The following is a 125,000-nucleotide window of genomic DNA, read 5'->3' as shown; positions in this document are numbered from 1 at the left end:
AAGCTATTCTTTTTCGAATCTCTTCTATAGTTGTCCTTTTTGAGTTTCTTTTCATGACCTCTTGTTTTTCCATTGTTTTGGTCTAATCAATGTGACTATTCTTCTTTTTTTCTTAATAATTTCTTCATCCAAGTAGTCAAATGTCATTGACCTTAGTAGGTTGTAGGTTTCACCAACTATTTTGTTTATATGGCTATCCGATGTCATGTCTTTGCTGATTATCACTCCAAGATCCCTTTCCGAGTGCACTTTTTTATTTATTTTTTATCAGTTTTGTAATTTTTTGAAATTCTTTTTTTTTTTTTTTTCCAAACTCCATTATGCTACACTTCTTGATATTGAAGTTCACTTCCCACTTTTGAGTCCATTTCCAGATTTTGTCCAGGTCTGATTGTAATGAATCACATTCCTCTCCCGTTGATACTTTCTTTAATGTTTTTGAGTCATCTGCGAAGAAATTCATATAACATTCAACTCCTTTGTCCATGTCGTTTATGAATATGGCAAACATGATTGGAACCAGTACTGACCCTTGTGGAACACCACTTATCATTTCTTCCCATTTCAAGTATCTGTCTCTAATTACTACCTTCATTTTTCTCCCAGTCAGGAAATCTTCCATTCATTCTAATAAATTATCTGCACACACCTGTGTTTGTGTGTGTGTGTGTGTGTGTGTGTGTGTGTGTGTGTGTGTGTGTGTGTGTGTGTGTGTATTTACCTAGTTGTATTTACCGTGTGTGTGTGTGTGTGTGTGTGTGTGTGTGTGTGTGTGTGTGTGTGTGTGTGTGTGTGTGTGTGTGTGTGTGTGTGTGTGTGTGTGTAAGTGTAGGTGCTGTGATCTCTCCATGTTGTCCTTATGGATGAAATTTGCCGCATCAGTCAACGAAGTGGACAGAGAGGTTTCTCGGACACACGCTCCTCGTATCCTACAAGGTTCCCTAACATACCTTACACTTACAGCAAAAGATCGATATATCACCTGATCATTGTTTAAACAGCAGTATTCATAGGACACAGCTGGCTACTGTAAGTTTCGGTCATGTAAGTGGGCATTTTCACTCTTTGATGAAACACAATGCACAAGCAGAGCCAAGATGGAATTTTTTTTAAACAAACTTATAACATCAATCACTGAGAATATTGACACCCAGAAAGAATCGCGGTCATTCCCACAGCAATTAAAGGAATGGACATAATCATTGCTCTCGTGGGAATAGCAGCAGCCAGCTACAAGGGGCAGAGCCAGGCTGCTGCGAAAGGATGGGAGGGAGGAAGGAGGTGAGAGAGGGTGTGAGACTGAGTAATTTGCCGAAAGAACCATTACGTTTGTCTGGAACATATTCGAGGCTGCTTCGTTTTCTTTGTCACTCATTCGTGCAACTTTTCTCCTCTCAAGAGATGGCACGTTTCCTCGTCGTTGCGCTGGCTACGGCCCTCGTGGGACTCCTGAGTAGTGCTGGGCAAATACCGCTAATCTCAGTACCGGAATTACCGGTAAACCACAATGCCGTTACCGGAATTACCGGTATTTTACCGGTAAAAGACTCGTGAGGTAGTAGTCGCCTTTATGACTTAAATCTTTAAACAAATTTCATCCTACTATGGTGTGTAGTCACAACCCCATTGCACATTATGTATATTGAAATAAAGTAAAAATTTCGATTGCCAGTTCTATTTTGTTTACGATATTGTGTTTATGGAGATATCTGGCAACTCTTCCCACCAATCGGAAGCAAGCTATGATTCTAAACAGTAAACACATGATATTGAATTTTATAAATATCAGTGCGTTATCAAAGGTGGGTGTGGTGTATAAACTTGTCCGCCTCTGCGTGCATGGGTTCATGTTTGGAGGGTGCATGTGGGAGTGGGAGTTTTGTTAATACACACACATACACATATAATGAGCTTTGACTAATTTGTAATAAATGTTTTCTTAAAGACTAACCTAAACTGACTAATTTGTAATAGATGTTTTCCTAAAAACAGTTTTTAATGCTCCCTTGTTTTAATACTTATTTCATACAAATTAGCCCAGCACGTGATCCAAAGACCAAGGTGAATACTCAAGGATATATTAGATTTCATTGTCAGCATGTTTTTTATTTATTTCCTCAATTATCTTCTCATACAAATTAGTTCATATTCTTATTTAGAAACAGAAGCATATTGACATTTTCATCACTTAAACATATACAGTATTGTATTCCTTGATAATGTCTTAAATAGACGAAAACGTTCGGACTAAGCTTCTTATTTCCCAGTGGTTTTTTCTGCATATTATTTTCACGTGTGCCTTGTGAATTACTGCAAAATACTGTATATATATATATATATATATATATATATATATATATAAAATGTATATATATATAATATACATATATATATACATTATACATACATATACATATATATATATATATATATATATATATATATATATATATATATATATATGCAAAGTAGACCACTTGGAAAAAGAAACTAACGAAGCAGAGCGCTTTCGTATATTACATCTTCAGTGCAACAAGTACATAGTGATAGGAATACATAGACATTATATACATGATACAAATGTATAATGTCTATGTATAATGTATATATTGTCTATGTATTCCTATCACTATGTACTTGTTGCACTGAAGATGTAATATACGTAAGCGCTCTGCTTCGTTAGTTTCTTTTTCCAAGTGGTCTACTTTGCATAAGTGAACACACGTACCCGTGTTCTTATTAGCATATATATATATATATATATATATATATATATATATATATATATATATATATATACATATATGAGTCCTCGTTTGGCGACACGCGGAATTTTTCGATGAAACTTTCACAATTAATATAATTTCGTATGCTGATCACAGAAATAACATTAATTCTATTGAGAAATTAACAAAAATGCAGGAAAAAACAGTTTTAATGGTAAAAAAAATTACCGGGACCTTAGCGGTACATACTTGCTTAATGGTAAAAGTTTAACCGGTAAAATTAGCGGTACAGTCAGTACCGTCACTCAGTACCACCAAGCCGAGACGTGCTTACCGCTCTCTGAATGTTATGGTATAGCTTATCGGTTGACGGAGCCTTAACGGTAGCAGAATTTTTGCCGGTAAGCTACCGTCAAGGTTGTTACCGATAAAACCCGTAACTACCGGTAGCTGCCCACCACTACCGTCAGTACCGTCACTCTGTACCACCAAGCCGAGACGTGCTTACCGCTCTCCGAGTGTTATGGTATAGCTTATCGGTTAACGGAGCCTTAACGGTAGCAGAATTTTTGCCGGTAAGCTACCGTTAAGGTTGTTACCGATAAAACCAGTAACTTTACCGGTAGCTGCCCACCACTACTCCTGAGCATTCTGTCCCCCGGATCCGTGCAGGCAAGTTCAGTCCCGTTGTTTCCGAGTGCCAGAACCCATGATATCCTGCCAACGGCATTGTTTATGAATATGAGATCTTGCATCACGTGTTGAACTCGGAATCGAGGGTAATTTCCCTCGTGGATGTATATTTGTGTAGTTGACGTTAATATCACAGATCATGGGACTAATGGCGGATACTTGCATGTGGTCCTGCAAGATGGATATCAAAGCTGCCCATTCTCAAAACCCGTCAACCAGTTTAACCTGAGGGTCTGAGACTCAGTCTCCGGACTATGCTCAAAATCTGTGGGAAGTTCTGCGAACCACTGCCACCCACCACAACATTTTCCACCTAGTAAAAATCAAGGAGCATGTCATTGCTATTTCTATCGTTGTTATTATTTTTTCCTTACAATTACTATTATAAGTATCATTACTATTATTATGTTCATTATCATCATTATCAATAGTAATGCCATTATTACTAATATTATCATTACTATAACCAAAAATTATGCTTAATTTTTTGCATCTTTATATTTCAAATCTAACCGAAAATTCTTTTGGTTGTCACGCAGGGTAAAGTCATCGCCAACGTAAGTAAGTATAAGTACATATAAAAGTTATCATCATTATCAACATCATATAGGATACTTAATTATCATTACTACTACTACTACCACTACTATTATCATTGTCATTATTATTACCACTATTATTATCATCATTATTATTATCATTATCATTATTACTAGTATCTACTTCATAGCATTACTGAATTTTATTGTTATTTATTTCATTTCTGCTGCTATCATAGAAATGATTTCTATCACTAATTCGTATGCGACAATAATTTTTGTCGTCTAATTTTCTCTTCACGCCCACGAAGCTCTGGACGAAAACTGCGTGAGCCCTTCCAATTACATCTTGAATCCCGGCGAGTCATTGAAATTTAGGACAAATGGTTCTAAGTTGGTCAACTGTACCATGAAATTTAACGTAATTGTACGCATATTACTTGCTCTGGCCACTCTGCTAAGATATCATCTAAAACAGAAGAATTCTGTCCTTATCATGTTATTATCATTCCCACAGGCCAAAAATTGTACGGGTATCACTTTGAAGTGCAACAAGTTTCAACCTGAGAGTAAAGAGTTCTTGACCGTTTTCCATGCAGATGGCAAGTAAGTCTAGTCCTACGTGTGTTGCATAACAGATTTGAAATTACATAAATTTCAAGTACTGATTTCTTCCCATCGATGTCAAACTACGATACTTATGTCGTCTGTCCATTTCTTCTTCCCCAAGAACTAGGTTCGATAGGAATGACAGGATCGAGGAAGGCGTACTATATCCATTCAACGTGTCGAACCCGTACAGAATCAGGTATGTCAACAACGTGAATGAAACTCGATATAACATCACCATGAAGTACATCGTCAAGTGCGTTGCGGATGATTCTGATTAACCAAGAACCAAATGGAGAACGAAGAAAGCCTGAGACATCAGCAGCCCACACAGTATATGCTACATGAAAAAAGAAAAAAGAAAAGGGACTGAGTAGAAAACTTTGGTAAACAACAACAATCACAACGTCATGTTAGTTATATAAGTCAATGTGGTTGTGGTATATGTAGTTACAATTGTTGTTGTGACAGCTGTAGTTACAATTGCAGTTGTGGTAGTTGTAGTTATAACTGTAATTCTGGTAGCTGTAGTTACGATTGATTATAAATGCTAAATGGCAACGAGAAAGGCTAATCAAGAATAGGCAGAAATGACTGGTACATGTGCTTATCTCTCAGTCTAATTTAATGTTTGGATAATTCATGTTGAAAAATGTAATTTCACTGAAAATATATTTGGTTTTGCTTGCATATCCTGTGCATCCTTACATACCCGCACGTACTGTACTACCACGCGCCATGGCCGCATGGGTAATGTTGGAAACACGTAAAGGAAATTCTTTACAAAATTCTAAAGCCATGTTTTCCCAAAAGAAACTATCAGTGTAATATATTCTTTTTTTAATTCTTATTTGAAATTGAAATCTTAATTTGAATTTCTAAGTTATGCTCTCATATGTACTTTAACCTACTGCGGTCGAATACACCTACAGTGGACATAGGAGTCTCGGACTAAGGTTCGATGGATTTAATACAATTTGAATCTATGGTAGCGTGAACACATAATTTAGGCACATGGATTGAGTTAATCTTCGATAAGGCGAGTGGGTTTCCTACGCCGGTATCCGCCGGCCGCAACACAAAGAAAACGAAATGACATAACCCGAGTAGGGATTGGCGACCCTAGGCCTCAATCTCCTTCCCTATTCCTAAGTTTTGACCTATCTTGCAGGGATCAACTTTGGCTACATTGCGCTAGTTCCTATTAATCAGTGTGTGTGTGTCTGTTTATCGGACGCCCCAGTGGGCTAATCCCTTGGATGACAGGTTGATAATTCCTGTTGGTCCCGATAGCCCAAGTTTAATAACGGCTCTACCTCTCCAAATATATCCATACACACACAAAAACACACACACACGCACAAACATAAGCATACATACATACATACATACATACATACATACATACACACACACACGATATTGTGGTCACCCAGTACCAAAAAGAATATAAGAAAAAATCGAAAGAATCCAGAGAGCAGCCACAAAAATGGCTCCTGCACTTTCAAACTTGTCATATGAGGAGAGACTGGCTAAATTGGAGTTACCGACTCTGGAGCAAAGAAGAGAGAGAGGCGACCTACTGACCATCTATACCTCTCAGTGATAACTCGGTTCAAAGAATAGATGAAATGGCTGAAAACATTGAAGAAGCATTGTGCAACATTCTTGCCACAACAGAATTTAGCTTGCAGTTAGATGAGTCCACTCTACCAGGAAATGAATCTTTGCTTCTCGTTTATGTTCGTTTTATCAAAGATGAAAAGTTGGTTCAAGAACTGTTATTTGCAAGACAACTCAAAACAGACACTAAAGGAGAGTCGGTATTTAATGTTGTTGAGAATTTTTTCAAAGAGAAAAACATCCCACTTTCCAAAAAATTTGCGTGTGCAACAGATAGAGCACCATCCATGATAGGTCGTCATCGTGACTACATCAGTTTCTTGAAAAATGCCGTACCTGGTGTTCTTACGGTGCATTGTGTAATCCACAGGCAGCATCTGGTAGCAAAAAGCCTAAGTGGTCGACTTCACAAATCAATGAATGTTGTTATCACAGCAGTAAATATGATCAAGGCACATTCTCTCAATTCCAGACTGTTTCGACAGCTTTGCATTGATAATGATGAAGAGTTTGAACGTTTATTGCTACACACAGAAGTTAGATGGCTGTCAAAGGGAAACTGCCTGAAACGTTTCTATTCTTTGTTTGATACAGTTGTAGAATTTTTCCAAGAGTCTAATAGTGGGCTCTGTGATGATCTAAAAAACATCAAGAATGACATTGCTTATTTGTCAGATATATTCACAAAATTCAATGAAGTTAATTTGCAGTTGCAAGGAAATGATGTCAACCTTATCAAAGTCAAATCTGCTATCTCCACCTTCCTGTCTAAGTGTAAGTTATTCAAACGAAACTTAAGCCGTCATGAACTCTACCAGTTTCCAAGCCTCTGTGAATTGGATAAAGAAAAGAGTATATCAGATGATGACCTTCAAGTGTATTGCTCTCACCTAGAAGAGTTGCAAAGAGACATGTCTGAAAGATTTCAGGATCTTTTATTGGTAAAAATACCAGACTGGGTAATCAATCCATTCTTAGATGTCAGCAGTGAAGAAACAAGAGAGGCAGAGGAAGAATTAATTGCAATCCAAAACGACATTGAGCTAAGTCCGAAGTTCAAGAAATCGTATCAAGACTTTTGGCTACAAAAAAAGATCTCTGACTTCTAACCAGTATTATGGAACAAGGTGAAGATATATTTTATTGCTTTTCCAACGTCATATTTGGTAGAACGGGGCTTCAGTGCAGTTGCCTTTCTTCTTTCCAAGCAAAGGAACAGACTTAGAATTACCGAACGTGGGGATCTACGTATTCTTCTTAGTGAGTTCCAACCAGATGTGGAGAAACTAATATACCTACACCAAGTACACCCATCCCATTAGCAGTAATTGTGAAATTGTGTATTTGGGTAATTAAATAAAGTTGTTCATTAAATTAAATATTATTTTTGAAAAACATATTTTGTGTTTAATGCTGTTGTTTTCAATAAAAAAAAATGCTCGCATGATTGTATTGGGGGTAATTGTGAAGACCAAATAAAATGGTTTATTTGTTTCTGAAAAATATATTTTGTGTTTAATATTGTTGCTTTCAATTTGAAAAAAAAATGCTCATTTGTGTTTATTGAAAGTAACTGTGAAGACCAAATAAAATGGTTTATTGAATTTTTTTTTATCATTTTTGAAAAACAAATTTTGTGTTAATATTGTTGTTTTCAAATTTAAAAAAAGTAGTATGTGTTAATTAAGGGTAATTGTGAAGACAAAAAAAAATTGTTAATTAGATTAATTTATTTTTGAAAAGCAAATTTTGTGTTTAATATTGTTTTCAATTAAAAAAAAAAAGATGTTTGCATGTGATTATTAAGGGTAATTGTGAAGATCAAATAAAATGTTTACAAGCCGACAAAGTCGAGCTTGTGTACTATATCATTGTTTTTTAAATACATATTTTGTTTATAATATTGTTGTTTTCACTTCAAAAAGAAAGCTCACATGTGTTTATGGGGTAGGGGGCGCTAGGAGTCTATTCTAGAAGCCAAGGGGGCGCCAGCCTGAAAAAGTTTGGGAAACCCTGATCTATAGAATCATGAAGGGCACAGAAATACTCGATAGAGAGGACTTGTTAAATTGGGACAAGAGAAACACAAGAGGACATGAAAAGAAACTAAAAAAAACATAGTTATAGAAGAGATCTGAAGAACAGTTTTCCATTTAAAGTGGTGAACACTTAAAACAAACTGGATAAAAAAAAAAATAGTGTGTGCAAAAACCATTCATGAGTTTAAGAGCAAACTAGACACTACGAGATACAAAGGCGGGACATCACGAGAGTAGCCCCCCTTCCCGTAAATTACAACTAGGTAAATGCAACTAGGTAAATACACACACACACACACACACACACACACACACACACACACACACACACACACACACACACACACACACACACACACACTCACACGATTACGAATCCAGCACGTGATCCAAAGACCAAGGAGAATACACACACACACACACACACACACACACACACACACACACACACACACACACACACACACACACACACACACACACACACACATACACACACACACACACACACACACATATATATATATATATATATATATATATATTATGGGAAAGGTGGAGGGGGAAACACGGGTCTTTATCTGATTATCGAGTTTATTCCTGACCGGTTTCGCTTACAATAGCTTCTTCAGAGGAGTGCCAACACTCCTCTGAAGAAGCTATTGTAAGCGAAACCGGTCAGGAATAAACTCGATAATCAGATAAAGACCCGTGTTTCCCCCTCCACCTTTCCCATAATTTGTCCCAATGTCTCTACATATATATATATGTATATATATATACATATATATATATATATATATATATATATATATACACATATATGCACTGATTCAAACTAGTCTTATTTGATTATTTCCAATATATCCATAGAGGTGGGAGGGGGATTAAAATACCGACCTGTTGGTCCCGATGGCCAAGTTTAACGACGCCTCATTGGGTGGCGATACCTCCTCCGCGTCCTCGGCCGATTCCAATTACTCTGTATTCTCTCTTAGTATTCCTAACCCTTCATTTCCGTATCTGAATGGATTTAATTTAGTCGGGATGTTTGTAAGGATATATACATATATATATATATGTATATATATATATTGTCAGTGTATTTGGGCAGGAGTTTTTCTCTAATGCATGTTTCATTAAAAGTGATGGCTAGTTGTGCATTAATAATTTTCTTGAAGGTATTTTCCATATACCTTATTATGGATTTGTGCTCCTTAGGAAGGAAATTTATGACTTGGCTGTATGTAGTCATATTAGCTAGATCGCGATTTCGGGTTCAAGACCCTTCTTCAGTAGCTATAGGGATAAGAATTAATCCGAAGATTCTAGTAAAGATCTAAGTTTTATACTAGAGTTCCAATACTTGCTAATCACTGGGGGAGGTCACCTGGTATTGCGGGCAGGGACGAAATGTCACGTCACATGTCATCTATAGGTTCACATGTACACGAGGGAACTGTGAAGCCCTCCCATCCACCTATATTGGCATGACGACAATGAGGTTATCCCGTCGCCTCTCATACCACCTGACATCAGGAGCCCCTAAAAATCACTTAAGAGAAGCCCATGGCATAACACTAGCAAGAAAGACACTAGAGAAAAACACCGAGATTTTGGATTTATGTACTGACGATAGACGCCTCCTAATTTTAGAAGCGTTGTATATTAAAGAGTTGAGCCCAAACCTAAATGTACAAGCAGAAGATCTTAGAGCCCTTCCAAGCATGAGACAAACCGTTACAAATACAAACATGAGACATAATACCACAAACGCCAATACGAGACAAAACGCCACTCGTCCAACTACGAGACAAAACGCCACTCGTCCAACTACGAGACAAAACGCCACAAACATAAGCATGCCACATTCCGCCACCACACAAACCCGGAGGCTCCCTAGCGCACGTGGCATTTCGTCCCTGCCCGCAATACCAAGTGACCTCCCCCAGTGATTAGCAAGTATTGGAACTCTAGTATAAAACTTAGATCTTTACTAGAATCTTCGGATTAATTCTTATCCCTATAGCTACTGAAGAAGGGTCTTGAACCCGAAATCGCGATCTAGCTAATATGACTACATACAGCCAAGTCATAAATTTCCTTCCTAAGGAACACAAATCCATAATAAGGTATATGGAAAATACCTTCAAGAAAATTATTAATGCACAACTAGCCATCACTTTTAATGAAACATATATATATATATATATATATATATATATATATATATATATATATATATATATATATATATATATATATATATATATATATAATTCCGGCGTTACGGAAAGTATTCAGTTTTCTATCTCATGAATGCGGATTTTTTGTAAATAACTTGAGATGTGGGCCCGTCCTCTCGAGTTCGGACGAGTGTCTTACCCACGCTGGGCACGGTTTTCATACCAAAACACGAAAGATGCAGTAGGGGTGGAGAGGAGGGTCTGATTCTTGTTGCTAAACGCGTAAGTTACATAGACAGCCAGGAAGAAGAGGAGAGGGGGTACACTTTACGATTTACGTCTAGTTGGAACTATGATCGAATTGATTTCCGGATATCCTATATGAACATATGAGAGTGGCCAAAATTCGGCATTACATCAGTTGATAAAAGTACTGATATTGCTACTTTTACTTGTATTTTGTACATTCAAATCTCTCCGTGAAATGTGACGGAACTAAGTATGAGTCACACAAGAGTCGAACCATTGTGGCCGAAAGAGGGTGCAAGGTTTTCCTTACTAGCTGTTGGCCCCGTTTCCAAGCCTTGCAGCCCTCCCTCTCCATCATCCCATCTGAGGTTGAGGTTTTCCCTCCGTGATATGAATCCCATTTCAGGGTCTTGCAGCACTCTCGTGGTTCAACGAGGGCGAGGCAAGATCTCGAAACCAGACCCCAAAAAACAGATTGAAGGAAAACCATCTTCTCCCTCACCACCTCCAAGTGCTGCACCTGGGTAGCGTCGAGAATGAGGAAGGGACTGAGGCTGACAGTACAGTATATTCAGTCGCCGTCTCTCGCACTACCTAACAACTTCACTCTTCCTACTGACAACAATAAATCCTCCCACAATGGCGTGTGGTGGTGGTGGTGGTGGTGGTGGTGGTGGGGGAGATAATCATCTTTGGAAGCCCTGTGAGTTTATATGACGAATTTGAAGACCAGTGCGGAACTCCTCGCCATATGTGACTCCAAGGAGACATCCTAACAATAAAAGTAGAACCAATAACTCAGTATGACAAAGCCTAAGCCCCAACGACGCTGACATGCATCCCAATCCAGAAAACACCACACAGAACATTGAAGACCCGTGGAGGAGTAATCCGCATCCCACCTCTACGACACTACCCACGAAAAGAAATAATAGAAAGAATATTGAGACGAATAGAAGTGATACTACTGTAGTACACAGAGTTAAGAAGTTCATGAATGGTACAAACAACTACACCAAGAACCATCCACACAGTGTAAGAACCTCGTGTACGACCCGCTACATCCCTTTTACAAGTATCACTTTAGCGCGTGATCTACATGCCACATGTGGTCTATAAAAACACAGATCTACTACAGGGTGCGATCTAGGTGCGCAATATGATCTAGAACAACACAGATCTATCTATTGAAGCGTGTGATGTACATGAGAATGTGATCTAAGAAAATGCACTACATTAATCTTTATATAAGAAAATGAATCAATAGAAATAAATTAGTTAATATTTATCATATAATCATTTGAACATCTGTGAGAAATGCAGAAAATGAATTTTGGGTATTAGATCTCACAATTTTCCAACAAATGTGATCGAAATGTTTGGATTGGTGAACCTCTCATTTTTACTTTTCATTTATTTATCATCATCATTATTATTATTATTATTATTATTATTATTATTATTATTATTATTATTATTATTATTATTATTATTATTATTATTATTATTATTATTATCATTATTATTATTATTATTATTATTATTATTACTTTTTAAGAGGACAAGTTTTAGCGTTGAGCCACTGTCGTTTGATGCTGAATATTAGTTCCGTCTTCAGAAATGAGATGGCTTTCTTGGTGGTTGACCATACTGTGGATGTAATACTAATTCAGATTTGATGAGAGAACCAGCTTACACTTCTGTAAAAGACTGGTAGAAAGAGAGGTAGAAGACGAGGAAGGTCGTTTGTAAATAACAGCCCAAGCGAGCTGCCTGAGTCCGCTTTAGCGCTTTGTATAGGTAATAAGATATTGTTTGTAAATAACAGCCCGGGAGCTCGAGTGTGTATTTGAATGTTGCTGAGATGACATTCCTTTGTAACCTAAGTGAGAATTATTCAGAGAATTGAGGTTATTCTAAGTAATATTGTCGTAAAGATTTGAAAGTTTGATTGGTGAAAGGGTGGAGAAAATTCAATTGGTCCACGAATGTATGACCACGCACTTTGGGGAAGATCTTAAATATAAAATTAAAGATCATTGAACTAAGGAAATCACTACGTCATTACAAAGCTCACATAGGATCATGTACACGTGCTCTAGGGGGATTCCTTGGAAGAACTTCGGGTAGTGCGTTGTATATAAGAATTTACAGAAGAAAGATATAGAAGAAAAGAGAGATGTGATTCACCTAGACAGAAGATTATAACTGGAGGAAGTGAGTCGCAATATCGATGAGTAAGGGCTACAGTGGCGACGACAGTGGCGGCAACGAGAGAAAGAATGCACGCAGATAAAACGTTTCCGAAGAGAAGCACTCAACGTGCTCAACTAAAGAAGAATACACCTAAAGAATTTAGTGCAACGATACGTGCTTTCACGTGTGAAGAGAATTGGTGCAGCCTAGAATTCATCGCACGCATTAACACAATTGGTACACTAATAGTGACAAAAAAACATACTAAATGAGAGAAACAAGATAGAAAATTTGAAACAAAATGGAGATCCCGAGAAGGGTAGGGCTAGGCTTACAATAACTTTCCAGGAAATGGAAAATATCAACACATAAAAAAAAAAAAAAAAAAAAAAAAATCATAGAGCACTTTAAATTTAAGTGTAATCAGCACCCTATCAGGTCTTTGATTAGAATGGTAAAAAAAAAAATGATATTCAACAAAAATAGACAGATGGTCTAATGATATGATTTCTATGTTGAAAGATTCATATTGGATAGAAAGTAGATCTAGTGACAAGTTAAAACATTCTCATGTTACTCCATTTTCAGTATTGGTATGCAGCAGTGACGAGATGACTGCAGAAAAGCTATACAGGGACCTTAAAGAAACAGTGGACTTAGGGGAGACGGATTATCTTCTCCAAAGTTATCAAGAAAGTAAAGCAATTAGTACATATGCCATGACAGTAGGAATGTAACAACAGAAAGAAACTAGGAACTCTAGGAGTGATTACAGAAACAGAGGCTCCGAAGATGGAGCTAGAAGCACTTCAATGAATGCTAGAGTTGAGCGCTACAATTGTAGGAAATTGGGACATACAGCACGAGTGTTATTATGGGATTATTTTTAGGAACTACATATATGAAGGAAAACTCGAGAGGTAAATGCAAGGGTGGTGGGTCAGGGATTAGAGATGGTTAAAGAAAATGAAGAAAAGTGGGAGGTGAGCCAGCTGTTGTTTGCGGACGACACTGCGCTTGTAGCAGGATCGGAAGAGGGATTGAGGAAGTTTGTGACAGAGTTTGGGAGAGTATGTGATAGAAGAAAGCTAAAGATAAATGTGGGTAAAAGTAAGGTGATGAGAAGTTCAAGGGGTGAAAGTGGCAGCAGACTGGAGGTGAGCATTAAGAGAGAGCGACTGGAGGAAGTGGATAGTTTTAGATACTTGGGTGCAAATGTGGCAGGAAAAGGTGGAGTGAAGGTGGAGGTAGAATGTAGATTGAGAGAAGCGAGTAAATGCCTTGGTGGATTAAAAAGTGTAATGAGGAATAGACATTTGGGAGTGGATGCTAAGAGGAGACTGTATGAAGGAGTGATTGTACCAACAGAACTGTATGGGGCAGAAACATGGAACATAAGAGAGGAAGAGAGAAGGAGCTTGAATGTGTTTGAGATGAAATGTCTGAGAAGTATGATGGGGGTTACTAGCCTAGATAGAGTGAGAAATGAGGAGGTGAGGAGAAGAGGGGTGGAAAAAGAGTTGGGAGATAGGTTTGATGAAAGAGTTTTTGGATGGTTTGGACACATGGAAAGAATGAGTGAAGAAATACTAATAAAAGAGATATGGAAGGCAGATGTGGAGGGGTGAACATGAGGGGACGTCCTAGGATGAGATGGATGGGTGGGGTGAAGGGGGCTTTGGGAAAGAGGGGAATGTCTGTTGAGGAAGGACGGGAGAGGACAGAAGACAGGGGTGAAACGAGAATGGTTGGATATGGATGAGGTTGTGATGCATGAGGTTGAATGGGTGGTGGGATGGGGGATGAGGTAGTATGTGTGAGCAAAATTTGACGCAGCCCGAAGGGATTTCTCCCCGTCTTCTCCTTTTATGCATGGGGGGACGGAGAGAGGGGGTGTCGCCGATTTAATAAAGCGGCCTTGCTGTGGATGTGCTGTGTCTTGCGACACTGCCTCTGACGCTTGGCAGTGGACAAGGTGCAAGGATGACCCGTCATCCAAGAGGTGCTAAGATAAGAGGGAAGGTGGAGGGAGTGGAGTGTATTTAGGGATGGAATGGGTGGGAATGATTTTATGCCTTTTCCTTTTTGGCTACCTCCCTAGCAAGGGGGAAAAAGCCTTGGTATATGGTGTATATACAAATATGAAGGTCATGATGAGTATCATTGTAGAAACCCACCTTTCTGTTTGTATGACAGTAGAGTAGGGCATAAACCACAAGGTTGTTGTTGAATACCAATTTTTCGTGTTCACCCAGAAACAAGAGGAAAAACCCTCAGACATAAAATAAAACAACATTACAGATCTAATCCTAGAGCGACAAACATATATCATAGTGATATCAGTAGGACAGTGATGAAAAAGAAAACAACAACACAAGAGATTTTTTTTTTTTAATTTACTATAGCAATTGGAAGGACTTCTGTCGGACCCATTACTGCGGGTAAAGTATAAAAAAAAAAAAATAAAAACTATAAAGATATTTATTGATACAGGATCTGTAGTAAACGTTATAACCAGCAAAGTGTTTGACAAACTAAAACCGGGGGTGAAACTCTTTGAACCAATCCATTACTCATTGCAAGGAGTAACAGGAAATCAGTTAAAGATATTAGATGAGACCGAGCTAGATGTTATTTTGTATGAAAATAAGCACTTGCACACTCCAGTGAAAGCTGTAGAAGAATCTGTTTTCCCAGGATATTTATTGATAGGATTTGCAACAATGAGAAAAGAGCGTATGATCATATATCCGGCTGAGTTAGGGATCTTACTGAAATCACAGTTAATCTCATTTTTAAATCAACCAGATTTAGAAAACTTGTTGAGGTAGATGGGAAAGACAATAATGATAGACTGGATAGTATTGGGGCACAGCGACCTATTCAAGAACAGATAACACAAGGGGAAGAAAAAGACACATAGTGAACACAACTTAGGTGTTCAAGAAATTCCAGAAATTAATCAGAATTCATCAACTCCAAATTAAGTTTTACTAACTGTGGAAGGTGGCATAATTAAGTCAATATTATTGCACTCCAGAACAATTAACAGAGTAGAAGTGGAGTTGAATGGAGTCACCGTAGACTCCGAAATTTCTATCATCCCAGAATCAATTAGGACAAAAGGTTTGAAATTGGACTTGGAGATTTATCAAACACACAAGAACAAGGTAGAAATATTAGTGATTAGTACTTTAAATAAAGACATTGTCCTAAGAAAAGTTATATAGATAGGATGTTTTCAAGACTGTCAAAGACACAGTAGATTTTAAACGTGTCCTGAATAGATGGTATCATCGGCTTCATCAATCTGCTTCAGGAAGAAACAGATTTTGGGAGAAATATAAGTCAGCTATAGGGCCTACTTGTTGTCCTGAGTTAGAATCAAATTTAATTGCACTGCTAGCAAAGCACAATAAAGTAATTGCTTTGCCGGAGGATGCTTTGGGCAAAACAACTGTTTTAAATAATCAGATCAAATTAAAACCAGACTCGCCCTATCTATATAACTGTCTACAGACTACCACATCGCCTGCTAGCCATTGTAGATAAATTGATCACTGAAATGTTATCGCATTATGTCAAAGAACCAAGTCAAAGTAAATGGAACTTCCCTTTGATGTGCCAAAATCAGCTGGTACCACGTGTCCAGTTATTGACTATAAGGAATTGAGTAAACAGACAATACCTGATCGACTACCGTTACCGTAGTTTGGGAACCGAGAATCGGTATTTTATCACTACAGATTTCAAATCAACTTTCTGGCAGATAGAGATGCACGAAGATTCTCGCGATTATACAGAAATTTCTACAAAAATGGGGCACTTTGCATTCAAGTGAATGCCAATTGGGTTATGTAACAGTCAATTAACTTATATGGGATTTATGAATGAAGTACCAGATGGGTTGTTAGGAAACACAGGCAGTGTGTTTCTAGATGATACTTTACTAGTTTCCCAAACAGCAACTGAGCACTTTAAGAAATTAGATTTGGTATTCTCAAGACTAGTTGAAGCAGGGTTGAAAGTGAAACTTGAAAAATATAATTTTTTGCAAGACATTGTCATTTATTTGGGACATAAGATAGACATGGACTTAGTACAGTGAACTCAAAGATAGAAGCAGTAATGACTACCCAGTACCGAACAATGGAAAGAAAGTTAGACATTTCTTGGGATTGACAGGATATTATAGGAAGTTTATTAAGGGATAAGCAGACATAGCTAATTCAACAAGTTCTTTGTTAAGAAAATATTCAAAGTTCATTTGGGGACCTGTTCAACAGGAAGCTTTTAACAAGTTGCAAAATAAACTTACTAGTTATCCAGTTCTCATTTTTTCCTTAAGATAGAATTCATTCTTTGTACTGATGCCAGAAAGAGATGGAAAATTGCAACCGATAGCAACCGATTGCAACATCGAGACTTTGTAATAGAGCAGAGAGAAACCATTTTATTACAGAAAGAGAAACATTAGCAGTGATATATTCACTGGGGAGTTTTAGAGGTATGATACTGGGACATCCAATCAGAGTGTGGACTGATCATACAGCCATTCAGAACTTATTCAAACATAAGAATCTTCAATGTTATGAGGTTAAGTTTGAATACATTCCAGGTAGGAAGAATGTTGCAGCAGATGCACTATCTAGGAATATTAGCCAACCAACAACAGGGTTGATACATTTATATATATATATATATATATATATATATATATATATATAAATAAATATATATTATATATTACACACACACACACACACACACACACACACACACACACACACACACACATATATATATATATATATATATATATATATATATATATATTCCGTCTGGATTATTGGCTGCATGTTATTGTGTGGTATAATTTGCATAGTATTATGTAGCTGATACTTTAGGGATATGGGGTACCCCTACGAACCAGAACCACACATAATTTTGCCTATGTCAGAGGAAATTTCTTCTCATATAGAAATAATGCTACTTCATTGTACTGCAACTGTCCCTCTGTTATGCTGTCCCACCCTCTTCCTAATACTGTCCTGTACCACTTCTTTTTTCATATATTTCCACTTTCGCATCTGTCACATGTGGTAGAGATAAAAAAAAATACTGCCACTGAGTCTTCCCACTCGGGACATAAAGGCGGCTAAAACCGGGCTGAGTGATGGGACTAGGCATTGTGCACTCTGTAACCCTAAGGGGTACATTCCTATGAGAAGTCAAGGTATATGAGTATTTGGGAGTTTTCCAAACATAAACATAAGGTTTGAGCCTTTTAATGTGCGTGGGTGTGGTACAGATAATAACAAAGGGCAGTATGTTTGTAAGAAGGAAGATGGATGTGTTGGTATTAAGTGAAACTAATATGAATGGGAGATGTGATTTTGAGTTTGGGAGGGTAGTGAGGAGGGTGTTGGGAGTAAGTAGAGGATGAGGGAGGGAAAATGTGGTTCTACTAGTATGTGAAGAGATAGGTGTGCGTATGTAGGAGTGGCAGGAGATTTCTTGAAGGTTAATGTGGATGAAGATGAAAAGACTTAGAGAGTCTTGGGAGGAATGTCACTGTAGTCGTATTGGGATATCTCATTGCTAGACTATATAGTGGTATCAAGGAGAGGGGTATGAAGAGCTCTGGAAGGTAAGTTGAGAGTAGAGGATAGTTGGAGAGAGAGGAAAAAGGTGGACGATAAAGAGGTGCTTGGAGCAAACTGTTTAACCCTGAACAGGGAACGTCCAAATTTATGATTTTGCATGAAAGTTGTACCACTTCTGGCACGCCCACTTTTAGAAACAATAAAAACCAAAGGTTTATGGGAAGAAGTGCGCCAAGTTATAAAGTAAAGTGGGCGTGCCAGAAGTGGTACAACTTCCATGCAAAATCATAAATTTGGACGTTCCCTGTTCAGGGTTAAATGAGAGGGGAAAAAAGCAGAAGTACAAGATGTTGGGAGAGGTGTGGGATATGGTGAAGGATAGAGTAGAGGTGGGAGAGGAAGAGGAATGGTGGTGTTTCAAGGAGGAAGTGACAAGGTGTGCAAAGATGGTATGTGGAACAAGGAGGATGGGAAGGAATAGAAGGAACGATGAAATGAAGAAAGTAGCAGAAGAGAAGAAATGAGCATTCAGGGACTGGTTGCAAAGTAGGAAGAGAAAAACCTATGAGAGGTATAAGGAAAAAGAGGAGAAGCAAAACATATGATTAAAAAGACAAAAAGGAGCGCAGAAATAAAATGGGGGAGGATTATGGAAGAAAAAATTGAAAGGAATAAAAAGATGTTTTGTAGGGAAATTAAAAGAGGAAGGGGAAATGAGTCAAATGCAGAAGAAATCATAAAAGGCCCAGACAAATGGCTCTTAATGGAAGAGTATTTTTGAGATATCTTGAATGTGGAGGAGGATAGGGAGGATTGAAGGTAGCAGTGAGACATTAAGAAAATGATGGTGATGGGAGGGGGTAAGTTGAGGAGAAATAAGAAAAGATGAGAGCAGGTAAGGCACCTTGATTAGTTGGGTGTCATGCAAATTGTCTTAAAAAGGAAGGTACAACAATAGTGGACTAGGTAGTGAGATTGTTTAGTGTATGTCTAAGGGAGGGGAGAATGCCACAGGACTTGAAGAGTGTCTGTATAGTCGCTTTACAAGGGAAAAAGAGGTAAATGTGACCAGTTTGTTGACTGTAATTGGGAAGACTTATGGAAAGGTTTTAATCAATAGGATTAGAAGAAGAAAAGAGGGAGTAATTGGTGAGGGACAGTGTGGGTTTAGGAAAGGAAAGGATTTTTACTTGGGGGGGGGGCTCAATGGATTTGGAAAAAGCTTATGGCAGGGTAGAAAGTTACTGCTGAATGTTTTGCAGATGTATGGGAGGTGCCAAGATAGGAGGGAGGGAGGAGGGTGGAGGGGAGTGGAATATATGGGAAATGAAATGGGTGGGAGTGATTTCTATACCTTTTTCTTTTTGGCTACCCCCCGTGTAAGGGGGAAAAAGCCTTTGGTATATGTATGTATGTATGTATGTTAAGAGGAGTTCAGAGTTTTTACGAGAGTTGTATAACCTATGTTAGAATGGGGAATGGAGGAAGTGAGTGGTTTGAGGTAACAGTGGGACTGCGCAAGGGATGTGTTATGTCGCCATGGCCTTTTAATTTATACATGGATGAGGCATTGCGGGAGGTAAAGGCAAGAGTGATGGGCAGGAGACTGGAGATGGTTAAAGAAAATAGAGAAAAGTGGAAAGTAAGCCAGTTGTTGTTTTGCTGACGAGACTGCACCTGTGGCAGTGTCACAGGGGAGATTAGGGTAGTTAGTGACATTGTTTGAGAAGGTATCTGATAGGAGAAAGTTGAAGATAAATATGGGTAAAAGTAAGGTGATAAGATGTACAAAGGAAGAGGGTGGCAGTAGGTAATTCTTTAAGGAGAGAGGCAGGCTGGAAAAAGTGGATAGCTTTAGGTATTTGGGGTCACATGCAGCATGAAAGAGAGGAGTAGAGGCAAACTATAGATTGAGAGTAGGAAGTAAATCCCTTGGGGATTAAAAATTGTCATGAAATATAGGAATCTGGGAATGGATGCAATAAGGTTATTGTATGAAGGAATGATTTTGCCGATGGCATTGTATGGGGCAGAGATTATGCAAATAAAACTAAAGTAATGATGGTGGCGAGAGAGAGAGATGATATTGAGATAGAAATAGATGGAATACAATTGAAACAAGTGGAAGACTTTCAGTACTTGGGAGTTCAAATACACGAGAGGTGTTATATGGAGAAAAAAATAACAAGCAGAATCGAAAAATATACAAATAATCTAAGATTAATGTATCCACTACTAAAAGACAGACTCATACCATCAAAAGTTAAAGTCATCATATATAAAACGATACTAAGACCAGTATTAACATATGGCTCAGAGACCTGGACACTAACAATGAGATTAAAGAGCAAGATACAGGCAGCAGAGACGAGAATGTTGCGATTAATAAAGGGAGTAACAAGAAGAGGTCGCTTAAGAAATGAGGATATCAGAGATGAACTGGACATCGAATCAATATTAGAATTTGTAGAAAGAAGTAAACTGAGATGGTATGGACACATCTTGAGGATGAGTCAAGAAAGGTACCCTGCTAAATATTATCGATGGAATCCAAGAGGGAAGAGGCCGGTAGGAAGACCCAGAAAGAGATGGAGTGAGGGAAGCAATTGAAGCAAGAGGATCAACAATAGAGTGTGGAAGAAGAGGAACTTTACGAGGATCGTACCTGGTGGAGAAGTTTCGTCAACTGACAGGGCACTGGCCCTACCTGGTGTATGGTAAAGGTAAAGGTAAAGAGATTTGGAATTTAAGGTAGGGAGAGAGGAAAATTGTAAATGTGACTGAGATGAAATGTCTGAGAAGTAAGGTAGAGATTACTAGCTTAGATGGAGTGAGAAATGAGGAGGTTAGGAGGAGAGCGGTAGCGAAAAAGAAGATGGCAGGGCTGATGAAAGATTATTAGGGAGGTTTGGATACATTGAATGAATGAGTGAAGAAAGATTAGTAAAAAATATGTGAAACGCAGAGGTGGATGGAGTGAACTTGAGGGGACGACCGAGGATGAGATGGAAGGATGGGGTGAAAGGGAGCATTGAGCAATAAGGGAATGCCTGTTGAGGAAGGAAGGGAGAAGCCAGGAAATAGGGATGAATGGAGAGTGGCTGGGTATAGATGATACTGTGATGCAAGGAATCGATGGGTGGTGATGAGGGGTTTAGGGGTGCTTATATGTGAATGGTATTTTGATGCAGCCAGAAGTGATTTCTCCCCGTATTCTCTTTCTCTGCATGAGGAGATGGGGGGGGGGGGCTACTAAGTGAAGCGGCATTACTGTGGACATACAGTGTTTTGCTACATTGCTTCTGACCCAGGGCAATGGGCAGGATACAGGGATGACCTGTTATCCATGAGGAGCCAAGAAGAGAGAAGGGAAAGGGTGGTTGATGGGAGTGGAATGGCTGGGAGTAGGTACATGCCTTTTGACTTAGCTACCTCCCTTATAAGGGGGAAAAAGTTCTTGGTATACACACACACACTTATGTATGTATATATATATATATATATATATATATATATATATATATATATATATATACATTATATATACAGACACACCAAGGGCTTTTTCCCCTTTACAAGGAAGGTGGCCAAGTCAAAAGGCAAGTACCCACTCCCACCTATTTCACTTCCATCCACCACCCTTTCCTCCCTCTCATCATAGCTCCTCATGGATGACGGGTTATCCCTGTATCTATGCCTACTTCCCAGGGTCTGAAGCAATGCAGCAAGACACAGCACTCCTCCATTTACTGCTACATTCGATCCCAAATGCTTAAAAATATCCACTTTCTCCAGGCTCTCTCCTCTAAAACCTACTTCCAGCTTGATGCCACCCTCTACTCTCATAATTGTGCATCTCATCACCTTACTTTTACCCACATTTACTTTCAACCTTCTCCTATTGAGTACCTTCAGAAATTCATCCACTAACTGGCTTAGACCTTATTTTGACCCCGTTACAAGCACCTTGTCATTCACAAGTAACAACTAGCTCACCTCCCACTTTCCTCCAATATTTCAAACCATCTCCAACTCCCTGCCCATTACTTTCACATTTGCCTCCTGTGCCATTGCATTCACGTACACATTCAACTGCCATGGCGACATGACACAACCCAAATGCAGTCCCACCTTCACTTTAGACCACTCACTCTCTCCATTTGCAATCCTAAAACAAGCTCTACTACTCTTGTAAAAACTCTTGATTTCCCTTAACAGCTTTCCTCTTCCGGCTGCATCAATTTATTTCTCACACACACACCCTCATCCCCCACCCACTCTTCCTCATGTATCACAGTATCATCCATACACAACCATTCTCCATTCACCTCTGTCTTCTGTCCTCTCCTGTCCTTCTTCAACAGACATTCCCCTCTTTCCCAATGCCCCCTTTACCACATCCATCCGTCTCATCCTAGGTCATCCCCACATGTTTACTCCTTTCACCTCTGCCTTCCACACATCTTTTACTAGTTTTTCTTCACTCATTCTTTCCATGTGTCCAAACCATCCCAATACTCATTCATCAAGCCTATTTCCCAACTCCCTTTCCACCCCTGTTCTCCTCATTTCTCACTCTATCCAGCCTAGTATCCCCTATCATACTTCTATGGCACCTCATCTAAAACACATTCAAACTCCTCCTCTCTTATGTTCCATGTTTCTGCCCCATACAGTGCTGTCGGCACAATCACTGCTTCATACGATCTCCTTTTACCATTCATTCCCAAATGTCTATTTCTCATTACACTTTTTGATCCACCAAGGCATTTACTCACTCCTTTCAATCTACATTCTACTTCCACTCCTTCCTCTCCCGCCACATTCGCACCCCAGTATCTAAAACTATCCACTTTCTACAGTTTTCTCCCTTAACACTCACTTCCAGTCTGCTGCCACTTTCTCCCTTGTACATTTCATCACCTTAATTTTGCCCACATTTATCTTCAACTTCCTTCTTTTGCACACCTTCCCAAACTCTGTCACTAACTTCCTCAATCCCTCCTCTGATCCTGCTACAAATGTAGTGTTGTCAGGAAACAACAACTGGCTCATCTCCCACTTTTCTCCATTTTCTTTAACCATCTCCAATCCCTTATATTTACCTCTTGCACCACCTCATCCATGTATATATTGAACAGCCAGAGCGACATAACACATCCCTGACAAAGTCCCACCTTTACCTTAAACCACTCTCTCCATTTCTACTCCTAACACAAATTCTACTACTCTTGTAAAAACTCTTGACTGCTCTTAAAAGCTTTCCTCCTATCCCATATATCTTCAATACCTCCCACTGTGCCTCCCTGTCTACCTGTCATAAGCCTTTTCCAAATCCATAAAAGCCCAAAAAACATCTTTACCTTTTCCTATAGCTTTCTCACATATCTTACCACAAAAATCTAATCTACACACCCCACACCTGCCCTAAACCACACTGTTCCTCACCAATTATTCCCTCTCTTCCTCTCCTAATCTTCTCAATCAAGATCCTCCTATAAGCCTTCCCAACTACACTTTACAAGCTAATCCCTCTAAAAGTACTACACTCACACTTATCCCATTTTCCCTTGTAAAGTGGAACTATACAGGCACTCCTCCAGTCCTCTGGCACTCTACCGTCTCTTAAACAAACATTAAATAGCTAAACCACCATCACTGTACCTCCTTTTTCAGATATTCTGTATGACATCCATCCAGACCAGATGCCTTACCTGCTCTCATCATCTTAACAACTGCCTTCACTTCATCCTTATTTCTCCTCCATTTTCCTCACTTATCACAGTCGTTTTCTTAGCACTTCCCACTGCAACTACCTTCCCCTCCCTATCCTCCTTCACATTTAGCATCACCCTAAAATACTCTGCCCATCTTCCTCTTACTGCCTTCTCTTCCATTACCATCTCTCCATCTGCACCTTTTACCTTTTCTTCTCTGTTTGATTCGCCTCCTCTTCCTCTCTTAATTTCTTTCCAAAACATCTTTTTATTACTTTCATAATTATCTGTCATACTCTTACCCCATTTCACATCTGCTCTCCTTCTTGCCTCCTTTGTTTTATGCTTTACTTCTCTTTTCTTTGTACCTCTCATATGATTCCCTTTTCCTATTTTGTAATCAATCTGTGGAAGCTTGCTTCTTCTCTTCTACAACCTTCTTTGCTTCCTCATTCCACCACTCACTACCCTTCCTTCTATTTCCTCCCGCCCTCCTTGTTCCACACCCCATCTTTGCACACCTTATGACTCCCTCCTTGAACCATCCCCATTCCTCCTCCATTCCTAGTTCTTCTCTACCCTTTACTCCCTCCCACTCCTCTCTCAGCTTCTTCTTGTACTCCTTCTCCTTTTCTTTCTTGTTTAAGGAGTTCACTTTAAGCATCTCCCTACCTTCTGTAGTTCTTTTTTCTCCATCTATCCTCCACTCTCAACTTACCTTCCACCAAAAAAATGATCTGATATTTCCCCACTCTCTCCCTTTAGAACATGTACATCCTTAATTCTTCCTACTTTACTCCTGGTTACCACTATATAGTTCATTAACTCTACCACCCTTCCATCCACCACCCTCTCCCATGTGTACTTATGTTTTCCTTTCTTCCTAAACACTGTATTTGCTATCATCAATTCTCTAGACACATCTCCACCATCAACTCTTTACTACGATTCTTTCCTGGAACTCCACACTTCCCAACCACTCCAGCTATTGGTTCATTTCTTGCCCTAGTATTAAGGTATCCCAATACCACTACATTGACATGTCTCCCTAATCCCTCTATATATTCATTTAAATCCATCCAAAAAGCCTCCCTTTTCTCTACAATCCTCTCACTACCAGGCCTATATGCACTTACAAAAAACCAGATCTTCCCAGTTTCACTTTCATCCACATTAACCTTGAAGAAACCTCCTTCCACTCCACTACACGCTTACCTATTTCTTATACCAGTATAGCCACTCCTCTTCCTTGTTCTCTCTTCACTCCTGGGAATCTCCTAACTACACTCCCAAATTCACACTCGCCCCTCTCTCTTAACTTAGTTTCACTCAATGCCAACACATCCATCTTTCTTCTCACAAACGTACTGCCTATCTCTTCCCTTTTATTCTCATCTGTATGACATCTACGCACATTAAAAGACCCGAACCTTAGGGTACATACATACATACATATACCAAAGGCTTTTTCCCCCTACACGGGAGGTAGACAAAAAGAAAAAGGCATAGAAACCACTCCCACCCATTCTATTTCCTATATATTCCACTCCCCTCCACCCTCCTCCCTCCCTTTTATCTTAGCATCTCCTGGATGACGGGTCATCCCTACATCCTGGCCACTGCCCTGGGTCAGAAGCAGTGTCGCAAGACACAGCACATCCACAGCAAGGCCGCTTCATAAATTCGGCGATACCCCCTCTCCGTCCCCTCGTGCAGAATTGAAGAAGACGGGGAGAAATCCCTTCGGGCTGCGTCAATTTGTTCTTATACATACTTCCTCACCCCCCATCCCCCACCCACTCCCCTCATGCATCACAACATCATCTATACACAACCCTTCTCCATTCACCCCTATCTTCTGTCCTCTCCTGTCCTTCCTCCACAGACATTCCTCTCTTTTGTAATGGCTTTTTCTCCCCATCCATCCACCTCATACTAGGGCGCCCCCTCATGTTCACTCCTTCCACCTCTGCCTTCCACACTTCTTTTACTAATCTTTCTTCATTCATTCTTTCCATGTGTCCAAACCGTCCTAATACTCTTTCATCAACCCTATCTCCCAGTTTCCTTTCCACCCCTGTTTTCCTCCTCACCTCCTCATTTCTCACTCTATCTAGCCTAGTAACCCCTATCATACTTCTCAGACATTTCATCTCAAACGCATTCAAACTCCTTCTCTCTTCCTCTCTCATGTTCCAAGTTTCTGCCCTATACAATGCTGTTGGCACAATCACTCCTTCATACAACCTCCTCTTAGCATCCATTCCCAGATGTCTATTTCTCATTACACTTTTCAATCCACCAAGGCATTTACTAGCTTCTCTTAATCTATATTCTACCTCCACCCCCACTCCTCCCTTTCCTGCCACATTCACACCCAAATATCTAAAACTATCCACTTCCTCCAGTCTTTCACCCATAATGCTCACTTCCAGCCTGCTGTCACTCTCTCCCCTTGTACATCTCATCACCTTACTTTTACCCACATTTATCTTCAGCTTCCTTCTTTCACACACCTTCTCAAACTCTGTCACTAACTTCCCCAATCCTTCTTATGATCCTGCTACAAGCGCAGTGTCGTCAGCAAACAACAACTGGCTCATCTCACACTTTTCTCCATTTTGTTTAATCATCTCCAACCCCTGACCCACTACCCTTGCATTCACCTCTCGCACCACCCCATCCATGTAAAGATTGAACAGCCAGGGCGACATAACATATCCCTGACGAAGTCCCACCTTTACCTCAAACCATTCACTCTTTCCATTTCTAATCCTAACACAAGCTCTACTACCCTTGTAAAAACTTTTTATTGCTCTTAACAGCTTTCCTCCTATCCTATATATCTGCAGTACCTCCCACAGTGCCTTCCTGTCTACCCTGTCGTAAGCCTTTTCCAGATCCATAAAAGCCCAAAAAGCATCCTTACTTTTTCCTATAGTTTTCTCACATATCTTTCTTACCACAAAAATCTGATCTACACAACCCCTACCTGTCCTAAACCCACACTGTTCCTCACCAATTACTCCCTCTCTTCCTCTCCTAATCCTCTCAATCAAGACCCTCCCATAAGCCTTCCCAACTACACTCAACAAGCTAATCCCTCTGAAACTACTACATTCACACTTTCCCCCCTTTCCCTTGTAAAGCGGAACTATACAGGCACTCCTCCAGTCCTCCGGCACTCTACCGTCTCTTAAACAAACATTAAATAACCTCACCAGCCAGTCCACCATAACTGTACCTCCTTTCTTCAGACATTCTGCAAGGCATCCATCCAGACCAGGTGCCTTATCTGCTCTCATCATCTTAACAGCTTCGTTCACTTCATCCTTCCCTATTTCTAAGGGTACTGGTTGGAAAACTCCTAGACCCACTGGGGCTACAGTGAGAATGATGTTTAGTCCTATCCCTGTCCTGTTTTTGTAGCATTGTATGACTCAAGTGGAAAGACTTGGAGGTAGTATCCTTTTCACCCCACCACAGGGTTAGGTAAAAAAAAGGAAATAGATGTTCAGAGAAATGATGCTGGACAGTAACACATACATATATAAATTACATGGATGAAGGAGTAGAATGTTTACATGACCTTCTTTGCAGATGACACAAAACTACTAAAGAAAGTAAGTACAGAAAAAGACTGTGAATCACTATAGAGAGACCTGGACAAAGTCTGGGAATGGAGCCAAAAGTGGGCAGTAAAATTCAACATCAAGAAATGTAGTATAATGGAGTTTGGAAAAAGTAAAAATAGAATATAAGGGCAATAATATTGGTAAAAAGGAAGTAAAAAAAGTTAGCTTGGAAAAGGACCTGGGAGTAATTATTAACAAAAACATGACACCAGACAAACATATTAACAAAATAGTTGGAGAAACCTACAATTTACTAAAGTCAATAAAGGTGGCCTTTAATTACTTGGATGAGGTAATGGTAAAGAAAATATTAGACACACTAATAAGACCAAGATTGGAATATACTGCGACACTATGAACACCCAGCACAAAAAAGAATATATAGAAATTAGAAAGAATCCAAAGAGCAATGGCAAAGATGGCGCCAAGATTTTCAAAATTGAAATATGAAAAAAGATTGCCCAAACTGGAACTACCAACCCTGGAACGAAGAAGGGATAGAGGGGATCTAAGGCCATTTACAGAATCATGAAAAGCATGGAAGTCCTTGACAGAGAAGATTTATTAAAGTGGGGCAAAAGAAAAACAAGAGGACATGAAAAGAAACTCAAAAAGGGATAGTTATAGAAGAGATCTGGAAAAAAAGTATCCCACACAGTGGTGGACGTCTGGAACGAATTGGAAAAAAACAATAGTATGTGCAAAAACCATACAAGAATTTAAGAACAAACTAAATGCTGAAAGATATAATGACAGATCACTACAAGCATAGCTCCTTTCCTGTAAAATACAACTAGGTAGATAAATACACACACACACACACATAAACACACACACACACACACACACACACACACACACACACACACACACACACACACACACACACACACACACACACACACACACACACTTTCGTCGAATGGACGGCGAGAATTGGTGTACCGAAGAAAAAGGAAAATCTACGTGAATCTTAACGTCCAGGAAGTGCCTTATTGTATTTTTAGGGAAGGGGAGGTTTCGTGGTGTAGTGGGGGAGTGATAGGGAAGAAGGGAAGGGATTATTGAGGAAAATGGAAGGAAACGAGGAAGAGAGGGACATGGTCCAGGAGGCAAGGCGTCTTGTAAACAAGAGGCAGACCGACAATAATGATTTTGGTGACGACGGGATCAACAAAAATGTAAAGATTAGAAGTATAGATAAGAGCAGCACAGTGGAAGGTGATGATAGTAGTTTTCAGGGATTTAAAGAGGGTGGGAGGGATACCAACCTCCCCCGATTGGCAAGACTAGAGGAGAAACTTGATAAGATGACCGAACATTGGGAAAACAGGTTCGGTTACGTAGCCAAAATTGCGCAGAGAGTTGAAAAAATGGAAGAACTAAAGAAGCCAAACAAAAATTTAACTAATGAAATAGAAGAATTAAAAAGACAGTTAAAAGAAGTAAAAGAGGAAATAATGAAACACTTGAGTAATCTTGATGTCAGAAAATCGCATGGACCAGATGAAATAGCAAACTGGATTTTGAAAGAATGCAGGAATGAACTGGCAGACAAAATACATAGCATAATGAACAGTTCCTTGAAAGAAGGAAAAGTTCCAGAAGATTGGAAAAAAAGCAAATATAGTACCCATATATAAAGGGGGAAATAAAGAAGACCCTAATAACTATAGACCAGTCTCTCTAACTAGTACAATAGCAAAAATTTGTGAAAGAATTATCAAAAGTAGATGGGTAAAATATTTAGAAAAAAAAAAAACGTGCTAAATCCAAGGCAATTTGGATTCAGACAAGGACGATCATGCGTCACCAATTTAATATGTTTCTATTCAAGGCTAATAGATATAATACAAGAAAGAGATGGATGGGCTGATTGTGCATTTCTAGACCTAAAAATAAACTTTTGACAAAGTACCACATAAGAAGTTGCTTAAGAAATTAGAAACTGAAGGAGGAATACAGGGCAAACTGCTTAAATGGATGGAAGACTTTTTGCAAGGAAGAAAAATGAGAGTAGTGATAAGAGACAAACACTCAAAATGGGATGAAGTAATAAGCGGTGTTTGCTATATATATTAATGATATGGATGAAGAAATTAAAAGTTATATGAGCTTCTTTGCAGATGATGCACAACTATTAAAAAAGTGAACAAGGAAAAAGATGTGAGGCACTACAGAGTGATCTAAATAAAGTATGGGAATGGAGTAGGAATTGGGAGATGGAGTTCAACACTAAAAAGTGTAGTATAATGGAATTTGGAAAAAGCAAAAACAGAATAACAGGATCATATAGATTGGGAGAAGGAATAAAAAAGTAGAAAATGAGAAGGACCTGGGAGTCATTGTTATAAATATTATGTCACCTGAGAAACATATAAATAAGATTTTTGGAGAAACTTTAATTTGATAAGAACAATCAAAGTGGCATTTACATACCTGGATGAAGAAATGGTGAAGAAAATTCTAATCACTCTGATGAGACCAAGATTGGAATATGCAGCAACGATGTGGTCACCAAGTACAAAAACATGTATAAAAAAAATTGAAAGAATACAAAGAGCAATTACAAAATTGGCACCAACACTCTCAAAACTATCATATGAAGAGAGACTAGCAAAACTTGAACTACAGACACTAGAGCAAAGAAGAGAGAGAGGAGATTTGATGGCTATTTACAGAATCATGAAAAGCATAGGAATTATTGATAGAGAGAATCTGATAAAATGGGATAATAGGAATACAAGAGGACACGGAAAGAAAATCAAGAAAGACAGCTATAGAAGAGATCTGAAAAAGAACAGCTTTCCTCACAGAGTAATAGAAAGTTGGAACAAGTTAGATGAGAAAGTGGTGTGTGCAAAAACAATACATGAATTTAAAAATAGTTTAGATAAAATGAGATATGAAGACGGGACACCACGAGCATAGCTCCCCTTCCCGTAAAATACAACTAGGTAAATACTAGGTAAATACATACAACTAGGTAAATACACACACACACACACACAATAGTTTAGATAAAATGAGATATGAAGACGGGACACCACGAGCATAGCTCCCCTTCCCGTAAAATACAACTAGGTAAATACTAGGTAAATACATACAACTAGGTAAATACACACACACACACACACAATAGTTTAGATAAAATGAGATATGAAGACGGGACACCACGAGCATAGCTCCCCTTCCCGTAAAATACAACTAGGTAAATACAACTAGGTAAACACACACACACACACACACACACACACACACACACACACACACACACACACACACACACACACACACACACACACACACACACACACACACACGAGCATAGCTCCCCTTCCCGTAAAATACAACTAGGTAAATACATACTGTATATATATATATATATATATACATATATATATATATATATATATATATATATATATATATATATATATGTGTGTGTGTGTGTGTGTGTGTGTGTGTGTGTGTGTGTGTGTGTGTGTGTGTGTGTGTGTGTGTGTGTGTGTGTGTGTGTGTGTGTGTGTGTGTGTGTGTGTGTGTGTGTGTGTGTGTGTTGTGGAAGGACAGGAGAGGACAGAAGATAAGGGTGAATGGAGAATGGTTGTGTATGGATGATGCTGTGATGCATGAGGGGGAGTGGGTGGGGGATGGGGGGGTGAGGGAGTATGTGTGAGAAATAAATTGACGCAGCCCGAAGGAATTTCTCCCCGTCTTCTCCTTTTCTACATGAGGGAATGGGGGAGAATGAAATGGCCTTGCTGTGGATGTGCTGTGTCTTGCAACACTGCTTCTGACCCAGGACAATGGACAAGATGCAGGGATGACCCGTCATCCAAGAGGTGCCAACATAAGAGGGATGGTAGAGGGTGGAGGGGAGTGGAGTGCATTAGGGATGGAATGGGTGGGAATGGTTTTTATGCCTTTTTTTTGGGGGGGGGGCTACCTCCTTTATAAGGGGGAAAAAGCCTTTGGCATATGTATGTATCAGGAACATTATTTTGTAAGCATGAAATATGTGCATATTTTGGATATTGTGCTTATTTTCTCAATCTGAATTTTAGACTGAATTGTTTATTATACAACATTTATGAGACTATTTAATCCATTTTATTGGTTTTAATATTTCTTTGTCGCGGCTCGTGCCGCTTAAATTCTTCTTATTGGCTTAAGAAACCTGCACAGCGAAGCTATAGCGATAATCCCATACCACACTCCTGGTCATATGGCCATTTCCCGAAGGTTGAGTGTGGTTTGAATTTTCCGCCAAAATCATCGGAAATTTAAAATTCCCGGCTCTGTGCAGGCATGCGCATTGTCGACCCCACCTTCCCCTCCCTATCCCCTCCCTTCTTACCCGGCTAGCTCGAGCCGGGCGTCGCGTCACTTCAATGAGAAATGAAGGCCTCGCCTGTGGGAGGAGGGAGGGACCCTAAATCTGTGCAGGTTTCTTAAGCCGATAAGAACAATTTAAGCGGCACGAGCCGCGACAAAGAAATATTATCGGCTGAAAGAAACCTGCACAGCGAAGCTATGCATGAGACGAGGACAGGTGGGAGGAGAGGTGAAGCCTGAATCAAACCGTTACTACGTGTGTCTTTCCTATGGGAGACTTATTCATTTTATCACTCAGTAGAGGGGAGAAAGAAACGTCAAGTACCCACGCCGAAGAATGTGACATGCACAACATTGCACTGTTCACACAATGCGTAAATTATACGAAATTTGTATCCTGTTCAACGATTCCTGGCCCCTCCCCACTCCTCGGTCGCCCTTTGCCCCCTCCACTTTTTTGAGATGAGAGGGGTGGAGCCGTTTCCATGGCGACACATGGGACAGGGGCGACCGAGTGGTAGAGACACCGTGTCCCCAAGGGAGTCGTCGATGTCCAGTCCCTAGGTCCCGCACCCGCTCCACAGAGTGGGTGCGGAGAAACTCCAGCGATGTCACAAAGTCCCTGATGCTGTGGGCGTGCGGGGCATGGCCCGGGTCGGCTCTCCCAAAAAGCGGAAGGGCAGGTGCGCCCGGGACCTCGGGGTTAGGGGAATCCTAAATTTCAAGTTGTAGAAGAGATGATCCTCAGAAATCTCTTCCGTGTGGTCCACGTAGTCTTCGAACGCACGGACCGGGCGCAGTGGATGTGGGCGTCCTCCCTCCCGGAAGGATTGTATTCTGAGAGGGCCGATCATGTCGTCCGCTCGGCCGTTCCTGGCCAGGAATGTTGGTGATGGAGAGAGGGTTAGGGCCGAGCTGTCCTCCTCCAGTTTGGAGACGGACGGGTGGCGGGTGATTGCCGCCAGCTGTGAAGCCCTGTAGTCCGTAGTCAAGGCGAGCAGAAAGGCGACGCGTCGAGGGAAGTGTTCTTCCTCCATAATGACCCTTTCGAACGCCAGGTACTGCAGAACACGATGCAAGGACCAGGCCAGGACCGGTTGATGTCTCGGCTCTCTCGAGGCGCTGATCCCCTTCATTAGGAGGGTTCACGCCCTCTGTGGCACTCGGATGTTCATGCCAAAGCGTAGCGGATCAGTGAGGGCTGTATAGTGAGGCAAGATAGTCGCCGGTGCCCTGTTGGTGGAGGTAGCCAGCCAAGTCAGAAAGTCCGGGACCATGCTGGCGGAGATGGTCACCATCGCGCGTCTCCGAAGGCAGTTCCGGAATCTCCGTCAGCAGGACCCACACTGCCGCATTGAGGACGGAAGGTGAGCTCTGAGCATCTTGTCTGCTGCCTCTGTAGAGAAGAGTTGGCTGAGAGCTCCCCGTAGAAACTCCAATTATCAAGTTGGAGTGACGCTTGGAGAGGCGCGGTAAGGCTGTTGGCTAGGCAGGCTGACCCCAGTAGAAGGGGAGAAGGGCCCCATCTCATTAGCTCCCCGAACCACGGCTGGGTTGGCCAGTAGGGAGCTATCAGGAGGACCTGACCCTTGAAGGATCTGAGGGTCTGCATCACCTTCAGGAGGACTAGTGTCGCTGGAGGAGGAAAATGAATACGTACCTCCAGCTGTTCCAGTCCTCCGTGAAGGCGTCTGGGCCTCCTGTGCGTGTCCTTTGGATACAGGTGAGGTAAAGGGGGAGCTGGGTCGTGTTTGGGGAGGCAAACAGGTCCACCTCTGGGGTGCCGTAGCGGAGGGAGAACGACTCGAACACTTGTGGGCGTAGTTGCTACACTACGTAGATCTCTTGAAACCTGGATAGAGCGACCGGCGTAGGGCCCCCGACCGAAGCCAGGGACGCAACAACCTGTGGAGTGCTGAGGGTATCGGCCCGGGCAGGTCACGCGGGAGAAGCAGTATGCTCCTGTCGACCTCCCGTACCAGCCGTCGGCGCCCCAAGCGGCTCAGTGGAAGGGCCGGGGTCGCGAAGTTGAGGCAACCCCCCCCCCACCCCCGCCACCGAAGGAGGGAGGACGTGTGAGAGAAGCACGCTCTTTTGGCGCAGGGGAGCACCCGAAGGACGCTGACTGTGTCCCACTCAATCCCGAGCCAATAAAGTCTCTGTGTGGGAGCAAGGGCAGACCCGTCCCAGTCCACCCCGAACTCCACGTCCGCCAACACACTCAGAGCCACTGAGATGTCGGCCGATGCACCCTCCCCGGTGGGCAAATGCATCAACTAGCCGTCTAGGAACATGAGTGTGGAGACGCTTGCTTCCGTCCAACGTACGCCTACCACTCTCACTAGTTTCGTGAAGATCCTCGGGGTAAGCGAGAAACCGAAAGGGAGTATGCGAGGCCAAGTTCGTTTCCGAGCGACCTCATCCGTGGGCGTTAGTCAAGAGGCTGCGTCCTGGGTGAAGACGTTCCCTGAGCGTCTCCCACGAAGACGGGCCTGGACCCTCGGTATGTATCCAACTCACCCCAAGTCTTCCCGCGGGAAGTCCTCGAAGCCCGTGGCGAGCGTCTTCATCCAATAGTGTGCTATGGCAATTTGTGACGTCTCATCGCCCACAAGCGGACTTCTATTTGTTTAATACCTAGTGACATCATGTGATTATACTGTGACGTGACCGGATTGATCATGGCGCCATAGGATCGTCTCGTGACGTCACAGGGACACAAATTGACGTCATAGGACTACATGGTGACGTCAATTTATCACATAATGACGTCATCTTATCATACCGTGACATCACTGAGTCACAGTGAGTGTTGAAATAAATTTTGACATGGTAAAATTCTGGACCATCATGACTGTAGAGTAAATTAAGTTGAATAGGAAAAGTCATGTTCATTTCGACCTAAGTCACAGTGAGCGTCGAAATTAATTTTAACATGGTAAAATTCTCGACCATCATGACTGTAGATTAAATTAAGTTGAATAGGAAAAGTCATGTTCATGTTGACCTGAGTCACAGTGGGCGTTGAATTAGTTTAACATGGTAAAATTCTTGACCATCATGACTACAGATTGCTTAAGTTGAATAGGAAAAGTCATGTTCATTTCGACCTAAGTCACAGTGAGCGTCGAAATTAATTTTAACATGGTAAAATTCTCGACCATCATGACTGTAGATTAAATTAAGTTGAATAGGAAAAGTCATGTTCATGTTGACCTGAGTCACAGTGGGCGTTGAATTAGTTTAACATGGTAAAATTCTTGACCATCATGACTACAGATTAGCTTAAGTTGAATAGGAAAAGTCATGTTCATTTCGACCTAAGTCACAGTGAGCGTCGAAATTAATTTTAACATGGTAAAATTCTCGACCATCATGACTGTAGATTAAATTAAGTTGAATAGGAAAAGTCATGTTCATGTCGACCTGAGTCACAGTGGGCGTTGAATTAATTTAACATGGTAAAATTCTTGACCATCATGACTACAGATTAGCTTAAGTTGAATAGGAAAAGTCATGGTCATTTCGACCTAAGTCACAGTGAGCGTCGAAATCAATTTTAACATGGTAAAATTCTCGACCATCATGACTGTAGATTAGCTCAAATTGAATAGGAAAAGTCATGTCCATTTCGACCTGAGTCACGGTGAGCGTCGAAATTAATTTTAACATGGTAAAATTCTCGACCATCATGACTGTAGATTAGCTCAAGTTGAATAGGAAAAGTCATGGTCATTTCGACCTGAGTCACAGTGAGCGTTGAAATTAATTTTAACATGGTAAAGTTCTTGACCATCATGACTATAGATTAGCTAAGTTGAATAGGAAAAGTCATGTCCATTTCGACCTGAGTCACAGTGCGCGTCGAAATTAATTTTAACATGGTAAAATTCTCGACCATCATGACTGTAGATTAGCTTAAGTTGAATAGGAAAAGTCATGGTCATTTCGATCTGAGTTACAGTGAGCGTTGAAATTAATTTCAACATGGTAAAATTCTTGACCATCATGACTATATATTAGCTTAAGTTGAATAGGAGAAGTCATGTCCATTTCGACCTGTTTTTTTTTTTTTTCAAGGTCAAGGCATTTTATTTATGTAATACCTAGCACTTTGCGCCAACTTAAACTACTATTTAAAACTGATTTTCCTCTTCTCATTACACTAAATGATTGTAGTTTCTTTGAACTAATTTATACTCATTTTAACTAACACTAGACTCCCTAAGTCTAAAGTTCTTTTGTGTTTTACTTGGGGGTGGAACATCAGGTAAGTCATCTTTAAACTCAAGCCAAGTGAAGTTGATAAGAGGTTGGCTGTGGCTCATGAGAAGGGCTTAAGAAACCTGGAAGGAGGGTGGTGCCGTGAGGCGTTAGAAGACCATTGAAGCTCGGAGGTATGGGGCTGCCGAGGCCTATGATCCTCGGGGAGCCACCCTCCGTATCATAAGACACGTCCCCTTGTCCTCCAAGAGGCCCGGGTTCTTACCACGGACGACTTGAGGACGTATGGGGAACGGAGTACGAGTGGAAAAGGTCAAAGTCTACGCCTAGGGCCTGACAAAGCAAGTTATAAGGCGTTAAAGGACCATTATTGGTCGAAGGTATGGGGCTGCCGAGGCCTGATGACCCTCGGGGCGTCACCCTCCGTATCATAGGACACGTCCCCTTGTCCTCCAAGAGGCCCGGGTTCTTACCACGGACGACTTGAGGACGTATGGGGAACGGATTACGAGTGGAAAAGGTCAAAGTCTACGCCTAGGGCCTGACAAAGCAAGTTATAAGGCGTTAAAGGACCATTATTGGTCGAAGGTATGGGGCTGCCGAGGCCTGATGACCCTCGGGGCGTCACCCTCCGTATCATAGGACACGTCCCCTTGTCCTCCGAGAGGCCCGGATTCTTACCACGGACGACTCGAAGACGTATGGGGAACGGATTACGAGTGGAAAAGGTCAAAGTCTACGCCTAGGGACTCACAAAGAGAGCCATTAAGGCGTTAGAGGACCATTATTGGTCGGATGTATGGGGCTGCCGAGAGGCCTGATGACCCTCGGGGGCACCCCCTCCGTACCATAGGACACGTCCCCCTGTCTTCCGAGAGGCCCGGGTTCTTACCGCGGACGACCCGAAGACGTATGGGGAACGGATTACGATCGTATAAGGTCAAAGTCTACGCCTAGGGCCTGACGAAGCAAGCTATGAGGCTGTTAGAGGACCATTGATGACCGGAGGTATGGGGCTGCCGAGAGGCCTGATGACCCTGGGGGGCGCCACACTCCGTACCATAAGACACGTCCCCCTGTCTTCAAAGAGGCCCGGGTTCTTACCACGGACGGCCTGGAGACGGGGACGTATTGCGATCGTATATGGTCAAAGTCTACGCCTAGGGCCTGATACAAACCGTGAGGCAATAGAGGACCGATGATGGTCGGAGGTATGGCGCTGCCGAGAGGCCTGATGACCCTGGGGGGCGCCACACCCCGTACCATAAGACACGTCCCCCTGTCTTCAAAGAGGCCCGGGTTCTTACCACGGACGGCCTGGAGACGGGGACGTATTGCGATCGTATATGGTCAAAGTCTACGCCTAGGGCCTGATACAACCCGTGAGGCAATAGAGGACCGATGATGGTCGGAGGTATGGCGCTGCCGAGAGGCCCGATGACCCTGGGGGGCGCCACACTCCGTACCATAAGACACGTCCCCCTGTCTTCAAAGAGGCCCGGGTTCTTACCACGGACGGCCTGGAGACGGACGTATTGCGATCGTATATGGTCAAAGTCTACGCCTAGGGCCTGATACAAACCGTGAGGCAATAGAGGACCGATGATGGTCGGAGGTATGGCGCTGCCGAGAGGCCTGATGACCCTGGGGGGCGCCACACTCCGTACCATAAGACACGTCCCCTGTCCTCCGAGAGGACCCGGGTTGTTTACCAGGGACGGCTCGAAGACGGGGACGGATTGTGCTCGTATAAAATCAAAGTCGAAGAATGGGACAAACCAGCAGCCAAGCGGAAAGCGATAAAACTAACAGACGATTAACCAGCAGGAAACGGGACCGCCTGCTCCCATGTGGGCAGCGAGTTAACCACTTCGCCCCGTTTCCGCGATCTAAGTGACGCGACGCCCGGCTCGAGCTAGCCTAGCCGGGTAAGAAGGGAGGGGATAGGGAGGGGGAGGTGGGGTCGACAATGGGCATGCCTGCACAGAGCCGGGAATTGTAAATTTCCGATGATTTTGGCGGAAAATTCAAACCACACTCAACCTTCGGGAAATGGCCATATGACCAGGAGTGTGGTATGGGATTATCGCTATAGCTTCGCTGTGCAGGTTTCTTTCAGCCGATAATATGAGGCTTGAATTTTCAAATTTATGTTTGTTTCTTATTATACATGAGACTGGGGATAGACTAAGAGCACTGAGCCTGCCAACTCTGAAAGATCGAAGAGAAAAAGGTGATATGGTTATAGTACTCAGGTCACTAAAGGGGATAGATTGCATTGGCTGAAGAGATCCGATTAAAAATAGGGGAGGGGGGAGCAAATAAAGATAGACCACATATCTAAAGGATGTAATAGTTTTCCATACAGATGCATAAATGCATGGACTAGCTTAGGAAATGATATAGCACAAGCTCAAACAATGCATGAATCTAAATCTAAATAGAATTGGAAATCAAAGATAGATTAAATTGGAACTGTACAATAAGGTAATCACAAACGCATACACACGTTGTAATCCTCTTTCTCAAATTATGTATTATTAGTCATATTATAAGTAGGACAGAATCATTTGTCGTTAGGCTTAGCTATTTTCTTCTTGGATGAAGTGACCTAGTTGCCACCACCGAATTATGTGACCAAGTGTCTCGACCTGTTGTCAACCTGGATCAGGCGCCCCCCAACATGCATTTTGATGCTTTGGTAGGACAGAACTAGCATCAACACCACTGACGGCAGATCTTAAACATCCAGCACCAAAGGCAGAACTTTCACATCGAAGACGCTATGACCGACTCTGACAAGCTCCAAAGGTTCCAACACACCGCAAAGTGACCCCCCCGCAAAAAAAAAAAAAAAAAAATCCAGTAACTCATGGATCCAATTTAACATCTTCGATCTACTTCCTTTCTTTTCTCATGTTGGGGGATTTTGTTCACATTAGATGACAATCCGTCAACGGCTCCCCTCCTTTCCTTGTAAGCTAATGCCATGGGAATAATTTATACGTTCACACATAACAGACAATTCCAATGTTTCTTACTAAAGGAAGTTGTGGAAGGATGCCTCAGGCCATGTGCTTCCATCCAGCAAAATTCGAGGCAACAATTGATTGATTGATTGACTCTCACACCTCCCAACTATTCATTGAGCTGTTGTTTGCAAGGTACAAGAAGACGGAGTGTCAAGGCTTTCTCTGTTGGAGTGTTTAAAAGGACATGTGTCACAGTTTTTCTATTTTGACAAATCATTGCAAATAAAACACCTGTAGGGTCATAAGAACACCCTGTATATGAAGGTTATTTCCCTCAGTACATTAGTTGTTGGAAAGAATGAGTGAAGAAAGATTAGTAAAAGAGGTGTGGAAGGCAAAGGTGGAAGGAGTGAATATGAGGGGGCGTCCTAGGATGAGATGGATGGATGGGGTAGAAGGGGCATTGTGAAAGAGAGGAATGTTTGTTGAGGAAGGATGGGACAGAAGATAGGGGTGAATGGAGAAGGGTTGTGTATGGATGATGCTGTGATGCATGAGGGGGAGTGGGTGGGGGATGGGGGGTGAGGGAATATGTATGAGAAATAAATTGATGCAGCCTGAAGGGATTTCTCCCCGTCTTCTCCTTTTCTGCATGAGGGGATAGAGAGGGGGGCTCGCTAAATTAATGAAGCGGCCTTGCTGTGGATGTGCTGTGTCTTGCGACACTGCTTCTGACCCAGGACAGTGGACAGGATGCAGGGATGACCCGTCATCCAGGAGGTGTCAAGATGTGAGGGAGGGAAGAGGGTGGAGGGGAGTGGAGTATGTAGGGGATGGAATGGGTGGGAGTGGTTTCTATGCCTTTTTCTTTTTGGCTAACCCCCCGTGTAAGGGAGAAAAAAGACTTTGGTATATGTATATGTATGTACATTAGTTTACAAATACATATCAGATAATTTTTTGGTGGAAGGTAAGTTGAGAGTGGTGGATAGGTGGAGAAAGAGGAAAAGTTTGGAAGGTTGAGAGGTGCTTAGAGCAAACTGTTTAAACGAGATGGACAAGGAGCTGGAGTACAAGAAGTTGGGAGAAGTGTGAAAGGTGGTGCAGGATAGAGTAGAAGTAAGTGTGGAAGAGGAATGGTCATGTTTCAAGGAGGAAGTGACAAGGTGTGCATAGATTGTGGTACACGGAGGAATAGAAGGAAAGGTAGTAAGTGGTAGGATGATGAAGTGAAGAGGATAGTAGAAGAGAAGTAGGATGAGAGAAACATATGAAAAGTAGAGAAAAAAAGAGGGATGCAAAAAAAAAAAAAAAAAAAAGATAATGGAGGCAAAAAGGAGAGGAAATGTAAAATGGAGGGGCATGACAGAAAAAATTGAGAGCAATAAAGAGATGTTTTGAAAGGATATCAAGAGAGGAAGGGGAGGTGATTAAAGTAAAGGTAAAAGGCACAGACAAACAGATCTTAATGGAAGAGGAGGCAGTAAGTGGAAGATGGGAAAAGTATTTAAGAGAGCTGTTGAATGTGGAGGATAGGGAGGGATTGGTGTTAGTAATGGAAGGCACCAAAAAAATGACTGTGATGGAAGAGGAAAATGGAGAAATCAGAAAAGATGAGGTGCAAGAAGCTCGAGAACGGGTAAGGCACCTGGGTTAGATGGGTGTCATGCAGTGTTTAAAGGGAGGTACAGTAATAGTGAACTGGCTAGTGAGGTTGTTTTATGTGTGTCTAAGTGGGGGTAGAATGCTGGAAGACTGGAGGAGTGCCTGTGCAGTTCCGCTTTACAAGGAAAAGGGGGACAAATGTGAGTGTAGTAGTTTCAGAGGGATAATTTTGTTGAGTGTAGTTAGGGAAGTTTATGGGAGGGTTTTGATTGAGAGGATTGGGGAAGGAACAGGAGTAATTGGTGACAGAGTGGGTTTAGGAAAGGTAGGGGTTGCATGGATCAGATTTTTGTGGTAAAGCAGATATGTGAGAAAGCTTTATGGAAAGGTAAGGATGTTTTTTGGGGCCTTTATGGATTTGGAGAAAGCTTACAACAGGGCAGACAAGAAAGCACTGTGGGAGGTATTGCAGATATATGGGATTGGGGGAAATTTGTTAAGGGCAGTCAAGAGTTTTTACGAGAGTAATAGAGCTTGTGTTAAAATGGGAAATGGAAAGAGCGAGTGGTTTGAGGTAAAGGTGGGACTGCATTAGGGATGTCATATCACTACGGCTGTTCATTGTGTACATTGATGGGGTGGTGCAGGAGGTAATTTGAGGCTATTGGGCAGGGGGATGAAGATAGTCTAAGAAAATGGAGAAAAGTGGGAGGTGAGCCAGTTGTTGTTTACTGATGACACTATACTTGTGGCAAGGTAAGAGGAGGGATTAAGGGACTTAGTGATGGAGTTTGTGAAGGTATATGAGACAAAAATGTTAAAGGTAAATTTGGGTAAAAGCAAGGTGATGAGATGTACAAAAGGAGAGAACAGTAGTGAATTGAAAGTCTAAAAGGAGAAAGGCTGGGGAAAGTGGATAGCTTTAGGTATTTGGGGTTGCATGTGGCAGGAAAGGGAGGAGTGGAGGTTAAGTGTAGATTGAGAGAAGTAAATGCATTGGGGGATTGAAAAGTGTTATGAGAAATAGGCATTTGAGAATGGATGCAAAGAGGAGATTGTACAAAGGGGTGAGTTTGTTGACGGCATTATATGGGACAGAGGCAAAGAGGAAGTTTAAATGTTCAAGATGAAATGTCTGAGAAGTATGGTAAGAGTTACTAGGTTGATAAGAGTGAGAAATGAGGAGGTGAGGAGGAGAGCAGGACTGGAGAGGGTGTTAGGGGACAGGGCTGATGAAGGAGTATTGGGATAGTTTGGACACATGGAAAGAACAAGTGAAGAAAGATTACTAAGAGGTGTGGAAGGCAGATGTGGAGGTAGTGAACTTGAGGGGACAACCAAGGATGAGATGGATGGGGTGAAGGGGGGATTGAGAAAGAGGGGAATGTCTGTTGAGGAAGGAAATGAGAAGGTAGGAGATAGGGATGAATGGAGAGTGACTGTGTAGAGATGATACTGTTGTCCAAGGGAGGGGCGGGGGATGGGGTGTTTACACGTGAATGATATTTTGAAGCAGCCTAAAGGGATCTCCCCTCCATCTTCTCTTTTTCTGCACGAGGAGACGGAGAGGGGGTGGGTCACTGATTAAGTGAAGTGGCCTTGTTGTGGATCTATTGTGTCTTGCTGTATTACAGTACTTCTGACCCAGGGCAGTGGGCAGGATACAGGGATGACCTATCATCTATGAGGAGCTATGATGAGAAGGAGGAAAGGATTGTGGATGGGAGTGGAATGGGTGGGAGTAAGTATGTGCCTTTGACTTGGCTACCTCTCTTATAAGGGGAAAAAGCTCTTGGTATACATATATTTCCTATCACACATTGAAATTTCTCTCCCAATATATTGTTGTTGTACATTTGTTTGCTTGTGTGTACACATGTCTGAACAAGCTCTCATGTAGCCACCATTCCCATTCCAAACAACTTGAGATGTTTGATCACTTTGCCCCCAGCTATGACTTCTGTGAGCCCTTCATCCCTAAGTCAATGAAATTCTTGGTACTATCTACACTATCATAATCTTACAAGTTTCAAAACTCATTTATCATATCTATTTACAAACTTTATTCATTTGTTCACTTTGTTTCTACTTCAAGGAACACATTTTAAAATATATTCATATAAACTTTGCGAAAAAAATCAGTCTTGGTCTGTGATCTCGTGCGGTTTGTTCAAAGGCTCTGGAAACAACCCTGTGAGGGGGATCAACGCCAGGGAAACGTGCCACATGCACATGTAGTCAAATTTGACATTCACAAAATAAGCTGGTAAACAGGCCTTCACCGAGTCTCACTGAATAATCTGAGGTTTCATACATAGGCATTTCAGCAATTCCTCAGGAGGTAGCCAAGTCAAGGCATACACCCATTCCACTCCCATCCACCACCCTCTATTTCTTAGTTCCTTTGCTTGGAGGAAGAAAGGAGAGGAGTGCCTGTATAGTTCCACTTTACTTGGGAAAAGGGGACAAGTGTGAGTATAGTAGTTTCAGAGGAATCAATTTCTTGAGTGTAGTTGGGACGGCTTATGGGAGGGTTTTGATTGAGAGGATTAGGAGAGGAAAAGAGGCAGTAAATGGTGAGGAACAGTGTGGGTTTTGGACAGGTAGGGGTTGTGTGGATTAGATTTTTGTGGTAAGACATTATGTGAGAAAGCTTTACAAAAAGGTAACAATGTTTTTTTGTCTTTTATGGATCTGGAAAAGGTGTATGACAGGGTAGACAGGAATGCACCGTGGGAATTGTGTGGATCAGATTTTGTGGTAAGAAATTATGTGAGAAAGCTTTACAAAAAGGTAACAATGTTTTTTTGGCTTTTATGGATCTGGAAAAGGTGTATAACAGGGTAGACAGGAAGGCACTGTGGGAAGTATTGCAGATATATGGGATAGGAGGAAAGTTTTTAAGAGCAGTCAAAAGTTTTTACGAGAGTAGTAGAGCCTATGTCAGAATTAAAAATTGAGATTGACTGGTTTGAGATAAAGGTGCGACTGCCAGGGATATGTCATGCTGCCATGGCTGTTCAATTTATACATAGATAGGGTGGAGCAAGAGGTAAATGTAAGGTAATGCACATAGGTAAAAATAACAGTAAGTACGATTACAAGTTATTTGGAAATTTGTTAACAAAAGTGGATAGTGAAAAAGATCTTGGCGTAATTATCAGCAATGACCTCAAATCATCCAAGCAGTGTATTTCAGCCTCTGAGAAAGCAAATAAGATTCTAGAACTGATTGTGCGATCTTTTGATTTCAAAAGTCCATCACTCATTAACAAGCTATATAAATCGTTAGTTCGTCCACATTTGGAATATGCTGTTTCCGTATGGTCACTGAATCTCATTAAAGACATTGACAGACTGGAAAAAGTACAATGGCGAGCCACAAAACTGATTCCAAATATAAAAAATAAATCATACAAAAATCGACTAAAACATATGAATCTGTTTTCCCTAAAAAAGCGTAGACTCAGAGGTGACTTGATACAGGTCTTTAAAATTCTAAAGGAAATTGACATCAAAAGTGACAAAATTTTCACATTGAATGAGAATCAGACAAGAAACAATGGTCTCAAACTGTCCGGTAATAGATTCAATTTGGAAGTAGGTAGAAACAACTTTGCCAACCGTGTAGTTAATGAATGGAATAAACTTCCTGCACAGGTAGTGCAATGTAGTTCAGTTCAAAGCTTTAGGAATTATTTAGATAAACACCTAAGCAAGATGCTGTAATGATTATTTAATATTATTTTTTGTTTTGTTATTCGTCTGTCTGTTTGATTTTCATTTGTTAGATATATGTCAATTTATTATTTACTATTTACCTGTTTCTTTATTACTTAACTATACCTATGCATTTATTTATGTATTTTATTTGTTATCTACATTATTACTGTATGAAGGAGTGATTGTGCCAACAGCACTGTATGGGGCAGAAACGTGGAACATAAGAGAAGAAGAGAGAAGGAGTTTGAATGTGTTTGAGATGAGGTGTCTGAGAAGTATGGTGGGGGTTACTAGGCTAGATAGAGTGAGAAATGAGGAGGTGAGGAGGAGAACAGGGGTGAAAAAGGATTTGGGAGATAGGGTTGATGAAAGAATATTAGGATGGTTTGGACACATGGAAAGAATGAGTGAAGAAAGACTAGTAAAGGAGGTATGGAAGGCAGATGTGGAGGGAGTGAACATGAGGGGACGTCCTAGGATGAGGTGGATGGATGGCGTGAAGGGGGCTTTGGGGAAGAGGGGAATGTCTGTTGAGGAAGGAAGGGAGAGGACGGAAGACAGAGGTGAGTGGAGAATGGTTGTATATGGATGATGTTGTGACTGCATGAGGAGAAATGGGCGGGGGGGTGGGGGGTGGGGTAGTATGTGTGAGTAAATTTTGACGCAGCCCGAAGGGATTTCTCCCCGTCCTCTCCTTATATGCAAAGGGGGACGGAGAGGGGGGGTCGCCGATTAAATGAAGCGGCCTTGCTGTGGATGTACTGTGTCTTGCGACACTGCTTCTGACCCAGGGCGGTGGGCAGGGTTCAGGGATGACCCGTCATCCAGGAGGTGCTCAGATGAGAGGAAGGGTGGGAGGGGTGTGGAGTGTATTTAGGGATGAAATGGGTGGGAGTGTTTTTATGCCTTTCCCTTTGTGGCTACCTCCCTTGGAAGGGGGAAAAAGCCTTGGTATATGTATGTATGTATGTACATTATTAGTTTTTATATATTATTCTATCATTATTTTTTTTTTTCGCATCCGACCTAGATATGGACCAAAGGGTCTCCAGTCGGCGTGCACAGCCTTTGTAATCCTTTGTAATGGGCCAGGGACTTGAGAGGGTTAAAGAAAATAGTGAAAAATGGAAGATATGCCAGCATCAGAGGAGGGATTAAGGAAGTTAATGATGAGGTTTGGGAAGGTGTGCAAAAGAAGGAAGTTGAAGATGAATGTGGGTAAAGTGAGGCAAAGTGTAAAAGGGGAGAGGATGGGGAGGAAATTGGGAGTATTAAGGGAGAGAGACTGGATGAAGAGGATAGCTTTAGATGCTTGGGTATGAATGTGGCGGGAAAGGAAGGAGTGGAGGTAGAATGTAAGTTGAGAGAAGCAAGTAAATACCTTGGGGGGTTAAAAAGTGTAATGACAAAAAGACATTTGGGAATGGATGAAAAGAGGAGTTTGTATGAAGGGGTGATTGTGCTGACAGCACTGTATAGGGCAGAAATATGGAACATAAGAGAGGAAGAGTTAAAATGGTTGAGATGAAATGCCCGAGAAGTATGGTAGGGGTTACTAGGCTGGATACAATGAGAAACGAAGAAGTGAGGAGAGCAGGGGTGGAAAGGGAGTTGGGAGATAGGGTTGATGAGTTCTGGAATGCCTTGGATGCATGGAAAGAACGAATGAAGATTAGTAAAAGAAATGTGGAAGACAGATGGAGGGAGTGAACATGAGGGGGCGACCAAGGATGAGATGGATGGATGGGGTAAATGGGGCATTGGGAAAAGAGTGGAATGTTGAGGAAGAAAGGTATATGACCAATGTTAGTGATGAGTGGAGAATGGTTGTGTATGAATGATGCTGTGATGCATGGGAGGGAGTTGGGTGGGAGATGGGGGAGTGAGGGAGTATGTATGAATATTTTGATGCAGCCTGAGGGTATTTCTCCATGTCTTCTCTTTTTCTGCATGAGGGGATGGAGATGATAGGGTCACCAATTAAGTGAAGCAGCCTTGCTGTGAATGTGCTGTCTTGCTGCATTGCTTCTGACTCAGGGCAGTGGGCGAGATGCAGGGATGACCCATCATCCAGGAGGAGCCAAGAAAAGAGATGGTGAATGGGAGTGGAGTATGTGGGGATGAAATGGGTGGGAGTGGGTTTATGGCTTTTGACTTTGTCTACCGCTCTTGTAAAGGTGAAAAAGCCCTTGGTATAGATATCTTAGTTCCTCTGACTGGGTCAGAAGCAATGCAGTAAGACACAGCACATCCACAGCAGGGCAGCTTCATTAACTGCAATCCTCCCTCCTCATCCCCAGATGTGTAAAGCAGCGAACATGAAGAGAAATCCCTTTGGGCTGTGGTCAACTAAATCTAAACAGAATAACACATCAAATCTCATTCTCTACAAGGATAAATCAATCTATAAACTCTGAAGCAGTATATATATTTCTTAAACAACAGAGACAAATAGGCATCACAAAGTTTACATAATAAAGATGTGGCCTCCAAAAGCCTGTAGGACTTTTATTTACATTTCAAAACATACATCACTCCTGGTCCATTGCTTCTTTCCTTAACCCATACAGCCTAATGTTTGTGTGGTGCCTACATAGACTGGGGAATCATTTCTTTAATAGTATATACAGTGCAGAAAACAATACAATTATCAACAAATGTGCAAACAGAATTGGGTCCCTAAAATTGTTCCTACAGACTTTAGAGACTGCCTTTTTTCAACTGCGAGAAAAAACAATTTGAAACAACAATAAAAACAAATCTAAAGAAATACCTCAAGATCCCAGAATAAATGATCTTATAGATGCTAACAAATTATCTGAATTCTCTACAAGCCACTTTCTCAGCTTAGCAATCAATAATTGTTTTCCCAGCCTTGGAGAGGGTGGCAGGTATACTGCATGAACTAACCTAATTCACTTTCAAAAGGAGACCCAACAATAGTGAATAACTTGACAATAAAGCAAATCCACTGACAAAAGAATAATGGACAGGTGAGCAGAGATGGCATCTGCTTTCCTTGCTGACATGGCACCTTGGAAAAAGGTTCAACTGTCTCCATTTGAGACTCCCAGTATTCATACATATTACAAGAAAACTGCAGCATTTTTAGATGGCCTTAATCAATTTCATATAGATTTGTTTTTAAACAGGTTTCAGAAGAGTAGATTACAGGTGCACTGTCCTTAATGCTCAACACTCCAGATACCTGGAAAAAGTGAAAAAATTATCATAAAAAGACACAAGAAATATATTCATTGTATGAGCTTCCTGCATACACAAATCCATAATACACTTTGTGGAAATAAAACTAAAACCTAGAAATACCTGCAAGTTTCAAATAATGTTACAACAGTGTTAAGTACACATCAGTAACAGGATGTTCGGGATAAATTTGATAATTATCTTATCTTCTGTCATTTCATAACCATTTGAAGGATTTAATAGAGGTAAAGTGCAATGGATAGCTGATTCTGTGTACTTTTGGTAGGTATGAGAGCTAGAGAGCATGGATGACAGGAAAGCACTGGAATATTGGAAGAGTGACCTGTATCATGATGATTCATGCCAGATTAAAATTTTTTGAAATCTTAGCTGCAGCTCAATACTCCTTGAATATCAAGAAGGCCATGAGATGTGAGCTGGAGAATTGCAACAGAGATGTGGAAGCAATGGCTAGCAGGAAGGATTACAGCAGGCGTTCCGACTCTGTCCACACAATGAGATTCATCAAGAAGCTGCAAAAAAAGGTGTGGTAAGATCCAGGGAAGGCAATGGGGACCTTGGTGAGAGAGATAGGCATCTCAGTGGCAACTATGAAGAAAGTGCTGAATGAGGATTTTCGCTAATCCTCATACAAGAGGTGCAAGGGCCAACTACTCACTGCCAAGCCCCAAGAGAACTGCCTTATGAAAGCCAAGAAATTCCTCAACAATATCAAACACCCAGTGAAGCTGGGGATGCCCTGGTTCTTCTCAGACAAGAAGAACTTCTGCCAGGACCAGTTGCACAATGTACAGAACAACAGGTGGCTTGCCTACAGTCCACACAAAGTCCCGCACTTCATGAAGACCAATTTCCCTCAAACTGTAATGGGCTTTGGGTGTGTTTCCAGTGAAGGCCATGTTATGCTGCCCCACATTTTTGAAGTAGGACTCAGACTCACTTCAGATGGCTATATTGAGTTGCTGTCCACTGTTGTCATGCAGTGGGTGGAGAGGGTGGCTGCAGGAAGACCATACATGTGGCAACAGGACTCAGCTCCATGTTACACCTCTGGGAAAATCCAGAACTGGCTGTCTGAGAACTACGACTTTACCAGTCCCAACAGCTGGCGCCCCCAACTCGCCTGATTGCAACCCCATGGACTATTATGTGTGGGGTGCAGTTGAAAAAAACACCAATCATACCAATTGTAACACCAAGGATGAGCTGACTGCCAGGATCAAACTTGTGTTCAGGTGTCTCTCAAAGGACACTGTGAAGGCTGCATGGTGCAGGTTCAGGTCCCGCCTGGAGGCTGTGGTGAGGCTCAGAGTGGCTTCTTTGAGTGAGCTGTATTTGGCAAAAGATCCTCTGAGAGATGCACTTTGAATTTTGGAAATATACATAAATTTTTTGGCCAAGATACGTTTTTCTTTCTTTCCGAAAAAGTGTCAAATTTATCCTGAACATCCTGTATGAGCTAAAAGTGTGCTATGCATATACTTGTATACATATACAAGTAAAGAGAAGATGCCCAAAAGTCAGATAAAAACCAATACCTGGAGGTGACAATAAGCAAGAAGAGAGAATGCGAGTGGAGAGAGAAAAGAAATAAAGAAGAGAAAGCGAGAGAAACAAAGCAAGAGAGAGAGAAGGAGGAGACAGAATGAAAGAAGAAAGGAGAGCAAGAAAGAGAAAAAAGACTATAGCTTCCTAAATTATTGCCATGGCTACAAATGCTAGTGTCTCCCACGAGATACCATTATAATAATCAAAACTGCTGAAGCAAATTGTAATACATTTCTTTTTGGATGACCTCTTAATTGCTTTCCAGGTTGAGCCAAGGAAATCTATCCTTACCTTCAGGTTGCAATATGATTTGGTGGAAGAAAAATTCACTCTGACTGGGAAGAAATTATCTGGATTCCCTCGAGCAGTGAAGTCCATGGCTGCACTGGATGCATTTTGATCAATTACTGGGATACGCCAGATAAGTGCACAATGGACACGGTCATACTCATGTTCCCCCTCGCAATCATTAATGATGGGTGGAGGTGCTCCTGAGGCTAAGGGGATGGTGATAGTTACATCTGTTAACTCCATGTCAGTATTCTCCAGTGTGTACTCAATGTTGACATCACAGCCACCAGCACCATTTTCTTGGGGCCAGCAATTGACTGTAATAAAAATTAATAGTCAATCAGCATGGTAATACAGGGCTGCAGTTCAATAACAGTAAAGTGAGTAGTAAATACCAAAGTAAAATGTCTACATATTTACTCTGACAATGAAAAGAATAAAAATTTAGTTATCTAGCTTTAACCAGAGTGAAGAAAGACTAGTAAAAGAGGTGTGGAAGGCAGAGGTGAAAGGAGTGAACATGGTGGGGTTGACCTAGGATAAGATGGATGGATGAGGGTAAAAGGGGTTTTGGGAAAGAGGGGAATGTCTGTTGAGGAAGGACAGGAGAGGACAGAAGATAGGGGTGAATGGAGAATGGTTGTATATGGATGATGCTGTGATGCATGAGGTGGAATGGGTAGGCGGTAGGGGGTGAGGGAGTATGTGTGAGAAATAATTTGACGCATTCCAAAGGGATTTCTCCCCGTCTTCTCCTTTTCTGCATGAGGGGACAGAGAGGGGGGGTCACCAAATAAATGAAGCGGCCTTGCTGTGGATGTGCTGTGTCTTGCAACACTGCTTCTGACCCAGGGCAGTGGACGAGCTGCAGGGATGACATCATCCAGGTATTGCCAAGATAAGGAGGGAAGAGGGTAGAGGGGAGTGGAGTATGTAGGGGATGGAATGGGTAGTAGTTCCTATGCCTTTTTCTTAATACATACATACATATACCAAGGCTTTTTCCACCTTACTAGGGAGGAAGCCAAAAAGGAAAAGGCATAAAATCATTCCCACCCATTCCATCCCTGAAAACACTCCACACCTCTCCACCCTCCCTCCCATCTTAGCACCTCCTAGATGACAGGTCATCCCTGCACCCTGTCCACTGCCCTGGGTCAGAAGCAGTGTCGCAAGACACAGCACATCCACAGCAAGGCCGCTTCATTAAATCGGCGACACCCCCTCTCCGTCCCCCCATATAAAGGAGAGGACGGGGAGAAATCCCTTCGGGCTGCGTCAAAATTTTGCTCACACATACTACCTCACCCCTCATCCCCCGACCATTCCACCTCATGCATCACAACATCTTCCATATACAACCATTCTCCATTCATCCCTGTCTTCTGTCCTCTCCCGTCCTTCCTCAACAGACATTCCCCTCTTCCCCAAAGCCCCCTTCACCCCATCCATCCATCTCATCCTAGGACGTCCCCTCATGTTCACTCCCTCCACATCTGCCTTCCATACCTCCTTTACTAGTCTTTCTTCACTCATTCTTTCCATTTGTCCAAACCATCCTAATACTCTTTCATCAACCCTATCTCCCAACTCCCTTTCCACCCCTGTTCTCCTCCTCACCTCCTCATTTCTCACTCTATCTAACCTAGTAACCCCCATCATAATTCTCAGACACTTCATCTCAAACACATTCAAGCTCCTCTCTTCCTCTCTTATGTTCCATGTTTCTGCTCCATACAGTGCTGTTGGCACAATCACTCCTTCATACAGTCTCCTCTTAGCATCCATTCCCAAATTTCTATTCCTCATTACAATTTTTAATCCACCAAGGCATTTACTCGCTTCTCTCAATCTACATTCTACCTCCACCTTTTCCTACCACATTTGCACCCAAGTATCTAAAACTATCCACTTCCTCCAGTTGCTCTCCCTTAATGCTCACTTCCAGATTACTGCCACTTTCACCCCTTGTACATCTCATCACCTTACTTTTACCCACATTTATCTTCAGCTTTCTTCTATCACACACTCTCCCAAACTCTGTCACCAACTTCCTCAATCCCTCCTCCGATCCTGCCACAAGCGCAGTGTCGTCTGCAAACAACAGCTGGCTCACCTCCCACTTTTCTCCATTTTCTTTAACCATCTCCAATCCCTGACCCACTACCCTTGCATTTATCTCTCGCACTACCCCATCCATGTACAAGTTGAACAGCCAGGGTGACATAACGCATCCTTGATGAAGTCCCACCTTTACCTCGAACCACTCACTCTCTCCATTTCTAATCCTGACACAAGCTCTACTACTCTCATAAAAACTCTTGACAGCTCCCAGAAGCTTTCCTCCTATCCTGTATATCCGCATAACATCCCACAATGCCTTTCTGTCTACCCTGTCGTAAGCCTTTTCCAGATCCATAAAGGCCCAAAAAACATCCTTCCCCTTTCCTATAGCTTTCTCACATATCTGTCTTACCACAAAAATCTGATCTACACAACCTCTACCTGTCCTACATCCACACTGTTCCTCACCAATTACTCCCTCTGTTCCTCTCAATCAAGATCCTCCCATAAGCCTTCCCAACTACACTTAACAAGCTAATCCCTCTGAAACTACTACATTCACACTTGTCCCCCTTTCCCTTGTAAAGTGGAACTATACAAGCACTCCTCCAGTCCTCCGGCACTCTACCTTCTCTCCAGCAAACATTAAATAACCTCACCAACCAGTCCACCATCACTGTACCTCCTTTTTTAAGACATTCTGCATGGCATCCATCCAGACCAGGTGCCTTACCTGCTTTCATCATCTTAACTGCTGCCTTCACTTCATCCTTCCTTATTTCTCCTCACTCATCACTCTCATTTTCTTAGCATTTCCCACTGCAGCTATCTTTCCCTCCCTATCCTCCTTCACATTTAGCAACTCCCTAAAATATTCTGCCCATCTTCCCCTTACTGCCTTCTCCTCCATTATCATCTCTCCATCTGCACCTTTTACCTTTTCTTCTCTACTTGATTCGCCTCCTCTTTCTCTCTTAATTTCTTTCCAAAACATCTTTTTATTACTTTCAAAATTTTCTGTCATACTCTTACCCCATTTTACATCTGCTCTCCTCTTTGCCTCCTTTACCTTTTTCTTTACTTCTCTTTTCTTTTCTTTGTACGTCTCATATGACTCCCTCGTCCTATTTTGTAACCAATCTGTGTAAGCTCGCTTCTTCTCTTCTACAACCTTCATTTCCTCATTCCACCATTCACTACCCTTCCTTCTATTTCCTCCTGTCCTTCTTGTTCCACACACCATCTTAACAACAATAATAATAAAAAAAATTTAAAAAAAACTTCATCAATTGGCTCATCCCCTACTCTGGCATTGAGATTCCTCAACAGTACTACACTGACATTCTTCCCAGAACTCTCTATGCACTCATTTAAATCTATCCAAAGAGCCTTCCTTTCCTCTTCATTCTTTTCACTACCTGGTCCATTTGTGCTAACAAAAACTACTACTTCCATCCCAGTTTCACCTTCACCCACATAACCTTGAGGACACTTCCCTCAACTCAACTGGCCTTCTCATAACTTACCAGCAAAGCTACTCCTTACCTCCCTCACCTCCTCATCACTCCTAACACTCTCCACCACACTCCAAAACTCAAAATTGCCCATTCCTTTTAATTAGTTTCAAATAATGCTAACACATTCATCTTCTCACAAACATACTACCTATCTCTTCCCTTTTACTCTCATATGTGACACAACCATGCACATTTATGACTCAAATTTTAGATTGAAATTCTTCTAGACCCTCTTATGCCTTGACTTCTCATAGGATGAACATACAGAAAGTGGGATCCCTAGTCCTATCCCTCCTTCAAACTTGTAGCCTTTTACGACTTGCATGGGAATTATGGTGTCAGATTTCTATTTCCCCCTACCACAGGAGGTACAAAGATGTACAGTCTAGAACAGTTAACAGTTGTAAGGGAGCACATTTAAGGTGGGACAGTTGTAGTACAAAATTAGCATCATTCCTTTATGAGTAAATATTTTACTCCAACACAGACAAATGCTGTGCAACTTCAGTCTGTAGGGTCACCTCAAAATGGTCCTTAAAGTATTGGCATGCTGCATGTAATCACTACTATATGACATGGAGTCAGTAACCCAAAAGAGTCTAGGATCACAAAAAAAAATCTGTTGTAGTATGTATGACAACATTACAGGCACATAGTTTTAAATCCCTAAGCTCTGACAACGGCTACCATTGCCTTGTCACCTCAGTCATTCAATCTGTTGTCCCAGGTTCCTTGGTAATCGGCAATGGCCACTGGGCGGGCCCACAGGTCACCCACCCTGGGAAGAAATATTGTATTGTTGTCTTGGGATTGTTAGTGTGGAGTATTGTGGTATTGTATCTATGTCTTCTGTGTGGTGGTTGCAACTAGAGTAGTTTGAATTTGTGGCCAGGCCTATTCTGTGTTGGTATCATTTATTGGATCTTGAATGCAAGTGACCCAATGTGGTTTTTACCTTTCAAGAGGGATTTTTCTGTGGGGCTGATGTCTGGGGGGTTGCTGGTGGAGTGCTGACTTTGGTGGTCTGTCTTGAAGACCTTGTTTCGTGATCCGAGTGTTAATATGTTCTTGTGTGGATGTGTTGTAAGGTATAAATGGAAGGTTGTTGTATGTGCTTCAGTAGTAAGCTACTGGTATTTTTTTATGTCTGGCTGGTGGTGCCTGTGGAATGTAATGATGTTGGGTGGGCTGTTTAGGATTCTAACATAGAACTATGTATCAATCATTTTCATGTGATGTTCATTGGGGAGGATCTTAGTTTGTGTGATTCTAGTGAGTTCATTTTTGTGCTGGTGTCCAACTGACACCTCACTGTGTAGGCTATTGTTAATATGTTGTGGGGTGGACTTTTTTATATCACAGTTCCAAAAGTATAGTCATTTAAGTGTCCAGTAAAAGTAATTGTAATACTCGAGATAAGGGTGAGTGGAGAATGGCTGTGTACAGATGACACTGTGATGCAATGAAGAGAGTGGGTGGGGGATGGGAGGATTAGGGAATGGTTATGTGCGATTGATATTTTGATGCAACCCAAAGGGATTTCTCCCCACCTGCTATTTTTCTGCATGAGGGGGCATGTAGGGGGGTTGCTGTTTAAGTAAAATGACTGCTGTAGATGTGCTGTGTCTTGCTGCATTGTTTCTGACCAAGGTCAGTGAACAGGATACAAGGATGACTCACCATCTGTGAGGAGCTAAGACAAGAGGAAGGAAAGGGTGGGGGATGGGAGTGGAAAAAGGTGAGGATGAAACTGGTGGGGGTCTATGCCTTTAGACTTTGGCTACTTCCCTGATAAGGGGGGAAAAAGCCCTTGGTATACAGATAGATAGACTTACTAGATATTGGGATAAATGTATCATCAGATGTCTGGAACCTCCATTTGAGAACCCCAACATCAGTGTTTGGGGGGAATGGTTTATTGGCCATTTTCATACCAATCTGAGAGCACGAACGCCACAACTCTCGGTCAACGTTGGGATGAGTCTGCAGCTGAATAGGTCTTGTATCCTGGTTCTCCACCTGCAATGTAATGCTTAGACTTAATGATGATATGTCTTAACATCACACACTCCCCCCCCCCCTATCGGGAGATTAGGACAGTGCCCTCACAGAGGGCTTTGTAGCGTGGAATTTAATGAACCATGCCCTTGGTTCAACTTTGCTGGTGGCAGGATTCGAACTGCCCTCACCTTGACCTTTGCCGCAAGTAACGACGCCCTAACCCACTCCGCCAGCGGGTCTTCACCTTGAATTAAAACCAAAATTACGAAATCAGGAAGACTGTGGTTCCATCTTGTGTCGCACTTCTTTCTTGAGTATATAGTATCACTTAGAATAGAAAATTAAAAGTTCAGTGTAATATGAAGATTCCTATGTAAACAGATAAAACTAATCAATCAATCCAGCCACTGGTCTTCTTTCAGAAGTCCTGCAGCCTCCAGGAAACCAGCAACAGCCTCTAGTTGGGACCATATATAACTTAGAGATATATTGTGTTGTTGTCTGGGTATTGTTAGTGTGGGGCATAGTAGTACGAGATGTTTTGTGTCTTCTGTGTTAGTTTGAATCTGTGGCCAGGCTTATTCTGTATTGATATTGTATTGTGCTCAGATGAGAGGAAGGGTGGGAGGGGTGTGGAGTGTATTTAGGGATGAAATGGGTGCGAGTGTTTTTATGCCTTTCCCTTTGTGGCTACCTCCCTTGGAAGGGGGAAAAAGCCTTGGTATATGTATGTATGTATGATATTGTCTTAACCTCTTAAATAGAAGTTGAATGTTTACCCACAAGTGTTAAAGTGCCAGATGTACGATGATGCATAACAATACATGTTATAAAATATAAAGTTACAGCTGTACCCATTCTCTTTCACCCTGGATGTGGATAACCATAGAAAATGGGATCGAGCCTGTTCACGGAATATAGGGGTAACTTAGCTACATCTACAAAATAAACAATCAGGAAGTATGAAGTGCCAAGATAAGAGGGAGGGAAGTGGGTAGAGGGGAGTGGAGTATGTTGGGTGGGAGTAGAAATAGATCCATACTAATACAAAAGACATTTCAGTGCCTTCACCTTGAGTAATCTATGGGACTTCCCAAGGATCACTGCTACTCTGGCCACCTACCCTCTTTTATACAAACATTAAACAACTTCACCAGCCAGTGCACCATCACTGTACCTCCCTTTTTTAGACACTCCACATGACACCCACCCAACCCAGGTCCCATACCTGCTCTCCTAATTTTAATAACTGCTTTCACCTCATCTTTCCAACACAGACATTTCAGTGCCTTCACCTTGAGAAATCTATGGGACTTCCCAAGGATCACTGCTACTCTGGCACCCTACCCTCTTTTATACAAACATAAACAACTTTACCAGCCAGTGCACCATCACTGTACCTCCCTTTTTTAGATACTCCACATGAAATCCACCTAACCTGGGTGGCTTACCTGTTCTCATCATTTTAACCACTTCCATACGGTGACGCCTACGTAGGTGTCATGAGGAGCAAGGGTACGCGATGATGCCAACGTCGGCGTCTTGATTATATTTACTGTAGTCATACCTACGTAACCTCCATTCTCTCTAAACTGGCTTCATCATATTTTCTATGGTTATCAAAATTCATGGGTGAAAGAGAACGAATGATTGAGCACTGACTTTATTTTTCATAATGCGATTATTATGACGCAACATCGCACGTCAGGCAGTTAATGCTGCCAGATGCGCGATGTGCCCCGGAGTGAAGAAGTTAATAAGTGCTTTCACCTTGTCTTTTTTTAAGTCTTCTTCATTTTCCTTATCATCACTATCGTTTTCTTAGTGCCTTCCACTGCAACTACCTTTCCCTCATTCACATTTAACAATTCTTTAACCACTTCAGTAAAATGACACCTATGTAGGTGTCACACAGAGCAAGTGGGTACATGAGGATTCTGGCATCGGTGTCTTGATTATATTTTTTGTAGTTGTACATGGGTTACCCCTGGATTCTGTGAACTGGTTTGATCATGTTTTCAGTGTTTATTATTATTCACAGTAAAAGAGAATAAGTAATACAGCAGTGACTTTATATTCTATAATGCGAGTGGTGTGTTGCATCATTTACATGGCAGCTGATGCTGCATGCAAGAATCTGATTTATACATATTTGGATGAAGAAATAATTTAAAAAAAATATTGGTCACACTGATTAGGCCTAGACTAGAATATGCGGTGACATTGTGGTCACCCAGTACCAAAAAGAATATAAAGAAAATAGAAAGAATCCAGAGAGCAGCAACAAAAATGGCACCTGCACTTGTAAACTTGTCATATGAGGAAAGATTGGCTAAACTAGATTTACCAACTCTGGAGCAGAGAAGAGAGAGAGGTGACCTACTGACCATATACAGAATCATGAAAGGCACAGAATTACTTGATGGAGAGGACTTGTTATACTGGGACAGGAGAAGCACAAGAGGACATGGAAAGAAAATAAAAAAACGTAGCTACAGAAGAGATCTGGAGAAAAACGGTTTTCCACATAGAGTGGTAGATGCTTGGAACTGAACAAGGAAATAGTGTGCACAAAAACCATGAGTTTAAAAGCAAACTAGACACTGAGATACAAAGGCAGGACACCATGAGTGTAGCTCCCCTTCCTGCAAAATACAACTAGGTAAATACTGAAGTGGTTAATATACTCTACCCATCTTCCTCTTACTGCTGTCTCTTCCATTATCATCTCTCCATCTCCACCTTTTACCTTTTCTTCTCTATTTGATTCACCTCCCCTTCCTTTCTTAATTCCCTTTCAAGACATCTTTTTATTACTTTAATTTTTTTTTGCCATGCTCTTCCCCCATTTCACATCTGCTCTCCTTTTTGTCTCCTATCTTATGCTTTACTTCTCTTTTCTTTGTACCTCTCATATGATTCTCTCATCCTATTTTGCAACCAATCTGTGAATACTTGTTTCTTCTCTTCTACAACCTTCTTTGCTTCATTATCCCACCACTCACTACCCTTCCTTCTATTTCCTCATCCTCCTTGTTCCACACACCATCTTTCTACACCTTGAGACTCCCTCCTTGTAATATACCCATTCCTCCTCCACTCCTAGCTCTACTCTATCCTTCACTCCCTCCCACTCTTCTCTCAGTTTCTTCTTGTACTCCTTCTTTTCTTTCTCATTTAAGCAGTTTATTCTAAGCACCTCCCTACCTTCTGTCCTTTTCCTCTTCCTCCATCTATCCTCCACTCTCAGCTTACCTTCCATCAAAAAATGATCTGATATTTCACCACTCTCTGCCCTAAGAACATGTACACCTACTCTTCTCCTGGTTACCACTATATAATCCATTAAAGCCCTATCTACCACCCTTCCATCCGCTACACTCTCCCATATGTGCTTATGCTGGATTTTCTTCCTAAACACCGTGTTAGCTATCATCAATTCTCTAGACACACCAATTCCCACTACAATTTTTTCCTGACACTCCACACTTCCTAACCACTGTTTATTGGTTCATCTCCGACCTTAGAATTGAGATCTCCCAATACCACTACATTGACATTTCTCCCTAAACCCTGTATGCTCTCATTTAAATCTAGCCAAAAAGCCTCCCTTTTCTCTACACTCTTCTCACTACCAGGCCCATATGCACTTACAAAGACCCACATCTCCCTTTCCAGTTTCACCTTCATCCATATTAAATTTGATGAAACCTCCTTCCACTCCACCATACACTTACATATATCTTCAGTTACTAATATAGTAACTCTTTCTCTCTTCACTCCTGACAATCTCCTAATTACACTCCCAAACTCAAACTTACCCCTCCCTTTCAACTTAGTTTCACTCAATGCCAACACATTCATCTTTCTTCTCACAAACATACTGCCTATCTCTTCCCTTTTACTGTTATCTGCACCACACCCATGCACATTAAAAGACTCACACCTTAGGGTTCTGGTTGGAAAACTCCTCCCAGACCTTCTTTAGGAATGTCCCCTTTGAGCCTACAGAGAGGGGGATGCATAATCCTATCCCATCCCCTTTTACGACTTAAATGGGAACACTCGGTGGAAATATTTTCCCATACAACAGGGTTCAGTGAAAAAGGAAATGTATATTCAGAGAAGTGGTAGAGGACAGTATTAAAAGTGGGGGACAGCATAATAAAGGGACAGTTGCAGTACAATAAACTAACATAATTTCACTATGAACAGATTTCCTCTATCACAGACAAAATGATGTGTGGCTCTGGTCTGAAGGGGCACCCCATATTGTGCGTAAAGTATCAGCTGCATGTTACTGAGCAGATTTTAACCTCACAATAACATGCAACCAATTCCCTAGATGGGGCAACATTTTGCTTAACAATGCCTCCAAATGAAATGGAAATTTTAATATTATTCTTTCCATCAAATTCCAAGCCATTTCTAATACCACAGAGTCATGTTATGAATATGTATATATTCCATAAATAGATAACGTACAGAATAAGAGTGAGACATCGCCACGCGCAGGTCATCGCTAAATGTGTCAATGATGGGGGTTCCCCTGGCCATGACAAAGGGTTCATATTAGATAACATTTATTATAGTGGCAAGAATGCAAACTAGGCAAGCTCAGGTGCACACAGTACATGTATGCAGTATGGTAGAGTAAATTGGATTTTGCCTACCTTGGAAATACTAAATAGCTAATCCATGGAAAATTTCTGTCTTTTGAAACTGTCAATAACAAGGGAGTAATGTATACAGCAGCGGTTCCCAACCGGTGTGCCATGGCACCGAAGGGTGCTGCCCAAATTCAGGGCAAAAATAATTTTCGTATTACCGACTCTGTCATCCATTTTTGTTCATTAAAGCAGCATCAGTGTAAAGATGAGTATTTTCATATTATCCAGGGACACAATTTTGTTACATTGATGTTGAATCAACAAAATACTGACAAACTAGAATCTTGATTTTCTAATAAGGGTGTCGAGGACTTCTGTAAGGCTTGGCAAGGGTGCCTCAAGCCAGAAAAGGTTGGGAACCACTGGTATAAAGGTTGAGTGTGTACTTAGGAAGGGGTTCATGCTCATTATGTATTTAACAAATGGCTTCTCCCTTAAATGGAAGGTAACCGCATCCACCCAACACTCATTTGTTTCCATATTATTTTAACTCGTTATACTGACCTGAATCCTAATCATTCCATGTTCTGGATCAGATATGCGTAACTTCAAGATTCCCTGGACCTCCATATTGTGTAGACCACCATCTCGACCTGCTCGCACCACTATATCCTCTGACAAAACAACATGCACCCTGCCAAAAAATAAAACTTGCAAGATGGGTTGCAAAAGAACAGGATTTATAAATTCTTAAAATAAACTACAATATATTTTTATGAAAAAAAAAAGAAAAAAAATTATACACAAACACACACATGAACAATATGGTAGCTAAATTGTGTGAAAGAATTGTGTTAGATGGTTAAAGTATTTGAAAAAAAAAAATTCAGATGGAACACCAATTTGAATTTTTATTCAAGATAATGTGTTCCAAGAATGGGATGGTTGGGTGGACTGTGTTTACTTGGGTCTAGAGAAAGCTTTTGATAAGGCACCTCACAAAAAATTATTATGGAGGCTGGAGCATATAGGTCTGGAAAGAAATAAGCAGGAATGGATGAGATAATTTCTGAAGAACATAGATCAATGAGGTGAGTAGTAAATGACAGGATGTCTGAATGGAAAGAAGTTATTAATGGTCCTGCAAGAGTCAATATAAGCACCAGTATTATTCTTGTCATACATTAATGATTTGATAGACAATTCTGACCATTTATTCTTACTTATTTGTTGGCAATATGTGTGAGCAAAATTTGACGCAGCCCGAAGGGATTTCTCCATGTCTTCTCCTTTTATGCATGGGAGGACGGAGAGGGGGGGTTGCCGATTTAATGAAGCGGCCTTGCTGTGGATGTGCTGTGACTTGCGACACTGCCCCTGACCCAGGGCAGTGTACAAGATGCAGGGATGACCTGTCATCCAGGAGGTGCTAAGATGGGAGGGAAGGTGGAGGGGAGTGGAGTGTATTTAGGGATGGAATGAGTGGGAATAATTTTATGCCTTTTTCTTTTTGGCTACCTCCCTTGAAAGGGGGAAAAAGCCTTGGTATATCTATGTATGTACAAATGTAATGAGGATAGTATGGAATATAGAGAATTGTCGGTTGTTACAAGATCCGGATAAGGTATATAAGTGGAGCCAAAGATGGAAAATGAATTCCAATGTGAAGAATTGTATGATACTGGAAATGTCAGTAAGTAAAAATGAGGCATCACTGCTTTATAGAATGGGTAATGTTTTACAAAAACAAAGGAAGAAACTTTGAAAAAATTATAATGGACAATTTCTTAGAGGAAATGCACATCAAAAAGATCAGTTAAGAAACTTGTCATCTACTGAGAAATATAAGTCACATTCCACCAACTGGACAAAGAATAAACAAAGCCAGATTTGCTCTAGATTGATATAACTAAAATGGTTTTAGATCTTGCTGATAAATCATATGAAGAGATACTTAATATTCTGCAGCTGCCAATGCTAGAGCGAGAGAAGAGATTATTTATTTGCAATGCTTAGAATTTACAAAAATTTCATCCATGAACCTTTACCTTTTCTAAACCCACAATGTTACTTCCCAATTACTCCCTTTGTTCCTTTCCTACTCTTTTCAATAACACCCTCCCATATGACTTTCCAACTACTCAACAAAATAATCCCTTTAAAATATATTCACATTTGTCCCCTTTTCCTTTATTAAGCGAAACAATACAAGCATTCCTCCAGTCCTCCGACATGTTTCTCTCCCATAAATACATATTAAGTGACCTCACTAGCTAATCCAATACAAGTGTTCCTCCTTTTGTCAGACACTCTACATGACACTTTAGCACCTTTCACAATTTTCAATGCTCTTTGTACTTTATATTTTCCTATAGTACTGTCATTTTCCTCTCCCATCACAGTTACCAAGAACCTGTCACTGATACAACCAATACTCTACCCATCTCCCTCTTTTTGCCTTCAGTTCCATTAACACTTGTCCATTTACCCTTTACTTTCCCTTTCTACTGTATTCACCCCTCTCACTTTCTTCACTTCCAAAATATTGTTTCAACCCCTTCGATACGATGACGCCTACGTAGGCGTCATGAGGAGCAAGTGGGTACACGAGGATGCCGATGTCGGCATCTTGATTATATTTATTGTAATTGTAACTGCGTGACCCCCATACTCTGTAAACTGGCTTCATCACATTTTCTATGGTTATCAAAATTCATGGGTGAAAGAGAACGAGCAATATAGCGGTACCTTTATTTTTTATAATGCGAGTATTATGATGCAACATCGCACGTCTGGCAGCTAATGCTGCCCGCGAGATTTTGGCCCAGAGTGAAGGGGTTAAGTTTTGCTTTAAACCATATAAAGGTGCTTCCTCTCCCATTACCATCTATCAGAAGGTGCAGCCCTGAAGGGTTGACACTCAATCTCCACACTAGGCTCAAGATTAGGGGTGTGCTGCTTAATCGACATTGGCAAGAATCAGCACTTTTTTTTTTTTTAGAATGGGATTTAGCATCCCAATATTTTGCCAATGCTAATACTTTTAAAATAATGCATAAGTCAGAGTAAATGTCAGAGCAAATTATATTAATATTTGATTTTACTTTTGTATTTATACAAAATTAAACTAAAAGCAATATACTTTTTGAAACAGCAAAGTTTCTGCAACAGAAATTAAGTGGGAGAAATATGGGAGTAAATCGTCCAGGTGTCTGTGGACTGTCAATTTTGAATTTTGTCAATTTTTGTCAATTTTACCCACTTATAAGTGCAAAAAATGGGCGGACAGATTTACTCCCACTTACTCCGCCAGACAAATTGTTTATAAAGAATTTTTTCTATGTATTTTGACAAGTAAATATATAATGATACATCTTTATGCATTTTGACTTAATAGTTCTCCGTTATTCAAAAAGGCTTAAAAATTGCTAAATTAAAAACATCTGGCACCTTTATAAATAGTATCACATTTATTTTATTGCCATTTTTAAAGTTTACGAAAAAAAAAAAAAATAATGAAATTTTTTTTTATTGCATAAATACATAGAAGAGCGCTTGCTCTACACCATGTTAAAAGATTTTTATCGTAGAGCCATTTTTAAATGGTTTAAAGGGCCTACGTTCCCTACCCCCGGCAGCCACGTGCTCCGCACCACTACTGTTTACATTCGTTTTGACCATGAAAACACCTCTTTTACTTTATTTTTTGTTTGTTTGATGCACTTACAAAGTTTTCTCTTGCGTCTGGCATGCACGTGAGTGTGTGGTATGAGGAAACTCAGCCCGCACGACTACCAGTGACCTGACAGCAGGAAAATTAGCCCACTTGACCGCCAGTGACCTGATAGCCGTAGAAAGGGAAGGAAGTGTACACTAGCTTGCCACGTTCACTAATTTGCCGTGTGTATTTCGCATTTATTTTTCAGTGAAGAGAAGTTTGAAGATATTAGCCATGCCTAAGCTTTCCAAACAAAAATCACACTTACAGAAGACAAGAACGTTGACCTTAGTAACGCAAGGGGAGAAAGAAGGAACCGCATCAACCTTGTTATCACCACCTCCGCCACCACCACCAGTACTCCCTCCAGCACCTCCCTCCCTGCCAAGTACACCCACATCCTCGTCTCTCTCATTGCCATCTACGTCATCGTCTCTCTCATTGCCATCTACATCCACATCCTCCGCTCTCTCCCTGCCATCCACATCCACAGCACCTGATCCTCCGTCCTCTATACCTTTATCAGACACGTTGTCTCTACGCAAACAACTGTTTGCTAACAAGTTCACATGAAGAAAAAAGACCGTTCCTGTCAATGATTCCAAAGGAGAAGCTAAAGCTGATCTGTGACGTCTACGTTGACCTGACGAAGATGGATCTGCTAAGCCGATGCTTGAGAGGACGAACTCAGAACCCAAATGAGAGTCTGCATTCCAAGTTGTGGATCAAGTGCAACAAAAGCAAGTTTGCTGGAATCAGAAGAGTTATATTCCTCTCTCAGGTCACTGTACTTGACCACAACTTTGGCTACAAGAATGCCTCCTTGTTGCAACACCTTGGGTTTAGAGTCTCAAACCTCACAGTGATGTCCCTAATGCAGCAAGAGCCTGTTCCAACACCAGAAAGAAAACCTAGGACAAAAAAGAGAGCTGAATCCCAGCAATCAGACTACCTTGCTGGGTCATTCTAGACCAATGACTCAAACTTTGCCACAATGAGTAAGGTGGCGCCTTATGGGACCCTCACTTTGGGTGAATAATATCCTACACTGTAGGAGGGGACAAAGTGCCTGAGTCACTTGAAAGATGCAAAATCATCATGAAAATACAATGGAACCTGTTTTCAATTATTCTTAGGAGGTTCATGAATGTAAAATTTAGTAAAACTAAGAAAAAAAACTTTAACGCTCGTTTTTGAAAAAATGTAAGTTTTTTAGACACAAAGTCTATCTCCTCCCTCAATTTTCAACCAATCTTTTCATATGAGGTCTCTATTGATAGCTAGATAAATGAAAAAAAAATGAAATAGAGTTTTTTATCATATGTTGAATAATTTTTTTTTAATAACGTGTCAAAGACAAAATTTTGTTTAAAAAAAAAATTATATTTTTTTTCCCTCGGCATTGAACAAAGATATTAAAAAAACTCTCTATTTTGTTTTCTATATATTAGAAGATTCATTTGCTATAAAATGAAAGACATCAAATAAAAATTGTAGGAGGAGATAGAATTTGAAAAGCCCAAAAATAGGGTATTTTTCATGTTTTTTATTTAAAAAAAAAAAAAAAAAACTACTGGTCAGATCTGAATAAAACTCAAGCTGTGACGGTTTTCTCAGACCTAGATATCACACAGAAAAAATCAGCAAGATCCTTCAGAAAAAAAGATTTTGGGCGGGGGGTCCCCTTAAGGTTTGTTTTGTCTAATAAGTTGTTCATCAACAACATAAAAAGTACTACCTAAATTTTTTTGTTATGCATGTATTGTTTTAGTGATTATGCAACTAATTAATTTATATTATTAGTTTATATATAATTAGTTTATATTAAGGTTTGTTTTGTCTAAGTCGTTCATCAACAACATAAAAAGTATTATTTAAATTTTTTGTTTTATGCATGTTTTATGCATGTATTGTTTTTGTGATTATGCACTACTGGCTTATAGAATAAAACCACTAATTAATTATGCTTAGTGATGCTGTTTTAAAAATATATGTAAACATGAATTTTTTATGGAAATAAGTACTTAATAAAAAGTAGATACATAATAAAATAATTAAAAAGTAGCCCAATCTGTCATGTATAAATCTACATAGATGATAAAGCAAGTAAAAATCATAATTCAATTACGTTATATTAAAACTGATATACCGTAATTATATAAAGTGGAATCAGCATTGGCAACTAAGAGCGAATAGGACTCGGCATTGGCATGGGGGGGGGGGGTCGGAACACCCCCACTCACAATTTCTATTATCTTCAATTGTTTTTCTTATACCTTTTCACACAGGGAGAGCTGACAACTGGCAACTGCTCCTCTCCCCCCTACTACTTTCTGCCAGTGACAGAAACAATCCTAGGAGAGCTGTGAAAGGGTTTAGGGACCATTGGCACTGACTATGGGCCTATGCTTAGTGAAACTTGGGGCAACAAATAATAATGCCAAACAATTCATCCACATAAACATACACACACACCAAGAAAACAACAAAAGCTCTTAAAAGAGACCACCAAACTCCTTACTCCATCAAACCCTCCAGACATAATCCCTACATGAAAATCCCTTTTAAGAGAAATAAATACTACAATATCCCATTTGAATTCAGGTCATCACCCAGCTCTATCACTGTCTGAGCATAGAAAAGGCTTGTCCCAGATGCAACCATCACACAAGAGGCCATCAAACACCATCTTAAACTATCCTTCCTAACTATACTTATACAAAACAATATTTCTCTCTTGTGTGATTGTATGATAATTCAGTTATTATTGCCAGTTGGCTGAATGCTGCGATCACCTGCAAGAAAGATCTGGGTCAACAAATTGATTGACTGATGTTACTTCCAGCCAGTGACATACCAACAGTCCCAGACCAATACAACACAGGCAACTATTCAAAGATTCTTCCCAGGGAAATCAGTGGGAAGGCGCATGAACTGCTACCACCCACTGAAAGGCTGCAATTTTTTCACTCAGTGTATACAAGGCAATAACTATTATTATTATTTGCTGCCTAGATAAGGCATCATGTGAGCATATGGTGCATGTTTACACATGAAACCCTACCACCAATACCCATTTTGATGTTTGCCCTGGGGATTTGAACTTGGGTTGCTTGTTCATAAAACAACAGGGATTATTGAGTAATTCAGCGATTCCATTAAACTGAAGGAAATTTCCCACGATAGATTCTAAAACTTTCAAGATATTACTCACGGTTCCATATCCACTTGTGGGGTGCTGACGGGTGCCATCTTAGTGCTGGAATCATTTGCTGAAGTAACTTGCTCACCCTCTGACTTAAGCTGATCTACAAAAGAATCCACATCTTTTGCCTTGCTTCCTAACTTCATTGCACGATTTGGACCAGACGGTCGCACCAATGATGATCTTGTTTCCTGGAAGAAAAAAAAAATATATATATATATATCTTTTTCTATCAACCACAATGCACTTTAATTCTAAGCCATCTAGGCCCATGCAAATATATATATATTAGACTGGGTCATCAGGTCATCCCTGCATCCTGCCCACTGCCCTGGGTCAAAAGCAACATAGCAAAACACAGCACATCCACAACAAAGCCATTTCACTTAATTGGCAACTCCCCCTCTCCATCTCATGCAGCCCTTTGGGCTGTGTCAAAATATTATTCACACATAACCATTCCCTAACCCCCCCATCCCCCATCCACTCCCTTCCTTGCATCACAGTATCATCTATACACTCTCAATGTCCCTTTCACCCCATCCATCCATCTCATCCTTTGTTGCCCCTCACATTCATTCCATCCACCTCTCTTCCACACTTCTGGGGTATTGGCTGCTTGTTATTGTGGCAAAGTAGCATGCAGTCAATACTTTAGGGTCTATATGGGGCGCCCCTACGGACCAGAGCCACACATCATTTTGTCTATGATAAGAGGAAAACTCTGTTCATAGAGAAATGATGACACTTTTATACTACAACTATCCCTCCGTTATGCTGTCCCCCAACCCCTTGTTGCTGTCCTGTACCATTTCTCTGAGTATTCTTTTTCTGTGGTGGGGGAATTCCCTGTGGTGGGGGAAAAGAATACTGCCACCAAGTATTCCCACTTGGATCGTAAGAGGTGAGAAGAAAGGGACGGGGATTGGGACTAGGCATCCTTCTCCTTGTAGCCCCACAGGGCACATTCCTAAAAGTAAAAGCAAAGGCATATGAGGGTCTGGAAGTTCTCGGACCAGCACCCTAAGGTTTGGGTCTTCTAATGTGCGTGGATGTGGTACAGATGAGAATAAAAGGGAAGAGATAGGTAGTATGTTTGTGAGAAGAAAGATGGATGTGTTGGCTTTGAGTGAAACTAAGCTGAAAGGGAAGGGCGATAGTAAGTTTGGGAGTGAAAGTGGGAGGTTATCAGGAGTGAAGAGAGGGCGAGGGAGGGTTGATTGATTTATGAGTTTTTGGCCGACGGCCAGGCATAGGGCGAGGGAGGGAAGGGGTGGCTATACTAGTAAGTGAAGAGATAGGTAAACGTGTAGTGGAGTGGAAGGAGGTTTCCTCAAGGATAATGTGGATGAAGGTGAAACCGGGAAAGGAGATGTGGGTTTTTGTAAGTGCATATGGGCCTGGCAGTGAGAAGAGTGTAGTAGAAAGGGAGGCCTTTTGGATAGATTTAAATGAGTGCATAGAGGGTTTAGGGAGAAGTGTAAATGTAATAGTACTGGGAGACCTTAATGCTAGGGTAGGAAAGGATCCAATTGATGGAGTGGTTGGGAAATGTGGAGTTCCAGGAAAAAATCGTAGTGGAGAGTTGATGGTGGAAATGTGTCTAGAAAGAGAGTTGATGATAGCAAATACAGTGTTTCGGAAGAAAGTCAAGCATAAGTACACATGGGAGAGGGTGGTGGAGGGAAAGGTAGTAGATAGAGCTTTAATGGACTATATAGTGGTAAATAGGATTATGATAGGAAGGGTTAAGGATGTACATGTGCTAAGGGGAGAGGGTGGGGGAATATCAGATCATTTTCTGGTGGAAGGTAAGTTGAGAGTGGTTGACAGATGGAGAAAGAGGAAAGGGACAAAAGTTAGGGAGGTGCTTAGAGTGAACTCTTTAAATGAAGAGGAAAAGGAGAAGTACAAGAAGAAGCTGAAGGAGGAGTGGGAGGAAGTGAAGGATAGAGTGGAGGTAGGTGTGGAGGAGGAATGGGGATGGTTCAAGGAGGGAGTCACAAAGTGTGCAAAGATGGTGTGTGGAACAAGAAGGTCAGGAGGAAATAGAAGGAAGGGTAGTGAATGGTGGGATGAGGAAATGAAGAAGGTTGTAGAGGAGAAGAAGCGAGCTTACACAGATTGGTTACAAAATAGGACGAGGGAGTCATATGAGACGTACAAAGAAAAGAAAAGAGAAGTAAAGAAAAAGGTAAAGGAGGCAAAGAGGAGAGCAGATGTAAAATGGGGTAAGAGTATGACAGAAAATTTTGAAAGTAATAAAAAGATGTTTTGGAAAGAAAGTAAGAGAGGAAGAGGAGGCGAATCAAGTAGAGAAGAAAAGGTAAAAGGTGCAGATGGAGAGATGATAATGGAGGAGAAGGCAGTAAGGGGAAGATGGGCAGAATATTTTAGGGAGTTGCTAAATGTGAAGGAGGATAGGGAGGGAAAGATAGCTGCAGTGGGAAATGCTAAGAAAATGAGAGTGATGAGTGAGGAGAATGGAGGAGAAATAAGGAAGGATGAAGTGAAGGCAGCAGTTAAGATGATGAAAGCAGGTAAGGCACCTGGTCTGGATGGATGCCATGCAGAATGTCTTAAAAAAGGAGGTACAGTGATGGTGGACTGGTTGGTGAGGTTATTTAATGTTTGCTGGAGAAGGTAGAGTGCCGGAGGACTGGAGGAGTGCTTGTATAGTTCCACTTTACAAGGGAAAGGGGGACAAGTGTGAATGTAGTAGCTTCAGAGGGATTAGCTTGTTAAGTGTAGTTGGGAAGGCTTATGGGAGGATCTTGATTGAGAGGATTAGGAGAGGAACAGAGGGAGTAATTGGTGAGGAACAGTGTGGATTTAGGACAGGTAGAGGTTGTGTAGATCAGATTTTTGTGATAAGACAGATATGTGAGAAAGCTATAGGAAAGGGGAAGGATGTTTTTTGGGCTTTTATGGATCTGGAAATGGCTTACGATAGGGTAGACAGAAAGGCACTGTGGGAGGTTATGCGGATATACGGGATAGGAGGAAAGCTTCTGGGAGCTGTCAAGAGTTTTTATGAGAGTAGTAGAGCTTGTGTCAGGATTAGAAATGGAGAGAGTGAGTGGTTCGAGGTAAAGGTGGGACTTCGTCAAGGATGCGTTATGTCATCCTGGCTGTTCAACTTATACATAGATGGGGTAGTGCGAGAGGTAAATGCAAGGGTAGTGGGTCAGGGATTGGAGATGGTTAAAGAAAATGGAGAAAAGTGGGAGGTGAGCCAGCTATTGTTTGCGGACGACACTGCGCTTGTGGCAGGATCGGAGGAGGGATTGAGGAAGTTGGTGACAGAGTTTGGGAGAGTGTGATAGAAGAAAGCTGAAGATAAATGTGGGTAAAAGTAAGGTGATGAGATGTACAAGGGGTGAAAGTGGCAGTAATCTGGAAGTGAGCATTAACCTCTTCAGTACGGTTCAAAATCTCGCAGGCAGCATTAGCTGTAAGACGTACGATGTGTCGTAATAATACTCGCATCATAAAATATAGTCACCGCTTATATCGATCATTCTTTCACCCGTGAATTTTGATAACCATAGAAAATGTGATGAAGACAGTTTAGAGATTATGTCATTACGCAGGGGCAACTACAATAAATATAATCAAGACGCCGATATGGCAGCCTCGCGTATCTACTTGCTCCTTATGCCGCCTACGTGTGCGGCACCGTATGGAAGGGGTTAAGAGAGAGCAACTGGAGGAAGTGGATAGTTTTAGATACTTGGGTGCAAATGTGGCAGGAAAAGGTGGAGTAAAGGTGGAGGTAGAATGTAGATTGAGAGAAGCGAGTAAATGCCTTGGTGGATTAAAAAGTGTAATGAGGAATAGAAATTTGGGAATGGATGCTAAGAGGAGACTGTATGAAGGAGTGATTGTGCCAACAACACTGTATGAAGCAAAAACATGGAACATAAGAGAGGAAGAGAGAAGGAGCTTGAATGTGTTTGAGATGAAGTGTCTGAGAATTATGATGGGGGTTACTAGGCTAGATAGAATGAGAAATGAGGAGGTGAGGAGGAGAACAGGGGTGGAAAGGGAGTTGGGAGATAGGGTTGATGAAAGAGTATTAGGATGGTTTGGACACATGGAAAGAATGAGTAAAGAAAGACTAGTAAAGGAGGTATGGAAGGCAGATGTGGAGGGAGTGAACATGAGGGGACGTCCTAGGATGAGATGGATGGATGGGGTGAAGGGGGGTTTGGGGAAGAGGGGAATGTCTGTTGAGGAAGGACGGGAGAGGACAGAAGACAGGGGTGAATTGAGAATGGTTGTATATGGAAGATGTTGTGATGCATGAGGTGGAATGGATGGGGGATGGGGGGTGAGGTAGTGTGTGTGAGCAAAATTTTGACGCAGCCCGAAGGGATTTCTCCCCCATCCTCTCCTTTATATAGGGGGACGGAGAGGGGGGGTCGCTGATTTAATGAAGCGGCCTTGCTGTGGATGTGCTGTGTGTTGCGACACTGTTTCTGACCCAGGGCAGCGGACAGGGTGCAGGGATGACCCGTCATCTAGGAGGTGCTAAGATGGGAGGGAGGGTGGAGGGGTGTGGAGTGTTTTTAGGGATGGATGGGTGGGAATGATTTTATGCCTTTTCCTTTTTGGCTACCTCCCTAGTAAGGGGGAAAAAGCCTTGGTATATGTATGTATGTATCTTCACTCATTCTTTCCATGTGTCCAAACTATACCAATACTGGTTCATCAACCCTATCTCCCATCTCCTTTTCCACCCCTGCACTCCTCTTCACCTCTTGTTCCTCACTCTATCCATATCTACAGCAAGGCTGCTTCACTTAATCAACAAACCACGTCCCCTCATGCTGAAAATGAGGTGGGGAGAAATCCCTTTGGGCTGTGTCAAAATATCATTCACACATGAGCACCCCCTACCCCACTCCATTCCCTGGCCCTCCCTTCCTTGCATAACAGTATCATCTATACAAAGCCACTCTCCACTCATCCCTATCTCCTACCTTCTCTCTTTCTTACTCAACAGACATTTCCCTCTTGCTCTATCTATCTCATCCTCTGTCATCCCTACAAATTCACTCCACCACTGCCTTCCACACTTCTTTTACCAATCTTTCTTCGCTCATTCTTTCCATGTGTTCAAACCATCCCAATACAGAAGATACTGGTTAAAGACATTTGTCTGAGTTCTGTGTATTGAATGTAACATATATAAATAAAGGGTCATACTATTTACTGACAACTACCGTCAACTCTGATGACATTAATTATTTTTAGTTAATATTGGCATAATTTATTTGTACTGTATTTGGTCATATCAGTAAGTTTTAAAGCATTTGGCCATATCAATATTGAGATTCAAGATGAGATACACTACCGACAACTTGTAAATCAACTTGATCTTTGAGACACCTTGTTTGCTTTCATTTGTTGTGGAAGATGAACACACGAAAGTCTGAGAATTGACCTATCTTGATTGTTAAGTACACTTTTAATCTTAAAAAAAAAAATTAACAATAATAATAATAATAAATAATAAAAATATAAATAAATAAAATAGATAAATAGATAAAAAAATAAAAATAAATGAGGCGCAAGGCAGTTCTTTTACTACAGTTAACTCTTATGTTAAAACTGTACCATATTTGATCACATCTGCAAGTTTGAAAGCATATGGCCATATGCCCAGGATATGTTGACTTGACCAACAACATGAGCTAAGAGGCAGTTCAAGGCACTTCAAAACTCAAGTCAAGTTGTTGGTAGTCTATCACATTTTGATTATCTCGATACAGATGTGGCCAAATGCTTTAAAAATAATGCATTTATGCCAATATTAACTGTGAACAGACACCAGGTGGCAGTGTTGTTGAGCTACTATGAGGAGTGCTGGGTCCCCAGTGTAAAGGAAATGATGAATGGAGCAAGTTTGGTCTATCAAAGGTAAAAGGGTGTAGTTATGGCCTCTTCTAAGTGCCCTCCTAAGTTTGATAATAAATCTGAATATACATACAGATACCAAAGCTTTTTCCCCCTTACAAGGGAGTTGGCCAAAAAGGAAAAGGCATAAAATCATTCCCACCCATTCCATCCTTGAATACACTCCACACCCCTCCACCCTCCCTCTTATCTTAGCACCTCCTGGATGACGGGTCATCCCTGCACCTTGGATGACCCGTCATCCAGGAGGTGCTAAGATAAGAATATGAAAATTGGAAAAAGGATATAAGCATATGGTGCGAGTTAATTGATTTAAATAAAGATAAGCAACTAGCCATATACTTATCTTTAATTGGACAAGCTACAATGACACTTCTAAAACTGAATTAACAGTTCTGAAGAGTGAAAATGGTGTAAAGAGCATTACTGAGAAACTGGACACATGGTTCTTGCCTGATAAAGATCGACATCAATTTGCAATGTTTCATAATTTATATTTCAGAAGAAATAACAAGAATATTAATGAATTTGTGAGTGAGTTTGAACATAGATACATACATACATACATATACCAAGGCTTTTTCCCCCTTCCAAGGGAGGTAGCCAAAAAGGGAAAGGCATAAAAACACTCCCACCCATTTCATCCCTAAATACACTCCACACCCCTCTCACCCTCCCTCTCATCTGAGCACCTCCTGGATGACGGGTCATCCCTGCACCCTGCCCACCGCCCTGGGTCAGAAGCAGTGTCGCAAGACACAGCACATCCACAGCAAGGCCGCTTCATCTAATCGGCGACCCCCCCTCTCCGTCCCCCCTTGCATATAAGGAGAGGGCGGGGAGAAATCCCTTCGGGCTGCGTCAAAATTTACTCACACATACTACCTCACCCCCCACCCCCCGCCCATTCCTCCTCATGCAGTCACAACGTCATCCATATACAACCATTCTCCACTCACCTCTGTCTTCCGTCCTCTCCCTTCCTTCCTCAACAGACATTCCCCTCTTCCCCAAAGCCCCCTTCACGCCATCCATCCACCTCATCCTAGGACGTCCCCTCATGTTCACTCCCTCCACATCTGCCTTCCATACCTCTTTTACTAGTCTTTCTTCACTAATTCTTTCCATGTGTCCAAACCATCCTAATATTCTTTCATCAACCCTATCTCCCAAATCCTTTTTCACCCCTGTTCTCCTCCTCATTTCTCACTCCATCCAGCCTAGTAACCCCCATCATACTTCTCAGACACCTCATCTCAAACACATTCAAACTCCTTCTCTCTTCTTCTCTTATGTTCCACGTTTCTGCCCCATACAGTGCTGTTGGCACAATCACTCCTTCATACAGTCTCCTCTTCGCATCCATTTCCAAATGTCTATTCCTCATTACACTCTTTAAACCACCAAGGCATTTACTCGCTTCTCTCAATCTACATTCTACCTCCACCTTTTCCTGCTACACTTGCACCCAAGTATCTAAAACTATCCACTTCCTCCAGTCGCTCTCCCTTAATGTTCACTTCCAGTCTACTGCCACTTTCACCCCTTGTACATCTCATCACCTTACTTTTACCCACATTTATCTTTATCTTTCTTCTATCACATACTCTCCCAAACTGCCACCAGCTTCCTCAATCCCTCCTCTGACCCTGCCACAAGCGCAGTGTCGTCCGCAAACAACAGCTGGCTCACCTCCCACTTTTCTCCATTTTCTTTAACCATCTCCAATCCCTGACCCACTACCCTAGCATTCACCTCTCGCACCACCCCATCCATGTATAAGTTGAACAGCCAGGGCGACATAACGCATCCTTGACGAAGTCCCACCTTTACTTCAAACCACTCACTCTCTCCATTTCTAATCCTGACACAAGCTCTACTACTCTCATAAAAACTCTTGACAGCTCCCAAAAGCTTTCTTCCTATCCCATAAATCTGCATAACCTCCCACAGTGCCTTTCTGTCTACCCTATCATAAGCCTTTTCCAGATCCATAAAAGCCCAAAAAACATCCTTCCCCTTTCCTATAGCTTTCTCACATATCTGTCTTACCACAAAGATCTGATCTACACAACCTCTACCTGTCCTAAATCCACACTGTTCTTCACCAATTACTCCTTCTGTTCCTCTCCTAATCCTCTCAATTAAGATCCTCCCATAAGCCTTCCCTACTACACTTAACAGGCTAATCCCTCTGAAACTACTACATTCACACTTGCCCCCTTTTCCCTTGTAAAGAGGAACTATACAGGCACTTCTCCAGTCCTCCGGTACTCTACCCTCTCTCCAGCAAACATTAAATAACCTCACCAACCAGTCCACCATCACTGAACCTCCCTTTTTCAGACATTCTGCATGGCATCCATCCAGACCAGGTGCCTTACCTGCTTTCATCATCTTTACAACTGCCTTCACCTCATCCTTCCTTATTTGTCCTCCATTCTCCTCACTCATCACTCTCATTTTCTTCGCATTTCCCACTGCAGCTATCTTTCCTTCCCTATCCTCCTTCACATTTAGCAACTCCCTAAAATATTCTGCCCATCTTCCCTAGATACTTTTAGTAAATTTACACATGAAGGAATGACACTAACAGACTCTGTGATGGCTTTTATGCTTCTTGCTTTAAGCAAGCCCCAAAGGGGACGTTCCTAAAATAAGTAAAGGCATAAGAGGGTCTAGTTTTCCAACCAGTACCTTAATGTTTGGGTCTTTTAATGTGCATGGATGTGGTACAGATGAGAGTAAAAAGGAAGAGATAGGCAGTATGTTTGTGAGAAGAAAGATGGATGTGTTGGCAGTGAGTGAAACTAAGTTGAAAGGGAGGGGTGAGTGAGTATGGGAGTGCAGTTAGGAGGTTTTCAGGAGTGAAGAGAGGGCGAGGGAGAGAAGGGATGGCTATACTAGTATGTGAAGAGATAGGTAAGCGTGTAGTGGAGTGGAAGGAGGTTCTTCAAGGTTAATATGGATGAAGGTGAAGCTGGTAAGGGAGATGTAGGTTTTTGTAAGTACATATGGGCCTGATAGTGAGAAGAGTATAGAAGAAAGGGAGGCTTTTTGGATGACTTTAAATGAGTGCATAGAGGGATTAGGGAGAAATGTCAATGTAGTTGTATTGGGAGACCTTAATGCTAAGGTAGGAGATGAACCAATAGACAGAGTGATTGGGAAGTATGGAGTTCCAGGAAAAAATTGTAGTGGAGAATTGATGGTGGAGATGTGGCTCGAAAGAGAGTTGATGATAGCAAATAATGTCTAGGAAGAAAGTCAAGCAAAAATACATATGGGAGAGGGTGGTGGATGGAAGGGTGGTAGATAAGAGTGTTAATGGACTATATAATGGTAACCAGGAGTATAGTAGGAAGAGTTAAGGATGTACATGTTCTAAGGGGAAAGAGTGGGGGAATATCAGATAATTTTTTGAAAGGTAAGTTGAGAGTGGAGGATAGGTGGAGAAAAAGGAAAAGGACAGAAGGTTAGGAGGTACTTAGAGTGAACTGCTTAAATGAGAAAGAAAAGAAGGAGTATAAGAAGAAGCTGAGAGAGGAGTGGGAGGGTGTGAAGGTGGAATGGGAATGGTTCAAGGAGGGAGTCATAAGGTGTGCAAAGATGGTGTGTGGAACAAGGAGGATGGGAGGAAATAGAAGGAAGGATACTGATGAGGAAGCAAAGAAGGTTGAAGAAGAGAAGAAGCGGGCTTTCATAGATTGGTTCCAAATTAGGACAAGGGAATCATATGAGAGGTACAAAGCAGAGAGAAGTAAAGCATACGATAAAGGAGGCAAAGAGGAGAGCAGATATGAAATGGGGTAAGAATATGAAAGATAATTTTGAAAGTAATAAAAAAAAAATTTGGAAAGAAATTAAGAGAGGAAGAGGAGGCGAATCAAGTAGAGAAGAAAAGGTAAAAGGTGCAGAATAAAAAGATGTTCTGGAAGGAAGTGATGAGGGGAGGCAGAGTCAGGCAGAAAAGGTAAAGGGTGTAGATGGACAGATATTAATGAAAGTAAATGCAGTAAGGGGAAGACAGGTAGAGCCTTTCAGAGAACTATAGAATGTGGAGGAGGTAAAGTAGAGATTGATTGTGGCAGTGGGAGGTGGTAGGAAAATGACTGATGGGGTAGAAAATTACATATCTATAGAAAAATACAAATTACAAAGAGTACTAAGTGGCATGAAAAATGCTAAGTCTGCTAAAGGTTGGATGGGCATGGTGTGATGTGAAATGTCTGACAGAGGGAGGAACAGTTTTGGTAGCTGAACTACTGAGGTTGTTTAATGTGTGCCTACACAAGTGGAATGTGCTGAAGGACTCTAGAAGTGCACGTACAGTTCCATTTTATAAAGGAAAAAAAGAGACAAATATGACTGTAGTACTTTTAGAAGGATCAATCTGTTGAGTGAAGTTGGAAAAGTTTATGGATGGGTAATAAATGATAAGAGTAAGCGAGGAACAAAGGTCATTATTGGGGAGGATCAGTGTGGGTTTAGGAAAGGTACATGAGGGGATGGAGGGGGGAGGTCTGCTGATTAAATGAAGTGGCCTTGCTGTGGATGTGCTGTGTCTTGCAACACTTCTTCTGACCCAGGGCAGTGGGCGAGATACAGGGATGACCCATCATCTAGGGGGTGCCAAGATAAGAGGGAGGGAAAAGGGTGGATGGGAGTGGAGTATGTTAGGGATGGAATGGGCAGGATTGTTTTTTATGCCTTTGTGTTTTTGACTACCTCCCTTATTTATTTATTTATAAAAAAAAAAAAAAGTCTTTTATGCTTTTATGAATCTGGAGAAGGCTTACAACAGGGTCAACAGGAAAGCACTGTGACAGCTGTAGCAAACTATGGGGTTAGGTGGAATTTTTTAAAGGTAGTCAAAATCTTTTATATAAGTAGAGTTTGTGTTAGGGAGGACATGGGGAGTTTGAGGTGAAGGTGGGATCATGCCAGGGTTGTGTAATGTCATCATGGTTGTTTAACATGCACTTTACATGGGTGGAGTAGTACATACATACCAAAGGCTTTTTCCCCCTTACAAGGGAGATAGCCAAAAAACAAAGGCATAAGAACCAATCCCACCCATTCCATCTCCAACATACTCCACTCCCCTCCACCCTCTTATCTTGGCACTTCCTGGATGATAGGTCATCCCTGCATCTTGCCCACTGCCCTGGATCAGATGCAGTGTCACAAGACACAACACATCCACAGCAAGGCCGCTTCATTAAATCGGCAACCCCCCTCTGTCCCCTCCTGCAGAAAAGGAGAAAACTTGAAGAAATCCCTTCAGGCTGCATAAAAATTTTTCTCACACATACTCCCTCACCCCCCATCCCCCACCCACTCTCCCTCATGCATCACAGCATCATGTGTCATGGATGGCATGGTGCAGAAGGTAAATGCAAGGGTAAAGGGCAAAGGACTGGAGTTGGTTAAAGAAAACCGAGGAAAGTGGGAAGTGAGCCAGTTGTGTGCTCATGACACACTTGTGGCTGGGTGAGAGGGTTGATTAAGGCAGCTGGTGACAGAGTTTGGGAAGGTATGTGATAGGAGAAAGTTGAAGGTAAATCTGGGTAAAATAATGGTGATGAGATGTACAAGGGTAGAGGATTGCAGAGTTGGAGGTAAGTCTTAAAGGAGAGAGGGTAGAAGTGGAGTTTTAGGTATTTGGGGTAGCATGTGGCAGGAAAAGGAAGAGTGGAGGTGGAGGTAGAATGTAGACTGAGAGCAGCAGTAAATGCCTCAGGGGATTAAAAAGTGTCATGAGAAATAAGCATTAGGGAATGGATGCAAAGACAAGATTATATGAAGGGGTGATTATACTGACAACAATGTATGGGATGGAGACTTGGAATTTAGGAGAGGTAAAGAAGTTTAAATGTGTTTGAAATGAAATGTCTAAAAAAAATATGGTAGGGGTTACAAGGTTGGATACAGTGAAAGATGAGGTGAGGAGGAGAGAGGGGTGGAAAAGGAGATGGCAGATAGGGCTGATGTAAGAGTATCAAGATGGTTTGGACACAAGAAAAGAATGATTAAAGAGAGATTAGTAAAAGAGGTGTGGATGGCAGAAGTGGATAGAGTGAACATGAGGGGACAACCAAGGATGAGATGGATGGATGGATGAGTGAAAGGGGGCTCTAAGCAAGGGGGAATGTCCACAATGCAAAGAAGGGAGAAGGCAGTAGATAGGGGTGAGTGGAGAATGGCTGTGTATAGATGATACTGTGATCCAAGGAAGGTAGGGAGTGGTTATGTGCTAATGATATTTTGATGCAGTCCAAAGGGATTTCTCCCCATCTTCTCTATTTTTGGCATAAGGAATGGAGAGGGAGATTCACCAATTAAGTGAAGTGGCCTTGCTGTGGATGTACTGTGTCTTGCTGCATTGCTCTGACCCAAGACAGTGGGCAGGGGACAGGGATGATCCTTCATCCACAAGGAGCTAAGATGAGAGGAAGGAAGGGGTGGAAGTGAAATGGGTGGGAGTGGGTACATGCCTTTTGATTTAGCTATCTCTCTTATTAAGGGGGAAAACCCCTTGGTATAACGATAAATACAAAGTTTCAATGTCACTGATTTATATAGTAGGAGGATAGAGAGCAGCTGCCAGTCATCAGCTCTCTTTATGTGAAAAAGCAGACTAGATACAATTAAAGTTAATAGAGACCTAAGTATGGACTAAAGACCAGATGTCAGCCTCTTGGGACTGCAGATGATGAAGTTAAAGATGATGATGGATTTTGAAGATAGGTGAATGATGATGACACTGACATCCACCATATAGGCCTACCACTTGCAAATACCTGTCGTTGGTTCCTGTATCCCCTATCTGTTCATTGAATCAAGGCATGCCAATACAAAAATAGGAAATAAAAACAAGTACGGAAAACTTACTTGAGGCACTGTGGTTATACTCTCTGACACGGTTGAGGAACTGGTGAAATTATTTGAGCTGCCAAATCCAGATGAATTACCAAATCCACCACTGCTGCTTGAAAATCCAGGACTTTTACCTCCACGTTTTGACTCTTCATATCTCTTCCGCTGTAACTCTTTGGCTTTCTCCTACAAAAACAAAAATTCTATCAATATGATTGTACATCATAACCATGAAATACAATGGGACAAGCCAGTCCAGGGCATATTCCTCTACAATGAGACCTGAAGAAAAACTAGCATGAAAGATAGAACAACAGATGTTTATAGTCCTACTGAACTGCCTGTCCAATCAATCAATGTGTTGACTTAGGATACTTTTGTGACCCTGTGACCCCAAAGGTCACAGGTAACCAGCAATGGCTTCCAATTTGGCACACACATCACTCAAGGAAGACATGTTGTGCTGCTGTCTGAACAGGGTGAGAGCAGGGCAGTGTACAATGAGGTGTTAACTGTCTTTGTGTTGACTGAATCTAGAGCAATTTGAGCCTAAGGACAAACCAATACTGTTGGTGCTTCTTCAGTGATGGGTGGAGGCCTGAATGCAGTTATCCAGTTATCCCAGTATGATTCTTGCCTGTCAGGTGGAGTGATTTCTCTATAGGACTAGTGTCTTGGGGAGTTTGGTGTTGTTCTTGGAGTGCTTGCTTTGTGATCTAGTTGTGTATGTAGTTACCTCTTTGTAGCATATGGGGTTGGAACTATGCTCATGAGGTCCCATTTCTTTATCTCCATTTATCACATATTCACCTAAATAATTTCCTCTTTCAATTTATGATATAAATTGATGCTACTGTGTAGAAAGCTATGATTTCTTACTTCCCTTACACTATTATTTTCAAATTATTACTTTACCCTCAATGGTCTTTCAATGCATAACAACAGTTACAAATTCTTTCCTTCCTTTTTTTCATTTTAAAGATAGCTATCATATCTCCTCTTTCTCTTTGTTCTTCCTATGTAGTCAATACCATTTTTCTCTACCTTTCATGTCTTCCCTCCCATACTAGGTATCCTAGTTGCTACCCTAGATTCTTATTTTTTTATAATTCTTTTTGAGAGGCAACCAAAGTGGTACCCAGCCAAGGCATACAACTCATTCCCAACTATCACACTCCCATTCATCACCCAGATGTTTCACTTTTATCTTGGCTCCTTGTGGATGAAGAATCATCCTCATCTCTCGCCCATTGCTTGAGTCATAAGCAATGCAGCAAGACACAGCACATGGCAACCCTCCTTGTTTGTCTCCTCATATGAAAATACAGAATCTATCTATACCTCAATGGTCTCTTCCTCCTCATAAGGAATACAGAGAAGACAAGGGAAAATTTCTTTGGGCCACATCATTCACAACCTTTCTCTTGTCCTCTCCCTTCCTGGCTCAACAGACATTCCCCTTTCACTCAGGACCTCCTTCACCCCATCCATCCATCTTGTTCTTGGTCTTCCCCTCAGGTTCACTCCATCCACCTTTGCCTTCCACACTTGTTTTGTTACTTTCCTTATTCATTCTTTCCATGTGCCCAGATCATCCCAGTACTCTTTCATCAACACTCTGTCAGCTCCCTTTCCCCACTTGTTCTCCTCCCCACCTCTTCGTTTCTCGCTCTACCTATCCTCGGTACCCACACCACACTTCACAAACACATTTCTCCTTTCTGCCTCCCTTCAATTTCAAGTCTCTGCTCTGTACAGTGTTATAGTCACAATCTATTTACAAAGGATTTTCATCCCCTTATAAAGGGAAACAGCCAAGTCAAATTACCCCATCCACCACACTTGTCTTCCTCTCATCATAACTTCTCATAGACGAAGGATCATTCCTTTCTCCTACCCATTGCCTGGGTCAGAAGCAATGCATCGAGACACAGCACATCCACAGCAGGGTTGCTTCACTTCCATGGCAACCTCTCCCCCTTTTCATTCCTTTGTGCGGAAAATGGAAGACTGAGATAAATCCCTTCTGGCTGCATCAAAATATCCATACACAGCCATTCTCCACTCATCCTTATTCCCTGCATTCTCCCTTCCTAGTTCAATAGATATTCCCCTCTTGCTCAATGCCCCTTTCACCTCATCCAGTCGTCTCCTCAAATTCACTCCATCCACCTCTGCCTTCTACACCTCTTTTGCTAATCTTTCTTCACTCATTCTTTTAATGTGTATAAACTACCCCAATAATCTTTCATCAGCCCTATCTGCCAGTCCCTTTCCACCCCTGCTCTCCTCCTCGCCTCATCAATTCTCACACTATCCAACCTTGTAACCTTCTCACACTTCATCTCAAAACACATTTAAACTTCCTTCTATCTCTTAAATTCCATGTCACCCCATACGGTGTCAGAGGCACAATCACCCCTTCATATAATCTTTTGCATCCATTCCCAGATTCCTATTTCTCAACCTAGTTTACCACTTCCATTCCTCCATTTCCTGCCACATGTGACCCCAAATACTAAAAACTGTCCCCTTCCTCTGGCTTCCCTTCTTTAAGATTTACCTCCATTTTGCTGCCATCCTCTCCCCTTGTACATTTCATCACTTTGCTTTTATGCAACATTTACAACTTTGTCCTTCACACAATCACTCCCTCATATAATCTTATATTTGCATCCATCCCAAGATATCTACTTCGTGACAATTTCCATTCCCCCTCCAAAATTTGCTTGCTTTCCTTACTCTAAAGTTTACCTCCACCTCCTCTCCTCAATGCTCTGCTACATGTGACACTAAATAAATATCAAAAGAAAAATATTCACTTCTTCATGCCCTTCCCCTTTAGGATTCAACTCCAATTCATTTATATCAACACCCTTTGAGAGAGAGAGAGAGAGAGAGAGAGAGAGAGAGAGAGAGAGAGAGGAGAGAGAGGAGAGAGGAGAGAGCGAAGAGGACACAGAGAGAGAGAGAGAGAGAGAGAGAGGAGAGAGAGAGGAGAGAGAGAGGAGAGAGAGAGGAGAGAGAGAAGAGAGAGAGAAGAGAGAAGAGAGGAGAGAAAATGGAGAGGAGAGAAGAGAGACAGGAGAGGAGAGGAAAGAGATAAGAGAGAGGAGAGGAGATAAAGAGAGAAGACAGAGAGAAGAGAGGGAAATGAGAGAGAAGTGGGAAAGAATAAAGTGAGAGAGAAAGAAGTAAGCGAAAGAAGTGAGAGAGAAGTGAGCGATAGAGGGGAGAGAGAGAGAAGTGAGAGTGACAAATGTGAGAGAAGTGAGAAGTGAAAGAAGTGAGAGAATGAGAGAAGTGTGAGAGAGGTGAGACAGAGAGGGGTGACACAGAGAAAAGTGAGAGAGGAGAGAGAGGAGAGAGAGGAGAGAGAGAGAGAGAGAGAGGTAGGGGGGCTGAAAGAGAGAGGAGAGGGAAAGAGAAAGAGAGAGGGGAGGGGGAGAGAAAATGAAAGGGGGGGAGGAAAAGAAAGGGGAAGGGAGAGAGAGGAGAATGTGAGTGAGGGAGAGGGGGAGAATGAGAGAGGGAAAGAGAGCAAGAGAGAGTGAGAGAGAGAGATAGAGAGAAGAGGGGAGAGACCTGCTGAAAATACACACTGGGTAAACCCTGACAAAAGCTGCAACCCTACTGTGGCTAGCAATGATCCTTGGCCTTCCCACAGATTTTTCTGGGATGAAACTGTGGACTGTTGTCTGTGTTGCATTAGTATGGGATTAAGCCTTCAGCTTACTGTAGTTGCATGGGAGTAGTTGCCTGATGTTAGATCTCGTTTCATGAAAAGTGACGGAAATGTGGTTGAAATTGTTTTAGAGAAATCTTGAGCCTAGCGACCAAGTGTCAACCATTTTGAACAGCAGCTCCGGATGAAGGTGAGGATACTGACAGATTTGGAAGGTGGGCAGCACAGCAATGATCGTCTTTGATGTCCCTCTTGCAGGATTAATGCTTACAAATACCTGGTGTTGATTCTCATAGTATACTGAATAGGTTTATGACATTTTTTGTTCCTATGTACCCCTTGGGGATCTTGACAGGTTCCCATATACTCCTAAATATTAAGGATAAAAAATTTATATATAGTAAGCCCTCTCATATCCAAACTGCCATCATCTGAATGGCTTAAGTGTTCTGCTACCTGCATAGTCTTCACCCTTCACCTGCAAAACGACTCAGGAGTACAGTAGTTATTTTACCTCAATTATACAAGTGCTTCTCAAATCCTGTGACCTAAATGGTTCCGATCTTGGAGGGATTACTATAATAGCAATACTAAATTATTATGAAATTTGTATGGTACATGTAGATTGCATAGGGAACATTGTATTGATTACATCAATAAATTGAGCTCATTGAAGTTATAAATCATCCTGATCTGACTGCACATTAAAACACTATGTAATGTATGGTAGTGATTATTTTCTCAAACCCCTATGTCCCATCTGACAAGTGCAGAGGTAAACCTGGAAGTACATTCAACCCCATCAGGGAACCCATGGTACATACATACATACATATATATACAAAGGCTTTTTTCCCCCTTACAAGGGGGGTAGCCAAAAAGAAACCCATGGTACAAAGTACAAATTTACATATTTTACTTACTTTCATCTTGGTCTTGGCTTCCCGTTCCTGGGTCTCTCTCACAGCTCTGTAAACTTTTTCCTCATGCGAGTCCATCTCTACAAATGTCCGGATCTGTGCAAGATTGACAGACTCTCTGTAGCCAAGTGCTACTATCTCATCAAATGCAAAGATGAGATTGAATGCATTCTCTTGAATCTCAGATTCTTCCATACTTCGACAATATTCTGGAATCTGTTTAGAGATAAAATAATTTTATGATGTCACTCTAGAACAGATATTCATGAGGTTACTTATACTTTAACTGTTGTTTAAAGTAATGATAAAGTAAGCTGTCCTACATGAAGTAGCACCTATCTTGGCTACTGTTAAGGATGTAAATTCACCTCACTCCCCCCCCCCCGATTGAGCTACGAGGCTGATTTTTTACTGGAAGTAATGCTCATCATTGAAGTCATTCTGTCCAAGTTTCATTAAAGTTTGTCAATAGATACTGTACTTAATAAAAATCTTGTTTTGCATAAAAAAAAAAAAATCAATATTCAAACTGTTACTAGTCCCTAACTATTTGGACTTATGTTTTAGCATTTTTTTTCTAAGAAAGTATTGGACATGATTATAATTATTAACTAACTAAACATGTGTAGGTTCAGTGGTTAGTTTTTGCTCTACTGATATATTTACCCCCAGAATCTTTTAATTATTTATAACATAAATCCTAAAAATTCCAATGTTCAACACATCATAAAGAAATACTATTCAAAATATAGAACAAAGTATCAGCTTTCAAAAAAAAAAAAAGACCAAAAATAGTCATAGTAGTACTTTGATGATATTACTTGAGAGAGAGAGAGAGAGAGAGAGAGAGAGAGAGAGAGAGAGAATGGACTTCCATGTTTACCTTGAGGTTTTTACATTAGTGAAATATGCAGATAAACTAGTTAATAATTCATTACTCAAGTAAATCAAGGCATTCAAAGTGTTTCCATAGGTACAGATTGGTAGCCATTTATTGGTAAAGGGCTAATAATATATCTCCTCTTCAGGCTTCCTCTATTATGGTACTTGTGTCTGATTTTCTTCCCTTCTGTGCTTCAGCCCTCTTCTGTTTTGATGGTCTGGGCATTTTTAACACTTATAAGTGTTTGTAGGCAGTAGGAAACCAAGTGGAAGCAAAGAAAACATAGTGCATAGTAAATATTAACACAGCTACATGGAACATGCATAGTTACCTAATTATAGTATACAGGAAAGGAGCAATGGTCATTAGGTCCTGTCTCCTATTCCCTATTTTTTTTTCTTTATCATACCTTGACTCAAATTCATGTACAGTTCCAACTTAATCTATATCCTTTATTTCTAATGATCATATTTAGATTTGAACTTGTGTATTGTTTGAGCTTGGGCCATATCACTTCCTAAGCTATTCCAAAATTTATGCATCTATTTGGAAAATTGTATTTCTTCACATCTTTTAGACATGTGGTCTTTCTTAATTTGCTACCGTGACCTCTTAATGCCCCTCACATCTTTAATCAGATATCTTCTGTCAATACAATATATCCCTTTATGGACCTACATACATATACCAAAGGCCTCTTCCCCCTACATGGGAGGGGGGGGGGGTAGCCTGAATACTGTAATTATATCACCTCTTTCTCTTTGATATTTCAGAGTTGGTAGACCCAGTGTTTTTAGTCTCTCTTCATATGGTTTATCTGCCAGGTTGGGTACCAGTTTGATTGCTGCCTTTTGTATTCTCTCAATCTTGCTTATATCCTTCACACTGTGTGGGGACCATACTACTGACACATAATCAAGTATTGGACAGATCAGTTTCAGTGAGTTTTTAATCATCACTTCATCCATATGGTGAAACACCACTATGATCTTCTGCAGTAATCCATATCACTTTTCCACAATACTGCAGATATATCTGTCAGGTGACAGGTTGTCTTTTATCAACACTTCCAAATATTTCTCCTCTTTTGCTTTGGTAATGGGTTCACTTCCCAAGGAATAGTTTAAGGGTGGTCTTTTGCCATTGTTGCCCATTTCCAGTACTTTACATTTTTTTTTGTACTGAACTTCATTTTCTTGACTCCTTGCAAAAATAGTGTCTAGATCTTTTTGCAATAGTCTCCAGTCCTCCTCATTTTTCACTCATGATTTTTATGTCATCTGCAAACATGTTGGCACAGCTTGTTGTTCCTTCCATCATGTCATTGACATAGACAAGAAACATTATTGGCACAAGCACTGAACCTTGAGGAACTCTGCTAGTTATTGCTCTCCATCTTGAAAGCTTATCCTTTACTACTCTCCTTATGTATCTTTCCCGGTGTCCCTATTCACACTGTGACAGGAAGTTATACACTCTCCCTCACACACACACACACCACAGAGTTGGTCTCAAAAAAAAAAAAAAAAAAAAAAAAAAAAAAAAAAAAAAAAAAAAAAAAAAAAAAAAAAAAAAAAAAAAAAAAAAAAAAAAAAAAAAGACATCTTCAAAAATACCTATGGCACCAGGGAGATCTTTTCTGAGAGAGAGAGAGAGAGAGAGAGAGAGAGAGAGAGAGAGAGAGAGAGAGAGAGAGAGAGGAAAAGAGAGAGAAGAGAAATATCAACCGTATTTAATTTATTTTTTGAGAATGGCATTCCATAACTGGATTATTCCTTGATCAAAATTAAGCTGTGTATATCTACTGTATCCATACTAATTTTTAAAATGGTAAGTTAAAAAATAGTTGAGATATAATGAAAATACCAATTTTTATTTTTTATTTTTTAAGCACTGATTTATTTCATATCTCCAAAAATAATCTTCATATTTTAATTAAATTTTGGGATTTTATACTAAAGGTACAAAGGAATATACACACCAAAAATCATGAAGATAGGGAAAAAATGAATGTCACCCACTAGATAACTGACGGTGCCTCCCATTAAAATATTTCAATCCTTAAAGAATACCTTCAGTTGATCCTTACATTTGTCAACTACATCCTTCTCAAAGTTCTTTTCCTCTTCTCTTTATATTCTTGTATATACATTTCTGACTCTATTTTATTAATCTTTTGTCTTTTTAGTCCTTTTTGCCAACTGTTTTTTTTTTTTTTTGCCAACTCGTTTTTGTTTTTGTTTTTTTTTGCCAATGCATATCTTTTGATTTTTTCCCTCTCTTACCTACTGATCTTTGGTAAAATTGGTACATACTTTTCCACTTCCATGTTATGAATTTTCAAATTTCTATAGGTTCATTAAACTCCTTCCAATCTACTTTTTCAGAGTGTCTCAGTTTAAAAAAAGTTCTTCTTGTCTGTATATTTCCTTCTTAATTCTGTCTTCCTCATTTCCTGTAGAGTTTAAGGATCACATGGTTCCTCTTACCCAATGGGCACTGGTAATTCAGTGATTCAATCACCCCAGGTTTGTTAAATCAAATCCACTCTTGCAGGTTTATTTACACCTCAGTGCTTGACAAAGGTACCGTCTCCCTAGGGTGAGACAGACAATACTTTTGTTCAATCTGGAAAGACCCGTATAAGTGGCATGATTTCGCACCAAAAATTCTGTCTGCCTACAGCAAGTGGGGAAAGGGTGGAACTTATCAGCGAGCCAAGAATTAATGTGAGGCCTTGTATTGTTGGTGAGGAGGGAAGTTGTGTACCGCAACCCCTCTTTCCAGGGTCCCCTCTTGAACCTGACATCTTCTGAGCCACTGTGTTACCAATATGCGCAATACTAAGTATCTAAGTGCAGAAACCATAGCACAGATAGTTGCCCTCAAGAAATCTGGTTGGCAAATGAAGGAAATTGCTGAACAGGTTGACATGTATTCTTGTACCATCTGCCATTGGGTTGCCAGATTTATCTGCGAAGGAGGCAGACTTCTACTGTTGCAAAGAAGTCTGGGAGAATTAAAAAGACTGGTGATTAGGCTAAAACTATTGTGAAATGTGAACTGGACAGCCAGACAAGAAAAAAATAAAAAAATAAATAAACATAACTGTTCAGAGTGTTCAGTGAGAACCATCAACTGCCTTATTGTCAACTTGGGGTACACAAGCCACTGCCCAGTAAAGATGCCTCTTCTTACCCTTATGCAGAGGCAATTTCCTTCATCTGCCAGGCAGATTTCTTGAGGGCAACTATCTGGGTTATGGTTTCTCCACTCAGATCCTTAGTATTGCTCATTTTGATAACACAGGGTGGCTCAGATGTCAAGGCTAGGTTTGACCAGGGGCCCTGGATGGAGGGGTCATGGCATACCACCTTCCTCCTCACCAACAAGACAATCACTGACATTATTAATTCTTGGCTCACTGATAAGCTCCACCCTTTACCCACTCGCTGTAGGCAGACAGAATTTTTGGCACAAAATTATGTCACTTCTTTGGGTCTTTCCAGGTTTGACAAAAGTACTTTCTGCCTCACCCTGAACGGACAGTACTTTTGTTGAACACTGTATGTAGTGTTAATTCTTTCACCTACTATGTCACTATATCATTCATTACTATGTTCAGCACAGTAAAATGTCACTCCAGGATTCTTCACTTCCCTTTGTCATCCACTTTTCCCATATTACCTCTTTATAACTGAAGTTGCCCATAACAGTTATAGTTCAACTTTTCTCAATAAAACTTTTCAATTGCTCAGCTGTGTTATTCACAAGTCTCTGTACACTATTTCATTTCATGATCTTTTTCCATCCTCTTTGCTTTTAATTCAAATAATCATTACCTTGGCCACTCCTACTAATTCCACCTTAATGCTTCTTTTCATTGCTACCATGACACCTCCAATTTTTCCTTACTTGTCCCTTCTCCAAAAGTCAAATTTTTCCTCACCCACCTGAACATCAACACTTTGAGCTTGGTTTCAGTAAAGCAGTTGATACCTGGTTCTCTCTCCTTTAGGTAGTCATTTATTTCTAATTCTGCCAATGTCAATCTGTCTATACCAATGCTAAATTTGATCTGAAAACTTACCACACGAGAAAACAACCTTAGAGTTTCTAGGTCCTCAAGGATATTGGAAGCTTTAGTTGTGATAAGCAGCATGTAGACCTTGTCTAAGGGCTGGTAGACATAGCGTACTGACTCTGTTTCAACAAACGTGTGTTGCCGTCCCCCTGTTAATAACTTTGGGAAGGCAGCGAGAAGGCCTTCAATACGGGACTTGATCATTTCTACAAACTGGCGAGAGACAAGAGCCTTCCCGCTCCGTGTGCAAACAGCAGCTGCCAACAGCACCTAGAGAGAAAAAATAAATAAATAAATAAAATGAATAAATGTATGAATACAAAAATATATAGAAAAATACATATTTACATTTATCTTCTTTCCCCATATAAGGAAAGTAGCCAGACCATCCATGTCCCCCATCCATTGCCTAGGTCTGAAGGAATGCATCAAGAGACAGCACATCCACAGCAGAGGCCACATCACTTCATTTACTTGTTGGCTTCACCCCCCATGCAAAAAACAGAGAAGACCATGAGAAATCCCTTTGGGCTCCATCAATTTATGATCTACTTACAACAATTCTTGCCTTCTTTCCCTGCTCAACAAACATTACCCTTTTACTCAAAGCCCCCTCAAAGTACCGGAAATGGTAAACAGATCAAAAAGACCATCTTTGAACTAGTCCTTGAGAAATTAATACAAAGGCAAAAGAGGAGAAAGATTTGGGAATGTTGATAAAAGACAACCTGTCACCAGACAGACATATTAGTAAGATTGTGGGAGAGATGTATGTCTTGCTGCAGAACATTTACCATTCCAGTATGGTGATGCCTATATAAACATCATGAGGAACAAGTGGATACACGAGGCTGTCAGTGTTGGTGTCTTAATCATATATTTTTTCTGTAGTTGTACACGAGTTATCCCTAGATTCTGTGAACTGGTTTGATCACATTTTCTGTGTTTATTATTACTCAAAGTAAAAGATAATGAGTAATACAGCAGTGACTTTATGATTTATAATACAATTAGCGTGATGCATTGTGCATATAGCAGCCGATGATGCACACAAGAATTTGACTCGTACTGAACTGGTTAAGGTGCTTTTCACTATGTGGATGAAGAGATGATGACAAAACTCGCAGAAACCCTAGTCCATTAAAGACTGGAATACAGGTACTCCTTGTTTAACGACCTACTCGGTTAACGACAACTCGGAGTAACGACGGGCTTTATGACGTCGTTTAACGTAAATCTCCTGAAGTTACAACGTCATGTACGATAATTAAGTTGGCCGAGGCAAATTTGTATGATGTTATAAATGAACTTGTATGGTGGATATTAGCTGTGAGGTAAAGTGTTCTGAAGCTTAGGTCTACATTACCATCCTGCAAGCTGCAAAAACTACCTGGGGTACAGTGTATACCGGTAGTGGTAAATTTTTTGTTTCGACCATGGCAATATAACAATAAAAAATTAATTATTAATTTTGTAAATTATAATGTATCAACGTAATATGCAATTTTGTGAGTGGAAATGAAAAAAAAAAATGCTAAAATAGATTTCGTAAGTAACGAAGTCATGTCGGACGAATGGTACACCATGTTTGTTATGATAGATGCCGATGTCGAAGAAATGAAAGGATGATAAATTAATTCGTCTAACCTAAACTAAACTAACCTAACCTGTGTTTAATAAATCATTACCTGCAAAGTAAATGTCATCCGGCTCGTTTTCGTTGTCGTCGTCGTAAGAGACGTTGGCAGACGACAAGATGACGTCCCGAGTCTATGCTACCGACTTCATTCATTAGCATATTTTCTTGTAGCAAGGTATTTTTTACTTTCATTTCTGCCCACAAAATTGCATATTTCGTTGATACATTTTAATTGACAAAATTAATATTTAATTTTCTATTGCTATATTGCGCCCATGGTCGAAACAAAAAAAATACCCCGGTATTCAATATGGAATGTCAGCATACGCGGATTTGGTCATATACGGTAATTTTAGGAACCTAACCACCGTAAATAAACAGTAAATAAAGCTTTAATGTACTGTATAAAAGAGGGAAAATACACGAAAATAAAGATACATGTATTGCTGGACATTGTACATACAGTACATGTACATATGTATACACTTTTGCTTAACAACCCATTCGGTTAACGACGGCGCGCTGGTCCCAATTGTCATCGTTAAACGAGGAGTACCTGTATGTGTCAGTGGTATGGTCCCCAGAGGATACAAAGGACGGCAACCAAACTGGTCCCCAATCTGGCAGATTAGTCGCATGAGGAGACTAAAATCATTAAATCTACCAACATTGAAAGATAGAATAGAATGAGATGACTTGATTACATTATTTAGGTTGCTAATGGGAGTAAACTTCAGTGACAAGAGATTTGGTTAGGGATGGAAGGTCTTTACAAGGTCATGAGAACAAGTTAAAATACATACATATATATACCAAGACTTTTTCCCCCTTACCAGGGAGATAGCCAAAAAGGACAAGGCATAAAATCATTCCCACCCATTCTATCCCCAAAAACACTCCACACCCCTCCAATCTTAGCACCTCCTAGATGACGGGTCATCCCTGCACCCTGTCCACTGCCCTGGGTCAGAAGCAGTGTCACAAGACACAGCACATCCACAGCAAGGCCGCTTCATTAAATCGGCGACCCCCACCCCCCTCTCCGTCCCCCCATATAAAGGAGAGGACGGGGAGAAATCCCTTCGGGCTGCGTCAAAATTTTTGCTCACACACACTATCTCACCCCCCATTCCACCTCATGCATCACAACATTTTCCATATACAACCATTCTCCATTCACCCCTCTCTTCTGTCCTCTCCCATCCTTCCTCAACAGACATTCCCCTCTTCCCCAAAGCCCCCTTCACCCCATCCATCCATCTCATCCTAGGACGTCCCCTCATGTTCACTCCCTCCACATCTGCCTTCCATACCTCCTTTACTAGTCTTTCTTCACTCATTTTTTCCATGTGTCCAAACCATCCTAATACTCTTTCATCAGCCCTATCTCCCAGCTCCCTTTCCATCCTCCTCACCTCATTTCTCACTCTATCTAGCCTAGTAACCCCCATCATACTTCTCAGACACTTCATCTCAAACACATTCAAGTTCCTTCTCTCTTCCTCTCTTATGTTCCATGTTTCTGCTCCATACAGTGCTGTTGGCACAATCACTCCTTTATACAGTCTCCTCTTAGCATCCATTCCCAAATTTCTATTCCTCATTCCACTTTTTAATCCACCAGGGCATTTACTCGCTTCTCTCAATCTACATTCTACCTCCTCCTTCACTCCACCTTTTCCTGCCACATTTGCACCCAAATATCTAAAACTATCCACTTCCTCCAGTTGCTCTCCCCTAATGCTCACTTCCAGATTACTGCCACTTTCACCCCTTGTACATCTCATCACCTTACTTTTACCCACATTTATCTTCAGCTTTCTTCTATCACACACTCTCCCAAACTGTCACCAACTTCCTCAATCCCTCCTCCGATCCTGCCACAAGCGCAGTGTCGTCCGCAAACAACAGCTGGCTCACCTCCCACTTTTCTCCATTTTCCTTAGCCATCTCCAATCCCTGACCCACTACCCTTGTATTTACCTCTCGCACTACCCCATCTATGTATAAGTTGAACAGCCAGGGTGACATAACACATCCCTGACGAAGTCCCACCTAAACCTCGAACCACTCACTTTCCCCATTTCTAATCCTGACACAAGCTCTACTACTCTCATAAAAACTCTTGACAGCTCCCAAAAGCTTTCCTCCTATCCCGTATATCCGCATAACCTCCCACAATGCCTTTCTGTCTACCCTGTCGTAAGCCTTTTCCAGATCCATAAAGGCCCAAAAAACATCCTTCCCCTTTCCTATAGCTTTCTCACATATCTGTCTTACCACAAAGATCTGATCTACACAACCTCTACCTGTCCTAAATCCACACTGTTCCTCACCAATTACTCCCTCTGTTCCTCTCCTAATCCTCTCAATCAAGATCCTCCCATAAGCCTTCCCAACTACACTTAGCAAGATAATCCCTCTGAAACTACTACATTCACACTTGTCCCCCTTTCCCTTGTAAAGTGGAACTATACAAGCACTCCTCCAGTCCTCTGGCACTCTACCTTCTCTCCAGCAAACATTAAATAACCTCACCAACCAGTCCACCATCACTATACCTCCTTTTTTAAGACATTCTGCATGGCATCCATCCAGACCAGGTGCCTTACCTGCTTTCATCATCTTAACTGCTGCCTTCACTTCATCCTTCCTTATTTCTCCTCCATTTTCCTCACTCATCACTCTCATTTTCTTAGCATTTCCCACTGCAGCTATCTTTCCCTCCCTATCCTCCTTCACATTAAGCAACTCCCTAAAATATTCTGCCCATCTTCCCCTTACTGCCTTCTCCATTATCATCTCTCCATCTGCACCTTTTACCTTTTCTTCTCTAGTTGATTCGCCTCCTCTTCCTCTCTTAATTTCTTTCCAAAACATCTTTTTATTACTTTCAAAATTTTCTGTCATACTCTTACCCCATTTTACATCTGCTCTCCTCTTTGCCTCCTTTACCTTTTTCTTTACTTCTCTTTTCTTTTCTTTGTACGTCTCATATGACTCCCTCGTCCTATTTTGCAACCAATCTGTGTAAGCTCGCTTCTTCTCTTCTACAACCTTCTTCATTTCCTCATCCCACCATTCACTACCCTTCCTTCTATTTCCTCCTGACCTTCTTGTTCCACACACCATCTTTGCACACTTTGTGACTCCCTCCTTGAACCATCCCCATTCCTCCTCCACAGCTACCTCCACTCTATCCTTCACTCCCTCCCACTCCTCCTTCAGCTTCCTCTTGTACTCCTTCTCCTTTTCCTCCTTGTTTAAAGAGTTCACTCTGAGCACCTCCCTACCTTTTGTCCCTTTCCTCTTTCTCCATCTGTCAACCACTCTCAACTTACCTTCCACCAGAAAAATCTGATATTCCCCCACCCTCTCCCCTTAGCACATGTGCATCCCTAACTCTTCCTATCATAATCCTATTTACCACTACATAGTCCATTAAAGCTCTATCTACCACCTTTCCCCCCACCACCCTCTCCCATGTGTACTTATGCTTGACTTTCTTCCGAAACACTGTATTTGCTATCATCAACTCTCTAGACACATTTCCACCATCAACTCTCCACTACGATTCTTTCCTGGAACTCCACATTTCCCAACCACTCCATCAATTGGACCATTTCCTACCCTAGCATTAAGGTCTCCCAGTACTATTACATTTACACTTCTCCCTAAACCCTCTATGCACTCATTTAAATCTATCCAAAAGGCCTCCCTTTCTTCTACATTCTTCTCACTGCCAGGCCTATATGCACTTACAAAAACCCACATCTCCTTTCCCAGTTTCACCTTCATCCACATTATCCTTGAGGAAACCTCCTTCCACTCCACTACACGTTTACCTATCTCTTCACTTACTAGTATAGCCACCCCTTCCCTCCCTCGCCCTCTCTTCACTCCTGATAACCTCCCACTTACACTCCCAAACTTACAATCGCCCTTCCCTTTCAGCTTAGTTTCACTCAAAGCTAACACATCCATCTTTCTTCTCACAAACATACTACCTATCTCTTCCCTTTTACTCTCATCTGTACCACATCCATGCACATTAAAAGACCCAAACCTTAGGGTGCTCGTCCGAGGCCTTCCAGCCCCTCTTATGCCTCTGCCTTTACTTTTAGGAATTTCCCCTGTGGGACTACAAGGAGAAGGATGCCTAGTCCCAATCCCCGTACCTTTATTCTTGCCTCTTACGATCCAAGTGGGAATACTTGGTGGCAGTATTCTTTTCCCCCACCACAGTAGGTTAAAGGATGATACAACCCAACCTCAAACCATACATCAATTTAAATCTAAATGTGATGACTGGGGAATAAGGAGGTCCAGGCCAAGATGGAGCCTTCCATGAATCTAAAGCTAGGTATAACTGGAAAATAAGAAACAAGACCTCTACTTTCCTACATACAATTAGGTAAGTAAATAAATGTGCACACACATACAACTGGAGTCAATAGTAGGAAATGATGTTTAACACAATAAAAAGCAACTTTAGAAATGGACACTATCACAAAAGGCCATCTCAGATATAAAATGGGCAACAAATTAATCAGTAAAGCCAATCTACCAAAAGAAAGAGGGGTTGTAGTCAGACTGCCTGTCTCTGGTGAAGCACATCAACAAAATTGCTGGAGAAACCTATTAATTGTTTAAGTCCATAAAATATACATTTCACTACATGAATGAAGATACAATGAAAGAGAATACAGTAAACCTAATCAGAACCAGACTCATTTAAGTAATGGTGGTGTGGCATCCACATACTGTATAATATAAAGGATTTACTATAATCATGAAAAAATTCAAAGAACAACAACCAAAATGGTCCCCACCCTAGCAGACAAACTATATAATGGAGAAAGAAAAGAAAAGAAGAAGAAAAATAAATAAATAAAAAATTATAATAATAATAATTATGATACATATACCAAGGCTTTTTCTCCCCTTACAAGAGGTAGCCACAAAAACAAAGGCATAAAATCCACTCCCACCCATTCCATCCCCACATACTCCACTCCCATTCACCACCCTCCCTCCCTCTCTCTTATCTTGGCTTGGCTTCTCCTGGATGATGGATCATCCCTGCATCTTGCTCACTGGGTCAGAAGCAGTGTCGCAAGACAATGCACATCCATAGCAAGGCTGCTTCATTAAATCGGTGATCCACCCTCTCTATCTGCTCATATAGAAAAAGAGAAGATGGGGAGAAATCCCATTGGCCTGCATCAAATTATTTTTTCAATTATACTCTCTCACCCCCATCCCCCACCCACTCCCTTTCATGCATCACAGCATCATCCATATACAACCATTCTCCATTCACCCCTATCTTCTGTCTTCTCCCATCCTTCCTAAACAGACATTCCCCTCTTTCCCAATGCTCCTTTTACCCCATCCATCCATCTCATCCTTGGTTGTCCCCTCTTGTTCAATCCTACCATTGCCTTTCACACTTCTTTTACTAATCTTTCTTCACTCATTCTTTGCACATGTTCAAACCATCCCAATACTTGTTCATCAACCCAACTCCCTTTCCACCCTTGTTCTCTTCCTCATCTCCTCATTTCTCACTCTATCCAGCCTAGTAACCCCTATCATACTTCTCAGGCACCTAATCTTATTGAGGTTAATGAAAGTGGCCTTCAACTACATGAATGAAGAAATGGTAAAGAAAATAGGGGTTGCACTGATAAGACCTAAGTTGAAAAAAAGGGCACCTACACACTCAAATTTGACATGCAAACAAATATTGGATTAATTACATCTATCAACATTGGAACAGAGAAGAGAAAGAGGTGCTCTGTTGACCATTTACAGGATTATGAAAGGATGGAAGTTCTTGATAGAGATGACTTATTAAAATGGGAGAAAAGAGAAACAAGAGGACACAAGAAGCTAAAGAAGGACAGTTACAGAAGAGATTTGAAAAAGAATAGCTTCCCATAGAGTGATTGATGTCTGGAACAAACTAAACAGGGAAACATTGAGGGCCAAAACTATACAAGATTTTAACCCCTTCCATACGGTGCCGCACACGTAGGCGTCATGGACTTAGATCTCGGTGGCAGCAGCCAATGCCAGCCGTACGACGTGTCGTAATAATACTCGCATCATAAAATATAGTCACCGCTTATATCGATCGTTCTCTCTTCACCCGTGAATTTTGATAACCATAGAAAATGCGATTACAAAAGAATTAGAAAGAATGTCATTATGGAGGGGCGACTACAATAAATATAATCAAGACGCCGATATGGCAGCCTCGCGAATACACTCGCTCCCCATGACGCCTACTTGTGCGGCACCGTATGGAAGGGGTTAAGAATAAACTGGATATGGAGAGATACGAAAACAGGTCACTATGACCATAGCTCTTGTCCTGCAAAATACAAACTCCTCCCCTCTTATGTTCCATGTTTCTACCCCATACAGTGCTGTCGGTACAATCACTCCTTCATACAATTTCCTCTTAGCATCCATTCCCAAATGTCTATTTCTCATTACACTTTTTAATTCCCCAAGGCATTTACTTGCTTCTCTCAATCTACATTCTACCTCCACCTCCACTCCTCCCTTTCCTGCCACATTCACACCCAAGTATCTAAAACTACTCACTTCCTCCAGTCTCTCTCCCTTACTACTCACTTCCAGTATGCTGCCACTTTCTCTCCTTGTACATATTATCACCTTACTTTTACCCACATTTATTTTCAGCTTCTTTTGCATACTTTCCCAAACTCTGTCACTAACTTCCTCAATACCTCCTCTGACCCTGCCACAGGATCAGTGTCATCAGCAAACAACTAGCTTATCTCCCACTTTTCTACATTTCCTTTAATCATCTCCAATCCCCAACCCATTACCCTTGTATTTACATCTTGCACCACTCCATCCTTGTACAAATTGAACAGCCAAGGTGACATAACACATCCCTGACAAAGTCCCACCTTCACCTCAAACCACTCTCTCTCTCACCTAAACTTACACTCTCTGGAAAGACGCGCAGTGCGGGGTGATCTAATAGAAGTGTTCAAGTGGATCAAAGGCTATAACAAGGGTGATGCAAACAAGGTCATCATAATAAAACAACAGGGCAGGACTCGCAGTAATGGGTATAAACTGGACAAATTTAGATCTAAGAAGGAAATAGGCAAGAATTGGTTTACTAATAGGGTGGTCGATGAAAGGAATAAACTTAGTAACCATGTAGTAAGCGCTGAAACTATCAGTTGTTTTAAAAAACAATTAGACAACTTTATGGATGGGGATGACAGGTGGTGATGGATACGGAGCTGCCTAGTGTAGGCCTTATGGTCTTTTGCAGTCTCCTTTATTTCTTATGTTCTGATTCTAACACAAGTTCTACTACTCTCGTAAAAACTCAAGTACTCTTAATAGTTTTCCTCCTATCCTATATATCTGCAATACCTCCCACGGTGCCTTCCTGTGTAGTCATAAACCTTTTCCAAATTCATAAAGCCCCCAAAATCATCTTTGTCTTTTCCTAAAGTTTTCTCACATATTCTTCTTACCACAAAAATCTGATCCACACAACCCCTACCTGTCCTAAACCCATACTGTTCCTCACAAATTACTCCCTCTGTTCCTCTCCTAATCCTCTCAATCAAAACCTTCTCATAAGCCTTCTCAACTACACTCAACAAAAAGACCCCTCTGAAACTACTACACTCACACTTGTCCCCATTTCCCTTGTAGTGGAACTATACAAACACTCCTTCAGTCCTCCAATACTCTACTCTCTCTTAAACAAACTTTAAATAACCTCACCAGCCAGTCCACCATCAATGTACCTCCTTTTTTTAGACATTCTGCATGACACCCATCTAACCCAGGTGCCTTACCTGCTCTCATCATCTTAACAACTGCCTTCACCTCATCTTTCCTTATTTCTCCTTTATTTTCCTCATTCATCACCATTTTCTTAGCGCTACCCACTGTAACTACCTTCCCCTCTTTATCCTCCTTCACATTTAGCATGGAGAAAAGTGGGAGGTGAGCCAGCTGTTGTTTGCTGACGACACTGCACTTGTAGCAGGATCAGAGGAGGGATTGAGGAAGTTAGTGACAGAGTTTGAGAAGGTGTGTGAAAGAAGGAAGCTGAAGATAAATGTGGGCAAAAGTAAGGTGATGTAGGCTGGAAGTGAGCATTAAGGGTGAGAAACTGGAGGAAGTGGATAGTTTCAGATACTTGGGTGCGAATGTGACAGGAAAGGGAGGAGTGGGGGTGGAGGTAGAATGTAGATTAAGAGAAGCGAGTAAATGCCTTGGTGAATTAAAGTGTAATGAGAAATAGACATCTGGGAATGGATGCTAAGAGGAGGTTATATGAAGGAATGATTGTGCCAACAGCAATGTATGGGGCAGAAACATGGAACATGAGAGAGGAAGAGAGAAGGAGTTTGAATGTGTTTGAGATGAAATGTCTGAGAAGTATGATAGGGGTTACTAGGCTGGATAGAGTGAGAAATGAGGTGGTGAGGAGGAGAATAGGAGTGGAAAGGGAGTTGGGAGATAGGGTTGATGAAAGAGTATTAGGATGGTTTGGACACATGGAAAGAATGAGTGAAGAAAGATTAGTACAAGAAGTGTGGAAGGCGGAGGTGGAAGGAGTGAATATGAGGGGGCGTCCTAGGATGAGATGGATGGATGGGGTGAAAGGGGCTCTACAAAAGTGAGGAATGTCTGTAGAGGAAGGACAGGAGAGGACAGAAGATGGGGGTGAATGGAGAAGGGTTGTGTATAGATGAGGCTGTGATGCATGAGGGGGAGTGGGTGGGGGATGGGGGGTGAGGAAGTATGTATGAGAAATTTTTTTGACACAGCCCGAAGGGATTTCTCCCCGTCTTCTCCTTTCCTGCATGAGGGGATGGAGAGGGGGTTCGCCGAATTTATGAAGCGGCCTAGCTGTGGATGTGCTGTGTCTTGCGACACTGCTTCTGACCCAGGGCATTGGACAGGATGCAGGGATGACCCGTCATCCAGGAGGTGCTAAGATAGGAGGGAGGGAGGAGGGTGGAGGGGAGTGGAATATATGGGAAATGAAATGGGTGGGAGTATTTTCTATGCCTTTTTCTTTTTGGCTACCCTCCGTGTAAGGGGGAAAAAGCCTTTGGTATATGTATGTATGTACATTTAGCAACTCCCTGAAAAACTCTGCCCATCTTCCTCTTATTGCCGTCTCTTCCATTATCATCTCTCCATCTAAGCTATTTTCCTTTTCCTCTCTCCTTGATTTGCCTCCTCTTCCTCTCTTAATATCTCTCCAAAACATCTTATTACTTTCAATTTTTTTTTATCATACTCTTACTCCATTTCACATTTGCTCTCCTCTTTGCCTTTATCTTATGCGTTACTTCTCTTTTCTTTTCTTTGTACCTCTCATGATAATAATAATAAGAAAATAAATGGCCTACCAATTTTGGAAGATTGAAAGAGCCGACATGACTGTGTATATACAACTCATATACATGATGATGATGACATGGTATATCAAAAACCCCCTTGCAGGAGGTTAGAACTAGGACAGTACTCCTTAAAGAGGACTCTGTAGCATAGAATTTAATGAATAATCCCCTTGGTTCAACTTTACTGGTGGAAAGGTTCAAACTGCAGTCATCTCAAACTTTGCCACAAGTAACAACACCCTAAATCACTTAGCCAGCAAGCTTCCACATATAAACACGAGATTTATAGATTACTGAGGAATATAAGAGCAGTATTTCATCACATGGATAAGGATATGATGAAAAAATAAGTCTGATTTAACCCTGGCTGGAATATAGTTGAGCAATGTAGAAACCACACCTAAAGAAAGATAGCAGAGGATCAGAGAATAAAACAGTAGCAACCAAGATAATTTTAAATATAAATAATAAGACTGTTCTATTCCAGTATCACACAAACACATTTTTTACTTTTTTTTTCATTTCAAAGATCTATTCTTGGTGAATTTTTAGAAGTGTACACCTATATGATATAGTAATAGAAAATTAATAATTTTGTAAATTATAATAGATTAACAAGTTTTTCTTGGCAGAAATTGATAACAAAAAAGTTTTTAAAACTGATATACTAACGAATGAAATCGTGGCAGGTGAATGATACACCATGTTTGTTTTGATAGATGCTGAGGTCAAAAAAATGAAAGGATAATAGATTAGTCTATTCTAACCTAACCTATATTTAGTTATGGAGTACCTATAATTCTAAAGATCAACCGGGTTGTCGTTGTCATCATGGATACCGACAGCCTGATTAAGTACTCGATCGGACTACTGGGAATAGAGTTGTTGCATAGCTTGAAGGAAGCCCTATTGTCTTTGTAACAGCACTTACATCACCTGGAGTTGAATAAGACCCGGTGCACAACATGAAAGCCATCGTCTAATTGACATTGACTGGCCTGGACAGACGACAACATGGCGTCTCAATCCTATGCTCGCAGCTTCGTTCGGTAATATATTTGCTTTTAGAAAGGTCTTTTTGTTATTGATTTTCACCAAGAAAAACATATATTATGTTGATGTATTATGATGATGGTGATACGGTTTAACGTCACAAACTCCCCCCTATTGGAAGGCTAGGACAGTGCCCCTCACAGAGGACTGTAGTATGGAATTTAAAGTACCGTCCCTTTGGTTCAACTGCACTAGTGACAAGGTTTGAGCCACCATTCCCTTGACATTCGCCATACCCCTCTGCCAGAGAGCGATGCATTATAATTTACAAAATTAATCATTTTTTAATGCTATATCACGTAGGTGTACACTTAAAAAAATTACCCTATTCTCTTTATGGAATGGTTACGTTTGCTTAGGTTAGGTTACACAACAGTAATATTATAATAACACAGTAAGTTTCACATTAAATATCCATGATTGAGTGATTCTTGAAACACTTTACCAAAAAGGCATACAAGGAAAGCTTGAGAAAACAAGGACTTGACATATTCAAAAAGTGGAAAGAAGCAATGTAATACTCATACTGATATTCAGATCAGGCAAAAGTATGGGAAAACAGGACAGAGTTGAGAGTACCTGCAAGAATGGGTTGAAAGATCAACAAGAGGTCACACCATAAATGTTTAAAAAACAAGATGGCTTAGAAGATATGAATATAAAAAAATGTTAAGTAACATATCTTCCCACACAGATGCAATGATCTGTGGAAGTTGGATGAAAATATGATCTAGGCCAACAACATAAAAAAATAAGGCAAATTTTGAAATATGGAAGCAGAGAGGGGACCCCAACTTCCAGCTCCAATCCCGTACACAACTACGTAAATATATTACAAAATAAATAAGTTGGGGCCTCACGAGTATAATTCCTTTCCTGTGCATTACAATTAGATAAATATAGTCTAAAAGATTGTGACATGCAGATGCCTGACCCGTGATTAAACTCCGCCTCCTTTAATTCCATATACGTCAGTTTTGTTTAGAGGTTGAAATTGGAAATGTAATGGAGTACAATTGTAACTATTACCATTTTCACGTGTGTCCTGCCTTCAAAACATTAATAGTTCAAAATTCTCTTCTGACATAAGCCTCACTCATCAGATGACGTGCTACCACTATATCCACAGACGAGGAACACTCCGAATTATAACAACAAGCTGACGTGTCGGATCACTGCCCTTATAAAATATAGAAGGTAATGAGAACAGCCCCTGTCGTATACAAATATGAGTTTTTAAAATAACCTTTGTTTTTATGACAATTACTGATATTCTCTCACAACAAAAATATTGTTTACATAGGAGGGTAGCCCAAGTTCATATCTATTTGGAGTACTCCGATTAAACTTCAACTTGTCATTTATCCTTTCGATGTCAAAATAGTTTGAATTAAACAATCATGCTACACGCCTATTTATAACCCCCTAATTCCTATAATGATTAAATATTTTGTACTGCCTGTTTGTTTAAGTGCTATATTTGAGAATTAGGAGTCGAAGTATTTGTGTTTACCTGTACTAAATTTCTTAGGATAGATCTTTGTACCGGCAAAATGTATTTTCCTGCTCATAGTAAACAAGACTTCCCCTCACATTAAGAAGTATTTCTAATTCCTATTTGGTAAGTCATTGGCCTATGAAAGGCTTCAAATATATTTCGGTTATTCGAGGACACTTTGAGTTACGTGATTTTACATGAACGAACCGCAATTCTGTGTTAGGTATGTATCACCCTGTTTCTCTACCCACATTCCTATTTGGAACGATTATATGGATTTGATAGTGAATATAGCATGTCTTGGGGCGCTCAATATTTCGAGTTGTAATTATGCAAATTCTAGATATAGGAAATGTGCGTAGAACTAGGTGGTTGACCATACTTTTTTCTCATTGTATGGAACAATGCACTTGAAAGAACTAAGGCTCATGGAAACTATATCTTCTCTTGTATCAATTCAAGGCCGAGGGAAGATGGACGTGGGAGAACTACAGTAGCAGCATCAGAATCGTCCGGAGTGGGTTCATAGTGGGATCAGTGGATAATATAGGTCAGACCACATATTTTCACGGGATCATTGTTTGTAGTATGATAGTATCGGAATAGCGATATGAAAGGATATCTTATCTGTTCTTACAGTTGGGTTTAGTTGCCGCCCTCGTTCAGGAATGGCCCTCGCAGACAGGCCTTGTTATCTTCTTACTGATATCTTGGTCGTAGTTTTGAACACTTGGAAACTGAACATTTCCCAACCCTGGATTAAGCAGTATCTATCCCAAAGGGCTTCTTTCATTTCTACAAAAAAAAAAATAAAAATAAAAATAAAATAGAAATAAAGGATAGACCCAATTAAATCCAACGAAGATGTTTTGATAAATTCAGCGGAAAAAATGAGCGAAGCGTTTAATAAATATTTTCTCTATTTATAAAGGAGACGATATCTATGGTGTTCGACTGCAATCCTATTTTCAGTGGGTATGAGTGAACAGTAGCGGATCCAGGATAAAAATTTTGGGAGCTAAGTACAAGCTGCCCCCCCCCCCACCCCGCAAAAAAAAAGTCTCATTAAAAATCTGACGTTTTTAACATTTAAAATCAAGCTTTCATATCTCATTTCTATGACTATGTAATCAGAAAAAACAGTTTCTATATTTTTTTATTAACTTGTACATATTCATCCATATATGTACACATCGCATCTCAAAATAAACTAAGAGGTTCTAAATACACAAGATAACATCAAGCATGTCTTTCAGACGCATTTTCCTTCACTAAAGTAATATTGCAGACAATGTTTGCCACATTTGATACGGTATCAAGAAATAAAACAAATAATTATCCTTTAAAAAAAATATTAGTGGCTTGGCTGCTGTTACGCTTTGTCTGCTATTAGGTTGAATCGAGGTGTCAGACGATTTTCAAGTGCAACTTGCATGAGAGGATCCACGTTCAGGATTGCATTCCTTTTCTTTGTTTTTATCAAAACTAAACTAGCGAACCTTTGCTCACACAAATATGATGTTGGCATCTGTACAAATATGGCTATTGCCTGTTCAGCTAGACCCTTGTACTCTGGAATATCAAGCAGGGTAACCCAGAAATCCATGGGATGGCTAAATGTCTTGAAATCTGCTTTTTGTGAATAATCCACTCGAAACTCCAAAAGAGCATCACAATGATCAGTTCCTTCATTTGTGAAAGGATTAAGCATCCACTTGTTGGAGGTCAGCTGGTCATTCTCACTCTCTGGGAAATAGGACCAATTAAAAACGATGAAAATGTCATGATAGAATCGGATGAAAAAATGAGTGAGGAGTTTAACAATTATTTTCTATCGGTGTCTACTAATGAGAGGTTAGATAAAGTACCTGACTGCGATCCGATTTACAGAGGGGATGAAGAAAGTAGTCTATCTAATATCAGCATTAGTAAAGACGAAGTAGTCAAGCAGATTGAAAGACTTAAAGCTACAAAATCTCCGGGTCTAGACGAAAAATTTCCAAGAATGCTAAGGAGTGTAAATGTGAAATCTGCGACCAGTACTGAAATATTCAATAAATCGGTAGACACTGGTTTTGTGCCAGCTGCTTGGAGGCAGGCAAACGTTGTTCCTGTTTTTAAGAAGGGAGATAGATCGTCTATATGCAACTACAGGCTAATCAGTTTGACATCGGTTATAGGAAAAATGCTTGAATCAATAATAGTAAATGGACTCAGAGAACACATCGAAGGGCAATTTAATTCGTGATTCACAGCATGGTTTCTCCAAGGGTAAGTCATGTGTGACTAATCTTCTAACCTTTTTCACTAAAGTGTAAAAGGCGTCAGATAACAATGGTAATTACGATGTTATTTACCTTGACTTTAGCAAAGCGTTTGACAAGGTGCCACACCAGAAACTACTAAATAAAATAAAAGCCCATGGCATAGGAGGAAAAGTGTTAGAATGGATTAGAGCTTGGATTAGTAACAGAAAACAGCGGGTCACCATAAATTGAATAAAATCTAGGTGGGGCAATGTTAATAACGGGGTCCCCCAGGGCTCGGTTTTGGATCCCTTGTTGTTCATTATGTACATAAACGACTTAGACGATGGGATAAATAGTGATGTTAGTAAGTTTGCGGACGACACTAAAATAGGACACCTAATTAGGTCAGGAGACGACGCAGAGATTCTGCAGGATGATCTTAACAAATTGTTCACATGGTCGGTGAAATGGCAAATGAACTTCAATATCTCTAAGTGTAGCGTGTTAAACGTAGGGCTACACAATCCCGAAAATAGATACAGCTTAGATAACACGTTTTTAGAAAAATCTGAGTGCGAGAGGGACTTGGGAGTTCTGGTGAGTCCGGACCTTAAAACCAGGAAGCAGTGTATTAGCGCCAGAAATAAAGCATTAGGTTTCATTGCTAGGACGGTAACGAATAGAAGTGCAGAGGTAATTGTTAAACTCTATCTAGCTATAGTTAAGGGGCCCATACACGTTCAAAAAAAGCGTCAAAATTTTGCATCAAAATTTTGATGCAAAATTTGAGTGTGCGTATGACGTTTTGATGTCAAAAAAAGATTTGAAGCAAATTTTTGATTTATCAAATCCGTTTGATTATTTTTGACGAGTCGTCAAATTTTTTATGCGTGTGTGGGCTCTTGCGAAGAAGGAGGCCGAAAAGAATTTTTTTTTTATTGAAGTTTTAGGAGTGTATCGAACCTTGCCAGCCTTGTGGAGAATTAAGTCGGATAATTAAAGCAATCGTGCTAAGTAAGCCGAGGCCTATGACATTCTACTGCAGAAATATCGTGAGCATTTTACTTCCACCACATTAGAAGATCTGAAGAAAAAAAATAATCTGCGAACAAATTTTCGCAATGAACTTCGAAAAATGGACAAAAGTGCCAAATCAGGTGCCGGAACTGAAGACCTGTACGAGTCACGGGCGTAGTTCATGGAGGCTATGTTACGGAAGTCCTCTGGTTCGTTAGCACGTTCTTCTTGGAGGAGGTTGACGTGTCCGTAGGTTTCCCGTTTTGAAAACCAGTCTTTTGACCATTTCCGACGTTTACCAGGAGGTTTATCAGAGTCCAATGCGAACACTAGTGCTATGGCCACTGATGCATCCATGTCGAAGATTTTGACTATACTGAATTTTGTTGGGAAAAACGCCTAAACGTGTGTGGGCAATTATGCATCAAAATTTTGTATCAAAGTTACACGTCAAAATTTTTATGCAAAATTTTGACGCTTTTTTGAACGTGTATGGGCCCCTTTAGACCCATCCTTGACTATGCGGCACAGTTTTGGTCTCCGTCCTACAGAATGGACATAAATTCACTAGAATCAGTACAGAGAAGAATGACCAAAATGATGCATGAACTCGGAAATTTGCCTTATGAAGAGAGGCTTAGGCACCTTAACTTACACTCTCTGGAAAGACGCAGAGTGCGGGGTGATCTAATAGAAGTGTTCAAGTGGATCAAAGGCTATACCAAGGGTGATGCAAACAAGGTCATCATAATAAGACAACAGGGCAGGACTCGCAGTAATGGGTATAAACTAGACAAATTTAGATTTAAGAAGGAAATAGGCAAGAATTGGTTTACTAATAGGGTGGTCGATGAATGGAATAAACCTAGTAACCATGTAGTAAGCGTTGAAACTATCAGTTGTTTTAAAAAAACGATTAGACAACTTTATGGATGGGGATGACAGGTGGTGATGGATACGGAGCTGCCTTTAGTAGACGCAACGAGAACTGGCCACTAAGGCGGGGTTATACTCGGTGCATCGAAAACTGGCCATTAGGGCGGAGCACGGAGATTCCCCCTGTGTTGCCACATATAATTATCTTATAATTCTATTTTATTTTAAACTTTATTTTATGATTTTATAATGTTGCCACATATAATTATATTATAATTTTTTGTCACACACCACCACTGAGGTATAAATCAAAGCAATGTTTTCTATACAAAGGTTTCGTTTCCTCGATTCGTGGACATGGCATATGTGCGGGAGAGAGCGACGTTGCCACTCTATCCCTTCTCTGGCCACGCCCCCACACTGCATTCAGAAAACATTGCATCCACACGCACGTTCTCGCCATGGATAAATATATATATTATATATATATATATATATTATATATATATATATATATATATATACAGAGAGAGAGAGAGAGAGAGAGAGAGAGAGAGAGAGAGAGAGAGAGAGAGAGAGAGAGAGAGAGAGAGGGCGGGTGGGTGGGTGGCCGAGCCGTGTTATCTGTTGAGATGTGGCAATACCGGGAAATTCCCTATAGTAGACGCAACGAGAACTGGCCACTAAGGCGGGGTTAGGGAATTTCCCGGTATTGCCACATCTCAACAGATAACACGGCTCGCCCACCCACCCACCCGCCCTCTCTCTCTCTCTCTCTCTCTCTCTCTCTCTCTCTCTCTCTCTGTATATATATATATATATATATATATATATATATATATAAATATAAAATATATATATATAATATATATATTTATCCATGGCGAGAACGTGCGTGTGGATGCAATGTTTTCTGAATGCAGTGTGGGGGCGTGGCCAGAGAAGGGATAGAGTGGCAACGTCGCTCTCTCCCGCACATATGCCATGTCCACGAATCGAGGAAACGAAACCTTTGTATAGAAAACATTGCTTTGATTTATACCTCAGTGGTGGTGTGTGACAAAAAATTATAATATAATTATATGTGGCAACATTATAAAATCATAAAATAAAGTTTAAAATAAAATAGAATTATAAGATAATTATATGTGGCAACACAGGGGGAATCTCCGTGCTCCGCCCTAATGGCCAGTTTTCGATGCACCGAGTATAGTGTAGGCCTTATGATCTCTTGCAGTCTCCTTTATTCTTATGTTCTTATAACTAAGTGTGACATCCTCCAGTGTCTGCTCTGTTGCCTGCATACCATGTTTCCCGCCATATTCTCTCATAAACGAGTCAAATAATTGAAAATAAAAAAAATACCTCTTTTTTACATTGCTTTTCCATTTTTCACCTTAAGATTAAATGCATTTATTTTCCCTATACTTGTAAAAATATCCCCACCTTTGCCTTATTGACTGATGTTTAGCTTGTTCAGATGATCGAAGATTGAGGCCATGTAAGACAGTTTTGCTAGCCAGAGCACATCCCGACATGTAATTGCCATAGGGTTTGCTTCCTCAGTAAAGAAAACACAGAGCTGCTCTCTCAATACAAACACTCGATTGAGAACCTTACTCCGAGATAGCCAACGTACTTCATTATGAAGGAGGAGTTTGGTGAAATTAGTTTCCATATCCTTACACAACTCACTAAACATTCTATCCTTTTTTGCATGTGCACAGACATGATTAACCATTTTGACAACATCATTAAGTAGAAGCTCAAAGTCACTTTTCTCCTTAGCATTTCTAGTTTCATTAAGTCGATTTGCCACTAACACTTCCCTGTGAGTCACGCAGTGAATTGCGACACAATTTGGTGAGAACGCTTGGATTTTCTTTACAACGCCAGTGATTGCACCGACCATAGCTATTGCACCACCAGTAGTAACAGACTTGCATTTTGACCTTTGAATGCCTTCTTCATCAATGAAATCATAAAGTTCCTGAAAAATGTTGTGTGCTGTTGTTTCTACGCCCAGTTGGAGGCAGCACAAATAATGTTCAACAATGGTTTTCTATTCTAAGTCTGGAAACCGACAGCAAACAATCAACTATGCATCCCCTCCTGTGTCTGTGGTTTCATCCAGTTGAATGCCAAACGAACAGGCTAGACGCAATTTTTGAACAAGCTGTTCCTTCAGGTCATCAGCTAACATCACATACCGACGACTTATTGTAGTATCAGGCAACGAAATCTGCTTCACTGCTTCTTTCCCTCCATGTATAAAGTCAGCTGCTACTTCAAGACACGGCAGTACAACATTTTCAAGTTCAGTGAATGTTTTTTTTTTTCTGAAGAACGATGTGAGTCATCTTAAGAGAAACAGGAGTAAGTGATTTCATGTCAGAGGGCTTGACTTTTAAAGGTCGACTGTTGCTTCAAGTATGATTCCAAAGTTGCCTCAAAAATTGCTTTGATTTGTTTTGGTGTTCAGGGCGCTTCGTCTTAAAATGTGCAAGTTTTGAAGGAACAACATTTTCATTACTGTACATGGTGGGAAGGGATTTGAAGCTTCATGTACTGGCCAGAAGAATCCAAATACAATGTGCTCATCATTCCACCATTTTCGTTGCTTTTTATGTGATGAAGATGCATCCTATTTGAAAGCCTCCTTTTCCTCTGTGAAGTCCTGTGGTGCAGCTCCATCTTGATTTGAAACATCATCTTTTCTTGTTGCACCAACTGCTGCACCAGCTGCATCAGGTTTTGCAGGCTCAGGATTGCCATCTATCTTTTTTGAAGTACTTGTAAATTTACATGGCCTGCACAAGTTTGTGGTATGTGTTTTTAAGAAATGTAAGAGAGAGAGAGAGAGAGTCTCTTGTAAATATATACAGACACGTGCAAGTGAGGATCTCGTCCACCCAGTAGTCCACCCCTAGAGAGCTGTCCACCCCTCACTTAATCTCATCCACTATTAGGTGGACTGTCCACCCAGGTTGAATAGCACTGGTATAGATGACGCTTGTGAACACATGTAATCTGTAGCACGAATACGATTATTTTGAGTATAAATTGAAGTATATGTTCTAATTTGACTTAGATTCTTTCAAAATATTGGGCAAAAGTAATACTTAATCTTACATTTTTAAGGATTTGCCCTCCATAATGTGTTAAATATCATTCCAGTTATTCTCACTGAAGTGTTTTGTCAAATGCTGAAAAAATCTGTCAATGTATCACTGGTTTCTCGACCTCTGCAATGAGGTAATGAAAGAACAAATGTGTGTGTGTGTGGGGGGGGGGGGTGTTTTGGGTGGCTAATGAATACGAAATTACAGCTTGTTAAGAATGTATATATTTGTTTACAACACGGACAACAATGCGTGCACCTGCTAACAAGACTGATCAAATACTAACACCACGCTTTCGTTCGCGCCAAAACAAAGACGCGCATCGCATCTGCGATATCTAATACAAACAAATCTTATACATAATATAAATACATTTAATACATAATATAATTATTAAAATAAATACTAAAATAATACAATGTATATATTATACACCATGCCAACACATCGCTCGGCCCGCGCCACTCGGTGCCCACACCGAGAAAAAAAAAACCGAGGCTAAGATAATCTAAATGACACAAAGACAAGCCACACACATACCACATACACAACAGTGGCAGACAGAAGTGTGGGACAAAAGGATATAATAGCACACCCAAATACATTAAATAAACACAGACATATATGAGGACATAAAGACAATACATACAACACAAAAAGGAACATAAGACTGGCGCCAGTTAACAAAAATACAAATACAGCAATTGCCGGACGTCCGGGACATGATACTTAGTATCTAAACGCGACAAAATAGAATACAAGAATACACAAATGGGAAACACGACAAAATACAATATAAGAATACACAAATGGGATACATCACAATAATACATAAATGGGAAACATCACAAGAATACATAAATGGGAAACATCACAAGAATGCATAAATGGGAAACATCACAAGAATACATAACACTACACAATGAAAGTTCAGGTAATTACAGGACCCCTTGACCTAAGGTCATAACAATGAGGGGTAGATAAACAAGGCATAGTTCTTGCTGTGGGCCCAGGAGGAGGCCGGGTAAAGGTAGGGATAGGTACTTGAGTCTTCTTGAGCCTATCAGCGTGTGAAATCTCGCTAAGGCCTGTAGAGGGCTCAAAAACCCTGAACTTATTAGGGTGTAGGCGTTCAGTCACCAAAAGGGGGCCCTCAAATTTACAATTCAATTTTGACTGGCGATCAGGCATGCTTTTGAAAACATGATCACCAACACTGATGGTCACAGGTGTTGCACGAGCATGTTGTTGTTTCAACATGTCGGCCTTTGAAACATCCAGTTTATCTCTAACAGAAGTATAAATGGCATGCAGCACATGACTCTGTAGTTTACTATAGTCATCTAAATTGTAGAGAGGACGAGCAGGGCTGTCAAGCACATCATATGGGAGCCGTTTCTCAACTCCAAAAATAACATAATGAGGCGTTTTACCCGTGGAAACATTAATGGTGCTATTGATACAAGCACTAACATGGGGAAGCCAATCCTCCCAAGACTCATGAAAATTACTAGCAAGGTGACGTAGGATCTCTAAAATTTTCCTGTTCGTCCTCTCCACAAGACCATTGGACGCTGGATGATAAACAGTCACGAATGTTTGTTTGATACCATAACGTTCACAAATACCTGCCAAAACCTCGTTCCTAAATTCAGTTCCATTATCACTAAGGAACACCGAAGGAATGGTATATGGACACAGCACATGGGAAACTAAAGCATGTGCTACAACTGGTGCAGATTTGTTACTTAAGGGAGCTAAGACCACAAAACGACTAAAGTGATCCACGCACACAAGGACCTACACAGAGCCCTGCGTGCTACGAGGCAGTTGCAAAAGGTCTAAAGCCACAGTCTGAAAAGGGCGAGAAGGAGTAGGGTACTCTAAGATGGGAGCAGTGCTCGTAGAACCTATGTTCTGAGCACAAGAACTACACCGGGCTACATGAGAGGTAATGTCTAGTCGCATTTTAGGCCAATTATACTTCTTCCGTGCCATAGCCAGAGTTTTGTCACGACCTGGGTGACCAGCCTGAGGGGCATCATGAGCAAGGGACAAAACAACGGGAACTAGAGACTCAGGGATCACTAGCTGTGCCACATCTTGCTCAAACACTTCCACATTACGAATGAGAACCTTGTCCTGCAAAGAAAATTGGTACAGAGGTACTGGTAAAGCTGGTAAGGTGGAATCATCACCAGATTCCAAAGCATAAATGACAGCAGACCAAACAGGGTCTTCACGCTGAGCTTTGGCCAGATCTTGCAGGGAAAAGTTATGAATCACGGTAACAGCAGCAACAGGGATATTCCGTGAAAGTGCATCAGCAATGTGGTTCGCACGGCCGGGAATATGCTTTAGGATTGGATTGAGTTCCTCGATCGTGAGGAACCATCTGGCTAGGCGGCCTGACAGATTCTTGCCCTTAAAAAGCTGAGTGACAGCAGTGTGGTCCGTGTAGACTGTAATAGGATATCCAAAAATGATATCACGGAAGTGCTTTAAAGCCCACACCACTGCCAGGGCCTCTAAATGAGTAACAGAGTAACGGGACTCAGGCTTATTAAGAATGCGACTAGCATATGCAATAACATGAGGTCTACATCCATCTACTTGTTGCATGAGTACAGCTCCAATACCTGTACCAGAAGCATCTGTACAAATAGTAAAGGGAATACTATAAGCAGGGAAAGCCAACACAGGTGCTTCAGTAAGAGCAAGCTTCAAGGAATCAAAACTTGTCTGATGGACATCACGCCACTGGAAGGAAGAGTCCTTCTTGAGAAGGCGAGTGAGAGGGGAAGCAATTGAAGCAAAGTCTGTAATGAATGCACGATAGTATCCTGCAAGTCCAAGGAAGGAACGTACATTTTCAACCGACTTTGGTATAGGGAAGTCCTTGACTGCCTTGATCTTTTCACCAGTGGTATGGATACCATGCTTGTCTACAACATGACCTAGGAACTGGATACTAGCCTTGAAAAAGGAACATTTGGGTAAGTTGAGTTTCAATCCAGCCTCAGCAAAACGTTGCAAGACCATGGACAACTTAGAAAAGTGGCTTTCCACATCATTGGAAACTAGAATAAAATCATCCAGGTAAACAAAAAGTCCATTCCCAACTAAGGCATGAAAAATGGAGTTAACTAAACGCTGGCAAGTCAAAGGAGCATTCCACAAACCCATGGGGCAACGAAGCTATTCATAGTGCCCACTGGGAGTCGAGAAGGCCGTGATTTTACGAGACTTCTCCTCCAGGGGTATCTGCCAAAAATCTGCTTTTAAATCTAAGGTGGTGAACACCGTATTACCAGTGCCAATGGACTGAAGAAGCTGGCTTAAGATAGGCAGAGGATAATGATCTGGAAGAATGACCTCATTGACTTTCCTGTAATCAACAACAGGACGAAAAGATCCATCTTTCCTAGGCACCAGGAGAAGAGGCGAGTTCCACCCTGAGTGGGACTCCTGTACAACACCTTCACTCAATAAATCGTCAACCAAGGACTGGGCTATAAGCCGACGAAAGTGAGGTAGCCTGTAAGAGGGGACGTAAACAGGGCGAGTGCCTGGCTGAAGATCAATTCTATGAACCACATGGTCCGTAACCCCTAACGGATCACCTGGTAAAGCCAAAGCCTGACGGTGAGTAACTAGCAAGTCAAGGAGACGAGGCGTCTCTTCAGGAAAATCAATCTCGCCTACAAATGTGGCAAGCTCAGAAGCTAAGTGAGCAGGGTCACGTGTTGGAGGAGACTGTGGGACAGAAGCTGCTATAATAGGCGAATCTTGGAAAGCAGCAACGTGTACCACCTCAAAGGAGCCTAAGTGACTGCCAGGAGAGAGAGGAATAGGAGCACCCGTGACATTGGTTACCATCGCTGTGGTAACATGATCCTCGCGAATAGTGGAGAGATTTCCTTCTAGGGCAAGCCGACGAATACGAATAGAGTCAAGCAAAGAGAGAACGTCAGACCCTATTGGGGCACCTGAGACGCGCACCGGAACTCGAACAGAACTTGAAGGTTCAATAAGATGCTCTCCTACAACAACAGCAGCACAATGAGCAACAGGGGTAGAGCGCTTAGAAGTTGGGACAGGCACATATGCGGACTGATCAAGCACAAGAGAATCACAAACAGAAACTGGCCTATCCGAAGCAGAGATATCAAAATTGCAGAAAGTCACTACACGGCGACTAGGAGAAATATCTATGCTATGAGCTGTAAGAGCATCAATACCCAAGAGACAATCACACTTAAGGGCAATGCCAGAGACAACAGCAAAAGTGACATTGAAGATTGTAACATGCGAGGGAAACTGTAAGGGAAGACAAACAGACCCAAGAACAAGCAAGGGAAAACCTTGCACAGAATGCAAATTATTACAAAAGGGAGATAAAGGGAGATTATACAATTCCCGTAGAGCAAAGTAAGCCTTTCTACTTAAGAGACTACATTCTGCACCAGTATCTACAGTGACAGAAAGAGGCGTATCCCTAGTAAGAAATTGAAAGGTAAGTAATTGAGAAGACTCAACAGCCACGAAGGGATTTGAGACCGATCATTGCTGGTCAACTCTTTGGGTTGTGAAACACGCGCTGGGGAAAATGGGATTGACGAGGCTGGTGAGAAGTCTTATCCCTAAGTTTCAAAACCTTGAAACATTGGTCAGTCGAGTGTTTACAATGGCCATGGATATGGCAATAACTGAATCTACCTGGAGGTTCTACTCTGGAAAGGTCATGCGACAGATTAGAAGAAACAGTAGGTACACTCCTGCAAACAGGGGACAGTCTTGTCTTGTGTACCTGGCGCCTACGGCGGTAACAAAAGTCGCTCGAATGACCAGACCTGTTGCAAAAGGTACATAGCAGGGGAGGGGGGGGGTAACTGTAGATTGAGGGGAACTATGAGTAGGAACTGTAGACTGAGAGGACTGAGGAGAACAAGGGACATGACCATGTTGATGAGCATTGCTAATACACAAGGAACTAGACGGTACTTCCCCTAGTTTACGGGAAAGCTGTGACGCAAAAGACAATAGAGTCTCATCTGGCTTATGCATGAGAGAAGATGCTGCTCTTCTCTCAGAAGGCACCAAAAAAAGGATATAGAAGAGAAATTCAATAAGACGAAATCTATCTAAAGTGATATTGCCATTATCTACCCAATCGGAATGTGAAAGTGATTCTAAAGCGTCAATAGCAAGGATACTGGCCTAAGCTTGAGCCCGTCTATAATCAAGAGTGCCCTGTTGGGATAGGAGAGTATCAGCCAGTTTGAAGCACCAATAGAACGAACCACCACCAGGGGTATATGAAAAAAGTTTAAGGAAGTTAGACCTAAAGGTGTCATAATTATAGTCCAGAGATTTGGGATCTAAACACGACGCCGAAAGTAACTCCGCTGCTAGAGAATTTGGCACAATCTGGGACCTCACAAAGGAGATCTTTTCAGGCCCCGTCGAAACAGTTGAATGGACAATAGCGTCCTCACATTGGCGGATAAAATCAGCCGCCCTGTAATGAGGATCTTGACCAGAAAATTGCACAACCGACGGGTTTTGATGCAACAGTGTCAATGTATACGCCATTGTCTCAGCTGAGCTTTGTGAACTGATAAACGAAGGCCTCTTTGACTTAGACATGATAGGAGATGACAACCGTAACCCACTTCGTAAGAGCATACGAAAACACTGACACCAAGCAAGAATTAATGCAATTACAACACACTAGCACAAAGCATGAAATAATGTAAAAAATAAGAATAAATAAATAATATAGAGAAATCACATGGACATGGGACACGAACGTAAGAGAATGACATAATTCACACAAACAAGCATTGAAACACAGAAACAATGCAATACATACTGTATATCAATAACGAAGAAAAATTATAGGATGACCGTAATTAGCAAAATTACGTAAAAAAATGTATAATGCACTGATACATAACTGTACACAAGACGTCACTGTGGGGTAACATTTGAAAAGGTAAACAAAGAATGACGTCATACAAATGGCCGCCCAAGGCACGACCAGATAGGTGGTTTATATATATATATATATATGTATATATATATATATATATATATATATATATATGACAATATATTCACAAAATCTAAAAAAAAAAAAAAAAAAAAAAAAAGACAATACAAGTATGCCGAAGGCAAAAATTATACAAAACTGGTAAGTGACAAGGTAGCCAATGTCTGCGGGCGCAGAGCATACGCTTACAATATACAAGGCCGATGGAGCCGCCGACCGAGAATTTTGAGACTGCAACCACGAATCCGTCTTCATCCACGGAGCAATTTAAACTGCAAGTCACGAAGTGACTTGAGACGACCGTCCCACTAAAGCAGACAGCAATAGCAGTCCCAAAGAAGGCCGGCCACGAAGATTCTCGGGGAAAACGTTGTCCAAATTAAATCACAGAGCGGCATGCACCCAATGGTCCTGAACAATGTCTGTTGCTGGTATTTGGTGCTATGCTTACGTAAGTAAAAAGTCACTGGTCCACAATGAGAAAACACTAGTACGTCTCAACTAACAAATCCTAGCCTGTGGAAAGGAAAATAGAGAGAGAGAGAAAAAAAAAAAACACAACGGACGCTCAGCACTCTAATTTTAGTCTGTGGAGGCGTGCACAATGATTGTTTATACGCTGCCACCATTTAATGTTTTGGATGGCTAATGAATACGAAATTACAGCTTGTTAAGAATGTATATATTTGTTTACAACACGGACAATAATGCATGCACCTGCTAACAAGGCTGCTCAAATACTAACGCCACGTTCTCGTTCGCGCCAAGACAAAGACGCGCATCGCATCTGCGATATCCAATACAAACTAATCTTATACATAATATAAAGACATTTAATACATAATATAATTATTACAATAAATACTAAAATAATACAATGTATATATTATACAGCATGCCAACACAGGGTGTTTCAGGTCCTTCAGAGCTCCCATCCCTGGATCCGCCATAGTGAGGGAAGTACACTAAATAACATTAGCATTAGCAAGGAAGTAGTCAAACATACAAATAGATTAAAAACCACAAAATCCCCCTAATAAGGAGGGGAAAGCTCATGGTATATTATAGGTAGATGGCTATAAGAGTGTAAATTTCAAATATACGAATAGTTAACGGAAGTATTTACGAATTCGGCAGACACTGGATTCGTGCCCATTTCATGGAGGCAGGCAAACGTTGTTTCTGTCTTTTTAGATGGGTGATAAAACTGTGCACAACTGTAGGCCAGTCAGTTTGACGTCAGTTATGGGTAAAATGTTGGAATCATGGAATTGAATTGAATTATGAAAAAAAAAAAAAAAATGGCATTATCAGTCAAGCACCGTAGCTTTCAGACCATTCAGCGCATTTCTATTTTTTATTCTTCTAAATGAATTGTTATACCAATAAGAAATTTTTTTCCATCACTCATTTGAATGCATTCATACATTTTATTAATGAGAATATCATAAACTAGTCAAATTAACTTTCACAACACTTTAGTTCTTACACATACAATAAAAACTCACAAGATATAAAACAGATTAATATATTAAAAAATAACATATTGTCTCAAACACTTTCCCCTATAATATCAGACAAGGATAGATTGTTCGAACTACTAGTCCTCCGTTCTTCTAAGAAACGAGGGCATTCTACTAAAATATCATTTACATTTAAAACTTCTTGGTATGTGGAGCAGAGAGGAACCTGCATTTTTTTTTGCTCCACTTGCCAGTTTGAATAATACTGGATCTTCTGTTTCTGAATATGACGCCAAATGGAGACAGAAGGCTTAATATATTTTATTTTAAGATTATTGTTTAAATTTGTCCAGTGGAGCTGTCACTACTGTGAAGTAACGCCTAATACAATTTCTTAATGTCCATGAATGGGACATTGACTTGTGTCACATGAGCTAGTAACATCAGCAAGGTCGTTCCCTTGAACTCCTGTATATGGTGGAATCCAACAAAATTGAATTGTTACTTTTTTCCTGTTGGCCAGAAGAACTAGCCAATCTTGAATTTCACGGACAATGAGGTTTTCCGAAAAATGTTCCTTAGAGAGGTTATACTGATACAATCTGTATGAATCACAAACTTCTTACTGGTATGATTGTTAAGAATATAAATTAGGGCATTAAGAACGGCCAGCAGTTCTGCAGAGAAAATGGAATATTTAGAAAAAAACTTTTTTGATAGAGGAGTGAGGGGTTATCACTGAACAACCTACACTTTTGTAGTTCTTGACCCGTTCGTAAAAAATAATGCATCCACTCTAGCTTTCAAATGACAATCTGAAAGGATTTCTTTTATGGCAAAGAATATATTACTTCCGATAACCCAATCAGCGAGTTGCTTTAAGATACCACCTCGCCAGGTAGTGTCATATGACTTTTTCATATCAAAGAAGACTTCTATGGCTTGGTTTTGTACAGCAAAGGCATTCTAAATTTCACGTGTGTGGGGAATAAAAGAGGGTCCAAAGTGTTTGTGTTTTTTTCTGGAGCAAAATTGTCCGCTAGACAACATATTTTTTGTGTCTAAAAACAAACAAGTCGTGAATTGATCATTCGTTCATGTATCGTACACATACAACTAGTAAGAGCAATAGGTTCATACACTTGAGAAAGACTGTTTTTTCAGGCTTTAGTGCAGCAGCAATGACTGAAGTCTTCTATGACTTTGATGAAGATCCTGCGCACCAAGACTTATCCAGTACATTCAAAAGGAATGCTTTGGCACAAAAGGGAAGATGTGAAATCAAAGAATAAATAATTTCGTTTTCACCAGGTGAAGTTGGAGATGATAATGATATTGCATAATCCAATTCACTGAAAGAAAAAGGAAGATTATAGGCGTCTGAGTTTCTGGTAATTGAAGGACAACCGTGGTGTTTTTTCTAATACTTTTAAAGTGAGGAGAGAAGTGGAGAACACTTGAAATATTTGCAGAATGATGACCAAACACTTCTGACACCTCTAGGGATTCGGAAATTATGGAACAATTTATTTTTAGGATCGATAGTGCAGATTATACAAATTTTCTCGTCAATTTCTGGATTCTATTCCATGCTAACTCTAGTGGAGAGTCATATTTCGATTCACTTATATATTTGATAAAATATTTCCTTCTCGCTTCTTTGGATACCCGTTTTTGTTTAGCTAGAGATCTTCTATAAATTGTTTGATTAACTTCTATAGGTAGTCTGCAGTGCCTCTTGTGATTGTCCTACTCAAGGCACAGGCATCAGTCCACAAAGGAACAAGCGGACGACGAGGATCATTCTGGTTTTTGAAATGAGAAGGGTAGTATGGTTATAGAAGTAATAGATCAGTAACAGATTTTACTTTTGGGCTAAGGATGGTGACAAAGAAGGCATGGGATTATAACCAAAGCTTGTACATCGCCTTTATTGATCTACAGAAGGCCTTTGGTTCAATACCTCGTGAAAAGGTATGGAGAAGTATGGTGTCATCCCGGTTCTTGAAATAGAAGAGAAGTATGGTTATAGAAGTAATAGATCAGTAACAGATTTTACTTTTGGGCTAAGGATGGTGACAGAGAAGGCATGGGATTATAACCAAAGCTTGTACATCACCTTTATTGATCTACAGAAGGTTTTTGATTCAATACCTCGTGAAAAGGTATGGAGAAGTATGGTGTCACGGAACATCTAAAGAAAGCAATTAAATTTTTGTATTACCCCTGTGTATATAGTGTTAGAACATCAAAGGGACCAGAAAAGTGGGTCCATGTGGAAACAGGAGTTAAACAAGAAAGTGTGTTATCCCCTCTGCTATTCATAACATATAAGGAAACTGTGATAGAGGATTAAGAAGCTAGATTAGGAATGTTACCTGTGAACTATCGTGTCCAGAAGCTGAAACTAAATTATGTTTACAATGTCGTTCATAATTCTGCTTCTTCATATGTGAGATATAATTTTACGTTATCTGCTGAGAACCAAACCCAGAACAGTCAAGGGTCTTTTATTGTAACTCAAGCAGGTTTCTTCACCAAAAACAGCTTTCACTTCACAGGTGTTCAACTATAGAACTCACTACCTATCCCCATTAAGCAGTCAGATAGCGAGGTCACTTTCAAGAAAAAAAGTCAGAGATTACTATATGTCTCAGCTATGGACCGAGAACAGCCTTGATTTTATGTACTACAAGCCTAGTGAGGAGTACTAGACTTCATGAGTAATACCATCCAAGTCTGCATTCACTCATAACTGTTCTGACCTCCCCTTTTGTCCTTCAGAGGTTTAGCTTAGTATAACAATATTTTATGTTTCAAAACTGGTTACCACCTTTGTTTTGCTTGTCATAGTATGGTATATGTCTCAGTTATGATCCGAGAACAGTTATGATCTGATGATAATACAAGCCTGGTGAATCAGGGTACCAGGCAACAAGGTAATTCTACCTTTCCCTCGATCTCCTTGTTGTTTTACTTATATGAGTACTGGTCCCCTGTACCCTACATCTGGTGCTTCGGGTTATAAAGTACTCTAACTGGTGCTGAAACTAGTGTGTAATTGCCCACTCTGTCCCAAGGCACAAGTAAATGTTGGAATTAATTAAGAGGTGACCCAAACTGTCATGTAGCATTCACTATAACAACATGTTGATATTGTTGATTGCCTGCTACCTTTTATCCCGTGGTACTTGATACTGTGGCAATTATTATAGGGAATATTAGTGCTTACCTCGGTTTGGGAAACTTTCCCTCGAGTTGTTATTTTCTTTCGATTCAGGAGCCTTCCCTGAAACTTCAAACCACGCCTCTCGTAACTTTAAATAAGATACGATTAAACTTCCCGACCTTTTATTTGTTAAATCTATGAAATAATTTTGGTTTGATAAATCGGGAAACTTTGAGAAATTACTTGAAGTGAAAGTTAACCCGTGGCTTCGAGCTTTTTTCGAACAAGGAAGAGTCCCGCCGAATACGGCTACTATCGTTGGGTCAAAGGTCAGATCACCCAGAGCTCTGGTTCCTGATAGACCACTCTTAAAACCTGTCGGCAAGTTCTCAGACTTCCTAATGTATTGTTAAACAGTAATTACCATAATATTTACTCCTACCATGGGATGGACCCCCCCCCCCTCCTTTATTGTCCTACACTTGCTGCTACAGCAGCAGAATAATGTAGTATATCACTAATGGTACTACACTGATCTGGTACTCGCTCATACTGATTTAGTACCTTTTAGTAATATTTTGTTGTTCCTGATGCATAATCCAAGGTTCCTTATTGTGACGGTGTTCAAGTTTTGGTCTCAATATCCTACGTGTTTCGAACATTTTGGTAGTATTAGCAAATCTGTGATAATGTTTGTGTCATATGTGTACTGATTGGTATTACTCATGACTGTCTCTGGTCCCCTTAACCCCTATGCATGTTGTCTAACTTAATGTAGAAAAGCATTCTAATGAGGACCACAATGGAAATAAACTTACATACTTTTTTGTGTTATCCTTTGTAACTATAATTGTTATTTCAAACTATGTGTGCTTTTTATCATCTGCACTTCATATATATTGATTCATTGCCAAATAATAAAATTATCATTATCATTATCATTATCATCATTATTATTATTATTATTATTATTATTATTATTATTATTATTATTATTATTATTATTATTATTATTATTATTATTATTATTATTATTATTATCATTATTATCATTATTATCATTATTATCATTATTATTATTATTATTATTATTATTATTATTATTATTATTATTATTATTATTATTATCATTATTATTATTATTATTATTATTATTATTATTATTATTATTATTATTATTATTATTATTATTATTATTATTATTATTATTATTATTATTATTATTATTATTATTATTATTATAGGAGGAAAGCTTTTGGGAGCTGTCAAGAGTTTTTATGAGAGTAGTAGAGCATGTGTTAGGATTAGAAATGGAGAGAGTGAGTGGTTTGAAGTAAAGGTGGGACTTCGTCAAGGATGCGTTATGTCGCCCTGGCTGTTCAACTTATACATGGATGGGGTGGTGCGAGAGGTGAATGCTAGGGTAGTGAGTCAGGGATTGGAGATGGTTAAAGAAAATGGAGAAAAGTGGGAGGTGAGCCAGCTGTTGTTTGCGGACGACACTGCGCTTGTGGCAGGGTCAGAGGAGGGATTGAGGAAGCTGGTGGCAGAGTTTGGGAGAGTATGTGATAGAAGAAAGCTAAAGATAAATGTGGGTAAAAGTAAGGTGATGAGATGTACAAGGGGTGAAAGTGGCAGTAGACTGGAAGTGAACATTAAGGGAGAGCGACTGGAGGAAGTGGATAGTTTTAGATACTTGGGTGCAAGTGTAGCAGGAAAAGGTGGAGTGAAGGTGGAGGTAGAATGTAGATTGAGAGAAGCGAGTAAATGCCTTGGTGGATTAAAGAGTGTAATGAGGAATAGACATTTGGGAATGGATGCGAAGAGGAGACTGTATGAAGGAGTGATTGTGCCAACAGCACTGTATGGGGCAGAAACGTGGAACATAAGAGAAGAAGAGAGAAGGAGTTTGAATGTGTTTGAGATGAGGTGTCTGAGAAGTATGGTGGGGGTTACTAGGCTAGATAGAGTGAGAAATGAGGAGGTGAGGAGGAGAACAGGGGTGAAAAAGGATTTGGGAGATAGGGTTGATGAAAGAATATTAGGATGGTTTGGACACATGGAAAGAATGAGTGAAGAAAGACTAGTAAAAGAGGTATGGAAGGCAGATGTGGAGGGAGTGAACATGAGGGGACGTCCTAGGATGAGGTGGATGGATGGGGTGAAGGGGGCTTTGGGGAAGAGGGGAATGTCTGTTGAGGAAGGAAGGGAGAGGACGGAAGACAGAGGTGAGTGGAGAATGGTTGTATATGGATGATGTTGTGACTGCATGAGGAGGAATCGGCGGGGAAGTGGGGGGTGGGGTAGTATGTGTGAGTAAATTTTGACGCAGCCCGAAGGGATTTCTCCCCGTCCTCGCCTTATATGCAAAGGGGGACGGAGAGGGGGGGTCGCCGATTAAATGAAGCGGCCTCGCTGTGGATGTACTGTGTCTTGCGACACTGCTTCTGACCCAGGGCGGTGGGCAGGGTGCAGGGATGACCCGTCATCCAGGAGGTGCTCAGATGAGAGGAAGGGTGGGAGGGGTGTGGAGTGTATTTAGAGATGAAATGGGTGGGAATGTTTTTATGCCTTTCCCTTTTTTGGCTACCTCCCTTGGAAGGGGGAAAAAGCCTTGGTATATGTATGTATGTATGTATTATTATTATTATTATTATTATTATTATTATTATTATTGTTATTACTATTGTTATTACTATTATTATTATCATCATCATCATCATCATCATCATCATCATCATCATCATCATCATCATCATCATCATCATCATCATCAATCATCATCATCATCCTCATCATCATCATCATCATCATCATCATCATCATCATCATCATCATCATTATCATTATTATTATTATTATTATTATTATTATTATTATTATTATTATTATTATTATTATTATTATTATTATTATTATTATTATTATTATTATTATTATTATTATTATTATTATTATTATTATTATTAAATTCACATTAGTAAAACCAAAGGAATATCTGCTAGAACTGAATCAACGAAAGAAAACGTAACTTTGGAATCTGAGAAAAAGTAAATATGAGGGGTGACTATAATATTTTTTCACATGTGTACATCACATGTGTACATCAACTATACGCAAGGGAGCGCGTTGCTTCATTGACATACCGGTACCAGTCCCTACTGTCTCTCCGAGCAAGCTCTCATGCAACCACTCGACAGGTTTGATCAACTTGCCACAGCCATGAATTCTGAGGGCGTCCACTTTCCTACTCCATCGAGGTTTTCCTCTTGTGGAGAGAATCCTGTAAGTCTCACAGTATAGTCTCTGATTTGATGCGAAATCATCCCAGCAATACCTTATGATTCTCCGAAGCCAATTGGTACCAAAGCTTCACCTCTGTCACCACTTGCCACTGTTGTTCCTGTCAATACTGTAGTCGCCATTATGGTCCTCACTTATGGATATAGTAACACTCATTTCTTATAGTTACAATCTTCTGTCCAGGAAAATAAAAATGAAGTGTATTTTCTTTCTTCCGTTAATTCTTATACAGCGTGCTCTAAAGGAATCCCTGAGAGCACGTATGCAAGATCCTATGTGAGCTTTGCGGTGACATAGTAATGATTTTAGTCCAATGATCTTCAACTTTACATCTAAAATCCTCCCCAAAGGATGTGATCTTACAATCATGAACCAACTGAATTTTCTCCTCCTCCACCCTTTCACCAATCAGATTCGTTGTCACAAATCTATTCAGTAATACTTTTTACTTAGAATAATCTCGAGTCTCTGCATAATTCTTACTTAGGTTACAAAGGAATATTTCACCCCACCACCTTCAGTTTCCGGGTCCGTAATTGCTGGTTTAATTCTGTTTGTTGTTCCCTTATATTGTTTTGTATTTCTTCTTTCACTTTCAATTTCTTTCACTTTTCTTAAGTTAGTATATCTTTCAAAAGTTCTTTCTGTAGAAGCAAGTGATATTTCTCAATGGGGTGAATTAAACGTAGTTAAATTTTCTCTTCATTTTTTCCGAATTTTACAGTTGACTTGACAATTCACACTAAGGGACTCCCCGCCTGGGATCCTCAATCCACTCACTAAGCCATCCCTGTCCCGACGTCACTACTTAATTCATTCAATAATCTTTACTTTTACAAATAAATGCCTCCCCTAAAGGCGTGACTTCTCCCATGTACCAATAATTTTTTCTCCTCCTC

General features: G+C 40.8%; 3 protein-coding genes across 3 annotated transcripts; 1 reads left to right on the top strand and 2 right to left on the bottom strand.

The window, feature by feature from the left end:
- Positions 1-6,198: 6,198 nt before the first annotated feature.
- On the top strand, positions 6,199-7,301 carry LOC143039034 (protein FAM200C-like). Its single transcript, XM_076208885.1, has one exon. The coding sequence runs from the start codon at positions 6,199-6,201 to the stop codon at positions 7,297-7,299; it is 1,101 nt and encodes a 366-aa protein (XP_076065000.1). The 3' UTR covers positions 7,300-7,301.
- Positions 7,302-47,092: 39,791 nt separating this feature from the next.
- On the bottom strand, positions 47,093-102,532 carry deltaCOP (coatomer subunit delta). The gene is made up of 9 exons (XM_076208444.1): positions 102,379-102,532; positions 89,239-89,502; positions 84,269-84,481; positions 79,676-79,846; positions 66,869-67,050; positions 60,501-60,630; positions 55,161-55,344; positions 49,745-50,061; positions 47,093-47,888 (listed from the first exon to the last, which is right to left on the bottom strand). Exons 1-9 carry the CDS (start codon positions 102,379-102,381, stop codon positions 47,799-47,801), a joined length of 1,554 nt encoding a protein of 517 aa, XP_076064559.1. The 5' UTR covers positions 102,382-102,532; the 3' UTR covers positions 47,093-47,798.
- Positions 102,533-108,442: 5,910 nt separating this feature from the next.
- LOC143039033 (protein FAM200A-like) lies at positions 108,443-108,901 on the bottom strand. The gene has a single exon (XM_076208884.1). The coding sequence runs from the start codon at positions 108,899-108,901 to the stop codon at positions 108,443-108,445; it is 459 nt and encodes a 152-aa protein (XP_076064999.1).
- Positions 108,902-125,000: the final 16,099 nt, after the last annotated feature.

This window comes from Oratosquilla oratoria, chromosome 25 (genome assembly GCF_046742065.1).
Source record: "Oratosquilla oratoria isolate Oo_2021 chromosome 25, ASM4674206v1, whole genome shotgun sequence".
Taxonomy (NCBI): domain Eukaryota; kingdom Metazoa; phylum Arthropoda; class Malacostraca; order Stomatopoda; family Squillidae; genus Oratosquilla; species Oratosquilla oratoria.
The sequence above is the reverse complement of the archived record's forward strand: the minus strand, read 5'-3'. Positions and strand labels throughout refer to the sequence as shown.

Coding starts and splice junctions, on each gene's coding strand:
- LOC143039034 (XM_076208885.1), top strand. CDS start 6,199: ATGGCTGAAAACATTGAAGAAGCATTGTGCAACATTCTTGCCACAACA.
- deltaCOP (XM_076208444.1), bottom strand. Junction 84,482..89,238: donor TAAGGTTGTTTTCTCGTGTG/GTAAGTTTTCAG, acceptor ATCTCTAAACAG/ATTCCAGAATATTGTCGAAG. Junction 79,847..84,268: donor AAGCCAAGACCAAGATGAAA/GTAAGTAAAATA, acceptor TTGTTTTTGTAG/GAGAAAGCCAAAGAGTTACA.
- LOC143039033 (XM_076208884.1), bottom strand. CDS start 108,901: ATGGTCGGTGCAATCACTGGCGTTGTAAAGAAAATCCAAGCGTTCTCA.